Source organism: Cupressus sempervirens, chromosome 7 (assembly GCF_028749045.1).
Source record: "Cupressus sempervirens isolate cs-2001-9-10 chromosome 7, ASM2874904v1, whole genome shotgun sequence".
In the NCBI taxonomy this organism is placed as follows: domain Eukaryota; kingdom Viridiplantae; phylum Streptophyta; class Pinopsida; order Cupressales; family Cupressaceae; genus Cupressus; species Cupressus sempervirens.
In genome coordinates, this window is record NC_143124.1 from 21,220,131 (window position 1) to 21,364,309 (window position 144,179).

Here is a 144,179-nt window from a genome sequence, read left to right on the forward strand (position 1 = left end):
GAAATAGTTTAAACTGTTAAGCCGTGTGCAAGCGATTTAGTCGCTTGGTTGTTCCCTTGTGTTGTAACTTGTACGTAATCTGTAATATTGTTGTTTTTTCCTTTCTGTTTGATTTTAAAACCATTTGCAACGGTCATATTTGGGCATAGTTTTATCCACAATTTTGCATTTATTTATGCAGTAGAATATCTCATGATAACGGGGCTAGAAATCCTTTTATAATTATTCTGCCATTGGGCCATGGTAGGGCCTATAGCCCATACCATAGCATAAAGTTATAGGGCTAGGGAGGGGCCCACCCCAACCCATGTTACGTATGTAATATAGGGGGTAAAGCCGCCCACTCAATCAATTTTTTTGAAACTCGAGAAGAACTCTGGCACATCTTTTGACCAGCTCCCCAACTTTCAATCATATTATTTAAATAAGCCGCCCGCCTTGGGTCTAATCATGCAGAGGGGCCCACCCTGAGATCGAAGTAAGGCCCTGTTTAGTAACTAGAATACAAGCGGAGTAGACATATGTAAATTCTTAAAATTTTGAATTTTTCATTTGGATCAATCAAATTGGATTTGGAATACGAAATAAAATAGGAATATGTATGCCAGTTTTGGCCCAAAAATTAGGTTTTGCAATTCCACCTAAATAGGTGAAATTGGAATACTTATTCATATTTCAATTTTATTTATTTTAGTAAACATAAATTTTTGGGTCTGTAAATTCTCCATCAAATTCTTGGTGAACCAAACAGAGAATAAGAATATTTACCCCCATTTTCTATTCCAGAATAGCTATTCCTATTCCCTTATCCAAGTAAGAGAATTAGAAATTTACCGACATTATAGCAAGGAATTTGGAATGAATCAGGTACTAGATGAATGAATTGAAGGAAAGAAGATAGTGCAGACACATAAATGAATCTGCTTATAGAAATAAAAGGCGTTTTGAAGGATGCCTAGAAAATTGTAGGCTATGTTAGCCAAAGAAGGGTGTTATGGAGGATGATAAAAAGACAACATTCCATGAATTCAATGGTCTTTCGATAGGATGTAAACTTCTTATATATAAAATATCTTGTAAATGCTTTAAAAAACTACTTTCGTCTCTAGAATCTTCCATGCTTGGTTCCATGAACTAGGTCCACTAATTCTTGTTAGAACCATGTCATCCAAACCATTTTGAAAAGCACTTATATGCATTTTTCTATTTACCTTGAGTTCATTGTTTTAAATATGCAGCTAGTGATGATTCATTTAGTGGATCTGTTCAGATTTCTCAATCATTCTTAACATCATACACTTACGAAGAAATTAAGTTTAAAAAAATAATTCAACTTTGACTATTGAACACTTTTAGATTAAGAATCAAGCCTTAGTGTGAAATTTAAATCATCTGATATTTCTCTTTCTCTCAGGCCAGCAACAAGAGGTGACAGTTAGTTTAATTGGAATTAAAGAGTAGCGTTACATCGCTGATTTCTCTTCATTTAAATATGTGGGAGCGTTACTCCTTTGATTTCTCTCCATTTAAAAGAATGCGAGCGTTTCTCGTGTCAATATCCAACTTCAATATTTATGTCAGCCTTGAAGAAACGTTCCCATGCATATTTAAAAAATCATTTCTGTGGCCAGAAATAGTTCAAATCATTCTTAATATTTCGACAAGATTCGAATAACCGAAAATGTGAATCAGGATTCATGAGTTACCTGTCACATTGTTGATGGATCTGACAGCCAAAACAACATCGAATCTATGTCCTCCATGCCCGCCTAAGGCTTTATATTGTTGAAGTCCAATGATTTTATCAAAATCATGCAACAACATTCTTTTCTCATTGTTTTTGAATTTTCACTTGTGTGGAGTATGGCGCAGATTCAAGCAACACGAAATCAGGAAGGTGAGGTATTCAATTTATGTGGGAGGGAAAATGAAGAAGAAATGCATGAGCAGCAGCATCCATTGCTTGTGAGTCATGAAGAATCTTACACTGAACCTATGGAGAATCCCAAATACTCAAGTGAATCTGAAGATGAGGAGAATCCAAAATACACAAGAGAATGTGAAGAAGAGAAAATGAAAGGGACTTTGAATGGAAATCTTCCTTTGTGTGATGGAATATTGGAGAGAAATGAATTAGAGGAGGAGAGTTGTGGTCTCTTTAGTCCATTTGGGAAGAAGAATGAAAACGAAACAAATGAGCAGCAGATTCCTGTTGCAGATACACATGTAAGTGAACACCTAGTTCTGGTAAAGCCCAATCTCAATGTGTAAGGACCAGCATTACCCAAACAGTGCCACATAAGCAAAATTGTCTAAAATGCAAAGTTCAATTGAAAGTCAAGTCTATTAATCTATATGTCAAAATCAAAAATTCAGAATAGGAATAGGAAAATTGGAATAGGAAATGTATTATTTGTTTGGTACCTTAAATCGGAATAGGGAATAGGCAAACATATTCCAATTTTGCCCCTAAAATGAGGATATGTCCATTCCACATCTAACAATTTAGCTGAACTAGAAGCTCTAGAAAGGGGTTTACAACTTTGCCATAATTTAGGTTTAGCTAAGATAATAATCGAAGGCGACTCTTAGATTGTTTTAAATGAGGTCAGAAAGTGAAACACCCCAAATTGGGTTCTGAACTCAAAGCTTCAAGAAGTCCTCTTGAAATTGGATAATTTTGAGGAAACCCAAGTTGGTCATATATTCCAAGAAGGGAATTAAAAAGTAGATGAACTAGCAAACAAAGGTGCTCATGGAGAAGTGATACTGATCTATAATAATTTATAGCCCATCCAGGTATTCGTTTGCAAGTATCTTATACCATCAGTTTGTGTTATAGTATTTAAGATGGGTAACTATACATTTATAAATGCATAAGGCTATATCTAATATCATAATGCATATTATATCACCTTTAATTTTGTATATATACAAAGCCCTAAGCCCATTCTAACATTGGTTTAGTTGGATTGAGACTTCTAGTTGCCTTCCAGCTCAGACCATGTATATTCGCTCTAATAACCAACTTTAGGAATTTGGGAAGTTATCATAGCTAGGTAAGGTATTGAGGAATTTATATTATGATGTCTTAGTACAATGAGTTAAGGCACTAAAGCATGTGATTTTTCATCAATAGTTGTCATGAGTGTCTGAGATCATTGCCAATTTGAAGCATTTATTGTATCTTGGGGGCTACACAAGACTTGGTCGGACTATGATGGGATACAACTGGTGAATGGTAGGGAAGTATTGGGTAGGTTTCCTTGGTTGTAGTGTTTAGGAATTTCTCCTACTATGTATTTTTCCTTTAGCACCGATAGAGTCAAATGTTTATGTTTATCATGTAACAGAGAACAAGACTATGGCCTTTCTAGGAAAAGTTAAACCTAAAAGGTGGAGTTGCCTCCTTAGATCTATAGACGATATGATTCATTTTGTAGTTAGTAGGTCTACAGGGGAAGATGTATTCGACTATAAGGCAACCTAGAGGACTAATAGCTCCATAATTGGCTCTTTCATAGGGGTCATGGTTAGGGTAAAGATTGAAAGGGAGGACATAGTCAGGTTTTGTTTGCATATCTTCAACCTTGTGTGGAGTCATGGGCTGGAAAAGGTCGTCTTCAACATTGATGAAAAATTTAGAATCCCATTCTTGGAGAAATATATGGGCCTTCCTTTAGGTGCAATGGAATTATAGACTGCTCCCTGTCGATAGTCTCTCATTGTTAGGGACAATCTGGCCTTTTATAAGGAATGGCCATGCATGGAAGCCAACATCAACTTCCTCCTACACTGGTGAAGGATTAGGGTGGATGATAATATGGAATGGGTTGTCAATTATCTCGACATGTTCAATGCATATGTGCATTCGGGAGTAGTTTTCAATGACCTCAATGCTTTGGAGTTCTACATCCTCAACTCGAAAAAGATGAGCAGAGCCAAAATGAATTGTGAACTCTCTCCCAACATTGCCATGGATGATACAGATAATGTTCTGGAGGTGATAATGGTCACTTGGAAAGAATAGTTTATGTCTACAGTATTTTTTTTGCATCTAGTAACAAGATATAGTCGTTAGGTATCTAAATGTATAGGTTAGTATGTAGTAGGTTAATAGATGTGTCTATGGTCCATTATATAGAATAATAAAATGGTGTGGAGAAAATTCATGACATTGTAGATTTAGACTTCTTTACTGTTAATATATTAAATATATCTCAAAATCTGTTCAGTGTTTTTAAGGGACCAGATACTTCAAGCCCTGCATGTATTTAGTATAATAGCTTGATTAATGTTGAATCCTAGGAAACGAAGCATATGGATAAACTTTTTGCTTAGAATCTAAGAATATCTAACAATGGAGCTTTAAATCTGTATGGGATGTTAATATTAGGAGATTCATTTTTGTTATTAATAGATGTGTCCTTAATAGTAGTTTTATGTTTGTTAAAATAGACTACATAGCCCAAACTTTGGATGATCCTAGATTAGTATGATTGAGGGTTGGATTCAGAGCACCTCAATTCTTTTCTTTAATTTACTCCATGAAACTAGCATTCGAAGTAGGTTCTTCTTGTTTCAAGGTTGGTTTAACAATATTCTACAGAAGATTTCATGAGTATGTATCGATTACCTCTCAAATAATTGGGATGAGTTTATGAAGTCTCTTAAGAAGGTTTGAAGAATTTTACATATATGATCTGAGGGCTTTTAAACTTTGGAGCATTTTAATCTATATGGTTGGTTGGACACATATTGTTTGTTTTCAGTCATCAATTATTGTAAGTTTCTAGCTATTTCTCTATGGTCTGTAGTATTCATTATTGGATCTCTGATCAGTATGATTTAGGGATTCAAATAGGGCTCCTCAAATTGTAATATTTATTTTATAACTTGAAACAGGGGATTTCATAGTAGGAATTTCCTAATTCAAATGCTGGATGTTTCTACATTAACTAAGTCTAAAGATCTCATGAGTATAGATTATAATCATAGCAAGTGATTGGATTTTGATTATGGTAGTATCCTGTTAGATTTGAGGGATTGGCATAGCCTCTATTTCTTACATGAAGCTTTGTATGTAAGGAATGGATATTGCTAATTTGAAGTTTTGTAAGTAAGGAATTGATGCCTAAGCCTCAAACTATTTAGGGATTAGTGGTTACCTTACTAAGATTTCTTTGGCGTTTCTAGATAATTCTTTGAGTTAAGGAAACTTTAATTTTTGATCTAGTCATAGTATTAGGATAATATGATTAACTAATATGTCATTGGTTCTCTATGAATTTAATAAATTTAATATTGCCTCCTTACAAGATAAGGTAATGTAATTAAATTTTATTAATGGTTTCCCTTGTTTAATTTTGTGTATTAGATTACCTAACTCAACTAATGATCCATATTATTTTGGAGATAGATTCTTCTAGATAGGTATATTGATGAAATCAGGCATTTGACTTTGGCCTCATCATTTATAAGATGGAAGGAGTCTTTAGCTAGACTAATTTTCTATGGGAATGCCCATGTGTATTTTCTATAATTTTATAAGATTTAGGGTATGCCCCTATGAAAATGTAATAATATTGGACGTAAGTCCTAGGCAAGATTAGAGGTTTTTTTCTCCGTTCTTTCCTACCAGTGCCCATTTGAATAGAGTAATGCTATGTATCTTTAATTTTTTTTTTAATAAAATGATCCAAGGCCTTGGTTGTTTACCGATCAAAAAATTAAATTAAACAAAAAACAAGATTATGAACCTTTTTGTACTCCAAGGCCATCCCCCCATCTTTTTGGTTGCTATCAAGTCCTTCAAAAACATCAAAATATATGTAGATACCCAAGAAAAACTAAAAATTAATAAAAAAAATGATTATTACGTTAGTAATGGAGTCTTGGAGCAATAAATAAAGTGGGTTTGGGGAATTTGGCCATTGAGGAGTTTTAGGGAGGTGTTCATGATTATACAGATGATAATCATGATGGTGCACTACTTTTCTTTATAATAGAGGTTCTCTATTTATGAATAATTTACGGCAAAGCTTTCAAATTTTACTTTTATTTTTGTTATTTGTGTTAAGGGTATGGTGTTGTTCTTATCATGATTATTGGTAAGAAGGATCTCTTTTTTTCTCTTTTCTTCACTATGGTTCTCTAGTGGCTATTTAGGTTGAAAATTTTGTCTTCCCATTATGCTTTTCTTTTGATTTTTTTGTTGAGTGTGATCTTTAGTTGTTGGCAGAGTAGTTTTTCATTGAAAGGGCTTCACCTTTTGTTGTGGCTAGAATTTGGGTAAATTTTGGAAGATATTTATCTAATTTGTAATGAAAGAGTTTCTATTGATATGGAGTTTTTTAGAATCAATATGGTGGATGGTGGATCACATGTAGCAAATGATGCTATTCTATTTGCTTTTATTTTAATATCCATGGAAGTTTTATTATATATAGGGAATTTTTTCTTCCCTTATTAAATTTTGTGGAATTCCCACTATTTTTGGAGCTAGTGCTTGTCCAAATGGTGTTGAGGCCTTGAGTGGTGGTTTTTGGGTTTTATTGCTATTATCCTTAAACATGTTCAATTTAGAAGATGATTGTCTCCTTGGGTTCATTTCTGTTAGATTTTTACCTTATTTATTGGTTTTCTTTATTTACATATGGATCTTTTATCTTCCTTCACACACACACACACACACACACACACACACACACACACACACACACACACACACACACACACACACACACACACACACACACACACACACACACACAAGGTGTTCTGATTGGCTTGATCTTATATAGCCTAGATTCAATTTTTAGTTTCTCATTAAGGGTCTCACCTACTATTTGGGAAGAAAATATTTTTGGGAAATTTATATAGAGTTTGTAGTTCTTCTTTTTTCTAATATTTTCTTGAGTGAGAATTTTTTTTCTTTTTCTTTTTCTCAAGTCCCCTTTACAAGCCATGCAATCTACTAGAAAGGAAAATATATTTGTTGTAAGAAATTTGAAAGGCTATTTGATGGTTGGTTTCACCTTTTTTTATTCCGTTAATATGGTAGATATTATGGAAAATGAGGTATTGTATTAGAATGTTAGTAAGGTTATTGGTGAATTTCTATAACCCATTGTTGAGGTTAAGTGAGTCTCTTGTAACCATTTGATCATGTTCAAGGTTAAGAGACCTTTAGAAATTTTGAGTCTTATTTAAAAGAGGCCTTTGTCTAGAGATGGGATGGATTGTGCTTTTTCTTTTAAACTTCTTTTAGGTTATTGATTGTGGGATAAATAATATTTTATTCTCTATTTTTTGTAAGCCTTTTAAAGATTTATAGAACCCTTCAAAATTTATCTATAAATAGGTTTTTTTGTCCCTTCAAATATTATTTTACCTCTTTTTGAGTTTATTTATTTACTTAGAAATAATAAAAATAATAGTCATTTGATAACACTATGAAGAGAAAATGATGTTTAACATTATAATAATTGTTTTATTTATAATAAATTTAAAAAGATTTATATACAAAACTAATCACATTTTGAATGCATAAACTATTTATACTTACTATGTTTTATAATAATAGTTCTTAAATTACTTAAGTGTGTATTAGTTGAACAAATAAGAACTATTGATTTATTTTACTTTAAGATTTCAGCCATCATGCTTTTTCATAAAAAAGGGAAAGTAACATACCTTTATTCATATCCGATCTCCCAAAATAGATTTAGACATCCAACACCTAATCTTATTGTTGGATACCATATAAATACAAATGAGAGGGAAGACGAGGCTTGATAACAACCTCTAATGGTAATTTTTTTGGCATTGTCAACCCAACTCCTTCATTTAAATCAAGGATTTTATCATGAGGAATTGAACAATCAAAGCTTTGTAGTAACCTTGCAAGTGTTATCTACACCATACACATTCCCAAGGAAGCACCTATCCTTGCCTTCCTATCCCAAAAGGGAAAATCTCAAATTCATTTCCTAAAGTTTGTATGCTTTCAATTTCTATATTTTTCTCCAAGAAATGTTGAGGAATAAACTCTAGTGGTTGATTCCAAATTCTTGGGTCTTTGTGAATAGTCCATGCATTTACAAATAGTATTGTTCTTACCAGAATATGGAAGCCTCCAACTATGCATGCTTTAGTAGATTCATGTGGTGAAAGTAAAGGTGCAGTTGGGAAAAGATGCATTGTTTCTTTTACTATTGCTTGCAAGTATTTTAGTTGTGGTATATCAAACTCTTCTACTAACCTGCTTTTCCCAATTTTAGAATCAAGCTCCTCTTGGACAATCCTCATTATGTTGGGATGCAATATTAATAATGATAATGCCCATTCTATTGCTAGTGAAGAAGTGTCTGTACCTGCACTAAATAGATTCTAAAAGAAAAATTTAAATCAGTATCATAAAAGTACCAAGTATAGGAAAAGTCTACCCTAAATCATAGATTATCCAACAAAAATTATATATACTCTAATTTAGGAGAAAATGTGTATTCATCATTATGAACTATGACCAGAAAACATATTCACCATTATGAACTATGGAAATTTGGTGAAGTTGAAATTATAAAAAAAAATCTTCTTAGCAATAAAAATCATATCTTTTAAATATTAAGAAATTTATTTAGATTTTGATATTCAAAACCACATTAAGAAAACTCAAAAAAAAATGCCAAAATAAGAATATAGGTTTCTTATTGGTCATTTATGTTTAATATTAAAAAAATAAATCATATATAATATAGAGTTCCAACCAAAAAAATAATAATTCTAAAAGAATAATATATTTTTAATAATAGTATATGTTTAAGATAATAAAATAGAATAATTAATAATTAGTTTGAACATAAATAAATAAATTATATAAAATTATTTTAAAACATAAACATCACATATTAAATCTTGATTCTTAAATTAAAATATTAAATAATCAATGCTAAATAGTCAAAATTAACTCTCATTCTGAAACATAATATTTTCCTATTTTCCTTAACATAAGATAAGAATTGCCTAAAATTAAACCGAATAAATCTACTCTAAAGAACGGGTACATATACATGAAAAAGAACTTACCACAGCAATGGCTTTGACGAAGGGATCTTTGTCAGGGATTGCATCGCCATTCTCATTAGCCTGCGAGATGAGCACATCTATGAAGTCCATGTCTTCCTTCTTCTCTGGTGGATTTTCTCTGTGCTTCTCCACTATTCTCTGCATGTAAGGATCCATTTTCCTCTGCACTCTCTTCATAGCCCTCTCGTACCCTTGCAAATCAAACCACTTCAGCAGGGGAATATAATCCCCAGCATTGACACACCCATGGAGCATGAAAGACTCCTCAATCAGATGTAAAATTTCTGCACATGACATGTCCCCTTCTTCCTCAAACCACTGATCGCCCATTATCATGCTCATCATAACATTCAAACTCATCTGAGACAAAACACTTCTCATATTAACTGTGGTTTTCATCTGAGCCTGTTGAAACAGAATATTCAGAGTTTTACTGATCTCCCTTACTCTCTTGGGCCGGAATGCTTGGAGCTGTTTAGAAGATAAAAGCTCGAGTACACAAATTTTCCTGGTAATTCTCCAGTATGAACCATATGGAACCCACCCCAGAAATTTATAATTATAACCCAGATGCTTTCCCTGACTAAGAGGAGGCCTAGAAGCAAAACACAGATCATTCACTGTAAAACATTCTTTGGCTATTTCTGATGAACTTACAATCAACACTGGGCGGCTGCCAAATTTGAGGTGCATGATGGGTCCATAAACTTTTGAGAGTGAATCGAGAATTCTATGAAAGGGCTTTTCTTTCTTTACAAGCAGATGAAAATGGCCTATTATGGGTAGCGATCTGGGTCCTGGTGGGAGTCTATGCTTATCAGTTCTATCCTTTTTCACCAAAACAGCTATTATTGCAAAGAAAATGGCCGTGGCAAAACCAAGTACTAAATTGGAATTCATACTGGATAATATATTGAGGAGTAATGAATTCACCATCCCTTTGTTCTCAATATTGTTTTGATATAATGAACATCTGTGTGGGTAGATATAGATGCCTTAGGCAATTGTTTCTGTTCCAGATACACAATAATTGTCAACTCTGATGGATACATGTATTTAAACTAGCTTATATCTATTATATATATATAAAATAAGTCGAGAGATATCCTTCTCGAGGCACCTATTAAACTGAGTGAGATTATGAAAATAGGCGCCTCTAGAAGGATATCTCTCGGCTTATTTTATATATATAGAATATATATAAGCTAGTAGCACTCGCGATGGAAGAATAAAAGACATTATTTTTATTAATATACTGGAATAGATAATAATTATAAAATATATTTTATAATACATTATATAATTTATATGTTCAATTAAAAATTATGCTTAATGTAATAGATTCCCTTTGATTTTATTTTTTAAATCACCACATATATAATAATTACTATGAAAAAAATGTTATTCTTGTAATTAGAATTAAACTTTGGATTGAAATTAGAGTTTCCATTTGCATTAGTGTTAGCATAAGTTTTATCCTTAAAGCTAGATAATTATTTGCAATAGACCAAAGGTTGTAGTGGGACTTAACCCCCACTTCCCTCCCTACCACACTTATCACTATTATCCTCTCTTCCTTCCTTCATTACCATGTCCATCTATCCTATGCCTTAATTATTATATTAATCCCATCTCTTCCCTATTCCCTCTCCTATTCCATCTTTATCTTATATCCCTCCCCCTCTCACTATCTATTCCTCTTGATTACCATATATCCATAGCCCATTTCTCTCACCCTTTGGGCCCTCTTCTCTCTCTTTCTCCCTCATATGTGTCACATGCTAATTACTCTATTACAAATTATCCCATCTCTCTCTCTCTCTCTGATTCTCAAATTATCCTATTTTTTCTCTACCTCATATCTCTCTCTGTCTCTCTCCATGTTGTCTCTTTCTCTTTCCCCTCTACTCCCTTTCTCTTGTTTTCCACCACATATTACCATCTCCCCCTGCTAATTACCATCTCTCTCTCTCTCTCTCTCTCTCTCTCTCTCTCTCTCTCTCTCTCTCTCTCTCTCTCCCTCACCCTCCTCATATTATTATTGTCTACTCTACCTTTCTCATGTATCCTTATCTCATACCCTCTATCAAATTGTCTACTTCGTGCATCACCCACATCCCCCCTCTCTCCTTCTCTCCTTATCACATGTAAATCTATTTTTTGGACCCTAGTTACTGCATTTTCCCCCACCCCTTTTTCCATCTCCTTCTCCTCCTAAAATTGTCATCTCTCTCTCTCGCTCGCTCGCTCTCCAAAATTTCTCCCCCATCATCATTTCCATCCATTCAATGCCCTAATTATTCTCTTTCTCTCTACCTCATCTCTCTCCCCTTTGATGTTGTCTCTTTCTACCTTATTCCTTCCCTCGTTTCTCCCTTTCTCCTATTTCCACCCCTACTTACCACATCCTAGTCTTTATTCACATTTATCTCTACATCATCTCTCTCCCTCCCTACATCATTAATCTCTTTAAGTCTCTCCTCTCCCTCCTCTCACAATCTCTTCCCCCCATTTACCCTCTTTATCTACCCCATATCTCTCACTCATGTATCTTTATCTCTCACAATATCTCTTGCACATGTCTCTCACCATATTTCCTCTTATCTAACTCTCATGTCCCCTCTTATTATTACTATCTGCTCTTTTTGTCTCATGTATCATTATCTCTCACTCTCTCACATAGTGTTTACTTCATGCCTCACCCTTATCCCCCTGTTACACTCTCTCTCACATTTCCCAGTCTATAATTACCACACCCCCTCCACCCCTTATAATGTAGACCCTCCCCACACCCCCCACTCCCTTCTCTCTCTCTCTCTCTCTCTCTCTCTCTCTCTCTCTCTCTCTCTCTCTCTCTCTCTCTCTCCCCCTCTCACTCCGTCAACCCCCCCCCCCCCCCCCCCCCTTCTCTCCATCCATAATCACTCTCACTGTCCATCATTTTCCATCATACTCTTGCTCTCCACATCAGTGTCTACATCTATTTTGGGCCTTATTTTTCTTTTTCTTATTTAGTTCATCTCTCAAGCTACTCCCCTTCTACATAACTTCCTTATTTAAATATAAATTCCTAGATTTAAATCGATTTAGAGATTGCAAGTTAATTAGCTTATTAAAATAGCTAATGTATTTTTTTTGGGAGAAATATAAGCTATAATTGCATTTAACTTTTGATTGGTAAATTAAACATGAACAAAATTGAGGAAGGATCATATCTATGTCTCAAATATGAGCTGAAATTTAATCATAATATTTTCTAGTATTAAATGGGTTGGTTCTTACGCCTCATTTTAGCTTGTGCTTGGTTTCAACTATTAAAAAACATATTCTTATATGTTTGATTTTACATAGTTTATGGTTAGTTTAAGTAAAAATGCATTTCTAAAATAGAAACCTATTTATATTTTTTGATAGATAAATACCCTTAAAATTTCTTTAATTATTTGCAATATAGACATCATCTATTTATCTCTACCTCCTACTTGTCACCCTCTCCCCCTTATTTCACTCTCTCTCACATGCCCCCCTCCCGTACACCCCCTCCTCTCTCTCTCTCTCACACACACACACACCATCATCATCATCATACCTATCTACCTTGAACACTAATGATACCCTTTCTTGTGATCTATTTGATCTTGTCCCCTCATTTTCCTTGTCTACCTCATCTCCCCTCTCCCACTTCTCCTTCTTTCTCTTTTTCCCACCTCTCACCATATCTCCCCCCTAATTTCCACCTATATCTATCACATATATTTCACCCTCTCCCACTTATCTCACCCCTTCTCTAACATATTTCTTAACACCCTCCTCCCTCTCTCTATTTACCATCTGTCTCTACCTCATGTCTCTCACCTTCTCTATATTTCTTCACTCCCACATGTATCTTACATCTCTCATCTATCTCATATCTATGAATCTTCACTTTCTTTCTCTAACTTATCTCTCTTACTCGCCCCTTTCCCTTTGTCTACCTCATATTTTTGCCAATCATCATCTCCCTTTCTTCCATCTCCTTCCCCTCCCTATATCTTCCTTCCCCCTTGCCCCCTCCACCATCTCTCTATTCTTCATCCTCTCCCCCTCTCTCCCTCTCCTCCTAATCAACCTCTTACATGTGCTTTCTCCCCTCACTACTCTCAACATTACATTTTCCTCTCTCCATCTCTCACTCACATGTCCCTTCTATCCTCATCACTTCCTCCTTATTTACCCTCTAACTCTAGCTCATACCTCTCACCATATCTCACACATGTACCTATGTAATTACCCTTCTTCCCTCTTCCATCCCCTATCACTCTCTCTATGTATTATGAATTTTAATAATCCTCCTTGAGCTCTATCTTATCTATTGCCTTTTATTTACATTAGCATCAAATTTATTGTGGCATATTGCCATCTCTTGGCTCTAATTTACCCCCCTCTGTGTGTGTGTGCGCACGTGCACCTGCACGCACACACATGTGCGTGTGCATGTGTGTGTGTGTGCGTGCGCGTGTGCATGTGTATGTGCATGTGTGTGTGTGTGTGTGCATGTGTGTGTGCATGCGTGCACGTGTGCACATCATCAATTAGGTTTAGTAATATGGTTTAACATTTAGGATTAGGATTTTATCTTTTACAAAGTAGGTTTGAAGTTAGGGCTTAAAATTTACTATTACGATTAGGGTTCATTATCTTCATCATTGTCTATTACCATTTAGGACTATGGTTTCAAGTAGGATTTATCATTTATCATATAAGATGTACATTCCATATTTAGATGTGAGCATGATTTTAGCAATTGGGGTGTAACATTCAAGATTAGGGTTTACTATTTAATATTATAAATTGCCTTGATATTTAAGATTTAAGGTTTAATATTTGGGATGGGCATTTAAAATTTGGGTTTAGGGTGACATTTAAATATTTTTTTCTTAGATAGTTTGAGATGTTTCTTAAATATTTTGAGACAAATTGAGAATACGTGTATCTAGAAAGATATCTTTCAATTTGTTTTAAAATTATAAATTAATTTTGAGTTCACCAAATAGTATGTTACTTAAGTGGCATTGATGGTGTTCAAATTAAGGTTTAAAATTAGCTACTAAAACTCACACTTTATAATTGATTAAGTGGTTTTGAAATCTTCTAAATCAAATATGTCCATAAATATTTAAAAAGAATAAAACTTCTATTTTTTCATAAAGAGCTTTTTAAATTATCAAGTTAAAAGTGTACTTAAAAACTTAATATTACTTATCATTTTATTATTTCTTCTTAATTTGTTTTTTACTTCCATACATTCTAATTTTAAAATAATTTCTATTATATTTTAAAAGCTTCCTATTTGATCAATTCAATGAATATTCAACCAAAATAGAATGTTTCCATAGTGACTTTATCATTTATCATATAAGATGTGCATTCCATATTTAGATGTGAGCATGGTTTTAGCAATTGGGGTGTAGCATTCAATATTAGGGTTTACTATTTAATATTATAACTTGGCTTGATATTTAAAATTTATGGTTTAACATTTGGGATGGGCGTGTAAAATTTGGGGTTAGGGAGACATTTAAATATTTTGTTTCTTAAGTGGTTCTAATATCTTCTAAATTAAATATTGTCGATAAGTAAATTTTTTTTAAATGAAACTTATATTTTTTTATAAAGAACTTTTTTAATTATCAAGTAAAAAATGTACTTAAAAACTTAATATTACTTATTATTTTATTATTTCTTATTTTTTTTTTTAACATCCATACTTTCTAATTTTAAAATGATTTCTACTATATTTTAAAAGATTCCTATTTGATCAATTCAATGAATATTCAACCAAAATAGAATGTTTCCGTAGTAACTTTATTAGAGATTTTTTCTTTCTGTTTACATTTAGAAAACATATTTATAAATTTTAAACAATTAATAATTAAAAAGATTTATGTAGCGGTCCCATGGAGGGGGCTTGGGCTCTATTTTTTGGGAACCGGAGGTCCCATGCATTTTTTTGGTGGGGGCTAAAGCTTTAATTAGAACCTTTTCCTATTTTATAGGAGCCCCTACTTTTTAGCTTTTTCATTTTCCCACCAAAAACCAATTCATAAATAAAATAATATTATCATAAATTAAAAAAATTTAAACAGTTTTCATGGGACCACCAACTTTCCTTGTTTGTATGAGCTAATTGTTTAAAGCGGATTCACATAGACCACTTTCGTTTAAAAAGTTCCTAAAAAAATTCAACAGCGCCCACTCTATTTTTAATCAAGCAGGTGCCCATGGGACCTTACCCTTAGAAAAATGACATTTGTTTTTTCTATACATTTTTTGCTCAAAGTGAAAGAAGTTTCAGTATCAAAATTTTAAAAACTTCTCTTCCAAAGAGGATACCAAATTACTCTTACACCTGTTAAATAGATTTTAGCATGATGAAAATAAAGATTTATACTTGTTTTCCACTTGGGGAAGCAAAACTTCATCTTGGAAAATGCAGCCATGATCAAATATTGATTAGATCTAAGTCATGTTAAAGTACTTTATCATTGAATCTGTAAAACTTCTATACCATATTGAATTTAGATTATTAAAACATAAAACTTTTAAGTGCTAATACTTTACAAATATAATGAGAACAAAAATAACATTAGCAGTGCAAAATCATTCCCAACCAAAATCAAAAGGCTTTAATTATTTGGGATGGAGATCATGTTGCAAGGAATTACTTCCTTGGTAATGTAGCTTTAACCTCATAAATCCTCTCCTCAATTTCCAGAAGCATCTTCCTCTGGCCAGATCAAGGACCAAAATGGTGTTTTCTCCAATAGAAAGAGTGTCCATATCAAGACCTTAAGTAATGGCCGTAGTGATCAGGTCATTAACAATTTTCATTATATTCAGCCCCAAAATTATTACTCATGCACTGTGGCCGGCAAATTGGAGTCATTAAAGTAGGTTGGAAGAGTAATAACGACATATTTAACAATTTGCCCCAAATAATTCTCAACAATCTCCATTTTGATGAACACTATGGGAGAAATCTCCTCTGTAGAAAATTGCTTCTTCTCGCCTTTAAAAGTGACTTTGATCTCCTGCAACGATCTTGAAAAGACATGTTTTCATGTTGCTCTACAGGGATAGATCAGAAAAGCACCTCAGAAAAGCACCCGTTCGATGCATTAAAAAAGCATGACCTGCCCGATTGCTAATGTATTCACAAATTGATTCTTGGTTTGTAACTGATTGTTCAGTGAGGAAAGAAATCGAAACACATGTGTCATGTCCCCTTTTCAAATAATTAAAAAATAATAATCTTTGCTAAGACAGGCAGGCCCAAGAAAGTGAAGTTTCGGAAAAAGGGAGTTAATCTTTGGAAACCGTTGGACTAATAAATGATAATTATTATTAAAATATGTTTCATTAACCTCTCTTGGACGTGAGTTACAGTTATGCCCTTTTTAAAGAGGTTTGGAGGCATTTTGGGGGGATTCCAGACTTGATTTTCACTCATTCTTTGTTATTCTTCAGAGGCTGCCAAACCTGTGGAGAAGGAGACCCAAGAACGGGAGTTTGCAGGTTTCCAGGGAGACCCAAGAACGGGAGTTTGCAGGTTTCCAGGAAGGCTAAGGACGGGAGTTTGAAGCCATTCCATGTGCATGCTCATACAGAGTTTGCCTTTGTGCTGAACAGTGCAGATTTGTGAGTTTCCGGGTGTATTTTTGTAAGAGTTTGGTGTTTCCGGTTGAGTATTTCATATCAGTTTTGGTTGCTGCTGTATTTTATACTTTAAGCTGTTAAAATAGAGCTGAATATATATATTGGGACGTGATTAAACTTCTGAGATAGATTATTAGTGTTCTTGTGGTGTTTCCGAGCATATTTTGTGCTATTTCGGGAGCCCGATGAGCATAGTTTTGGTCCTACATTTTCGAGCTGTTGTGTAAAGGCTATACGGATCTGGAAATATCAATTTGTAGGCTGTTATGCTGCTGAAAGTTCTGTAAAAATTTCCATTTTCAGATTCATTAATAATTTGTGAAGTTGTGAAGCTTTTAGCACTATTTTCAACATACCCGATTTGGGGTTTCTTAAGGAATTTGGTGGATCTTTGTGATAGCAGTTGTTTGATTTTAAAGATCTGATTAGAGGTTGGAAATATCATGAAAAATCAGAAAAGGGACATTTCAGTGGTATCAGAGCCATGATCTTGCCAGCCTGAGGGTTTGTAGAAGTTGCAGGCCAGTTTTGACAACTACCCAGATATTGCATTTCAGTTTTGAGAACTACCCAAATCTTGCATGTCATAATTTATGATTGCATGTTGCTTCTAATCAGCTGCATGTAAAAATTTATGGTTGCATGCTACTTCTAATCATTTTCATGTTAGTTCTTGGTGAATTTGGTGGTTGTAGAAGTTTGCATTTCAGTTTTGACAAGTACCCAGATCTTCCATGTCAGTTTTGACAACTACCCAGATCTTGCATGTCATAATTTGGTGGTTGCATGTTGCTTCCAATCAGTTGCATGTCCAAATCTATGGTTTCATGCTACTTCTAATCATTTGCCTATTAGTTCTTGGTGAATTTGGCGGTTGTAGAAGTTTGCATGTCAGTTTTGACAACTACCCAGATCTTGCATGTCATAATTTGGTGGTTGCATGTTGCTTCTAATCAGTTGCATGTCCAAATCTATGGTTGCATGCTACTTCTAATCATTTGCATGTTAGTTCTTGGTGCTTGAAGAAGTTATATCCTATTGGGGTTACACTCTACTTTATCCAGAATGGACAGGTATAGTACAGAGTCTCAGAGGGAACGATCTTGGACAATTGATAGCCAGAGTCAAAATAGTAGAAAGGATGGTTATTTAGACATTCGAGATAAACTTATGAAAATAAGCCATGACATGTCTAAACAGTTGGTTGAGCACCACCGTATAAATGACATGTTATCTGACCCAGCTAAGGTGGATAAGTTGACTGGATTTCTATTTGGCAGATTTTCTCACAGGACAGATGACACAATTCCCAAGAACTTGCATGAGGAGTTTGAGAAACTAGCTGATAGCCAGGTAGTGGTCTCAGATTCTACTTTGCCACAGGAGGTGGTGGGAAAGGATATTACACAGATTGATAGTAACAGTCAACTTGATACTCAAATTGAGACAATTGTTTACAGGTTGTCAAAGGGTGATGCCACAGGTATTCAGGATGGTATAGTTACAACAGGCAGTGACTACAGTGTAGTGGGTTCAGATGATGATTATGAGGATGTTGTTGTGCAGGATGGTGAGATACCTAGTAGAGATGAGCAGACATTGAGCATTCATGAATTTGCTGAGAAAGAGTACCAGGCGCAGTTAGATGCTTCATCACATGAGGTTGAGGCAGGTAGTATTTCACATGATTTATCCCGCCAGCTGAAGGTGAGTGAAGATAGTATTGTGACTTCATTACCTTATCATGACAGGTATGTGGAGTTAGTTGGTATTGGTCATATTACTCAGGTGAGGAGTTTTCTTGAGTTACCAGTTGATTCTAGTTTACGGATATGGACACGAGATTGTTATATTGGTGTTTGGGATTCAGTTGACTGGAGATCTTTAACACTTTTTGGTCGCAGTGTTTGTTTGGGTGCTATCATGGATTTGATTAGCAGATTACACAGTGTTGTCTTTTCTTGTGCCAGTATCTTGTCTGATGTTGGTATTAGTTTTTATACACCGGTGTTGGGCTTTGTTCATATATCCAGTCGACCATACTTGCTGGAATGTGTTGATGATCTTTCATATTTGGCAGTGTGTACAGATGAGTCCCAGGATCATATTGGCATCGATGACATCCAGGAGGATGTAGTGGACAATTTTGAAGACTTAGTTTCTTTGGGTACAGAGGAGTTGGACAGCAGTGCTACAAATTTTGATACTCTGTATGTTGATATGAGCTTTAGAGTTGATTCACAGGACATGGATGGTAATACTCTAGAGACTAGTAACTTTGAGGATACTCCTTTAGACAGTGCATCAAAGGAGGTTTGTAGGAGACAGTCAAGCCAATGCCATCATGTGTCTAATCAGTTGAGAGTTAGTGACCGAGACATTGCTATCACTTGCCAACATTTTGATGCTGCTCGTCAATTATTAGCAGTTTATGGATGGGGTTCTCCTACTAGTGATGAGCAGGAAGGAAGTTATCTTTCCTTGACAGAGATCCACTCTTTATGGGAGGCTATTCAGATTTTGAGACAGAATTATATGCAGTTGGTAGCTGATAGAGATTATCTTATGGAGTGGGGTAGTACAACATATGATGCATTGTTGGCCAAGGAAGATGAGGTGAGTGAGCTTACTGAGCAGCTTGAGGTGACTTTTGAGATTCTTGAGAGTACACAGTTGGCTTTCAAGGAGTCACAGTTTTATTTGGCTAAGGTGACCATGGAGTTAGAGCGACTACAGTCTTTATCTGATTCTATACAGTCACAAGCTATGGTGTTTGGTGATTCGAGGATGTCCATGACTGAGATTGTCAGAGACAATGGAGATGGGGATGCATCCATCCTTGATACTAACATTGGCATATCAGGTTCATTCCCACTAGAGTCAGGTTTAGTTGAGTTGGGTATTGTAGCAGATTATTGTATGCCTGACAGGGTGGTGGCCTCTAGTACTGAAGGCACAGAGACTAGAGATGTATCAAAGGTCATGTGTGATGTTGGTGAGTCGACAGTTGGCATGGTTCCTGATAGTAATACTACTCCCTTGGTGATATCTTTGGAGGTAGTAGTCAGTTCCAACATGGTTGATGATCAATTGCAGTTAGTTTCATCTGGATTACAGTCTGAGCCACTGACTGAGATTGGCGCATTCTATCGGCATTACACTGTGAGGTACGCTCATCAATTTACCTTTGATGACCATGTTGATGAGATTATGATACAGAGATGTACTTTGGTTCCTAGTGCTTATCATCAATTATGGAATAGTTTGATGCCTCGAGATGAGAGTTGTGATGGGCACGATATGGCGACATGTTTTGTAGTTGATAGCTTGATAATACATGACTTAGAGCAGGAGTTTTGGAGTGATGCTTCAGCAAGTGTTGTTATTGATTCTACTCCTTTGGCTATGACATCTCCTGACTTAGCTAGTGATCAGTCACAGTGGGTTGTATCACTTGTTCATGGTGAGTTGTTGACTAAGGTTGGTTTTTTTAATCAACATTATATTGCAAGGTATGTACATCAGTTAACAATTGATCCTTATGCTGAGGAGTTGATGGCAGGAAAATTTGGTTTGGGTTCCATTTCTTGTTGTTTATCTTGTGATGGCTTTTCACCATCAGGGGTGCATGGGAGTTATGGTTATGAGACAGTGGCCAATGATCTACAGAGTTGTGTTGACTGCAGGAGTTGTATAGTGTGTGGATTCTCCATACTTGGTATAGTTTCATTTGAGAGCATTCACCATTGTTGCAGAGTTGGATTGTACATTCCATATAGGCCAGTGGAATGCATTGATGGTATTTACTATGTTGGTAGTCCACTTTACTTGGGTTTTGATATTCTAAGAGTTTGTGTCTCATGGGTTTTTGACTGTGGTAATGGTGATTTTGGAGTTTGGTTGAGCTATAATTGCCAGTTTGATTATGGATTCCTCTTGGTCATATTGCAGAGGATCTTGCAGGAGTCTGTGTTAATTGGTAGTAGTATAGTTCATGACTACATTTGGGACAGGAGGATTGATTGGTTTATTGTTCAGCCATTGCTTGAGGACAAGCAATGTTTGGGGAGGGGAGGACTTGTCATGTCCCCTTTTCAAATAATTAAAAAATAATAATCTTTGCTAAGACAGGCAGGCCCAAGAAAGTGAAGTTTCGGAAAAAGGGAGTTAATCTTTGGAAACCGTTGGACTAATAAATGATAATTATTATTAAAATATGTTTCATTAACCTCTCTTGGACGTGAGTTACAGTTATGCCCTTTTTAAAGAGGTTTGGAGGCATTTTGGGGGGATTCCAGACTTGATTTTCACTCATTCTTTGTTATTCTTCAGAGGCTGCCAAACCTGTGGAGAAGGAGACCCAAGAACGGGAGTTTGCAGGTTTCCAGGGAGACCCAAGAACGGGAGTTTGCAGGTTTCCAGGAAGGCTAAGGACGGGAGTTTGAAGCCATTCCATGTGCATGCTCATACAGAGTTTGCCTTTGTGCTGAACAGTGCAGATTTGTGAGTTTCCGGGTGTATTTTTGTAAGAGTTTGGTGTTTCCGGTTGAGTATTTCATATCAGTTTTGGTTGCTGCTGTATTTTATACTTTAAGCTGTTAAAATAGAGCTGAATATATATATATTGGGACGTGATTAAACTTCTGAGATAGATTATTAGTGTTCTTGTGGTGTTTCCGAGCATATTTTGTGCTATTTCGGGAGCCCGATGAGCATAGTTTTGGTCCTACATTTTCGAGCTGTTGTGTAAAGGCTATACGGATCTGGAAATATCAATTTGTAGGCTGTTATGCTGCTGAAAGTTCTGTAAAAATTTCCATTTTCAGATTCATTAATAATTTGTGAAGTTGTGAAGCTTTTAGCACTATTTTCAACATACCCGATTTGGGGTTTCTTAAGGAATTTGGTGGATCTTTGTGATAGCAGTTGTTTGATTTTAAAAATCTGATTAGAGGTTGGAAATATCATGAAAAATCAGAAAAGGGACATTTCAACATGGCCACTAACTCTTTATTATAGTGACTTTTTAATTCTATCTTCTTTTAACTGATTGTCCGGTGAGAAAAGAAATCGAAACACATGGCCACTAACTCTTTATTATAGTGACTTTTTAATTTTATCTTCTACTTCTCGGTACAAGACTGTGCAAATGGTTGTCTAAATTTTTCTAAAAAACTAATTGTTTACATTGATATTTGCTCCCACTGTAAGAAAGCCTCTCAACTTAATTAAGAATTATGTTGGTTAACATTTTTAATACATTAAATCCACTAATTATATGTGTTTTAGTTTCTGATGTTCATGTTTTCTCGAAAGGTAACGTCGCTTCAGAAAAATTGTAGTAATCTATAAAAATTAAAATAGAGAGCCTTTTACTATCAAAAGTATACAGGATTTTCGAATCAATATTTTGGCAGAGTAAAAGGAAGAGGGAGTTGACGAGAAAATAGTGCAATGGAAATTATTCCTGGTCTTCCGAACGACCTTGGCAGAGGGTGCTTGTTGAGAGTGCCATTGACTTCCCACTCAAAGCTACCTTCGGTTTCTACATCCTAGGAAAACATTGTGACAAACCCGTACTTTTATAACAATAGAAAGAAACGTGGTGCGAGCCAGGAATTGATTATACTTGTGTCGGATAGACTCCACATAAAATCCTACGACCCCATAGAAAAATCTCTGGAAAGCCTGCCCCCCATTCGCCTTGCTCTTCCTTATCCATTTAATCACTGTGTTTCCGTCAATCACAGACTGTTCGTAATGGGGTTTATTGGCAGTGAAGAGGTACAACGGTTAACTTTCATTTATGATTTCCGTTATGGTATTCTCTCTCTCAACCAATAAGCTTATTTTTCTGTTCAGATTAGAAAAGGTTCAATTTGGCATAAGACGTTTGGATTTTATGATTAATCTTTCTATGTAATGTTTTGGCATTAGTTTACATAATATTATAATTTTAATGTGTAAATAAGTATCAAATTTAATCTAAAAAATAAATGTTAACATTAACACATTCACACTTTTTAGTCTATCGTCAAGAACATGGAAGCGAGGACCGGAGCTTCCAAACTATAGATTAGATTTCGCGTGTGCAGCAGATTCAAGCAAAGGACTGATCTACATTGCAGGAGCGAGCGGCTATGGTCGCGCTGTAGCAGTTTACAATGTGGACGAGGAGAAATGGGAAGATCTTCCTTACATTGACTGGACCATTTTGAGGATCTGCTACAGTGCGTTTTCTGATGGCAAATTGTACGTGGTGCAAGGATACTCGAATTGGCCAAGTGTGGCATGTTACGATCCCAGTAAGCAACAATGGTTATACATTGCTAAATTCCCTTAGAACACTCTCAGCTTTCATTACCGTGTTAACTCCCCTTCATTACCTGCATTTGGACGTTTGTTCTTTGCTGCGGATGGGAGAGTTATAGAATATGATTTTTTGGAGAAGCGATTCCGTGCTGTAGGGAAACATTATTCTCACTTATCCGAATCCGGATTTGGGGGTATGACATTGTGGAAAGGTCAGATTGTTATGTACGGACGCGGTTACAAATGTTGTAAGCTCTATCTGTTCAAGGGTGGAGATGAGGGGACAGAAGCGAAGTGGACTCTCCTCGACAGTTGGGCTGGCGAATATATCAACAACTCTTGTAAAACGTTGACATTGTGATTCTGGCGATTTGGTTACATTCTACACTTAAGTGGAAAAAAGGGAAAAAACTCGTACTTTCGCTGTCCCTTTAATTAGTCAAATTTTAGGGTTTAATTTCTCGTTCATTTGTGTTGTGGTTAATGAAAACTTTCAATATGCCAGCGTTTGGGATGATAATACTATAGTTTAGGGAAGATCTTCCAACATTTACTATTGTTAAATGGTTTACGGAGTTATGGAATACTTGATAGAAAATAAATTGCATATGGCATAATTGTTCTAATATTTTGATTTTTAAAATTATAGAGGTATGTGTTATTTTCTTTATTTTATATTTTATATAATTCTTTTATTTATATATGTATTTGTTTTATTTCTAAGAAATTAAAATGATTCATATTTCTAATCAATTTATTATTATGTGTTGAAATTAATTATTACTAACGTTTAAGTAGAATCTAATCTATATTAATTATAAATATTACTAGATTATATATATATATATATATATATATAAAGTTGAGAAGGCACCTATTTTCATAATCTCATAATTTTCATGATCACATATTTATGTGAGTCTAGGAGGTGTGAGGAAATGATTCGAGACACATTTTTACTTCCATTTCCTCTCTGTAATTTTCACAATTTTAATTATAATTACATTTAGTCTATTTCTAATTTGTTTTTTGACATATAAATGAAATTTTTTTTTCAAAATGTTTTTTCGACATATCAATTTTGTATTGAAGATTGTTGTCACTGTAGAAAGCCTCTCGACTTAATTACAATAATTACAATAATTATAATTCTATCAATTTGTAGTGAATAATAATTATAAATTATAAATATTTAATATAATCAAATTACAATTTTGTTCTTTACTAGTTTTAAAATTTTAAAAATTAAATTTCAAATAATTAGAAAAGGTAGACATATGATTAAATTTTTAATTTTAAAAAATTAAAAAATTACAAAAATTATTTATTTATTTCACTCCCAATCAAAATCAATGAATTAAAAAATATAATGTTATTATTATATAACAAGTTAAGTGAAATAATAAGGCAGTTAACTTTGCATATATATGGAACCCTTTGCTAAAAAATGGCTTCAAAATTTTCAAAAGGTGTGGTGCTTGTAGAAAATAATGTATAAGATTCCAAAGCTATTTATCCAATTAGATCACTCTAGAAAATTTATTTTTATTTACAAATGTAATAAATATACATCTATCCTATAAAAAAATATTAATTGTATAATAATATTTTTAAAAAATTGATTTTTATTGATAAAAACAAGAAATATTAATCACTACTTAGAATGAAGTGGTTGCAATAGTATTATGCATCACACCAAGTACTTAAAAAAAACTAAATTATACTTGTGTATAGAATACATTTCTTACCAAAGATTTATTAGTAAGATTCTAGAGTTTACAGTTACATTGAAAAGTGCATTGGATGGATAAAAGAATATGTATGCTATTTTATATAATTAAAACAATGAATTTCATTCCCACTCTCTTTATATCCATAGATACCCCATATGGAAAAGATTTCATGGGTCATTAAAAAACAACCCTCTTTTCAAATGGAAAAATTGTTTGTCATTCATATTTCTAACATCTTTATTTAAAAGTATAACCAAATGTAAAGTTAATTAGTAGAAATTTCTAACTTTTTTTATTTAAAAGTATATCCAAATGTAAAGTTGTAGATTATGGATTTAAGGGTGAATGAAACATGACTACCTCACCTCACCACTAAGTGTAGGTCAAGTTCCTTCTTTAAATTTATCAAGAAAATATAATGTTGTTGTAGAATTCAGTCAAAAAAATTATGACTGTAAAGTTTCAATATTGGAAGGATGAGTCCATTCTAAAATAAAGAAGTTTTAGCTTTAGCTCTCACTTTTGTTCTAGATAAATAATGAATCCATTATTAGATATAATATATTTCAATAAGTTTTTATAATGTTTGAATATTTATATATTTGGAAAATATCTAAAGTCCTTTTAGCTCCATGAAAAAAATTGAATTCTAGACAAAGAAATTCCAATAAATATAGCTGGCTTGCAAGAATATCACTGACATCTCACACTGATCATGCAATTGATCAGACAATTAATGATACATGAATACTTCATTATAATTAACATAAAAGAATCAAGACATTTTACCAAGAGATTCTCACTCTATTTATATTTGTAAAAAATTAAAAAGCCTAAATTGCATGTGTTCTAAGAATGTTTGAAAGTAGAGATACTACTGGTAAAGTTTGTAGAGCTACATTTGTATGGAAGGTTTAGAACTTTTTTTGATGAATCTTATTTTTGCAAGTCTTAGATACATTTCTGTAGACTCATGTCACATTTTATCCAAATAACCACTATCAATTGTTCATGGACCTGAATTTGAGATCAAACCATTTTTTTAATCAAATACTACCAATCAATGCATATATTTATTGGCTTTCCACTCATAGATAGAATGCTTATAAGGATTATTGAATATGAATTTAATGGGGCTAACCATTATCCCTTGGTTGAGAAATCTAAAATACCCTTCTGAAATTTTTATTTTAAAAAAAATCACCAATAATATTTGTGTTGTTATATTGCTCATAAATCCCCTTTTTTTGTGAAGTAGAAATAGGGAAGATGATGGTATAAGGCTCTTGTATCTGACTCTACATTTGCCCAATATGGTTTCATGCATACATTTTAAAAGTCATTTCAAAACAAAATTCCATCTTAAACCCTTCCTACTTCAAGAATTCCTTCATGTAGTTTATATATATGGGCTTGAAATATCTTCTCTACCTTTTACCTCAGACTGGTGATACAAATCTATCAATTACAATAACTATCTACTATTCACATTGCACCTATACAATGTTCTACCAATTTATCTAGTATCATCTTGTGCACCAAAATTAAGATCTTTTGATTTCTTTAAACATTTTTGATGAATAGACCTTTTCCATTAATTTAAAAATTTAAAGATACATATTCACAAAAAAGGGGCCGAGGGATATAGGATCACCCATGACTTCAAATGGCGTGAGCCAAGAGATCAACTATTCATTAAGGAAAAACATATATAAATAGAAATAAAAACTCCAGGCTAGAAATGAAGTGCTAGCTAAAGGAGGGTCTTTGTCATTGAAACCCCAGAAGTCCTTAGGGTTTGTGTTTGGCTCAGGGAGAGCCCAACCCTCTGTAGCAGTAGCTTCTTTTTCTTTATATTTATCTTCAGCCTTGGGAGGAGTCCAAGAGGGGGAACATCCACATAGGGTCACAACAAGCAGCTAGCCAACCTGCATCAGTGGTAGTAGGGGGATCCACCAAGGACCAACCTAAGGCTACCCTCCGAGGATGAAAAGTCGAGCAACGACGACAATCAAAGTCACCACTAGGAAAGTGGTGACGAGGCTATGACCTGGGGAGCAAAATTGCTCTAGCCTCTCCAGCGACTACAAGGTGGAGTGTGATCACTAGATAAGACATCCAGAGGTACTTAGGAAATCATACATGGGGCATTTCCCCAATGGAAAAGTAGCTCTTGTAGGTGAGCCACTTTTAGCATGACCTTGTCAGTGTGCACTTGGATCTACATCATGGCATTATTACAAATATGTGCTTTAGAGTACATTACACCATAAATATCAAGAAAGCTATGAGAGAATATAATAGCATTGTGATCTTGCCAAATTGTGAATAATATCTCCATTCTAAAAGCATGCCAGATCTAGGCATATCTAAAATGGAGTCTGGGAGCATCTCCTAGAACCACCATATGCCCAGTGAAGGCCTTAGGATGAAAAGCCCTGAAGAAATAAAAAATCCAGAGCTAGTAAAAAGAATAGGGGGCTCAAAAAAGTAGCATTAGAAGAAGATAAGGCAAGAGTATTGACAGAATGCCACAAAGATCTCTCATTTTATGCCTTGCATAATGACACCTTTGCACAGGAAGCAATCCTCAAAAATAAATAAGTAGGTCACATATACAACAACCCACATTAGGTAGCACATTACAAAGAAGAAATACATTGATAGAGTAAAAGATACATATTATTTTCAATTAGTTTGGGAAAAATAACAAATAACAAGGTTGGCTTAGGAAAAGTACCAAAGTGTTAAACTAATGAAGTAACACCATATGGTGGTGATGAGTCTCTTTATACAATGGGTCCATTGTACTGTACGGTGGAGGTGAGTGACTATATCATGTATTTTGTCTAAGGCATATGGTGAGTGGACTATACATAAATGATGGTGTTTTGGTATTTTTATCTCCAAGGAATATGAAGTTTCTTTTTGTCTATGAAGCATAAAGTGCAAGAGTGTAGTGTCAAAGTAATTGGATTCTAGAGTGTGGTGATAAAGTGACTGAAGGTGTCCACATTTCTAGAGATGTCTACATCACCAAAGGCATCTATGTTATTGAAGAAATCCATGTCATCATATTCTTTTGCATCACTTAAATTATTAATGTGATAAATGGCCTTTGGGTGGTCAAGAACTATTTCCATTGTGACTAGTAACATAACAGTTTCTTTACTAAATTATAGTGTGCATGAATGACTGCAAGATTCATGAAGAAATTATGATAAATGCCAAGTTAATTGTAAGGAAATCTGAGCTTGTGAAAAATCTAGTGTTGTATGTAAATTTTTTCTACTATAATACAAAAGTTTTCTTGGGCTTTTGGGTGCTAGGTTTTTTCCTGGAAGGTTTTTCCATGTCAAATCTTTTTTTTTTCTTTTTTTTGATATTTTTAGTATCTTATATAATTGTGCATCTCTAAAATTTGATGTTTCTTATTTCCCCATCATTTGACATTTATAAATCATTTTTGCACCATTTCTTTCCTAACAAGTGGTGTCAGAGCCTTACTACTTGGGTTATCCTTATTTGGTAGGGTTTGGTTCCTTTTGCCAATTTAGTTACATTGGGATTTTACAAAATTTGTCCAAAAATTTGAGATGGTTGGTACACCAAGATGTGTGGACATTGAAAAGTTGAATGGAACAAAATTTGAGTTGTGGAAACTTAAAGTTGAAGATATTCTAGTCAATCAAGATTTGTAGATCATTGTGTCTAGTAATAGACCTTCAGTTGTAAGGGAAGAAGATTGAGATCTAGCAGGTTGGAAGGCCATAGGGCTGATAAGACTAAGTCTTGCAGATTCACTTTTATTGAATGTCCATGGATAGCAAAACCTTGTTCAATTTTATTCTAGTTCTCAATTTTTTTTTTTTGGTTTTTGCACTATATTCACTATGTTTTATTTAGTCCTTTAGATATTTCTTCTTTGTCTAATTCAAGATATTAGGTATCATTTATTGATGAATATTCAAGAAGAAGATTCATTTATTTTTTGAAGAATAAATCAAAAGTGTTTATTCATTTTAAGGAATTTGGAAACCTTGTTGAAAACCAGACTTGGAGAAAGTTTAAATGTTAAAGTATAGGTAATGGCGGTAAGTTTTGTAATTTATATTTTGATAAATTTTGTGTAGATCATGGCATTAAGAGGCATAAGAAAATACCTTATACTCCACAAAAGAATGACATAGTGGAAAGGATGAATCAGTTGTTGATGGAGAGAACAAGTAGCATGTTGGGAAGTGTTGGTCTTGAACAAACATTTTGGGTTGAAGTGGTCACAACAACATGTTACTTGTTCAACCATTCTCCTAAAACAAGGCTTGTTAAAAAAATATTTATGGAAGAATGGTCTTGCAAGATGCCCTTATTAAGATAGTTAATGTTTTGGCTATGAGGTGTACACTCATGTACCTAAATTGAGTAGGTCCAAGTTGGATAACAAATCAATGAAATGTATTTTCATTAGGTATGACATTGGTGTGAAGGGATAGAAATTATGGAACACTCTCACTAAAAAAGTGTTGTACAAAAAAGTGTTATTTTTTTTTGAGATGAAACCTATCTCACTAGAATAGATAGAGAAGTTAGGAAAGAGAAAAGAAGTAGTTCAAATCCCTTTATCTTGTAGATGGGAGGTATTTCAAACTCCAAATGAAGTTGAGAATGATGATCCATAATTACCCAAAAATGAGGATAAAGAGAGCTCAAGTAGTCACACAGGTGAAGAAGAACATGATTCTAAATCTCATGATGAACCTTAGGAAGTTTCACCAAGGGAAGTGTGAAAATCTACTCAAGAGAGGAGAAAACCTAATAGGTATGGTTATTCACCAAGGAGGTTTTCTTATTCTATGCTGAATTTTAATTGTGCCTATGCTTGGCTTATGGATGTTGATAAGCCTAGGAATTTCAACGAAGCAATAAATATGCCAAATTCATATTCTTTGTTGAATGCCATCAAGGATGAAATGAAGTCCTTGGAGAAGAATGAAACCTAAGATCTTGTATCCTTTCCTCAACATAGAAAAAGCCCATGTAATGTAAATTGGTGTTTAAGAAGAAGTGCAAGCCAAGATTGGTTGTGAAGGGGTATTCTGAGAAAGAAGGAATTGGTTATGGAGAAATATTTTCTCCTATAGCTAACTTAACATCTATTAGATTTCTATTGTTACTTACAACAACTCATGACTTTCAAATTGAATAGATGGATGTAATGATGAAATTTCTTCATGGTGATCTAGAAGAAGAGATATATATGTCCCAACTATTAAAGTATTTTGTGGAAAATGGTAAAAAGTATCTAGTAAGTAAGCTGAAAAAGTATATGTATTGTTTGAAACAGTCACTGACAATGTCGTACCAAAAGTATGATACATATGTTTTGTCTTTGGATTTTACAAGATCTAAATCAAATCACTGTGTATTACAAAGCTAAAGGTGATCAAATAATTACTATTGCGAGCTATATGTAGATCATATGTTGTTTAAAGGAAATAGTAAGGAAATGATTTCAAATTCAAATCCCAATTATCTCTAAAGTTTGAAATGAAAGATTTATGACTAGAAAAAACATTTTAGGGATGGAAATCACAAATAACAGGATTAGAAGAAAGCTTTGGCTCATCCAAAGAAAATACATTATCGATATTCTAGAATGATTTAATATGACTAATTGCAAGAAATAAGTTATTCTAATTTTACATGGAAACAAGCTCTCTATTATTTAGTCCAATATATCCTAATGAGGTTCAAATCATGAAGCCAATACCTTATGCAAGTGTTATTGGAAGTCTCAAGTACACAATGGCTAGTATGAGACCAGACATTGTGTAAGTCATGGGAGTATTGAGTTAGTTTATGAAAAAATCTAGGCAAGACACATTGAGATGTCATGAAATGAATGTTGAGCAGAATAGAGAACCAAAATAAAGATCTATAATCTACAAGTGAGTTGTAATTTGTTATTAGATCAAGCCTTACAGTTACTTTCTAATCGTTGTGTTAGTCTAGGGTAAATCCTTTAGATTAAGTCTGACCTAACAATCATTTATAAGTTCTTTAATTGGGTGACATTCTAATGGAATGGTCTAAAGTCCTCTAACAAGGTTCAATCCTAATAGGGTGATTGAAATTATTTAACTAGGTTACATTTAACGATGTGTATTTTAACCTTTAATAGGGTTGGCCTTTCATAGGGTATCACTTCAAAAGAGTGAGAATAAGTAGCATGTTATTGATGGTTTTTCCCAAATTGGGTTTTCACGTAAAATCTTTGTGTCAAATTATGTGAATTTTCTTATGTTGTTTCATGTTTACATTTCTACAAAGTTGTTTTGACCTAGGATAGTAACCTATAGAGTTTATGTATTGTATGATCGATTCATTCATGATAAGGTTTGATTGATATGCATCTACTAATAATTGAAAAGTTTTATTTTTACATTTGGACATTGGATGACTGATTCACCCCTTGTCTTGATTATTTTAAATCATTCCAACAATTAGTATATGAGCCATAGCACATAAGGGGACTAGTTTGAAGGTACTAGAAGCAAAAGATCAAGATGTCCATAAGAGAGGTACCCAAGCTTTACAAGGATATCTTTCCTGCATGGAAAATTCTAATGAAGTAACACCTAGTAGGTCTTGGAGGCCACAAACAATCTACCATCACTTCTAAGCATGTTGACCCTACTGAAGCCCTAACTACCAAGGATCTGAGAAAAAGAAGAAAAAATACAATTAGGTGATGTTGGAGATTGCATCTACCCTAAGCTACATTGAGTTTGATGACATCAAGGAATGTGATACTACTAAGAAGATGTGGTATACTATAGAAAAGATCTATGAAGGAGAGAAAAATGTGTTAAGAGCCAAATCTAAAAGTCTAAGAGGTAATTTTGATGATATGACAATGCAAGAATGTGAGAATACAGTTCAATACTATGCTAGAGTAATAGAACTAGTTAATGTTATTAGAGGAGCAACTAGCAAGATTGAAGATAAGACTATGATCAAAAAAGTACTGAGAACCCTACTGCCCATCTATGCTATTAGATTTTCTGCCATACAAGAACTGAGCTACACACTTGGTAATGCTTTGATCCTTGAAGGATTGATAGGTAGACTCACTTCTTTTGAACTCTCCAATTTTGATAATTTCAAATATGAGAATGTTGAATCCACTTTCAAAGATAAATGGTCAATAAAAGAACCTAAAGAGAAGAAGTAAGGTCAACTAAGTTTCTAATGATAGTGATATAGATGAGAAAGATGTAGAACAGATTGAAGCACAACTAGCAAAGAGATTTCACAGAGGTAAAGGAAAATTCAAAGGTAAGTTATCTATCATGTGTTTTAATTATAATGAGGTTGGTGATATTGTTGCTAGATGTCCAAAGAAGAAGAACAATAAAAGTGGAGTCACATACAAAAGTAAAAGAGATGAGGACATCTAAGATTGCAAAGATAAAACAAAGAAGTATTGCTACATTACTGAGGAGGAGACCAAAGATGGATCTGATGACCATGATGATGAAATGGTGTATGTTGCAATGAATGATGATTTTGATGAGGATGAGGAAACTACACTAGTATCTTATGTGAACAAGAATGATAGATGGATCATTGATAGTGGGTGTTCACGTCACATGACTAGAGATAAAAGTAAGTTTATTACTATTTATTATTATGATGAAAATAGTGCAAGGTTTGGTAATGATGCACCCTATCTAATAAAAGAAAAATGATAAATCAAACTCACAGAAAAGATCATTTGTGAAAATTCTTATTATTTAGGAGCACTTAACTATAATTTGTTGAGTGTGTCAGAACTGAATAGTTGAGGTTGCAAAGTTGAGTTTGAAAAAAAGATAGCAAAGATCTATGACACTGATGAGAAATTAATTGGGAAAGCTGATTGGACTCGAGGTCATCTATTCTATCTTAATATGAATGAGATTACTTGTCTTATTATAGAATTTGATGATGTGTGGTTATGGAACAAGAGGTTATGTCATTTTGACTTTGATAACTTGGTACCTATATTAGTAACATGAAAAGAGTTAGAGATTTGCCTAAACTGGAGAAACCTGACAATATGATATGCAAACAATGTCAATTAGGAAAAATGACAAAATCTAGTTTTAAGGGTAAGACTAACACCTCTAAGGAAATTTTGTAGATTGTTCATACTAATTTGTGTGGAATAATTGATGTTCAAATCTTCAAAGGTGATAATTACATTGTTCTTTTTTTGATAATTATTCTATGATGATGACTATTATGGATCTGAAACAAAAATTTGATGACTTCCAAATATTTAAGTGACACTTAGATAGATTTGAAATGAAGAAAAACAAAATTTTGAAATGTTTGAGATCTGATAGAGGTACAGAATTTACATCAAATGAGTTTTAGATGTCTTGTAATGATAGAGGAATCAAGAGACAGACTTCTTCACCTAAGACCCCTCCACAAAATGGGATTTTTGAAAGGAGGAAAAAAATCTTTAATGGACTATGCTAGGACACTTATGATGGTGAAGAATGTCGTTTTTAAATACTAAAGAGAGGATGTAAGTATAGATGTTTATACCTTAAACTGTGTGCAACTCAAGAAAGGTACTCATTCAACACCTTTTGAATTATGGTATGGATACCCACCCAATGTAAAATATTTTAAGGTATTTGGAAGAAAGTGCTACATTCTTGAACATTTCATGAATGGTAAATTAGATGCTTAAAGTGAAGAAAGTATATTCCTTGGCTATTCCACAATAAGTAAAGCTTATAAGTGTTTAAATATTAACACTAACAAAGTTGTGGAAAGTGAAAATGTAAAGTTTGATGAATATACAAAGGTACATGAAGTTGGACCTATGAAGGAACCTTAAGAGTAAAAGTCATTTGTATACTTTTATGAAGGTATACCTACTGATGAAGTTGTTGTAAAATAAGTTGTTAATCAAAAACAATTTTCAATGACTTCCAAGTCATGCAATGAATGCATGTAGTAACATTTAGGAAACGAGTTACAATCAGGAGCCAAGTTGCAGACAGAGAAGCTAAGGCTCATTCTGATTTTGACATAAGTGTAGATGAAAGAGATGCTAAATTACCAAATAGAGAAGTACATAGTGATTTTGAAATTGACAAACCTAATGAGGAAAGAAGAGAAGAGCTAAGATTGTTAAAGTATGTCAAGAGACATCACCTTGATGAACAAATTATTAGAGATAAAGATGCTAGACCAATGACAAGGAACAAGACGAGAAGCAAGATGAGAAGAAACATATGTTTTTTGAGCATGCATGAGTCTAAAATAGTGAAAGATTCCTTAGAAAATGAAGACTAGAGTCAAGCCATGAAAGAAGAGATTGAATGGATTGAGAAGAATAAGACATGGACTCTAGTTCCTAGATCAAAGGACAAGAATGTGATTGGAACCAAGTGAGTGTACAGAAACAAGCTAGATGAAAATGGTGAGGTCACATGGAATAAGGAAAAAATAGTTTGCAAGGGGTATGCACAAGAAGAAGGAATAGACTACAAAGAAGCATTTTCCCCTCTTGCAAGATTGGAAGGAGTAAGAACTCTGCTTGCTTACTCTACATACAAAGGTTTTAAAGTTTATCAAGTAGATGTGAAGTCAACATTTCTAAATGATAAATTAGAAGAAGATGATTATATAGAACAACTAGAAGGATTTGTTGATACTAGCAACAAGAACATGGTATGCAAACTACACAAATATTTATATGGTTTAAGGAAATCCCCAAGAGCATGGTATAAAAGGCTTCACAATTATCTTGTGAAGATTGGTTTTAAGAGGACTAGTGATAAGAACAATCTCATCTTGAAGACAAAAGGAGGTAAAGGTAAATTACTAGCTAAAATTTTTGTGGATGATATCATATTTGGAGGTCAAGATACATTATGTAAGACATTTGCAATTGAAATGAATAGAGAATTTTAGATTTCTATGTTTGGAGAGATCAAGTTCTTTGTTAGTTTGCAAGTATATTAGATGAAATATGGTATATACATCACTTAGTCTAAGTATGTGAAGGAAATATTGAAAACTTTTAGATTGGAAAATTAATACCAGTTAGCACAGCTATGGTGATAGGACACAAACTATCAAAGAATGATGACTCTGCTAATGTGAATCAAACATTGTATAGGTCTATGATTGACAAATTGTAATATTTAGTGCATAGAAGACTTGGCATTGCATTATCTATTGGGATTTTTGCAATTTTCTCTACGAATCCCAAGGAGAATCATTTGATGGCTATTAAGAAAATTAGGAAATATCTAAAAGGAATACAAAACTATGGTCTATACTACAAGAAAAATGAAAACTTTGAGTTGAGAGCCTACATAGATGTTGATTGGGCTAGAAACATTGATGACAGAAAGAGCACAAGTGGTCGAGCATTTTTCTTAGGAAAGAGATTGGTCACCTAGACCATGAAACAAAATTGCATATCTCAATCTACTATTAAAGATGAATATGTGGCTTTTGTATTAAATTGTACAAATGTGGTATGGATCAAACAGCTACTCAAAGATATGAAGGAAGAAATCACCAAACCTATGGTACTTTATTCTAATGAACACAAAAACTAAGAACATTGCAATCAAGTATCCTTACTTGAGAGAATTAGTTCAAGAAAAAGAAGTGAGGATGCAATATGTGAACAAAAAAGAACAAATAGTTGATATCTTTGCAAAAGCTTTACCTAAGGATGCACATGAGTATCTAGGAGGTAAACTAGGGGTTATACCCCTATCCAGAGCTATTTAAGAAGTATGAATATTTCCCTACATTAACTTAGATGAATGTTATATCTTACAACTTTATGTAGTGGATGTTACTTTAGGAGTCATCTAAAGTAATGAAGGATCTGAATTAGAAGATTTACAATCACATGAAAGGTGATAGAGAGAGAGAATCTAGAATTGATCATATCTGCATACAGAGATGACAAGTCTTTGACATTGTTGTCAATGAGGGAGATATAAGACTTAGGGAGAAATACATATACATATCCTAGTAAGAGGGAGAAAGTTTTGAGGAAGATATAAGAACAAAATAGAGAGATATAGATACTTGAATATTAGAAAGAGGGAGTGATATTCCAAAGAAGAGATACAAGTTAGAGGGAGAAGATACAGTAAAGGAACTTGACAAAGCTCACATTACCCTACAAAGAGGAAGGACATATATACTACACTAATAGAGGGATACAATTTCAAATATTATTTTCTCTTTGGTATTGTTGTTGGTATTGGTTTGCCATCAAAGCCAAAGAGGGAGATTGTTGATATGAGATTATTTTGAAGTGAAGAACCTGTAATGGAACAATCATTATTTTGTCAATGATGTCAAACCTGCTACCTGTTGGTGAGACAATTATTTTTTGGTTTGAAAGTTATCATTTAGTTGATTGATGAAGAGGATTTGAAAAGAAGACATAACAATACACCTAGAGAAATTTTGAGTTATTTGGTATGTAAAAGAAGCACTAAGACCAAGTAAGACATTGATACTATATTGTATTGTTTATCCACCTTAAGTCTAAAATGAAAGATTATTAAAGTTAAAAATGGAAGAATATCAAGTAAGCAAGGTGTCTACCAAGCCTTGTTGAGAACTCAATGTATGCCGAGCATAAATTAGTGGAAGCTGAGTGAAAAATAAGAGGTGCCAAGCAAAGATTAAAAATAGGGAAAGCCAAGTGATTGTTAGTATATGCCAAGTAAAGTTTAGTTGGTGTCGAGCATTAGTAAAATTTAGTGTTTACCAAGTGATCTAGTTTTGGTCGAGTGACAAAATAGTATAGTTGCTAAGTGACAACAAACAGTGTTAAATCAAAGATTTGATGAATCAGAGCTGATTATTTTGTTTTCTTGAATTGTGTGAAGTGTGTGGCAGATTACTATGATGAGTTGGTAGCACAAAATTCAAGGTAAACCATTTTGAGGGAAATTCAAGGGGATTATAGAAGAAGTTTCTAGAGGAACCAAATGGAAAAGTGGGTAGATTCATTGTATCCTACCTAACCCTAAAATAGATGATTGTGGTTAAGTGGAAATAGATCTTAATTCTCTATTTATAGATATAGCTGGTCAAAAGTGAAGGTTGTCATCTGTGAGAACCTAAGGAAGACAAGGAGTCTAGGGTATTGCTTCATTTAGTGGCTAAATAGAAGTGACTATACTTGGCATGGAAAGAAAGAAGGCTTAAGAGTATGAATTCTTGAAGTGTGAAGAAGCCATCAGAGCTTAAGTGTGTGAAAGCCAAGCAAAATGGAGGGTTGGAAAAAGGATCTATAATCTACAAGTGAACTGTAATTTGTTATCAGATCAACCCTTACTATTACATTCTAATCATTGTATCAATCTAGGGTAAATCCTTTGGATTAAGTTTGACCTAATAGTCATTTGTAGATCCTTTAATTGGGTGACATTCTAATGGAATGGTCTAAAGTCTTCTAACAAGGCTCACTCCTAACATGGTGATTGAAATCCTCTAACTAGGTCACATTTAATAGTGTGTATTGTAACCTTTAATACGATTATTCTTTCATAAGGCATCACTTTGAAAGAGTGAGAATTAGTAGCATGTTACTAGTGGTTTTTCCCAAATTGTGTGAATGTTCTTATGTTGTTTCATGTTTACATTTCTGCAAAGTTGTTTTGACGTAGGATAATAACCCACAAAGTTTATGTGTTGTATAATCTAATGGATTCATGCATGATAAGCTTTTATGAACATTGGTCTACTAAAAATTGAAAATTTTAATTTGTACATGTGGACCCTAGATAACTAATTCACACCCCTCTCAGTTATACTAAAGAATTATAACAATAATAAATGGTGATGCTATGAGTTCGATGAGAGAATGACAAAGTGAAGCTGTGTCATCGACAACTAAGACAGAGTACATGGCATCTACTTGTGCATGTCAAGAGGGTAAAAGCACAAACCCATGTCATCCTTTTCTAAGGGAAAGGGATATCAGAACTTAAACTATTCAACTTTAATGACAAAAAGGGACACTTGTGTTTAGAATTTGAAGATGATGTAAACTAATGAAATGTGTAAAATTGGATGAAGTTTATTACTGTAATTTTTCAATTTTTAATTGAATGAAAATTTTATCATTTGTTTATTTTTTAAAGTCTATTTTTTATTTATTTTTTAAATGTTGAAAATATAGGGTTTCATTCCCACCAAACAAATACATGCAAATGGTCATATTTTTGTCTTATTTTGAATTATGTTGTAGTTGAGATGTATGCCCAGAGGAAAAGAAATTGATTTTTGACTTGAATGTTTCAAGTTATAAGTGTTCAAAATCAAACTTATTAGAAATTAATAGTTTTTTTTTTCCACCAAACTTTTTCTATCAAATCTACATATTTTTAAAAACAAATTACATATTCTTGAAGATGACTTTCTCCTCTAGGGGTACACAAAGTTGTTATTTTTTGAACATGATTTACTATTTTGTTTCTTTTTTTGAATAGAAATCTTGTTGAATCTTAAAAGACCTACTTGTAATATTTAATAAATATAACATATTTTAAATATTCAAAATACTACAAAATTTATATGACCATAATCTTGACTTCAAAATCTTCAAAAGGGTATTTTTAGTTTTTGGAAAAAAATCATTTTGTATGGTGAAATTAGTATTGAAAGTGAAAAGTTTTGAGAAATTTTGTCTTTTTCTTGTGTGGCTGCCACTTTGGATGCCACATGCATAGTTACGGCCAAAACCCTTTTGGCCATAGCCCTCATGGTTGAAAGGGTTTCGAGTGTAACTCCTGTTACATTGGTGGTTTCATATAAAATAATTTGATTTTCATTTCAATTTATAATAACTGCATAGTATATTGCAAAATTTAAAGGAGCATTTTCAAATAAATATTTTTTGAAGGCATATTTATCAATTTTTTCGTCTAGAGTTTAACGATAATTAAAAAGGATTGGCAATAAGGTATTTTTTTCACCTAGTTATTTGTGTGTACTCTATATTGAAGTATTGAAATATATTTCTAGTGGAATCTAAATTAAAAGATTTTCCCATGGGTCAAAGTATTGAATGGGTAATAAAAAGGCTAGATCAAGGAAATATGATAATATAGGAGATGAAAAAATGAAAGGTCATACACATGATAATCAAAAGCAACCTACTAAAGTTAATGAAGAAGATGAGATTCATAAAGAGGAAGGGATTCATGAAGATGAACAAATTGGTAGTTCTAACAATAGAAACATATTATTAGGTGTAGGAAATTTGATGGATCTAGATGAGGACCTACTTTTTAGTCAAATAACATCTATAGAAATGGTAAAAGAGAACACTATTAAAATGTATTGCCAAAATATGTGGGATGAATATTTCAAAAACAAAAGTATATTTGGAATGGCACAATTATTTGTCAATTTATTTAGGAGAAAAGATATGAGGCATGTTTTGGAGTTGTTGGGTGTTGATAATAGAAAATCCCATGTGCAAAATATCAATAAAAGAATAGTTGAAAATTTTCAAACTGCTTATAACAAAATTGACAACACAACTTGAGGAGGCAATTTGAGTGCTATACATAGAGCATTGATGACTACTATATCTAATAGAAAGTTGACACATCAAAAACAAGTACATGCAATTTCTGATTTACTACATATATCTAGAAGAATTTTTCAATGATACATTAGGAGGAGAAATATGCTAGATGAAAGCATTGAGAATAATTGGGTCAATATTGGTAGAGTTGCTTGAAAAGATAGAATTTTTGAAGATGTAAAAAGATGGGTTATTGAATTTTGGACCACATCATCTCATGTTTCTTCCAATAGATGTGATACTATACAAATTAAAAATCAAGAGATAGGGGAAAAAATTGAACATCCAAAATATTTTATAGATATAACACAAAGTGAATTATTTCAAACATTCAAGCAAGAATTTTCAAATGTGAAAATATGTTAGAGAATGTTTGAGAGTCTGTGTCCTTCCTTTGTATGCATAAATAAGATATGTGAAACTTGTTGTTGTCAAAACCATGTTGAATTTGGTCTACACTTGCAATTATATTAAAAATTAATGGCAGTACTTGATCCAAATTTGATCATCCCTAGCAGTACATCACAATTTGTGAAGTCTATATTATGTGATAAATTAGAAGATTAATGAGTTTAAAGTACAATGCATCATAAATCAATGTCTAGATTGTAGAGATTTATCTAAATTTCCACTACAAATTGAGAATATTCATGAATCAACACCAGTTTCATGGATGAGATATGAATATGAGATATACCAAAATAAGATAGGAGTTGATTCAAAAAAATGTATTGAAGTAGAGTGGATTGTGGTATGATGAGTTTATGAACAAGTTTCATCCATTGATATATCCACATATCCAACATTGTCATGGTGAATAATGACAAGCTAGACAATTTCATGATTCAAAAAATTGTTTCCCACCTGGTTGTATTCTTTTACTTGTAGATTTATCTGAGAACTATATATTTTCACCTCAAATAGAGCTTCAAGGGAAATATTTTCATTTTGAACAAGTTGCAATATTTGTGCAAGTGGCTTATAGACATGCACAATTTGAGGTGGATGAGATAGAAAGTTGGGAGGAAAATTAATGCATTATCATCAAGGAGGTTCATTTCTACATTAGTGATGATAGAGTTAATGATAGGAGCTATGTTTCTCATTATATTGCAATGTTCCTTGAAGATCTTAGAAATCATGGAATAAATGTTTTGGAGCAATGGATCTAGTCTAATGGTTGTGCGAGTTACTGTACATGTATTTGTACATTTTTATTTAAATTTAAATTTAAAACTTATATTGATTTGTACACATATTTCAATTTGATTTTTAATAATCTCATTTCATGAACTCACAGGACAATTTAAATCTACAAAAGCATTCAATTGGTTAGCCATGCAACATGCTAGAAGCCATGTTAGGTTTTTGTGGAACTTTTTTGAAAGTGGACATGGAAAAGGGGAGCACGATGGAGTAGGAGCATTTATAAAGTGTGCACTTTGACAACATGAACTTGTAGATACATACTTACATACATTTGGTGTATTCTTGATCTACTTATAACATATATACATATATAGATTCTCTCTAGAAATATTTAATGTATTGATCTACTTATAATATATATACATATATATATTTCATGTATTTTAAATTATATATACATGTATGTTACACATTTGAGTAATAGGATAGAGAGTGCGAATGAAATTATTGAATGGTGCAAAGATCATTTTTCTACTCAAGATATTGAATACAATAAGCACTATTTTTGAGAAGTGAAAGGTAAATATTAAATATTTATTTATTTGATATATAATACACATGTGTATATTCTTATAATTCAAGTTTTTATTTAAATTATTTGTATTTGTATGTTAAGAGATAGATCGATCTAATCCTTACAATTGCCAAATGATTTCTAGTATTAGAAGTTTACATCAAGTGGTGACTATAGGGCACCACAAATCTCTAGTGATTAAAGTATGAGAGAAATCATATTTTTGTAATGATTGCATGAAGGAAAATGCAATGAGTGTATGTGAAAACATTGTGAATGGATATGTTTCACATTGAAATTTGAAGGACATAGTAAAAAAGCCTCCTTTTGAAGATGCTGAAATTGACATTGATATTCATGATCGTAAATATTCAGTTGATTATGAGCATGTTTCTAATTTAATTATGGTATGTTTGTGGCATGTATTACACACACACACACACACACACACAAACACACACACACACACACACACATATATATATATGTATATATATAGATATACGTATATACATATATATATATATATATATACATATATATATATATGTATACATATATATATATATATACATATATATATATATATACACACACATATATATATATATACATATATATATATATATATATACATATATATATATATATATATGTATGTATGTATAAATTCATATATATATATGTATACATACACACATATATATGTATACATGTATATATGTATACATATATACACATATATATACATATATACATATACATATATATATATGTATATATACATATATACATATATATATACATATACATATATACATATATACACATATATATACATATATTCATATACATATGTATATATATATATATATACATATATACATATATACATATATATACATATACATATACATATACATATATATATGTATATATACATATATACATATATATATATATATATATATATATATACATAGACATATACATATACATATACATATATACATATATATGTATATATGTATATGTATATATGTATATATATGTATACATGTATATTCATTAAAATAAACTTATATATATATATAATTTATTAAAGGTTTCACTTTATAAACATGCCTATTTTTATGTACATGCAGGAGATATTTTTGCTGCCCAAGCCTTAGCAGATAATGTAGAAAATGTAGACAATTATCTTCTAAGATGCACAAAAGAAAAACACAAGTTGCTAGAAGGAACTATAGATGTTGATGGACAATCATATCCAATTGGATCAGTTGTTGTTGAAGGAACATATTATCAAAAAAAGAGGATAACTGATAGTGGTATTGAATTTATTGAATCCATGCCTAGAGAAAAGGTTTTACAATATAGTAACCATGTTATAGCGACAAAGTTGCAATTTGATGCAATACCAACAAGAGAACATCATGAAAATCAAAAGAAAAAATTGTTGATTAAAGAACATGAAAACATTGTGGATATAATTAAAAATAGAGAGGATCTTAACAATACAATGTTTGTGGAGCTCTAGTTTAGCTATTTGTACTTATTTTCTATATATAGCTATCATACTTTCATATTTACTACATACACATCATTTTGGATATATGTTTTATAAATTTATATACATTTGATCATGGATCTTGGATATATGGTACAAATTATGAAAATTTATTGTTATTTATATTTTGTATATGGTTTGATGTATATATATATATATAGATATATATATATGTATGTATGTATGTATGTATGTATGTATGTATGTATGTATGTATGTATCCCATTAGGACTTCTCCTTAGGATCTCCCCTTAAGACTTCCCCTTAAGAGAACCCCTTAGGACATCCCATTAGGACTTTCCCTTAGGACCTCCCCTTAAGACAACCCCTTAAGATATCCCATTAGGAATTCCCCTTAGGACCTCTCCTTAAGACTTCCCCTTAGGAAAACCCCTTAAGACATCCCATTAGGACTTCCCCTTAGGACCTCCCCTTAAGAAAACCCCTTAAGACATCCCATTAGGACTTCCCCTTCAGACCTTCCTTTTAGACTTCCCCTTAAGACAACCCCCTAAGACATCCCATTAGAAACTTCCCTTAAGACTTCCCCTTAAGACAACCCATCAGGACACATGTATTCTTTACTAGTACTCTTTATGTTCTTAAATATGTATTAAATTTATTGATTAAATGTTGTAGCACATGTATTCTTTACTAATGAGCTTTATCTTCTTAAATATGTATACAATTTATTGATTAAATGTTGTAACAGATGTATTCTTTACTAGTACTCTTTATGTTCTTAAATATGTATTAATTTTATTGATTAAATGTTGTAACACATGTATTCTTTACTAGTGAGTTTTATGTTCTGAAACATGTATACAATTTATTGATTAAATGTTTTAACACATGTAGTCTTTACTAGTACTCTTTATGTTCTTAAATATGTATTAAATTTATTGATTAAATGTTGTAACACATGTACAAAATAACACATGAACTATGAATAAGAATATAAATATTGAAAACATACATACATTCAACATGAAAATACGCATGAACATAACATGTACATCTACAAAATAACACATCTATGAAATAATACATAGCCATGTAAAATGTATCCAAAATACCATGTAAAATGTCTCCAAAATACCACATCAAATGTCTCTAAAATACCACATCAGATGTATCCAAATAACATATAAAATATCTCCAAAATACCACATCAAATGTCTCTAAAATACCACATCAAATGTATCCAAATAACATATAAAATGTCTATAGGACACCACACCAAATGTATCCAAATAACATATAAACAACATGAAGGTCTCCATATCAAAGTATCTAAAACACCACATCAAATGTACTTAAATAACATATAAAATGTCCACAAGACACAAAATCAAATGTATCCAAATAACATATAAACCACCACATAAACCACATAAAATGTATCCAAGTAACATATCAACCACATCCCCCTCCTGATAAATGACCCCAAAAAGGCTCTACAATTTGGGTCTGAACCCCATGTCAAATGAAAGAAATTTGTTATATTATAAAATTATATATATGCATGTATATGTACATATATATGAAATATATTTAAAAATGTAACATACCTATTACTCATGTTGTGTTGGATCTGTTGGGGTTTGAAGATCTTCAAAATGCAACGTACTATCATTAAGACCCTATAGAACACATGTATGTACACAAGTTGGATTGAATCACTTGAATATTTGTGTGTCTCTAAGTACATGTATAAAAGCTCAAGTACATGTTATTAAACTTGTAAGTGTAAATTATAGGAACAAATAAATTTAAACCTATAAATTTATATTTACTGTACCATCATGTAATGCTATTCCAATCAGACTGATATCTGAATCATGTAGTGATAAAGTAGCCTGGTCTATGTTGGCCATCTCATCTAAAAGCATACTGGTAAATAGACAATGTCATACTGTGGGGGCCTTAGTATGGGGGGGTGCTATAGGAGGTAGTACAAGATCCTTAGTGGGTGGGGGGGTAGGTGCTATAGGACCCTATGTAGGAGTAGGTGCTATAGGATCCAAAGTAGGTGTGGGGGTGGGTGTTATAGGGCCTTGTATAGGAGTAGGTGTTGTATAAGGTACAAGGATATCTTCCTATCTTTGCAAACCCTTTGATCCTACTTTGGATGAGAGAATATGGATGATGTGTCCACCAATGTCACTAAGAGGAATCCCTATGACTGTTGATAATGCTTGATATGAACCAAGAAGATCAAATGTTAAATAGGATGCCATATTATGCAATGCATCCAGATCTAATATAGAAAAAACCTCTAGTAGAGATGGTATATCTGTTGTCGCATACACATAATTAGTTCTTATACTAGAGGATGCAACTGTCTAAGTGGTACCACAAGATCGTAACATATATCTACCACATTGATCTAAAGACATCTCTTGTAACTACGTATCAACTATGGCAATGCTAGAAAATATTTGAGTCCTGACTATATCATTTGGAATAGTCATACTTGCAATAGCCATCTATGGAGGTCTCAGCATGACCAAAAGGTTTGGACCCACCATTGCCCATTTATTAATGGGCATACAGGTGTTTGTAGGTCTAAATCTCTCCAATAATCTACCAAGGCCCTGTCCATCATGACCTGGAAAATCTATATAATCTACATCATGATGTAAATGAAATTTGAAAATAATTGTTTGTAGAAATAAAGAGGAAACTCATCCTTCTGTGGCTACCTATGATGAGTAGCTAACCAGAGAGAATATATAAATGGTGCAACAAGCTGATTTGTACACTTTGTAGCCGAATAACCTAGATAACCCTAAACCAATCTTTATAAAAGGGAAACATACTCTTCACCATAGTGATGGAGACCTCTCTATCAATCTGTGTATGCTTCACAGTGCTAGTGATAATATGAGAAAGGGAAGAGTAAAAAGTCTTAATATTGATATCATCATATGGGTTGTATATTGCTATCTTCTGAATCATATGGCATAACTTGTTCATCATAGAAACGATCTGCTCCCTATTAGGGAGAGTGGTAGAAGCCAAAAGTGTGTAATTGAGAAACTTTATAGTATGAGATAACCTAACAACTAAATCTCTAAATAAATGTTGTGTCTCTTCATAGGATGATGTAGATCTATGTGTTGTACCTGACTTAGCACTAGGACCCCCTCCCTGCACACTAGCCTCCCTTAAGGATGTAAGTGTGCCACCAGTACTAGATGCCATAATGATATGCAAAGAAGATCTATGTCTATAAATGTAGAGTTGAGATATATGTAAGTACATATAAAACTGAAGGTTAAATTTAATCTAAAGCATGTATGTATATAAATGTACAAAGTCGAATGTAACTAAAAAATATAGATCATCATTTTATTTAACACACATGTTAAATATATATCAACTTGATGTATCTAGCTCATGTATGTGAACAAAAAATATGCACATTCGTATGTGTGATAAAAAACTAATTTTCAAAATTAATTCAACATTCTCCTACCTAATTTTTGACTACATGTTAAAGTACATAGGTTTACTATGTTAATGTTTTCTAAAATGTAACTATTTTTTAGCTATCTTGAGGTCTGAATAAGTTTTCTAAGTTTCATGTACATGCATGTTATTATAGTTTCCAAGTTTTCTAAGTTTGAAATTGATTAAATTTTTAGTTTTCAAGTTTGAACAACTAGAAGTTATTATAGTTTAGTTCTATCTAATATTTCACTACATGTTTGTTAACTATATAGGTTTGTACTATGTTAATATTTTCTCAAATGTAATTAATTTAGTTATCTAGGTCACAACTTGAGTTTTCTATGTTTCATGTAAAATATACATTTATGATTAAGTAGATATTTAATTTAAAAATACTATATAGTTCTTTATCTAACATATGATCTAACTATATATAAAAAAGTAAGTAATCTACCTACTCAACTACTAAAACACTTAAAATACAATTAATTTGATTAATAAAACACTTAGAATACAATTAATTTAATTACTATAACACTTAAAATAAAATTAATTTAACTAATACTAACATGTAATAACTAAAAAAATAACTTCACAAAACAAAACAAAAAAACCACCTACCCCTTATGACAAGAACACCCTAATCTGCTCCTCAAAATTTGGAATCCACAATAGTGGAAATGAAATCCAAAAGTGATTTTCCACCTTTTTATAATTTTTTGTACCCTTTTGGCCATAACCCTGGTGGCCACGTAGGCACAAGAAAGTGTCACACAGGTATGGTTGTAAGGGTTTTGACTATAACCCTTACAGCCAAAACCCTCTAAGATATCCCAAAGGGTGACACAATTTTGTACTTTTACCCATGAAGCTTAGTTTGTCTTAAGTGCTTGTGTTCTATGGTTGGCAGAAGAAAAAATTCTTTGCATGAGTCAAAGTGTAATACGTATAGAATCCTACTTTCCATGCTAGGACAAAACATATGGACATAAAATATCACTTTGTACGTGACATGGTCAAAGATGGAAAGGTAAATCTAGAAAAGTTTGAGAGTTAGGAGAATGTTGCAAATGCATTGACAAAGCCAGTGACCACATTTAAGTTCAAGTGGTGCTCAAGATCCATGGAGCTTAAAACCTTTGACTATTGTTAGCATCGTTGAGGGACTATGTACTTTTTTATGTGGGAGATTGTTAAAGTGACAAAGTAACAACATACAATGGTGATAAGCCTCATTGTATGGTGGGTCCGCCATACCATGCGGTGGAGGTGAGTCATAGTATGGTGTATTTTATCTTAGGCATGTGGTGAGTGGACCATACATGAATAATGGTTCTTTTGTCTCCAAGGCATAGAGTATTTTTTTGCCTTTGAAGTGTAAAGTGAAAGAGTCTGGTGCTAGACTGACCAGATGCTAGAGTGTGGTGACAGAGTGACTAGAGGCATCCATGTCGTTGGTGTCATCTACATCACCATAGTTTCCTGTGTCACTAGAGACATCTGTGAGGCTAGAACCATCAGCATGATTGAAGGCATCCACATCACTAGTGTCGCCCATGTCACCAAAGGTGCCCGCACCACCAAACACATCCATGTGACTGAATGCCTCCCTATAATTGAAACCATTGTGATTAGTAATGTAATGGATTCTTTACCAAATTGGAATGTGCGTAAATGGCTGCAAGATTTTTGAATAAGTCATGATGAATGTCAGGGTTATTGTAAGGCAATCTAGGCCTATGAAAAATATTGAGCGTTGTATGTCATTTTTTTTACTATAATATTATAGTTTTCTCAGGGTTTTTGGTGGTGGGTTTTTTCCTAGAAGTGTTATCCACATTAAATCTTATTTTCTCTATCTTGTTTTTAACATTTTTACTATATTTTATACTTGTACATCTTTGAAATTTGATAATTCTCACTTCCTTAACATTTGCCATTCAGAAAGTGTTTGCACACTGTTTCTTTCCTAACACAAAGAAAACAAATCACAAATTAATGAACCAAATTCTTAATGAAAAGTAGAATGTCAAGAAACTACAGCAATTGCGTGAAAACTTAGGTTGAAATTCAAATAAAAAATAATGAAGCTAAATTATAAAAAGATAAAACATTTACAGACATGGTAACTAGGGCACCTAATTAAACATTAAGAACAACATTTTGTTCTACATGATTGATTTCATAGTTTCAATATTTGTAATGATAGTTGGATAATTCATTTTTGGCACCTCGAGGTGGTTGTTTTCTTCTCTTTTTAAAAAACAACAAATGGTCCCTTCATATAGGAGATATTGTTATTATTTTCTCTTTAAATTGAATGCATGACATATGTCTATTTTGCATGACTCGACAAATTTTAGAGTAGCACCAAATCATGATCCACCTATCACCCATTTTCAAATTACTCAAGCTCTAAGTTTACTTATTGTTGGCACCCATATAGACTCAGTAATTAAAATTTTCAATCAATGGTCGTGAACCCCTTCGAACAATGGTTCAAAGTGGTTCAATCTTCTTATTGAGGATTCAATGGTTTATTCTGATTCATCTTGGTTCAAATTGTTGGCCCAGAAGTTCAGTTCAAAGGTTCAGGATCACTTCTAGAGTTTCTGATCATGATGTTTGGAAGATATGAAGTTCACCACTTTACAATACCTAAAAGATACTCTGAGTTGATAACAGAAAAGGAGATAGTGTACACGAAGATTTTGAATCAATGTCTCCGATGTATTGTAGAATGAGCATAGTGCTCGGATTTATGCTTCTGAGTGTAAACATTCTTGGTCAGACAAGTTCTAAAAGCTCGTGAAAAATAGTCATGTTTTCACAGTTTACATGTGAAATGCTTATGTAGAAGAGGTGCAGAAGCTATTTGACAAAATGTCACCATATCATGACAGATCAAATGCATAAGGAAGCCTTTACAATCAATTAGAAAAAGATAGTAATATGCTTGAGCCTTCACAAAGATAGTCTCCAGCTCATAATAAACATTCAGTGACCTTGAAGGGGCACGGGAACGATTTGGCAAAATGATTGAAGGCAGATATAGTCTCTACTTTGAGCAATTAACACCTGACCCCCTTTAGATAAATGACATATCAATTGCATAATGCACAGTCTATAGAATTGAGGAAAGAGGATGTTCTCATCTATTTTACCCTCGTGGTGATGAAAATCAAAATGTGACTCGACACCAGGACCAAACAAGCAATACATCAAGCTACGATGACCGCAGAGGGATGCCACCCATCCAACAAACTGTGCAAGAAACGCATCAGGTCCGTGTGAATTTGGGCGAGGATCATTCCTCTATCAAGCAAACCCAAGTCAATTTCAGTCACTTGATGTATCTCTCTCTGTCTATAGAGCCATCTGGTGATAAGTTCGAGAATCTCGGGTTGATCTCCATGATACACTCTAGCGTCAAATGGTTGGGACTCCACAGAAGTCTTCAAGTAGAAAAAGCGATGCGTTCTCATGATGGCCTTTCAGATTTTGATATGTCTTGATCCACTCATACGGGAAAACCTACTTCCCAATATGATCCGATACGAGTTTGAAGCTGTCGCACTATAAGTGTGAAGATAAGAGAATACGAGTTCATTTAGGAGCTATGCACAAGTACATTGTCGATTGCTCACAAAACAGTGAGGTTGTGCATGATGATGACATCTTCCACATTTCCTGGAAGCATTAGCAATACTCGGTTTCATAAAAGATGGCACTGGTGTAGATGATTGGCAGTGGGTCTCAAAGATGACATACAGACAGTTAATAAACTTCCAACATTTAATAACTATCGGCGGCCCCCTTGAAGGATACTCGAGCATACTATTAGAACCTGGTATTTATATAATGCTAATCGCATTAGTATACCAAATGTTTGACGTAATGTCAATGTCGGAATAGTCAAGAGAGCGATACAGAGGCATGAACGATTTGGAGATTTATTTTTCCAGATGATGATACGGATAACCTCAGGTTTTGATGTTACAAATATGTCATGGGTGCGAAGACTTGGTAGAATGCTCAAGTATGATTAGCGCATGGAAGCAACAATACGTGGAGATGCATATAATGTGCTTTGCAGAATGTTGGTCCACTAATATTCTCAGGTTGAGCCGAGCGAATGCAATATGAAGTGCTTGGCTAAATGTCAACATGACTTCCCATTAGCAATTTGAATTGATGATTCCTATAAATAGTCGGTTGGAAGATTTTGAGCGGTCGAACCCAGGATCGGTTACCCTCTTCATGATAATCGACATATCAACTTTTCACAGTGGTCACCTAAATATTTCTCTAAAATAATCAATTTGTTCGAAGTAATATGCCACAGCAGAGCACAGACTCGGTAAAGCTTTTGAAATTGACTCCACCAACACTATGATGAAACCCACCTGCAAATTCATCAGATTGTGTGGTGTGTGAACACAATGGAAGAACCGAAGTAAAGATAAGAATGATTTCAAATGGATGCAACATAGGGAGCCAAATTGCTGAGCAAGAACTCATCATGTTCGACCAATGACACATGTCAGTTTATTTCATGATTGAATATAAGCGGATTTAAGTGGTCGAGTTTGCATAAAGATCATGCGCTCTTTCTCTCCGGAAAATCAATGACAGCTGTGGAGCCAGGTGTCAATGATCTCATAAAAATTACTTGACATTTCTGTGCAGCATCATTAATCAAAAGTGTCCAAATACTACGGGTATGGGCAAACTGTGTATGTAAATCTCATATCACAATAATATTAAAAAGCTATTAGGTATGGGAAGATTCCCAGAATGAAGTAGAGTGAAATATTAATAATTAACCTTTCCAAGAATCAGTTTCCAAGGAAAAACTTAAAACAAACGTCCAAGAGAAGAAATAATATGCATCTGAAAATCGAAAGATGGGTTTCGTTGGTTCCAAATTTTTCCCAGTTTTTCCAGTCTTTCTGAGGGAGAGAAAGTAGACTTTGGGGCTGTAGGAAAGCAAAGATTTTATTTTTCTGGACTTTGTGTTAGTAAAAAGGGAAATTTTTTATTTTAAACATAATGTAAGAGAGGGAATTTATGTTTTCTTCTCGACGGTGATTCTGATGCAAATATGTAGTGAGATTTGTATAATTTTTGACATTTTAAAGAAGGGAGATTTGGGAGATAATTGCACACCAAGACTTTGAGTTTGGGTAGTTTTCTTTGTACTAATTGTTATCTTTGTATAACTTTCAGTTTTCTCTAAATGCATTTAGTGCCCGTTTGGTTGCAAGCGTAGGAATTGAGAATTAGAATAGAAAATTTGAATGAGAATGGAGAATGAAGAATAGGAATGGAAAAATGCAATCCAATCTTGTTTATCCCTTGTTTGGTTATGTAAGCTTAAATTGGAATAGGGTTAACTTGTAATCGGCGCCATTTGAAAATATTTATGAAGATGCAATCGGTGCCATTGGAAAATTGTTGAAATATTTGAAAATATTGAAAACAAAGTTCCAGCGCTCACCCCAGGTGAAAGCGGATTTGAAAATTTAATCAAATTTGAAAAAGTTAAAATGAATGCAAGAATAGCAATTCCAATTACAGGTATTTTTTGGAATGGACAAAAGCTCATTTTGGGGCTAAAATGAGAATACATATTCCTATTCCCTATTCCTATTCCATGCACCAAACAAAGAATACAAATCATATTCTAATTTCCTATTCCTATTCCGGTTGTATTCTAGCAACCAAATGGGCCCTTAGTGTTGCTATATTTTGAATACGTTTTGATATCAAGATATTTTTGAAGCTTTGACTCTTCACTTTCTTAGGAGGATGGAAGATTTATTCCTTGTTATGTAAAATTTGGATAAATGGACGCCATGTAATTTATTCCCTTTTAGCTGCTTAGTTTTTTCGCATCTATTTTGTGTTTACGGATAGATGTTTGTATACCTTTTGTACTTTTTGGTTAAAAGCATATGTATTTGTATTTTTGTGAATTCATTGTAAATTATATATGGGGAGGTATACCGAGATAAATTCAGAGGGCATTTACACTTTTCAATAGCGAAGTGACCCAACTGCTAGTGCATATTCAGTCTTCCTATTTGAACTTTTGATGTTAATTTGTATTTATTTCTTTGGAGGACAATCTATTTACTAACACTTATTTACACCATATTCTTCAATATCCCTTCAAATTTACTAGTTTTAGTTAACATAGTAGGTTTGATTAATGCATTCAATTAACTTAAAAATTAGTTTTCTTTATTATAAAATTTCAAATGTTGCATGCATAACAAACATTCAAAATTTTCATACATGTCTATCAACACATTTGTAATTATTATATCTTAAAAATATCATTATTCTTCACCATGGGAAGGCTTACATTTTCTCTATTTTTAAAATGTTTATTTTGAATTAAAATACAATAATAGATCTTTAGGTATTGGACATAAATATGGACAATTTGATTGTTGTCAATCTAGAGCATATGTACAAATTTATATATGTAAATATTTTCATGTTAGAAAGTTATAGTAAAATTTCTTAATATAAATTTTATTGTATTTATGGGATGTTCTCTGTAAATGTTTATTGACTATCACATAGATAATGGGCGGAAAGTAAGCGATGTTTATGACCGAGCTTGTAATAGGTATTTGGGCTAGTCTCAATGCTACCATAAGTTGAAAAATGAGTAGACTTTATTTAGTAAACAGTACAGTACCACTTCTTTAGATGTACAAGAGAATGTAGAGTTGGTTTTACATTATAGAAAGCACCAGAGGTTTGTAATATATTTCTTTTTTTGAATTGACCTAAGTTATCATTTCTATTTTAAAAGATAAAATGGAGGCATAAATGTTGTTAAGGAAAATATCTAATTTATCTTGTTCTCTTTTTTGATCATGCTCTACTTAGTAATATTTCTTAGAACATTTTTTTGTTTTGATTTTCAATTGATTTTAAAATATCGAAGTGGATATGTAGTTGTCAATGTTATACTACTATTCACTCTTGTGTACTATAATTTGGTATGCTATGATTTTGTTAAAGAAAACTAAAATACATTCAAGCAGGTTTTTTTCTTTTTCTTGCAATTTTATATCATCACTCTATTTTAAATTTGTAACGGATACTAGCATAAAATTATATCATTTCTCTATTTTGAATTTGTAATGAATACTAGCATAAAATTATGTGGATAAATAGCTTTTCAATAATTAACACACGATTTTTTAATCACTAAAAAGTCTATGCCATATGATTATTATTAAAATAGAATAACTTTACAACATTATTCATTTAAATGGGCACTGGTAGGAAATAACCAAGAAGAAAACCTCCAATCTTTTTTGAGACATACAATTTAGATCATTAAAATGGGTATACCCTAGTGATATACATATTGTTATCTTGTTGTTTATTACCTTTTTGGATCAAGAGATGTTTTTCAACTGACCCTTTTTGTATGTAGGTCAATGAAAATGTTTTTGATGACAGATGTACTTTAAATTTTTCTTGCATTCTAAAATTGAATAGTATTTTTAGGGATTATTGATGAACTTGAAAGTTTTGATAACGAAGGCCTTACTAGTTGTGCTCAAGTTAATTCCTTAGCTTCCTACAAAACTAAATAAACTTTAAACTTGTCCAAATGGTTAGTACCAATCCACAATATCCTTAGTTAGAAAGAGTATCTATTCTTTTTTGATACAACCCTATGTGTCAAAAATTTATTAATAACAAAAACTCCTTGAGCATATTGTTAGATCATATTGGAGTTGTATTTAATTTTTGAAATAACAAATTATACAATTGAGAAGAGTATTAAACTATAAAATTTAAAAACTAGCATATGAAAAGTAATAAATGTCAAGAAAATGAGAGATTCTGAATCAATAACTATTTGAGGTTCTTATTGTAGAGCTAAATTTAGATTTCTAAAAAAAAATCATATACTAAATTAAACTAAATTTCCCATTAGATACTAATTAGGTATCCACCCAACCCCTATATTGATAATAGAAAATCTTCTATCTATTTAAAGCTTTCAAAGCATACGATCTTTGTCTGCAAAAATTTTATTCCTAAAATTAGTCATTTTAAATTAAGTTTAGAATAGAGTAATTTTAGATTAAGAAGGAAAACCAAATTTCTAGAGTTATCCAATTAATATTTAAACTGGAGATAGAGGACTTTATTTGAAGCCTTGCATCAAATTTTGATTAAAGTTAAATGATCCATGACCTAAAAGAGGTGATATACCAACCATAACATTTCATCATCATTACACCCTTTTAAATCATTCCTATACATCTTTTATGTAGAATTCAATTAACATCATAAAATAATCCTAAGTGTTGGGATTAAAAGTTTAGAGTGATTAATATCGTTATTGATTTTAATCTTGAACTTGATTTAAAGAAGGAGAAAATGTTCTTTTACTAAAAGAACTACACATTTAGTTTGAAGATATCAAAAATTACTATCATATATATCCTCCATTTAACATATCAATCCTCTCTATCGAAGTATTTCATTAATATTTAATTTACATACTTTCTAGTTATATCTTTACATTCATAGTGGAAAGAATAATATAGGATTTTATAGATAACCAAACAAAATAGCCCGTCTATACAAGAATAGGCATAGAATGGGAAGACTAATAAGGATAGCTTAGTCAAAGATAGAAAATGCCAGACATGGACCAAGATCCACAACAAAAAGCACAAACAAGAGGGAAATACACCGAGGAGAGGACATATAGGCCAAAATTGACAACACCTTAACCTTAAAAGAAAACATTAGAGAAAATATAGACAATTATAGTAGTCCAAACATTAGATTTTGGTGGAATCACATCACAAAGAAAAAATAAGAACCCTAACCAAAAAACCAAAAGAAGGAGAAAGGGTTGGTGAACTTAATTTTCCTCCTCTTTCTTCCAACACACCATGATTTGGTCTTCCACTTCTTCTAATTCTGTGATCAAAGAGCCCAGGGCTAAGATATATGCAATTTTCTCCCTACTAGATTTTAAAAATTTGGAATAGAAGAAATAAGTTTTTTCAGGTCATCAAATTCCACCCTTGGTTCAATAAAAGAATAAAAAATAAGCAGATAATGAATAAGCTAGTCCTTATCCTAGTCCATGACAATGGTCATCCATCGAAGTTGAAAGTTGATAGTAGCCTCCATGTCTTAGGCCATTGTCTATTAAATTGGTTGATGTCTCTGACATTTAAAATTGGATGCTTTATGACATTTCTTGCACCAAGGTGCCCAAAGGATTAGACATATAAACTATAGCCAAAGGAATTTCCAAGTACCTATTAATATGAAGGACTGTATGTTCAAGACAATCTAGCTAGGTAAAATCAAAGATATTATGACAGGTGGATGATCTCGCAATGACCTACATTAGGCCTAACCAGACATGATATAAAGGGCCCTAAGACATAACTATTTTTACACCAAGTAAATCATAGTTAATAGAATTATCCCCTAGAGCCCTACTCACCGCTATCCTAGACATGTCGTTAATCAGGTTTAGAAGCCTATTACATCACTCTGGTTTGAGAATACCCCTAAAAGACATATATTAGACTTTGAATGCATGAAAAAGAAATGTAGTTGACTCCAAACTAGGTCACAGATCACAAGACATAGATGATACTTATCAATGATTTCTAGTGAGAGTGACAAGTGTGATAGAAAGCTTAATAAAAATACAGCTAATTCAAAAACTCAGCCTTCGTGAAATTTCTAGAAGGTTCTATATTACGGATAGATAGCTACATGGGTGGGTGCACCAAGATGGATTACAATTTAGTGGACACCACAAAAACAAAAACAAATGTGAATAAACCAATCGAGTTATATGAAATTTCAAAAAGTGGCTAGGCTTGGTTATTGAGCCTAGAAAAAAACATGAGAAACAAAACTCGATTGGGTTTTGAAACCCCATAAGGTTTCTAGGATGAAAAATCTATTGAAAAATTGATTGGGTTATGTAAAATGTGATCGAGTTATTCAAAACCCAATAGGGTTTTGAAGAAAAAATAATAGGCTTCACTCTGGAAGTCATAGCTTTCACATCTTGACTCTAATTGACTCCATTCAAAATATGTTTGAAAGATATTAAAGATATATCCAACATTATTTAACTAAATCAATAGTAGATAATTAATATTTTATTTTCCATCCATTATAATCAATCATGGTCTAAAATAAGCAGTCCTGATTTTCCAAATATGGAGGGAATGGGTATGTAAGAGTATTATCATAGTTTTTATTTTTCTATCATCTCTCTCACTCCCTCTATCTCTTTCTCACACACAAAATAACTCACTCACTAACTCCTAATATCTCTCTTACTAACTCTTAACTTCCCTTAGTCTAACACCAACTCCTCTCTCTCTCTCTCTCTCTCTCTCTCTCTCTCTCTCTCTCTCTCTCTCTCTCTCTCTCTCTCTCTCTCTCTCTCTCTCTCTCTCTCTCTCTCTCTCTCCCCCCACCCCCCTTCCTCCCTCCCATAGGATTTTATCTCATTCATGATATTACACAATAGGTTTTCTTTTCTTTTTCCCTTTCAAAGTCCTTGTCTCCCCTTATTGATTCTTTGGTGGTTACTCATTGGAATTTGCTTCTTCCATTATCTCTTTGGGGAAAAGTTTTATAGCGTATTATATTAAAATTGAACCACTTCAATGATAAGAATATTTTTCCCTCCAAGTAAGTGGTCTAGGGTCATGGAAAGTGCCTTTAATATGTCTTTGCATGGATCTATCATTTTTCACCCTGATCTACTTCTCTTCCCCTATTTCTAGCCCTTTGTTTGAAGATTTTCTCTAAGTAATTGAAGATATTGATTTTTTGGGTCAATGATGACCTAAAGGGTCAAGGTTGGCCTCAACCCTAATCTAGGTCATGGATTACATCAATCCTAACCTAGCACAAAGTCAACCTCAACCTTGACCTTAGGTCCAAATTTTTAGTTCTAGAGGTTATGAGACCTTGACCTAGGGTAGAGTCGACCTTGACCTTAACCTTGACTCTTAAATTGCATTTAATCTAGGTCCATTTCTATGGGTTAAGGTTAATTGGGATTTAATTCTCCAATGTCAACCTCTCTAGAAGTTTGTGCCCTAGATCACTATATAAGGAAGCCTTTCTTTCTCATTTTCACACCCATGGACTATGAAGTTTTGATCCATCCTTTTATGAGGAGATATATATGACCCATTATCAAGCATCTGCATTTGACCATTGAAGCCTTTGAAGGGATTTGGTTCAAGCATTCAAGATTCATCATTCAAACCCTAGATCTAACTATCATGGTGTTGTGATCTTCCTTCAAGATCCTTTGGTCATCTTCTAGTTTTATTCATTCTCTTTTCAAGGTAGATTCCAAGCATACAATCATGGAGGTTTTGATTTACATTTGTTAATGTTATGTTCAAGCTTTTGTATCAACATACTTGTTTACATTTCAAATACAATTGCATATCTATTGAATATCATATCTTCATTGTTAGATTTACTTCTACTACTTACTAGTGTTCTTTATTTCAATTCCATTTTTAAGATTGATTCCAAATTAGGGTTTGAGAAAGGCAAACCCCTCATCCAAACAACAAAACCATTTTTCTTGTAGGTAGAGGTAGTAGACAAAAAATTGAAGTTCAGATTTGGATATCCTATTTAGTAAAATTTTGTGATCTATGAATAGAATTTTTGTCAGAGTAGTGTAGGTCAATGTCAAATTTTTGAGATAAGATTGTGCCCCACTATCTAGGTCAAGGTCAACCTACCCACAAAAAGAAGAACTTTCCTAGGTTTTTTCTGTCTCGCCATTTCAAGTTCAGAATAGGTTGTAGAATCTCCTAAAAATGTACAAAGGAATTAAAAAAAAGACATTTCTAGATTAATTCCGTCATGAGATATGTATCTTATCTTGTCTAATTCCAAGCATTTACAGATTTTCATTATTTATTCAATCACAACTCAAAATACAAATGAATAGTGGGATATGTTATATGCATTGTTAAAGTTCCATTTTTCATCTATTCATTTTGGTGAACTGGATGTGCTTAATCCCTCTCTTTTGTGGAATTAAAAGCCCTATTATTTTTATCTTTATATCATCTCTCTCATTCCCTCTATCACTTTCTCACACACAAACTCACTCATTCATTCACCCACTAACGCCTACTCTCTCTCTCACACACACACACACACACACACACACACACACACACACACACACACACACACACACACACACACACACACACACACACACACACACACACACACTTTCCCTCTATCATATCCCCTATCTCTCTCCATCTCTCTCACTCTCTCTTATCCTATTTGATCTCTCTCTTCCTATTGTCTACTCTCTCTTTCTGACCCCTAATCCCTAATCCCCTCTCTCTCTATCCCTGACCTTTGATCCTTGAAATGGGAACTTAATGGAGATATATATATATATATATATATATATATATATATATATATATATATATTAGGGGATATGTGTAAGAGAGAGAGAGATTAGGGAATATGATGGAGAGAGTGACAAATATGGAGAGACTAGGATAGCATGGAGAGAGAGAGGGGGGGGTGATGAGACAATTGGGGGATTAGGGATTACTCAAAGAGAGACAATGCCTAAGGGTAAAAAGTTAGATAGAGAGAGAGGTTAGGAGTTAGTTAAAGAATATGAGAGGTTAGGAGTTAGTAAGAGAGATATATTAGAATTTATTTAGTTAGTATGTGAGTATGTTTATCTATGTTTGAGTGGGAGAGAAATAACGATTTTTTTTAAAATTAAAAGAAACCAAAACTAGGGGGTTGGCTTGCAAATAATCAAACTAGTCAACAACTAGCAAATAACCATCAACCAAAACTACCCTATACTATATAATAGAAAAAAAGCAAGGTTCAAAGCCATAATTAAAAGAGTATCATCAGGCCTAACATATATACTTCCTATATTAAAACTAGTAAAGCTACATAAATATATAAACAAAGGCATGACAGCCTTAAACCCCTTCAAGTTCAACAACTAGAAGATAGAACATAAAAACAAAAAAGAAAGAACCATTAAGACTTCTTAGCCTCCTTCCTCCCCAGGAAGATGTTTGCCCAATCTTTCACAAGGAAGTCAAACAACATTTTTGTATCCTCCTTTTGTAGGTCTCCCTCTGTGTCCTTAAGTAGGTTCAGTGTTGTGGTAGCTGCATGTGTCACTTTAACAACAAACTTTGTCAGTAGGCGCATTCTATCATCTAGCGCATGAATTCCTTCCCACACCTCACTGCCAGCCTTCTTCACGATCTCTATGTTGACCTCCGGCATGTCACTAGGGAACCCACCTACTTGCATCATAGAAACTTCCTACACAATTGGGGGGTTAGCATTATCCTTGGAAAATGTCTAAATAGGGGAGGAAATCATTATATGGGAGGGTACCCTATCCACCATATTAGGGAACTGGTCCCTTGCTAAGTCCCCACACCCCAACCCAATGTTTGCTAAAAGATGCGATGTCTCCTTTCTCTCCTTCAATCCCTCACCTAAGCCAGAATAAGAAGAGCCTAAGACCTCCTCTTCCTCCTCCTCCATTCTACCCTCCCTAAAATTTGATGCCTTCTCTTTCATCCTCCATTTGGGATGGTCTGTGTCTTCTGAATCTATCTCCTCATCTTGCGAGGCCCCCCCTTTCAATTTCCTCTTAGCATTAGACTTAGCTAACCTCCCTGACCTCCTCCTACCCTCTCTCTCTCCTCCTCCTTTGACTCCTCCAATTCCTTCTCTTTCCCATTTTCCTATCTCCCTTTTTTCCCCAAAGGGGTGGGCTTCAAATCCATAAGGGACATGCTAGGCAAAGGTTGTGAGGTAGGGGCTTTGGGACCCATGATCCTAAGGGGAACCAATTAGGGTTGGGGGTTGGGATGAGTCAGAATATCAATCTCCACTATCCTATGGGGGACTAGGGTGAGGTGAAATTGATATAGCCAGAACATTAACCCTTGAAGTAAAATGGTAAAATTAACACCCTTTCTCATTTTTCTTTTACATCAATAACAATGTCCTCTAAATCATGCAATAGGAAGAATAGAATGGAAATTAAATCATGGTGGCAAAAATGATTTAGAAAATAAAAGTGGTAGTAATAATAGACACCATACCTCCCTTTTAGAGTTAGGTACTTCATCAACATCAAACAAACCTCATTCCATGACTCAAGGAGCTTCTCTTGCATAAAACCACCTCTATGTCGAATAGGTTCCTCCCCATCTAAGAAGAAGCATTGCAGACTCACTTCATCGGCCATCCTTATCAAATTCTACCACTTCCTACCCTTTATGGCCAAACTCATCAATAGAGAAATGACTTCTTTAGAGATGTGGAAGAAAATTCCATTTATCATAACTCTGTGGTCCTCCTAGCAGTTAACGAATTGCATGGAATAATTTTTATCTTTCCCATTAAGCACCTCCATAAATGGAACAAAACCACCTTTACCATATACCATACCAGTGGCTTCCTAACATTCTCCTCAATTAGGGATGGCTTAATATGCATAAGGTTTCCAACCATCTCTACAATTTTCCCTAAACCTCTCTTTTCCTTCAAAACCCAGAAACACTTGCTAAAAATGACTTCACACTTAAGCCAAAAATCGCTTAGGCAAAAATAATGAGCATTATTATTAGTAATTATAATAGTGTCCTTAGTAGAAATTAATATCATGTGTTGAATGCCTCGATCTTCCTCCCAAATATTTTCCATCTTTCCCAATACAAACTAACCTTTTAAAATTTAACCCTTTATTTGCCTAGCTTACAAGAACATGCATAGAAAAATCATTAAAAAACCTTTCTTTTTTTAGCCATGCCAATTTATTATTACCAATACCATCTCCATCACTTCTAGTCATCTGTCTTTTGGATTTTTCCTTTCTGGCAACTTAGCAACATGATACAAAAATTTAAACTATCTGTCTAGCTAGGATTCATCATTTTTAATTTCTTGACTCTCTAAATATCTTACCAAATTTGGCAAGGCATTAAATTCCCTCCAACATCTTAGTCCCTTTGCCTTTAGGCCTAGCACCGCTATACCATCTATGACACCATTTCCCTCCTAAAATATGTGATTCAAATTAAACCTATTAAAATTAGCTAATAGGTCTCTGATGTCTTCTATCACACGTTTGATGGCCCATCCTTCTCTCATGTTACCTTTAATAGTTTCTATGATGATTTTAGAATCACCTTTAATTTCCACATTTCTCCATCTTATGTTCATCACCAATTTTATACCTCAATATAGAGCCATCACCTCTACAATATTGTTAGACACTTTCCCTAGCTATCCAGAATATGCTAACAAAATCCTTTCATTGTTATCCCTCACCATTCCTCCTCCCACCGAGCCCTCCTTTCTAACAGCACGATCAAAGTTGAGCTTAACCCAATTCACAAGTGGGGGTTCTCATCTAGACTTTTTCCTAGCCAATAAATTGAAGTTATCAATCTCCATTATCCCCACCTCCAATTTCTAGCCCTTGGCCACTCTATCCTCCAGCACACTAGAGGAGGAATGTTGGTTTTCTCCACTTGCTACAACTCATATTCTCAACCATAAGTTTATGTATCTTTTCCACCACAACTTCCTCATCTCTCTCTTCATTCCTAACACCCTATTATTTCTCTCCTTCTAAATACCCCAATAGAAATGGTGGGGATAACCTTCCACAACCTAACAAGGAGGGGGTGAGTAAAGGGGCCTTGCCAATTCTCCAAAAATTCCACCAGATCCTTATTAAACACCTAGTTCACCTCCAGCTTCTGTAAAATCCTCCCCCAAACATTAGAAGTGGAACTATAGTATAGAAGCAAGTGGGGAAATTTCACCTCCTCCTTCTTACACAAGTAGCACCTATTTCATAATTGGAAACCCTATTTCATAAGGTTACCTATAGTGAGATTTTTACCATGGATGGTAGTCCACTAGAATATATTAATCTTAAGTATTAGATGATTAAACCATATATTCCCCCAATGATTAGGTTCCAAAATTTTATCAAACATTAGTTTATAGGTAGACTTAACAGAGAACTCCCTTGTCAAAGTGGCCTTCCAAATGAATTCATCATTCTAATCCCTTCCTGGGATTCTGTGCCCTTCTAGCAAAACATTTAGCTCTTCAATAAAGTCCCCTCCAACCATATCATTCTATTGTAGCTCTAATTTCTTCCAATTCATCCTAGGGAAAATAAAATAAACAAATATTCCTCCCCCCTACTCCTAAAGGTGGTTCCGAAGAGGCCAAAACTTTTTTTTTTGTTAACAATTTATTAGTAAGCCATGAATCCTCTGAGAAGTAAATTTGATTTCCATTTCCCACCATCCACCTTACAACCTCTTTCAAAAGGGTTCTATTCTTCACAATATTTCCCCAAATCTTAGATCCCTTAAGGAGATAATTTCTCCAAGTGTAGTAAGAGAACATTAGATTCCCAAGATACTTAGCCTTCATAATATTGTACCAACTGGAATCCTCCTTTGTCAAGTTCCACCCCAACTTGCAAAGAAGTTCATTATTCCAATTAGCTATCTTCCTTACTCCCAAACCTCCTCTACTTTTCGGTTTACAAACTATATCCCAATTAACCAAACTTAGCCTTACCTTCTCACTTCCTCCCGACCAAAGGATGTTACATTCTATTTTCTCCAATTTATTAGCCATACATTGAGTAATTTTGAACAACAATAGAAAGTACACAGGTAACCCCTGGAGGGAGGAAATTGGAAGTTGAAGCTTTCCTACACTACATAGAGTTTTACCTTTATATCTAATCAAATTTTTGTTCCATCCTCTCTAGAATACAATTCCAAAAGTCATTACTTACATCTTTCAGTGTCAAGGGGAGGCCCAGATATGTATTAGGTACCTTAGTAGTATTACACCCTAAAATATTTATAATCCTACACTATATATAAGGGGGGTGTTAAAATAAAACACTTTACTTTTCTCCAAGTTAATTTTCTATCCTGCATTAGCCACATAAATCTCCAGTATTGACTTCCAAGCTCTAGCTTCACCTATTGAGGACTCCCCACTTAGGAAGGTGTCCTATGTGAACTGTTGTATCACCTTGGGTTGAAGCATGGATGCAGGTTTAATGCGTTTAATCATCTCCTCTTCCATCCTTTTGAAGAATGCCCTTCCCACAACTTCATCAACCATGATAAACAAATAGGGAGAGATAGGGTCACCCCTTTCCCCACCAAAATTTCCCCAAGATGAACCATTGACCATCACTAAGTAGTTGATAGTTTCCACCATCGATTTCACCATCCTTATATTTTTTGACTAAAAGAAATTTTACCCATAACTTCATACAAGAAAATCCAATTGATCATATCGTAAGCGTTAGAGATGTCGAGTTTCAAATCCATACCTGGATTACCACTTTTCTCCATTGATTACAAAACTTCATGAGTCATTATGGTAGCATCAATGATTTGGCATCCTAGAAGAAACCCATTATGGGTTTTTCAAATGAATTTATGCAGCATTAGTTTTAATCTATTCACCAAAATTTTACAAAAAATCTTATAAGTAGTGTTACAAAGGCTAGTCAGCATAAAATCAGATAAGACCTCTTGGTCTTTAACCCTTGAGATCAAGGAAATAAATATTTTGTTAAGCTGTTTGAGAAGTTTCCCAGTTTTAAAGATGTCATGAGCCACCCAGAGGAGATCTAGTTTAACAACATCCTGAAGGTGCTGGAAGAACGTCAGGGGGAAATCATCAGGTTGCGACGACTTGTAGGCTTTCATAAAGAAGATGACTCTATAAAATTTATCCTTAATGACCATTTGTGCAAGTTCATCATTCTCTTCTACTAAGACCATTATGTGCATGGAATTAATCAGCCATCACCTATCCTCTTCCCTAATATTTCTCTACTCTTCCAAATAAGAGTTCTTGAAATAAATAGTCACCCAGTTTCCTATTTCTTCAATTTTTGTAAGCTTCATGTTATTATCATCTTTGAAATTATCAATAGTATTTCTCCTCTTATGAATTGAGACTGATCTATGAAAAAATGTAGTATTCTTATCACCCACCTTGAGCCATAATACCCTAGATCTGTGCTTCCAGAAGGTCTCCTCTTTGATCATCATATCCTTCCAAATCATTCTACATTTGTCCTCTTCTTGAATCATATTTTTCATGACAAGGCCTTCCCCCATTTCTCTTTGAAGATCTTCTAACTTTTCTTCCACCTCTGCCTTAGTCTTAAAGATATCACCAAAATTTCTCTTCTTATAGGGCTGCACATTCCTTCTAACATTCTCCAACTTAGCAGAAAGTCTATACATATCAGTCCCTTCCACACAAATCCCCCACCACTCCACCACCCTAGAGCTGAAATCAGGATGGGATATGAAAGACACTATCTCAAATCACTCAAAAAATAAAAATATTTCCTCTAGAGCTGAAATACCACAACTCACCTTTTTGCCTTAGGGAGAATTATTAAGAGAGTAAGAATAGGTAGAACAATCCATAAATAGAACTAAGGACATAGCAAGATCATATGCCAAACTAGAACCTCATATTAGGGAAGTGATATCCTTTAGAGAATTTTGTAAAGATAAGAGAAAAGAAAAGAAACACACAAGGCACATATTAATAAGGATCTTAAGAATAAAGCCAACAATTTGGATGTTCTAAACTTTTATGGATCAGAAAATATCATGGCATATGATTGGTTACAAACATTAATCACTTACGTAACATTCAACCCCATGACTGAAGAAGATACACTCTAGTTTTCCATTCTCCGACTAGTAGGCATAGCACGAGAATGGTGGTACTATGGAAAAGAGGACCTAAAATCATGACAATATCACTTCATATAAGTATTTCACATAAAAATTTATGAAAGGATTTGATAAAAAACATCCCCATAAAGATTTCAAAAGACTAACACATATTAAGCAATATGGGATAGTTGAAAGTTACATTTTTGAGTTTGATAAAATATTACTATGAGTCACATAAATGGATGAGGATAGACTCACTTATCTATTTGTGGATGGATTAAGGGAAACACTTAAGGGGTTGGTCAATACTCTAAAATCTAGAAGTCTTGAGGATGCATTTGAGGCAACATTAAGTTTAGAATCTTTAGAAAACAATCGTAGCCATACTAAGACATTTTGAGAAGATATGGATCCTACAAAAGAGATAAGCTCCATGAAATGGAAGGATTGCACCAAAACTCATGCTTACAAAAGGAAGATATTAAAAGAAAGAACTTATGTTTCGAATGTCAAGAACCTTGGGGGTGAGGGCACTCTTGTCAACAAAGAGAATCAAAGGAGAGGAAATAGTGCTAGAAAGGCAAGGAGAAATGGAGTCCTGAACATAGATGTGGCAAGAGAGAATGAACTCCAAACATAAAAATAATAATCAATATAGAGATGGATGAGAAATCAAACAGAAGAGCACGACATGATGATGACAAGAGGAAATATGACGAGGAGATATTATAAGATAATTTTTATTTGAATCCATTGATATTAAGTTACACAATGTTATGTGAAAATAAGAAAAAAATAGAAAATTTCTTGAGGGGAAGCAATTTGAGGAAGGGTGAACTTGTCATGAACCCAAATAATAGGCAATAAATAATAACTATATTGTCATATACTAAATAATAGTTATTTCCCTATTTCTATAATAATAATTTCTCTTGTACATAAATCAAATAACTATTTGATTTGGATTTATTATATTTACATAGTAAATAATTAAAGCTAAATATCAAAAACAAATTACATTAATAGTAATTCACTGTTATTTTTATTAGTTTGATATTATTAGCTGATCATAAATCCAAATCATTATTTTATCCTAACAATATTAAATCAAGGAAATAGAAATCAAATGCTAAGGCATAAACCCTCAAATGGAGCAAATGAAAATTAAATTGACTAACATATCATAAGGTAGACATATAGACTGAATAGACACATTGTTGCCCATGTTGGCAGGTGAGGAGACACAACATTTTGAACAGACATTCCTTTCATTTTCATGACACCTTATTTATAGGCGATAGGATTCTCTCAATAGAATAGGGAAGGAACGAGATATAGAGAAAGTGTTCAATTGTTTGAAGTGTCTAATTGAATCAATTAAAGTGGATAGAACAATTATTATTTAATTTGAATAAAGGGTCAAGAAAATTAATAGTCAAACCCATAGATTGGTGGAAAACTCAATAGGAGGCAAATTTGAGAAAACCTGTGACAAGTATTGGAAAGGGGGAAGCTTCTAGAGAATGCAATTAAATAATATTTTATTTCCTTCCAGAAGGGTGAAGGAAAAGAATAAATAGAGGTGAGAGCTTCATTGCTAATCATTCGATTATTGTGAGTTGCATTTGATAAGAACTTGGAAGAAGAAAATTAGGTTTCTAATTTCAATCAACCATTGGAGAACGTCAACTCTTCAGTTTTGCAACCATTTGAGGTGGTGAAATATACACTAAATTTGGTATTTAGGAGAGCTTCAATTCAAGAGTTCTATTTGTGGTTAAGTTCGAGAATACAATTATTGTTGGCCACTACAATATGCAAAAATGATGCCACCCTATAGTAATTATGCTTGATTCATCTCCATTCTTCAGTATTAGTATAATTATCAAGTTACTCTTGCAACTATTAGTAGTTAGCAATATAATTTTTAGGCATATGTTTTTGTTGTAAAAATTTAGAATCAGATTTTGGCATTACTGTAGTCAATATTGTAAGCCTATTTTTCTTGGCAAACTCATAACAACATTGTACATGAGAATGAATTCAACAAAGGATACACGTGTTGCATACCATTTGTTTGATGAAATATCCATCTAATTGTAAATATGATCAGCATAATAGGTGTATGTCAATTGTTTGTCAAAATCTCAATTGGTTGTAGGTATGCATTACATATCTAATTTCCATGTATATGCATTGAAAGTACTAAAAAAACCACACTCACATATTAGTTCATTGTAAGAGGAATTGTAATATCATTTGCAAACATTCTAAATTTTTTAGCATTGAAAGGCAGCATACAAGTGTTTGACAATATTCCTTGAGATAAAATCAATCAGTTTGCGAAAGGGATACTACATTGGTATCAGAGCCTAGTTCCTACCATCCTAAGGGTTTAACAATCACAAGCCACCTAGGGTTGGCTCTCATAGATTTTTCATGTAAGGTGAGATTTTTTTGACAAGGAACAAGATTTTGATAGGTAGCCAGTTACCATGGGTGACAGGAAAGAGTGTAGCCCACCAAGAGACAATTGGAATGAGGATCAGGAAATAAGGGAATTTCATAGAGAAATGGTTATAAGACAAGAGCAGATGGCTCAAGCTTTGCAGACACTCACCACCATGGTTGAGCACATGAACCCATAGGATATATGGAATCAGCAACAAGGGGATAATAGGAGTGTTAGTGGGATCACCTAAAGCTCATAGAACTCTTTCCAGAATAGTAGACAAGCCCACATGTCCTACCTTTGTTAGAGAAGAACCAGTGAAACAGCCAACAAAGGAAGTTGGTCATGAGACATTTGCAAATATCCTTATGACTACAAATGATGAATGGGAATAATTAGTTCCTCAAGTTAGGGAGAGAATGACCTTTGAATGCTTTGTAAATTAGAGGAGAGAACATTATAGGTCACTCAAATAGGATACGAGGCCTAGAGGTCAAAATAGTTAGCTGAAGAGGGCTATAGGAAAGCTTTCCTTGACTACATTTGATGGGAGTGGTAGAATGATAGCACAAGCTTGGATTCATGAGCTTGATACCTTCTTAGCACTGAGACCTATGATAGAAGTGGAGGCAATAAAATATTCCATGCTACATTTAGAGAGAGCCACACATGATTGGTGGTGCCATGGGATAGTTACACTTCAACATAATCAAGTGAGTTCATATTAGAAATTTGTGGATAGGTTGGTTGAAAGATTTGGAAAGAAAGATCCAGAGTTTTACATTCAAGAATTTTCAAAAAAAAAAAAAATAGGCAACTTGAAATATTTCATTGGTTAATTCAATGGTTGGTAGTCATGGTGCCAAACATTTTAGAGTGTAGATTGATAGTTCTTTTCATTGAGGGCCTATCTGAACCACTGAGAAGTTAGATAAAGGAATTTGATCCCATTTCTTTATAGGAAGATATAAAAAAGGCAAGAAGTATGGAACATATAGTCCCAAAAAACAAACATTAGTCCAAAGGAGCATCTTCAAGTAAGGATAACAAACCATTTTATAAAAAAATAAAGAGGACTAATTTTAAAAATGATTCTAAAGATAAAACTCTAGCACCATTTGAGAGGGAAACATTAAATGATTTGAGGAAGAAAATTTATGTTTCTATTGTAAGGGACCCTATGATTAAAACCATGACTATTCTCTTAGACCAAAGGGAATAGCTAACAAAGTTATGTGGACATACTATGAGGAATCAGAATCAGATAATTCAGACTAGCAGTCTGATATAGAGGAAATAAATTGTGAAAAAAAGGAAGACAAGGTTGAAAACTTGTCTAAAATGGATTCCAAGGATGGGGAAGGAGATGGGAAACTTAGAGAAACTCATCTGACTAGTATTAAGCAAGAAGGATCATTTCAAATAAGAGGAGTACTTGCTAGGAAATGAGTTATAACTTCGGTTGATATCGGTGTCACTCATAATTTCATTAATGCTAGGTTGGTGGAGAAGCATGGCATACAAATAGAGGAGTTTGAGGGAATTAGAGTGAGGGTAGCTGATGGCTATGTCCTCAATTGTGATAGTAAGATCATTGGACTCCCATTGGAAGTTATTAATTATGCTTTTAAGGTAGATTTATATGTTATGCCTATGGGAGATACATATATAGTCCTTGGGATAAGTTGGTTACATGATATTGGTGAATTCACTCTTAATCTCAAAGAGATGGAGATGAGGTTTAAAGTGAATGGGAAGACACGTATTCTTAAGGCAATTAGGGATAGTGATTTTAGAATGGTCTCTTTCTGAAGGATGGCTAGATTGATTCGACATGATTAGGTAGAGTGGGCAATAGAGTGCATGTTAATGCCATCACAAGAGGAACAACATAAGAATGAATATCCTCCTAATATTCTTAGAGTTAAACACTCTAAGGTATTCAATGACAGTCTACTAGGTAGACCACCAGACGAAATATTGAGCACATAATTGAGTTAGAGGAGGGGGCTAAGCACATCATGATTACATCGTATAGGCATATAAAGAGGTTGAAGGATGAAATTGAAAAACCATAAAGGAGTTACTTGCTATGGGCCACATTAGTCCAAGTAAATCTACTTTCACTTCTTTAGTGGTGTTGGTGAAAAAGAAGGATGGGACATTGAGGATGTGCATTGACTACATGGTACTTAATAGGAAGACAATTAAAAATGGGTACCCCATTCCCAGGATTGATGAGTTGATAGATGAGCTTCATGGAGGTTTCTTCGTCTCAAAAATAGATTTGAGATCAAGTTATCACCAGATCAAAGTTAGAGAGTAGGACATTGAAGAGACAAGCATTAGTTATCATTGTGGCTATTTTGAGTTTGTAGTTATGCCATTTGGGAAAACTAATGCACCTACTACTTTTTAGGCAACAATGAATAGGGTTTTCCATCCTTATTTGAGAAAATTTGTACTTGTCTTCTTCTATGATATATTGGTGTATAATAGATCTTGGGAGGAACACTTGGTTCACCTTGACACAGTGTTGGATATATTGGATAGAGAGTCCTTGTATGTAAAGGAGTCAAAATGTGATTTGGGTATGACAGAGTTGTTATATTTGGGTCACATCATCAGTGCAGAAGGTGTACGCATGGATCCTAAAAAGATCCATGTCATTGTGGAGTGACCTTCACCAGTGAAACTTACATAGTTGAAGGGCTTTCTGTGATTATGTGGTTTCTATAGGAGGTTTTTGGATGGATATTCCAGGCATGTAGCACCCTTGATAGATTTGATGAGAAAGGGAACTTTCTTGTGGACTCCTAAGACACAAGAGTGTTTTGAGAAATTTAAGGAGTTCCTAATTTCCTATCTTAGGTGTTTATCCTCTTATACTAGTAAGTGTGGTTTGTAGTTATCATACATAGCCACCCAAATGATAACATACTACATGGAAATCTGCCAATTCATATTGCCAAGAACGATATGTTAAATGGAGTAGCCGAGAATAAATAAGTGAATAGAGATTGAGGTTAAAGAATTTATAAGTATGTTTTTGGGTCCTATGCAAAAGTATCATATTTGATCATAAAACTATAAATATATTAGTATAGAATATGATTAATTATATAGAGAATTATAAATATATTTATGCATGAATATAATGTGAATAAATTAAGTTGTAGCTAAGTTTCTTATTTTTCTTATTATACTCTTGGGAGTTGATAGATGGTGTTGTGTGGGGAGAGGCAGAGTAAAACTAGAGGAATTCTGGTGTCAAGCACCCTACGACAAGTAAATCCACACTCTCCTTAGGATAGGTATAGTAGGATAAATATAGAATCAATAGCTTAACCATATTAATTAATAGATATAATATAATGTTGATATTATTGATATAATCTAATTAAATTGCCTATGTATAATTACATGTTAAACTTTGATTATTGACAGCCTTCGAGAAAGGGGTCATCACAAAAATGCATTGATGGGAATGAGATTTCCTCAAACAAAAATTCACACTCCGAATCTCACAACCCAAAAACGCACGTTCAGATTGTCTAATCTGGATTTCAGTCACCATTCAGTTATTGGTTTTTCTCCATCTGGTTTTGAATTCTTGGATGGTGCCCTAATATTGAAGGGCACCCATGGAGAATGTAGATATGTTTAATGCAGCTACGGCTCCGCTCACTTTCCATGACTTCCTCGAGCGTATGAGACATCCCTCTGCAGCAGATCTTGTTCGGTCTATTAAAAGCTGTGTACCCAATTTGTGTTTTTGATTTTCGATAGTAAAGTTCAGTGAGCATATTAAGATTTTGTAGCTTGTAATGATTTTGATGGAAAATAATCAACGCTTCACTCGATATACGAAAAATTGGATTTCCCAGAATACACGAACTGATGTTGTACGGCGAAATCAATGTGCTATTGAACTATGGGATTACCCAAGCAGTCTGTTGGTCTCTATTGAGCAGGAATACCTAATGTTAGTTGAATTTCTTCTTGTTGGTGTATTCAACTTGCAGAGTAACCTTCGGTTTACATGCCTTCAGGCAGTATTTCTTGTGTTAAAACCAGACTTACACCCATCATAGGCCATTAGAGTATGCTGTCTCCACAGTTGTATCTGGTAAATTACCCAGTTTCAATGCTTAAAATGTCTCGTAGGATTTGAAGAAAGGCTCTAGTATCAAAGAGCGGATCATTTGTCACTTCGGCTCATTTTCATTACACAGAATTTTGATTGAAGTTAAGTCGAATTTATGAAAATTGAAAATCAATGAATTACTGGGAAATAATCCTTGACGTATGGAATTGCCAGACTCGTTTATTTAATCTTAAAGTTTTTAGTAAATTTAATGCTTGGATTAAGAAAAGATGGGATTAAGCCTAGACCCAGCTAGTTGCTGATCAGATTTGCCCAGTGGCGTGTTTTCTGTAGGGGATTAAACGTAGGCCCAGCTATCCATTCATTAGATTTGTCATTTTCCTTGGTGAGCGCTTGGTCTCCGTGCATTGAGATAATCTTCTAGAGGAAAATATCAGTGCATCATAGTGGCATATAACTTAATGGGATTTTTGTTCCACATTCTCATCTATTTATGTTGGCAAATGAAAGGATTGGGAGACTTATCCACATGGCATTTTACATGGATCGGCTCATTTATTTTAGAAGAGTGTGTGCCATCTATGGAACGTTGATGCAAAAAAATTGTAACACAATCTGTTCAAAAAGATACAGCAAAGAACTAATATACTTCTGACAGTGATTAGATTTTCCAGTGGCTTCCAGGTTCAATTTTTTGTCCATCTCGTGTGTATTATCTTCTACCTGACAGTTCCTGAATGACAAGTTTCCTTGGAGGTTGATCCTATATCACCAAGGAAAAAGGTTTTGCCTAACGAAGGGACAATTCTTTTGACAAGTTGAATTTCCATCCAATTTTGTTATTAGTTACTTGTAATTGTTGAGCTTAATTAAGCAAAGTAACATTTAATGACCCAAAATATTCCACTCAATTGCACGTATTCCACAGTGATGTGCTTACTGTGCATGGATGCCAATCTAAGGAGATAGGTAGTAGTTGTTAATGCTAAATATGAAAACATCCCATTGAACTTGTTATGATTGTGTTGGCGATCCTTATCCCATAGCAGCTGGGATAATTCTTGCTTGAAATGGATATTTATCTCATACAAGCTACATTGCTTCTTTATATGTGTAATGTTGAAGCAACGCTTCTTGTTTTTAGTCCACTGTTGTCTTACCCAAAGTTTGCAATATCAATTCATTTATGCTTTTTGAGGGCTCTAGTTTATCCATAAATTTGACAAGTTATAAGGGAACAGATAAGTGTCAGGACTCGGTATTGTCGAATCACCTGTAGTGGTGCAATGGACATTTTGATGCTGCATGTCGCAAGTGATGTATTTTAGTTGCTTGCTAACTTGCAGAGTTTCTATAGGTGTTCTGCTTGGCGAAAATCTATTTTGTAGTACCACTACAGATGTTCTCTATGGCTGGATGCTTACCGATGGATGTGTTGTCTGTGTTCGGGATGGTTTCAAGTTAACTTGCAGTATTGTGACAAGTGATCCAAGTGATTTTGGAATTCCAGTAGCATTAGTTCAGAACAAGTGTAATGCTTGAGAGTGTGATGTCCCTAAGTAAACCCTGGTAGATGTTTCACAAGGGGGTTTACTTGCAGCGATGCTTTGGTGGCAAGAACTGTAGGTGCCTTTCACTATTAGTCTGGGCTTTTTGCAGTAGTCACTTAACTTGGTGTCAGAGCTAAGGTCTCAAGGTTGAGTCTTGTAAAGCATAGCGGGCTTGTGATGTCCTTGGCTAAACCCTAGTGGTCTTCTATTGTGCTAGTATGTACCCAAACTAGATGGCGGGGCCAACAACTAGGTGTCCATGAGGGTTCACTTGTGATGGCGCTTTGGTGGAACAAAAACCCTACCTTTAATGTTTGTGGGTGCCATTCACTAAGTGAAATACTTACCAGAAACAACTATTATAGCTGAATCAAAAAGTAAAATTTTTTGATTTAAATTATTTTTGACTTTTCATATAAGGAATGCAAATTGATCAAGAAGTGACAAACTATTATTAACATTGTAAATACTTTAATCTCCAATAATCTAAAACTAATGGAAGGAAAACTATTTGATTTAAATTATCTAGGACTTTTCAAATAAGGAATATAGTCATTAGTGCATCAACAAAAGATAAGATAAAGGAGAGATAAAGTTTTAATAATAAAATTAGTTCTTTGTTCCTCAATAATCAAATTATATTCTTGAGAAGTATGGTAGAGAAAATGATGTTAGAGTTGAATGATGTAAGTCTAAAAAGAATTCAATTTAAGTGGGTAATTAATTAGGTTTAGAACTTTGTCAACTTAAAGTTAGGATTCCAATTGGATTAGCTTGAAGTAAGATTCAACAAGAGAGTGGAATATGTCTCCAATTCAATAGGGATTAGAGTTCTATCTTAGTTATCTAAAAGAGAGGCTTGAGTTATGATTCAATAATGATCAAAGTTTAAATATAAATTACACTTGCACAATGATATCTTATAATATCTAGAATCAAAGAAACATATAGAGATATACAAATAAAATAAATTGTATTTAATTAGATAACTATTACATTTAAAATTAGGTTCAACTATAGTTACCATTAGGATTACATTTTAATGTTTAAAATTAGGTTTCAACAAGATTAGCATCATAGTTTAATTTGGAAAAAGATTTAACATTTATAAGGAATATGGATATAATTCAAAAAGAGTTACAGTTCCACTAAAGAAGGGTTAAAGTTATATTAAATCTAGATACTAAAAATTTATAAGTTATTATTAAATTATGATAAGATTTTACATCAACCAATAATTTTAAACATCAAATAAGGTTACATAATAAATACTTGAGTCTCTCCACTCCTATAATTTGACAATTTTTTGCGCTTTACATTTGCTTGTCTTTAACGCTTAATGACTCTAAATAGTGAGATATAGAGAGGAGAACTAGCAGTACATTTAAGATCTAAAAGAAAATATCATGGACGTGGTAATGTAAGTGGATGGTCTTTTTCAAATCTATCTATTTAGTTCAAGTTGTTTGCACAATATTACAGATTTATCAAAGTTGCATAATTAGAATGATCTATGTTCATAATTTGATTCACTTTATTATGATTCTGCTCACTAAAAACTTGAACAGGCCCACTCTAGATAAAACCTAGAATTTAGTTTAGAAGATGCATTTTGTTTTGCCCAGAATATTGATATAATTATTTCATGAAGTACTATCATCATTTAGGGAGGAATTGTCCCTCCAAGAAAAATAATGTTGTTCTACATTTTTCCAGTATATAAGTAATTCATTTAATATCATTGAAATTTCATGAATAAAAATTTGATAATTCTACAACATAAGTAACGGCTCTTTTTCTTAACCATTTTCTTTCAATTGTTGAGTTAATAAATTGATATTTTACAGATCTTAGATACATGAGCGTTACTCAACGGATGGCATTAAAAGAAAAACATGCAAATACAAATATAGTGCGAGGTTACCATAATATCCCTGTCACCTTATTAATACCGCCCTGAGCATGTCCACCATGACTGCCAGAGCCTATAAATCTAGATTCCCCTTCGATCATTTTATCATTCTCTTTCTTCCGCATTTCTTCCTTTTTTCCTTATTTATCTGCTTGTGTGTAGCAATGGCGGAAACAAGAGAAATGGAGCTTCAAGATGGTTTGATGGGATCGTTTTCTCCATCTGAAGTAATAGTGAAGGGAAATGAAGTAGAGTACAAGGGTAGCTGTCTGTTTGGGAAGAAGAGTGAAATGAAAACAAATGGGCACCAAGACTGTGATGGAACAAGTAATGGAGAGAAACCAAATGAGGAGCAGCAACGTGCATTTCCTGTGGGTTTTATGGAGGAGCCCAAACAGTCAATTGAAATCAAAGGACATGCACTGCCAGGGGCTTTGATGGAAAATCTTCCTCTGACTGAAATAATAGTGGAGACAAATGGGGCTAAGAATGATAGCGGTTTCTTTTGTCTGCCTGGGAAAGAGAACGCAGAGGAAACAAAAGTTCAAACTGCAGCTATTGTGGAGCCCAAGAAGCCCACTCATAGTGCAGAGAAAACACATAACAAGGTTTTGATCACAAAAATCTTCTTCTGCCTCTCTTGTTTGTCTTAATCTCTCGATTCAACTTTTTCATTGGATTATATTTAAAAATTCAGAAATCTCAAATTAATTTGACATTTTTTAATGTTATATATGAGTTTAGCTATCCCATGTTTATGTTTACAGGCTGGTGATGAGAAAGAGAAAAGAGAAGAAGGGGAGATCAAGACTACGGGAAAAGTTGTCGGACAATCTGAAGATAAGGAAGGTGAACAATATCAAGACAATGAAGAGGTTTAAAAAGACAACGATGAAGACAAATATTTAAAGAGAGAGTGTGGTCATTAGTATTAATGTTTTGATTTGTGTTTGTTCTGTGAAATTTTTTTTTGTCTATGGTAATTGTATCCCTTTTGGATTTCTAAGAAAGCATAATACTTTTTGGATTCATTTGAAATGAGGTCTTCAGTATTATTAACCTGTCTTGGCATTGATAGTCTTATTTATATATTTAATATAATTATATTAAGTAAATTTTAATTATGTTATGTTTAACTTCGATTGGTGGAAACTATTATTTCAGTGGTTGTTTAACTTTATCAATCAACAAATTCTGTAACTATTGATGTTGTCTGAGATTGCATTGGAAAAATAATTCAGGTTAATAGTCCATGTTTCCACATTTTGTATATGTACACAAGACAGGTGGAAATAATAAGACACTATTCTAAATCAAACTATAGACATTTAAATATACACAAATATCATTGAATGAAAACCATGTGACCTGTCCATCTAAATTAAATGTGTGTTATGTTTTTAATTGGAAAACTCTTTAAAAAAATCTACACAAGACAAGAGGGAATAATAAGACACTACTCTAAATCAAACTATAGACATTTAAATATGCACAAATATCATTGAATGAAAACCATGTGACCTGTCCATCTAAATTAAATGTGTGTTATGTTTTTAATTGGAACATTCTTGAAAACAAATCTACCAATTTGTATATTGCAAGAAAGCAATATGTCCATTTCTCACAGTGAACTGGACTGAATCGTTGCTGCCCAGTTAAGAGAACAAATCTCAGCTAATTGCTAGGGAGTAGACAACATACATTTTGGAAAACATATGATCTAGAAGAGCAATATCAGGTTGATATGAGTCTTGGGATGAACTTTTTGCACAAATTTATTTTAGTGTATCTTCGGATACTAGTTTAAAAATTTCACTTTAGTTTAAAAGTTAATGATGAATTTTCTCATTTAGGAGCCTAGGTTTATTTGGTAAACTTAGGACATAAAAGTTTTTTTTAACAATAAGGAGATGGGGAAGAACGCGAAGGTTTGTATATTTGATATTCTTTGGATTTCTATACACATTTGATCATTTCCTTTCTTATATAAGTGTATGAGATATACTCTGCAACATGTTATCACTCTCTATGATGGTCTTTGTATGGATGTAATCTCATTTAGGATTGGAAAAAGAATCAATAAAATTCCACCTATACAACTTATCAGATTGCAGCATCTAGGTACTCCTAAGCTATAAAACTTACAGTAATAGAGTCGGGTACACATATTGGGTGACACTTTTCTAGAATTTTCAATCCCAACCACACATCTCACATGTTTTTGAAAAAAGAAAATGGGAAGGCTATCATCATTAGACACTTCATCTTTCAGTCTTGTTTAGAAAAATTGGTATTAATAATTACAAAATTTAGACGTAAAAGAAAAGTAGAAAGAATTAAATAAAGAGAAATCCAATATCATCACTCCGCCATCTTCCATTAACGATCATTTGAAGTCTTTGAACCACTTTCAAACAAGTTGAAATGATACAAATGGGTTCAAATGATACAATTTCCCTCAAACTGTTATGGTGGTAGACCCCATACTTTAAAGTTCGTTTGGCTGTGGGGAATAAGAATAGGGGAATAGGAATAGTTATTTTGGAATACTTATTTTTGAATAGGAAATGGGGTACATGTTTGGTTCATCTAGAATTTGATGGGGAATTCACGGACCCAAAAATTTATGTTTTCTAAAATAAATAAAACTAGAATAGGAATACGTATTCCAATTCCATCTATTTAGGTGGAATTGCGAAACCTCATTTTTGGGCCAAAATTGGAATACGTATTCTTATTTTATTTCCTATTCCAATTCCAATTTGGTGCATCGAAACAAAGAATTAAAATTTTTATGAATTTACTTATGCCTATTCCACTTGTATTCCCGCTGGAAAACAAGTCCTAGATAAATTGTTAAGTATGACATCATCACATGGTGAAGTGGCTGAAAAAAATTAGAATAATGTGTGATGACATGTAGTAATGTGGAAAAACCTCATGAAAGAATAGACATTTTGATGTCATTACTCCTTAAGGTAATCATTCATTTGAGCTGTAATTGGTAATTAATAAATGGCAAGCAATTTTAAGGGATAACAGGTTTTCTCCTGTGTGGGGGGATTATAATGAAGTGAAGATGCATAAGATGAAAATACATCTATTTATTTTGCCAACCGTAGGTTGTCAAATTTATTTGACATATACATCTTTAATATTCAACATTGGGATTTCTCATTAGTTTTCTCTTTTTAGTTTAAAAAGGGTTCAATTTTACAATGACAATTTTCTAAGTGTGAAATTGGCAATGGAAGAGGTGAGATACAACTGTTAAAGGAAGTGTTTTCTAAAAAAATTGGTGAATTCAAGGTGATTTCTTTTCAAACCCACTCAATACTAATTTTCAGCAATTATCTAGGCATAGAAATTGGGTGTTGTTCTAAAAGGCCTTTAGTCAAAAATACAAACTTAAAAGTTGTAAATGTAGCAGCCCATTTGGATTAATTTGTTTGACAAGCTAGATGAATCTTATTCTTGTGACAAAGACATTGAACACGTTTAAATTCCAATGGTGCTCAAGATCCATGGACCTTAAAACCTTTGACTATTGTTAGCCTCGTTGAGAGACTCTATACTATGTCAACTGGGAGATTGTTAAAGTGACAAAGTAATACCGTATAGTGGTGATGAGCCTCACCATATGGTTGGTCCACCATATAATGCAGTGGAGAAGAGTCACTGTATGGTGTATTTTCTCGATGGCATATGGTGAGTGGGCCACACAAAAAGGATGGTTTTTTTTTTTGAAGTCATACTATGTTTTTTTTGTCTTTGAAGCATAAAGTGAAAGAGTCTAGTCCCAAAGTGAACAGATGCTAGAGTGTGGTGACGAAGTGACCAAAGGCATCCATGTCATTGTAGTCTCTTGTGTTTCTAGAACCATTTATGTCACCAGAGTCATCTATGTCACCAAAACCATCAACATCACCAAAAGCATCTATGTCTCTGGTGTCCTTGTAGCCAAAGGTGTCTGCATCACCAAATGCATTGATGTGACTGAAGGCCTCCTTGTGATTGAAAATAATTTCCATTGTGACTAGTAATGTAGCAGTTTCTTTACCAAATTGTAGTGTCCACAATGGCTACAAGATTTGTGAACAAGTGATGATGAATGTTAGGGTTATTCTAAGGAAATCTAGGCCTATGAAAAATATGGAGTGTTTTATGAATTTTTTTTTACTATAATACAAAATTTTTCTCAGGGTTTTGGGTGGTGGGTTTTTTCCTAGAAGGATTTCCTCTATTAAATCTTATTTTCTATCTTGTTTTTGAAATTTTTACTATCTTATATAATTGTGTATCTCTAAAATTTGATGTTTCTTATATCTCTAACAGTTGACATTTAAAAAGTGTTGCCACACCACTACTTTCCTAAAACAAAGAAAACAAATAATTTTTTTTTGAGCCAAATTCTTAATGAAAATAGAATGTCAAGAAAATAACTACAATTGTGTGAAAACTTAGGCTCAAATTCAAATAAAATATAATTAAACTAAATTATAAAAAGATAAAACATTTACAGATATGGTAAGTAGGGCACCTAATTAAACATTAAGAACAAAATTTTGTTCTATGTGATCAATTTCACATTTTTGAATCTTTGTAATGATAGTAGAATATTTTTTTTTTTTTGTACCTCAATGTGGTCATTATTTTCTCTTTCAAAACATAGCAAATAGGTCCTTCATATAGGAGATATTGTTATTATTTTCTCTTTAAATTGAATGCATGACATATGTCTATTGTCATGACTAGACAAATTTTGGAGTAGCACCAAATCGTGATCCACCTATCACCCATTTTCAAATTACTCAAGATCTAACTTTACTTATACACCATATTCCTGCCATGTCAAGGAGGGAAAACTGTAATGTCCCCATCTTTTTAGAATCTCAGTGGAGTTCTTAGCCTTTACATTTTCTGAAGGCTAAGTGGAGAAATAAGGAGAAATTTGTTAAATTAATTTTTTATAAAGTTATTGAATAAAATTAAATTAAAAGGTGACTTTATATTTAATTAATTAAATTTTCTAGAAGCACAATTAATTATTGTATTGCAAGGGAGAAACTTCTAGAGAGTGCATTTTCTAGAAATACAATATTGTATTGGTAAGGGGGAAGCTTCTAGAGAATGCAATTAAATAATATTTTATTTCCTTCTAGAAAGGTGAAAGAAAAGAATAAATAGAGGTGAAATCTTCATTGTTAATCATCTTATTATTGTGAATTGCATTTGATAAAAACTTGGGAGAAGAAAATAAGGTTTCTAATTTTAGTGAGCCATTGGAGAATGTCAACTCTTCAGTGTTGCAACCATTTGAGGTGGTGAAATATCCACTAAATTTGGTATTCAAGAGAGCTTCAATTCAAGAGTTCTATTTGTGCTTAAATTGGAGAATAAAATTATTGTTGCTTGCTATAGTATGCAAGAATGATGTTGCACTACAGTACTTATTCTTGATTCATCTCCATTCTTGGGCATCACTATTATCAGGTTCCTACTACAACTATTAGTAGTTTGCATTGTAATTTTTAGGCATATGACTTTTTTGTAAAAATTTAGAATCATATTTTGGCATTACTGTAGTCATTATTGTAAGCTCATTTGTCTTGGAAAACTCATAGCAACATTGTACATGAGAATGAATTCAATAAAGAAGGCACATGTTACATACCATTTGTTTGATGAAATGTCCATCTAATAGCATATATGATCAGCATAATAGTTGTATGCCAATTGTTTGTCAAAATATTAGTTAGTTGTGGGTATGCATTCCATATCTAATTTCCATGTATATGCATTGAAAGTAGTAAAAGAACTACACTTGCATATTAGTTCATTGTAAGAGGCATTGTAATATCATTTGTGAACATTCTAAATTTCTTAACATTAAAAGGCAACATACAAGTGTTTGAGAATATTCCTTTAGCTAAAATTAGTCAGTTTGGGCAAGGGATACTACATTGGTATTAGAGCCTAGTTCCTACCATCCTGAGGCTTTAGAAATCACAAGCCACCTGGGGTTTACTCTTAGAGATTTTTCACTATTAGGCAAGCTTTTTTTGACTGGGAACAAGATTTTTACAGGTAGCTAGACACCATGGGTGATAGGCAAGAGCATATCCCACCAAGAGTCAATCAGAACGAGGATAAGGAAATAAGGGAATTTTATAGAGTAATGGATATAGGACAAGAGCAAATAGCTTAGGCTTTATAGACACTCATCATCATGGTTGAGTGCATGAACCCATAAGACCAATAGAATCAGGAACAAGTGGATAACAAGAGTGCAGTGGGGTCACCTAGAGCTCATAGAACTCTTTCGAGAAGAGAAGATAGGCTTGGATGTCCTACCTTTGTTAGAGAAGAACCAGTACAAGAACCAATAGAGGAAGTTGGGGATGAGACATTAGTAGATATCCTTACCACTACAAATGATGAATAGGAATTATTAGTTCCTCAAGTTTGGCAAAGGATGACCTTTGAACTCTTTGTAAATGAGAGGAGAGAACATTACAAGTCACTCAGAGAGGATAGGAGACCTAGGGGTCAAAATAGTGAGCTAAAGAGGGCTACAGGCAAGCTTTCCTTGACTACAATTGATGGGAGTGGTAGAATGATAGCACAAGCTTTGATTCACAAGCTTGATGCCTTCTTAGCACTGAGACCTATGACAAAAGTGGAGGTAATAAAATATGCCAAGCTACATTTAGAGGGAGTTGCACATGATTGGTGGTACCATGGGATGGTTACCTTTTAGCATAACCAGGTGACTTCATATCAGGACTTTCTAGATAGGTTGGTTGAAAGATTTGACAAGAAAGATCTAGAGGTTTACTTCTAGGAATTAGCACAACTAAAACAAATTGACAACTTGGAGTATTTCATTGCTAAATTTCAGCGGTTGGCAGTCATGGTGCCAAACATTTTAGAGTGTAGATTGATAGTTCTTTTAATTAAGGGCCAATTTGAACCACTAAGAGGTTGGATAAAGGAATTTGATCCCATTTCTTTACAAGAAGCTATGAAAAAGGAAAGAAGTATGGAATGTATAGTCCCAACAAACAAATTTCAGTCCAAAGGAGCATGTTCTAGTAAGGATAACAAACCATTTTATAAAAAACTAGAGGAGTGATTTCAAAAATGATTCTAAAGATAAAACTCCAACACCTTTTTTAAGGGAAGCATTAAATTATTGGAGGAAGAAAAAAATATGTTTTTATTGTAAGGGACTCTATGATGCAAACCATGACTATCCTCTTAGACCAAAGGGAAAAGCTAACAGAGTTATGTGGTCATACTATGAGGAATTAGAATCAGATAATTCAGACCAACAGTCTGATATAGAGGAAATATATGGTGAAAAAAAGGAAGACAAGGCTGAAAAATTTTCTAAAGTGGAATCCATGGATGGAGAAGGAGGTGAGAAACTTAAGGAAGCATGTCTCACTAGTATTAAGCAAGAAGGATCATTTCGAATGAGAGGAGTACTTGCTAGAAAGTGAGTTATAATTTTGGTTGATATCAGTGCCACTCATAATTTCATTGATGCTAAGTCAGTGGAGAAGTGTGGCATACAAACAAAGGAGTTTGGAGAAAATAAAATGAGGGTAGCTAATGGCTATGTCCTCAATTGTGATCATAAGATCACTAGACTCCCATTGGAAGTTAATAATTATGCCTTTAAGAAAGATTTCTATGTTGTGCCCATGGGAGATACAAATACAGTCCTTGGGATGAGTTGCTTGCATGATATTGGTGAGTTCACTCTTAATCTCAAGGAGATGGAGATGAGTTTTAAAGTGAGTGGGAAGACATAGATTCTTAAGGCAATCAGGGATAGTGATTTTAGAATAGTCTCTTTCCAGAGGATGCTAGATTGATTCCACATGATCAGGTAGAGTGGGTAGCAAAGTGCATGTTAATGCCATCACAAGAGGGATAATAGACGAATGAATATACTCCTGATATTTAGGAGCTTAGAGTTAAACACTCTAAGGTATTCAGTGACATTCCACTAAGTAGGCAACTAGACAGGGGTATTGAGAAAATCATTGAGTTAGAGGAGGGGGCTAATCCCTTAATGATTACACCTTATTAGCATCCAAAGAGGTTGAAGGATTAAATTGGAAAAACCATAAAGGAGCTACTTTCTATGGGCCACATTAGACCAAGTAAGTCTCCTTTCACTTCTTCAGTGGTGTTGGTGAAAAAGAAGGATGGAAAATTGAGGGCGTGCATTGATTATAGGGTGCTTAATAGGAAGACAATTAAAAATAGGTACCCCATTCCTAGGATCACTAAATTGATAGATGAGTTTCATGGAGCTTGATTCCTCTCAAAAATAGATTTGAGATCACATTATCACTAGGTCAAAGTTAGAGTGTAGGACATTGAGAAGATAACCTTTAGATGTCATTGTGGCCATTTTGAGTTTTTAGTTATGCCATTTGGGCTAACTAATGCACCTGCTACTTTTTAAGCAACAATAAATAGGGTTTTCCATCCTTAGCTAAGGAAATTTGTACTTTTCTTCTTCAATGATATCTTGGTGTACAATAGATCTTGGGTGGAGCACTTGGTTCACCTTGACATAGTGTTGGATATATTGGGTAGAGAATCCTTGTATGCAAAGGATTCGAAATGTGATTTGGGTATGACAAAGTTATTGTATCTGGGTCACATCATCAGTCAAAAGGTGTATCCAATGGTCTTGAAAAGATTGATGCCATTGTGGAGTGGCCTTCACTAGTGAACCTTACATAGTTGAGGGGCCTTTTGGGATTATGTGGTTTCTATAGGAGGTTTGTTGATGGATATTCCAAGCATGCAACACCCTTGACAAATTTGATGAGAAAGGGAACTTTCTTGTGCACTCCTATGAAACAAGAGTGTTTTGAGAAATTTAAGGAGTTGATGACTATTTTTTCTTCTCTTTCTTCAAAAACACCATGATTCAGTCTTCCACTTCCTTCAACTCTATGATCATAGAGCCTAGGCCTAAGACAATCAATAAGCTAGTCCTTATATCTTGGTCGATGACAATACCCATCCATTGAAATAGATAATTGATATTGGCCTCCATTTCTTAGGCCATTCTCTATTAAACTGGTTAATGTCTTCAATGTTTAAAATTGGACAGCTTATGATATTTCTTACACCAAGCTGCCCAAAGGATTAGACATATAAAATTCAGCCAAAAGAATTTCCAAGTGCCTATTTATACTAAGGACCATGTGGTCAAGACCCTCTAGCCAAGTAGAATTTAATATATTCTAACATAGGGGAATAATCTCCCAATGACCTACATGAGCCCTAACTAGACAAACTATAAACGACTCTAAGACAAAATTGTTTGTACACCAAGTAAAATCATAGTTAATAGAATTCTCCCCTAGAAACCTGCTCACTACTATGCTAGACATGTCCTTAATCAAGTTCAAAGGCCTATTCCATCACTTTGGTTTGAGAATACACCTAAAAATCATAGTTCTAACTTTGAATGCATGAAAAAGGGATATAGTTGACTCTGTACAAAGCCACAGATCACATCACAAGATACATATGATACTTAGCAACAATTTCCAGCAAGAGTGACAAGTGTCATAGAAAGCTTAATAAAAATAGACTTGATTTGTAAACTCAGCGTTCGTGAAAGTCCTCGAAGGTTCTAGATTATGGATAGATAACTACACTAAAAGAGGATAAACACTTAATTCATGATGTCTACCTATAAAATTCAATTCATTTTAAGTTAAAGCGTAAGATTCTCTTATAATCCTATAAAATGAATTGGCTAATATAGGAAAAAGAGTAAAAAGGCTACTTTGCTAATAATGAGTAGGGATTTAGATGAGAAGAAAATGAAAAATAAAATACTAAGAGGATAATTTAAATATAAGTAAGAAAATTAAATAAAATTATTCAATTAAAAGGATATACTAAAGTATCATGTAAGGATAATTATGGACTAGACTCAAATTCTTATATCTATTGCTTGAAAGGTCCGCTTCTTTATTTCCTTCATGATAGATATGAAGAAGCCTTGTTTTTCCAAAATTATCTAAAAGATTAAGTACAGTCTCAAGTTTTGAGTTGATAATCTAGTTTGGAGTCTTCCATTTTCTTATAAATTTCAAAATTATTTGGAATCCCCTACAATAAATAATCTCTTTATAACTAACTTTAAGCTTAGGCTAAGCCCTTGCCGAAGATATTCTAATTCAGCTATATTGTTTTTTGAGATGCCTAATTTCTTATCTCTCTTTATAATCCAATCCCCATCAAAGTTTAATATTATCCATTCTGATGGTGTAGTATCCCTTGCCCAAACTGATTGATTTTAGCTCAAGGAATATTTTCAAACACTTGTATGTTGCCTTTCAATGCAAAGAAATATAAAATGTTTGCATATGATATATACATGGAAATTAGATATGGAATGCATACCTATAGGCAACTGGCATTTTGACAAACAATTGACATACAACTATTACATTAATCATATATGCTATTAGATGGACATTTTGTCAAACAAATGGTATGCAAAATGTGTCTCCTCTATTGAATTCATTCGCATGCACAATTTTTCTATGAGTTTGCCAAAACAAATTGGCTTACAATAATGACTATAGTAATTCCAAAATTTGATTCTAAATTTTCACACCAAAATCATATGCCTAAAAATTACAATGCTAACTACTAATAGTTGCAAGAGAAACTTGATAATAGTGATGCCCAAGAATGGAGATGAATCAAGCGCAAGTACTATAGCATGCCATTGTTCTTGTGCATTGTAGTAGTCAACAATAATTGTATTCTCCAATTTAGGCACAAATAGAACTCTTGAATTAAAGCTCTCCTAAATACCAAATTTAGTGGATATTTCACCACCTCAAATGGTTGCAACACTGAAGAGTTGACATTCTCCAATGGCTGACTGAAACTAGAAACCGTATTTTCTTCTCCCAAGTTCTTATCAAATGTAATTCAGAATAATCAGATGATTAACAATGAAGCAGCTCTATTTAATATTTTCCTACACCCTTCTAGAAGGAAATAAAATATTATTCAGTTACATTCTCTAAAAGTTTCCCCCTTTTCAATACAATAATTAGTTTTATTTCTAAAAAATGCTCTCTAGAAGTTCCTCCCTTGCAATACAATAATTAATTGTGCTTCTCAAAAATTTAACTAATTAAATATAAAGTCATCTTTTTATTTTAATTTATCTAATAACTTTATAAGAAATTAATTTAATAAATTTCTCCCTATTTCTCCACTTAGCCTTCAAAGAATGTCCACTGAGATGCTAAAATGATGGGGACATTACAGATGGGGGCAATTCACATCTATAATCTTTCCTTGCTTGGAGATTTTTATTTTGAAAAATTTAATGGAGGGTTGATAAGAATTGTCCAATTCCTTCTCATCTCTTCATCCCATTATGAGAAAGACCCTTCCTCTTTTAATGATCTTCTTAAACTATTGTTCATAACTTTTTTATATATATGCTTATACCTTTTTGAGAAAATAGGGGAATTAAGTTCCTAATTACAAATACACATGCATATTTCATTGTTTCGAGATATTCCATAGTTTACTATAAATTTTAAATTTAATCCCATTTGGTCATCCAATTAAATGACTTTTAAGATTCTCTAGAAGGGTAGAGGTTCAATTTAACTTCTGACAAAGCCAATACCATCATTCCTTTGTACAAGGACATTGGAATAAAATTCGTTTTGTTATTTCAGAATTTTATTTACATAATGATCAACACATGTCTTCTATATGACTTTATAAAAAAGAGTTAAGCTTACCCCATTGAATAACTACATGAATTAATTATTTTTATCTTCTTTTAATATTTGCTCTCATATTTTTCCTATTTCCATCTATAAATTTATATTTTAATTCCCCTTTGACTATATTTTAAAAAATGTTATCACTTCCAACTATATATCTTGACTTTCCCTTCCATTATGTCCCTTGTTCAGTATATGAATAATAATACTATAATTTTTATAAGAAAATAGTCTTAACATTAATAATAATTGATAAATACTATATATGTCTTATATTAAAATAAATTATGATATTATATAATCAAAATTTAATCATGTTCTATGAATAATGATTGAAAAGAAATCATTTCTTATGACAATAATTATTTTACTTATTAATTTTTGTAGTCAAATTATTTTATCATGTTTTATTAATATTGGTTGAAAGGAAATCATTTCTTATAACAATAATTACTTTTCTTATTAGGTCTTTATGCAATGATTGCTAAATGAACTATTCATTGAGAGACTTGATCATGTAATAATATAGGAGGCCTACAAAAATTATCTAAAAGGATTTCCCATTCTTAGTAAGATCATGAGGGAAGGTGGGAGCGGCAGTCATAGGAGAAACATCTTTGAGGTCTTCAAAGTCCTTTGATGAAATAAATACTATTAATTTTGAAGTTAACAGTCACATGGGTGGAGTCCATGTTATTGTTAGTGGTATTCAACTTGGACGACTCTTGACAATCATATTGTAAAAGATTACATTTTTTCTAGGTATCAAATATTTTATGTTTTCTTTCTACTTTTTTAATTCACATATTTAATTCACATATTAGCCCAACATGAAAATGATTGCCATTAATTTTAACTCAGCTCCACCAACAATTTCTTTTTATTTCTCTTGCACTCTACTAATTCAAATATTAATCCACTCTTCCAACTTATCAATGCATATCTAAACTTGGGCAAATATTAATTACACATTGTTCTTCTCTCTTCCACATTTCCTTAGACAGTGACTCAAACTGCAACCCTTGTATATAATGTAACTGCCCCGGGCTCTCTCTCTCTTCAACAATTTCTTTCCATATTCACTCATTCTACGTGGCATCCAACAGACTCTCATAATCGTTTCGGTTTATAAATGGCTTTAATTAAATTCAAAGCATTACTCCACGGATGGCCTGAAAAGTAAGGTCAAATATAGCACGAATTCTCAATAATATTTATAAGACATCTGGGGATTCGTCATCTCAACAATCGCCCTTAGCACGTCCTCGATACCTGTGCCATGCTATATATTTACCTTCACCTCCTTCCATTTTATCAAATTCTTTCAACTTCCATTTTCCTCTGTGTTGTTCAGTTCTTTTCTGGTACAAAGTGATGGTGGAAACAAATGCAATAGAGCTGGAAGATGGAGAGACCGTTATTTTATGTGAAGAGAAAAATGGATAGAAAAATGAGCAGCCTACAGTTCCTGTGAATCCCATGGAGGCGCCAAAGTATGACTCAAGTGAAACTGAAGGAAAGGCTCAGCAAGTAGAAGTGATGAAAAGTGAAGAAGTGCTTGAGGAGATGATTGAAGAGGTAATAAACGAGCAACAAGATATTGAAATCATAGTTTTATGTGGAAATAAAAATGAAGAAGAAACAAAAGAGGAGAAGCAGCATTCAATTCTTGTGAATTCTCTATGTGAAATAACAGCAGAGGCAAATGAAGCAGAAGAGAAGGATGGTGATGTTTTTAGTTTGCTTGGGAAGAAGAATGAAGATGAAACAGATAAGAAACATGTGGTCTTGGTTTGCGCTGTCTTATGTGTGGAACGCCATCATCGGACAAGTGAAGAGAGGAAATGTTACAGGGATTTGCTGAAACAGCTCCATCTCACGAGCAGCTCTTCTTCTTCTTTTGTAGCTTCTCTTCACAAGATTATTGAATTGGATTATATTTTCAAAAGTAAAATATGAGATAATGATAAATTAATTTGTACTAGATTGTAATATCGTATGAAAGCAATGTTGATGCCTTTGTGTGTGCAGGATAGTGACGAGGAAGTTGGAGAAGGAGGAGGAAGAAAGGAAAGAAAAGGCAGCGTTGAGAGCAATCTTCAAGGAAAAAGTCTTGAGCATGAAATGAAGGATGGCGAAGGGATGTTTTTTTTTCTGAAGTGCGGGTTGTATTGTTTTTGAATTTCTTGAATCATTATTAAATACAAAATTATAATACTTTAGTCTAGTATTTTTTGTTTTTTTTTTAAAGAGGGGTAAACGCTTTGACCTGGAGCTATGAACCAGTGAGGCCACAAACGGGGGACCTCATCCCCATGAGATTTGAACCTTGATGGCAACGATAACAACACAACAACTTAACCATCACAACATGCCACTATTGGCACTTTAGTATAGTACTTAATTTATATGAAATATTTCTATTTTTTAAATTATCTTTATGTTAATAAAATTAGATTAAATATAGAAGAAAATGTAAACTGTCAAAATAGACATTTCTAGATTTTATAGATTTAATGAGTGTATTTAATAATAAATTTATTCAATTTATTGTAGAGATTTCAAGTTATTTATATTTAGAAATGTTATTTCTTTTTATATTAATTTATATTTAATAATATTGATCTGTATTCATATATTGTGTTTATTAATTAGATTAAGTTTATAAGAAAAGATATAATAATTGATAAAACTAGTTTCTTCTCTATTTTATAGATTTAGTATGTTGAATAATATAATTTATTAAAAATAAATTATTTATATTTATATATTTGATATGCTTAACTTAAATAATTTATTAATATTTTATTATAAGAGTTAAAAGAATTTAGATATATTTTATTTATTTCTGATAATATTCTAAACTAGTCAAAGAAATATGCTTTTTATTCTAAATCTTTAGCATTTTACTCAATATAATATATGAAGAACACTTGAATGAGCAAAAATTAGTACAAAAATATAAATGGTCAAATAAATTTTTATTTCTAATAGTTAGAGGATGATTATAAAAATGTTTTTAATGTTTTTAATTTTATTTTTTCAAAGCATATCAATTTCACTTTGACATTTACTGTTATACTATAACTTACCAGTTTTCATATTGATTGGGAAGCCATAATTTTTAGGGTCCATTTTGTTTGTGGAATTTTAAAAACTAGGATTTCTACAAAACTTGGTTTAGTCAAATCAAAGTTTTAAACATCTTCATTTGGATTTATGGTATTTTACTTAAACCGTTTGTTTTAGTCAGAAGAAAGGAAAATTTTAAAAAGTAGTCCAATTTATTATTTTAACACTCCTTAAAAAACATAATCGGGTTTTGATTCTCCAATGGGCTTGTCCCATCAACTTGATCACTTGGTTGATCTTGAGAGGGCAATCTAATGCCCTTTCTCTATTTGTTTTTGTTTCTCTTTTAGGGTGAATAAATTTTCACCCCTCCTTTATTTCAATTCCTACTTGCTAGAAGGAAGTTGGAAAACCTAGTTTCAAGGTAAAATTGGATGTATAATATCTTCCCTCTTCAACTACATAGGTGGGTGAGCAAACACACACACACACACACACACACACACACACACACACACACACACACACACACCTATATAAAATTTGGAGATATATATCCTTCTTGAATGTGCATATCTAGTGTAACAAAAATTTTAAAAAGGCATCTTCTCATATTGTATTATATTTGCATTGGAGTAAAGATTAAAAATCTCTCTATTGATATGTCTAATAGTGTAAAGCTTATGAACTATACCAATCAATATATCTTTTGCATATATATTTTTTGTATTAAGCATAAGGAGATCACGAAAACAACAAAGACCACCAAGAGTCAAGGAATCAGAGGACAAGCCTCACATATGAAAAAAGCTAAAACTTACATACAACTAGAACATAACAAAATAGGATTGAATAAGAAAATAGCAACTATTATAGCACATCTTCAAAGGTGTCCACCCACATAATCCAACCCATAGCACCTTCCATCTAGAGCAAGTTCTTCTAATCCTTGATCTTGCTAGTAGTGTTCTCTGGGTTTCTTTTAATCTCCTTACTAATGCGATTGACTATTTGGTTGAAAGTGTGGATATTGTCCAGGTGCAGCCTCCAGAAGCAACCATTTTAAACTTCACTAGCAAAGAATGTAGCATGTCCATCCTTAAGCACTCTTTTGAACTTAGCCTTGTTGACCTTCATAGTTATTTGAACCTGCAATTTTTTTTTGAAATATGTGAGACTTTGAAAAGACTCAATAAGAAATCTAGGGACATTTTGAAATCTTTCTTTATTTATGCACTTCCAATTTTTCTACAAAATGTTAGCTAAGAGAATATCCCAAAACATGTTAACATCTTTTTTTGCATTAGAAATAAAACCAGTAATAACTTCAAGAATATTGAAAGAAGCAGGGATAGAAATGTCAAACATCAACCAAACCTCTTTAGTAAAATAGAACTCAAAGAATATATGTCTTCCTATTTCTGGGGTTCTGCAAATGCTGCACAAGTTAGTATCAGAGAAAGAGTTCCTAATAGGAAGCTTGTTGAGAATAAGTAACCATTTAAAATATATAATTTTAGGATCTATAGAACTTTTCCAAAGACTGTCAAAAATCTTATTCTAGGAAGGCACATCTAAATTAGTATACCAGGTATCATTAATATGATTGATAATTTCATCATTGCTGTTAATGATAGAGTAAATGTTCTTAGCTTTAAGTATGGAAATGATAATACCACCGGGCCACTTGATTTTTAGATAACTATTAGAATCAACATGGAAAATAATAGGAATATTCCTATTGGCCTTAAAAATCATATTATATATCCTCTTATGAGAATCAAGAAGATTAAATTTACTCTTTAATTCATCCCACTGCATAAGTCTATCTTTTTAACAAATGTCAATAAGTTGTTTGATCCAAAGGTTGGCCCAACTCTCAGCAAAACAACCTTGGATAAGAGCAAGTGGCTTATTTCTAAGCTTAAGGTTCCACCAAATGGACCTCTCAATTTCCTAACATGGTTCCAAGCCTTCCAGATGGAATTGAACACAGTTTAGCCTTGAACAATGATAGGAAATTCACTACAAATAAGATCAGTGAGGGTGAGATTTTTCCAAAATTTAGCATTCTTAGGATAACCCCTTTCAATATTGTTATGAATTAGCACTCTCCAAGGGTCATCTCTCTCCAAATCATGAAAGATCCATTTGGAGGCCAACAAAAGACCACTTAGTCTTAGGTCTTTGAGCCCCAAGCCCCGAAAGAGCTTATCGACATGACACTAGTTCCACCTGACAGATTGATACTTGTTATTTCCTTTCCCATTCGACTAGAGATACTTCTTGATAAATTTTTGAATTTCCATAATGATGTAACACCCCAACCTTGCTTCCAAAGCCCAATCTTTCTCAGGGCTTCCTTAGGTCATTCACCTAACCCACTAGGGCTTCTACACACCATATGCTTCCTGGGATCTTGCTTAAGAGATCTTATTCCTTCAATTGGAGGCACACCAACAAAGTAACATCATTGCTCACTAGCCTTCCCCAATCCACCATCAACCCTTAAGTCCACCTAGACCTCCAAGGGTGCTAACTAGTCATCTATGGTTTCTTTGGACTCCTTCTGACATCCAAGATCCAAAAACATTCTGATTTAATGGGCACATTCAACCCACAAGGCTTCAAACACCAAAATGCTCCAAAAAGGCTACTAGGAATTAGCCCTCCTAAATAGTCGGCAACAAGATTTCTTGAAAAACTTCTTAACAACCATGCAAAAAAATTACATTTTTGGATACCCTTTTTGGAGTACTTGAAGATTTTGTGATTCTTAAACCCCCAAACTATCCGTACAACCAAAGTACAATTTTAGGCCAAAAATGAAGATTCCAGGTGCTTTATCACTGTTGTGATGGAAAACCACCTTGGAAAATGTTCCAAGACCTCTCCCTAGGAATGAATCAAGGTTAGACCTTCTCCTTACTCACTGTGTGGCCGGATTGAGGTGTTTGCATGCTCAATCCCCTGCATAGCTCATTTTTCCAATTGTGATTCCTAGCCAAGTTGCATTTGGCTTGCCTTGGGCATCACTTTAAAAATGCTTTCTGATGCTTCCAAGGGCCCTCCTTATTGCTACATAATTTACATGGAGCTTAGTTCCAAATCACAAAATACTAGAGGTTTCCAATTGTGGGAAGAGGCCCTAAGATCCCATTTTCTAAGTGCAACCTTGTTTAGATCAGCAACTTGGAAAGAACAAACAGATTTTCTAAACTAATACAAACTAATTGAAATGATCAAACCAACACTACAATAAGATGAAAAAAAATATTTCAGAACTTTTTCAACACAAAAATCAGGCCATTCAATCCTCCTCTATTAAACATGCCTTCAAATGCATAAAATTGGCAACAAAATACTTGCACAATTCGTACAAAATGCAAAACCAACTTGTCCAACCCATGAAAATGGTTGTCCTCACCTTTTTAAAGGCTCCTCCATAAGTTTCATAACTATTCTAAACAGTTAGGATGTTGCAAACTCAAAACATGCAAAAAGTTGCTTTTTGCAAGAAAATGTTGTCATGACAACATGACAACATTTTAACACCTTTTGTTCTACATGGATTTCGAACTCCAAATTTGGAACAAATACCAAGTAGACATATAATATTAATAAAATCACTTCAAATAAACTATTCAAATCCATTAGAACCTTTCTAGACCATTTTAGCCTTTACTGGACCTAAGTCACCCAGTTGACAATAGTCGGCAACTGCTAGCAACTTTGTCACTTTGGGTCTTGCCAAGTCTCCTAAACACACCTAAGGACCACATAGGACCTATTATTAAACTAGTTATGTGGCTAGCATCACTACAAGCCAAAAATAAGGAAATACCTAGGTTTCACACTTAGCCTGCCTAGGTGCTCCTGCACCATACTCCCCCCTCCAACAAAGAATTAAAGGTGGATCAGTTTGCAAAAAATCTAGAGGTATGCCAACCTTCTTGAAATTTGTCTGAGCAACCCATGTAGCCTCTAAAACTGGTTTTTCCTTCCATCTGATGAGGTGTTTCATGTACACCTTCTGCCTTGTAATCTTCTTTAACCTTGAGTCTAATACCTTTTCTACCTCCAACTTGTTATTTGTAGGTGTTGCAGCAGGTTCAAGATCTTCATGAACATTTAGAATGATTTGAGATGAGTAACCTTTGTATGGCACCAAGTCTTGCACATTAAAAATAGGGGATATGCCCAAATCAGAAGGTAAATCTACCTTATAGGCATTTGCTCCATATTCAGCCAATATCTTGCAAGGACCTACCCTCTTCATCTGTAGCTTGGTAGGAATACCTTTTTGAAGCCTTGCTTTGTTCAAATGGACCATCACATAGTCCCCAACAGCAAACTGAACATCCTTCTTCTTTTCATCCACCTTGGCTTTGAGTTTTAGAGTGTTGTCTTGAATAGTCTTCTTGACTTGCTCCTGAATCTCTTTCATGGTTTGTACAAAGTCTTCAGCTTGACCACTAATTTGATCCATGTTTCCAAGACACCTTAGTTCACACACACCTCTTGGATGCATGCCATAAACAATTTCAAAAGGACTCTTTCCGGTAGTCCTATTCTTTCTATCATTGTAGGCATATTCCGCTTGTGAGATGATAACATCCCAAGTCTGACCATATTCCTTACTTAGGCACCTAAGAAGGTTACCTAAAGTCCTATTAACCAACTTAGTTTGACCATCAGTTTGAGGATGGTAAGATGAACCAAAAGACATGTTAGTGCCAAGCTTCTTCCATAAAGTCTTCCAAAAGTGACTCATGAATTTCACATCTCGATCCGACACAATGCTTAATGGAAGTCCATGAATCCTTACAACCTCTTTGAAAAAAAAATGAGCTATATGACTTGCATCATTAGTTCTCTTACATGGAATGAAATGCCCCATTTTACTGAATCTATCAACAACGACATAGATGCTATCATATCCTTGCTTAGTTTTAGGAAAACCTACAAAAAATTCCATACTTACACAATCCCATGGCCAGTTGGGAATTGGTAGAGGCTGATAAAGACTTGCATTGCTCATTCCACCTTTTTCCTTCATATACACCATGCATTGCTCCACATACTTGGTTACATCTTTGACCAATTCAGGCCAATAATAGAACCTTTGCACTAGTTCTATTGTCTTGTTGATACCAAAATGCCCACTCAAGCTGCCATTATGTTTCTCTTGTATTAGGTTCTCTCTCATGGAACCTCTTGGTACACACAACTGGTTACCCTTAAATAGCAACCAATTTTGCAAAGTATATTCTGAAAATCTGCTATGAAAGTGGTTTTCAAAGTCCATGCATATGTTATAGGCTTCAGGAAAGTCCTCATCATTCTTGTAAAGATTCTGAAAACTTTCCACTCTAATGCTATGGAGCTGAATCTCTTGGACTGTTAAAACCCTTCTACTCAATGCATCAACAACCTTATTCAATTGCCCCTTTTTATGCTTTATGGTGAAGGTAAAAGCTTTCAAATACTCCATCCATTTCAAGTGCCTGTTACTTAGCTTCTCTTGTGTATTAATATAACTAAGGGCTTGGTTATTAGTAAAAACAACAAACTCTTTAGGTAGCAAATAGTGTCTCCACTTCCTAAGACATTGGACTAAGGCATACAATTCTAGATCATAGGATGAGTATTTCTTCTTGGCTTCATTTAACTTCTCACTATAGAATGCAATTGGTCTACCTTCTTGACTCAACACCCCACCCACTGCTAGGCCACTTGCATCACACTCTAAGGTGAACAACTTTTCAAAGCTAGGCAGTTGTAGGATGGGTTGAGTGGCTACTTGCTTCTTCAACATATCAAAGGACTTTTAAGCTTCTAAGGTCCACCTAAACTTAGACTTAACTCCCCCCCTTATGGTGTCAAGTAAGGGTGCACAAATAGCACTAAAATTTCTAATGAATTTTGACTATAAAATTGGGACAATCCATGGAAGCTTCTTACCTCAGTGGTAGTGGTAGGTGTAGGCCAACTTAGGATAGCAGCAACTTTCTCCTTGTCCATCTTTAAGGTTCCTTTAGACACCACAAAGCCTAGATACACCAACTCTTCCTTGAAGAAGTCACACTTCTCAAGGTTGATAGCTAGCTTCTCCTCATGAAGCCTCTTCGAAATTGCTTCTACATGCTTGACATGTTACTCTTTGGTCTTGTTGTAGATGAGGATATCATCCAAGTACACCACCACAAATGTTCCTATGAAGTCTTTGAGCACTTCATTCATGAGCCTCATGGATGTGCTAGGGGCATTGGAAAGACCAAATGGCATCACAAGCCATTCATAAAGACCATCAGTAGTCTTAAATGTTGTCTTCCATTCATCTCCCTCCTTTATTTTGATTTGATGATACCCACTTTTCAAGTCCAACTTAGTGAAACACATAGCACCTCCTAGACAATCCATAAGATTTTCAATTCTTGGAATAGGAAACCTATACTTGATTGTAATGCGGTTAATGGCCCTTGAGTCAGTACACAACCTCCATTTTCCTCCCTTGTTGGATACCAAAACCACTAGGATTGCACAAGGACTTATGCTCTTTTGGATCAGACCTTGGTCCATCAACTCTTGGACTTGTCTTGCCACTTCAAGGTTTTGATCTGGAGTGAGCTTATAGGCTTCCTTATTAGGCAAAGAGGCACTTGGTACAAAGTCATTTTGATGACTTATAACCCTCCTAGGAGGTAGGGTAGCTGGGGTACCATCACTCACTATATCCTTATACTTTTCAAGCATAGTTTGGACTTCAACTTGCAAGAGTTCCTTGACTGATTTTTCTTCATTAGTGGACTTCAGTATCACTACAAATCCTTGGCTCTCCTTATGCTTACAGTCTTTTACAAACTCTTTCTCTCCACATAGCAGCACACTAGGCAATTGGGACTATGGTTCTTCCCCTTCCAACAAAGACTGAATTTTGAAAGTCTTGGCTCCTTTTTTGAATGTTATGGCATTAGCCTTGCCAACATACACCGCATCCCTATCCAATTTCCATGGCCTCCCTAGAAAAAGATGACAAGCATCCATTGGCAAAATATCACACAACAATCGGTCTTTATATCTTGTAATTGAGAAGTCCACCCATGCTTGCTCATTCACTAGGATGCTTTGCCCTTTGTTAAGCCATGTGATCTTGTAAGGGTTTTCATGAGGTATCTTCTTCAGTTTGAGCTTTGTAACAGCCTCCTTTGATATTACATTATCAGTTGATTCGAAATCAACCACCGCTTTGCATACCTTTCCTAGGATCTTGCACTTGATCCTAAACAATGCCCTCCTATCTCTAGGCGTATCAAGATCTGGTTTCTTGATCAACACCCTCCTAAACATGAGGTTCTCACCTTTTTCATACTCAATTTTATCTATATCAGCATCCTTGTAACTTGTATTATCTTCTTGTGCATATGCTAGCCTTTTATCTTGGTTTGAGGAAGAGGGTTTGTCCGGGCACCTATAGGCAGGATGGCCTAGTTGACCACAATTGTAACACTTCATTGCTGCAATGTAAGAGCTGATCCTACCTCCTCAACCCCTACTTGATCCTCCTTGACTGCCTCTTCCTCTATTAGAACCACCTCTTGAAGAGTGGTCACTAGTTTGCTCCATGGGTTTTCTTTCTCCTTGGTTCTTTTGATCACTACCATTGCCTTGGTAGCCTCCTCTTTGATTTTTACGATTTCTGACTTTGCCTCTATCTTTGAGGTTAGAATCTCCTTTCCTCTTGTTCTTTTCTTCTACCTTCAAAGCTAGCTGATGACATCTTTGGACAGTGGTAGGGGCCCATAAGCTAAGCTCCTCTTGAATGTTCCACTTCAAGCCACCGAGATACCTTGCCACCTTGAGTGACTCCTCTTCTTGCTTCTTAGATCTCAAACACAACCTCTAAAATTCTTTAGTATAGAAGGTCACATCAAGATCTTTTTGCTTTAGTCCTTGCATTTTTTTATGGAGTTGGATCTCAAAATCTTCAGGTAGGAAGTTCTCGTTGATTTTTCTTGCCATAGCACTCCAATTTGCAATTGGATTCTTTCCCATGCTGACTCTTTCATCTTGTAAATACTTCCACCATGTTAAGGTTGAGCCTCTAAGCCTTGACTTAGCCACCTTAACCTTCTGTGCCTCTGAGATACCCTCACACTCAAAGTGGTCCTCCATACCCTCTAACCAATCCATAACTACATCAATATCCATCTTACCACTGAAAAGTGGAACTCCTTCCAAGGCTTTACCTCCCAAGGCTTTGATTGCCTTCAAGAAAGGTTCTTCTTGCAAGATAGGATTAGGTTCGGATATGATGTCTTCCTCTACTACCTTCTTACCCTTCCCATCTTCTTCTTCTTCCCTTTTCCTGGCTTCCTCTGTAATTGCATCCAATTTTTGCTTCGCCTCTTCTAGTGCTTCTTCAAGAAGCTGATTTCTTTCCTTTTTCTCATTAACATCTTTGTCTAACTCCACGTTAGTCACCATCATGGATTCTCCTAGTGATTCTTCAGTAGCTTCAAACATCTACTACTTTTTCCCAAATCTTTAACTTGCTCTGATACCACTCTGATGTAACACCCCAACCTTGCTTCCAAACCCCAAGCTTTCTCAGGGCTTCCTTGGGTCATTCACCTGATCCACTAGGGCATCTACACACCCTATGCTTCCTAGGATCTTCCTCAAGAGTAATTATTCCTTCTGTTGGAGGCACACCAACAAAGGAACATCATTGCTCACTAGCCTTTCCCAGTCCACCATCAACCCTCAAGTCCACCTAGAGAACCAAGGGTGTTAACTTGTCATCTATGGTTTCTTTGGGCTCCTTCTAACATCCAAGATCCCAAACAATTCTCATTTAATGGCCATATTCAACCCACAAGGCTTCAAACACCAAAATGCTACAAAAAGGCTACTAGGAATTAGCCCTCCTAAATAGCCATCAACAAGATTTGTTGAAAAACCTCTTAACAACCCTGCAAAACAATTTACATTTTTGGATATCCTTTTTGGAGTACATCAAGATTCTGTGGATAGTACAACCAAAGTATAATTTGAGGCCAAAAATGAGGATTTCAAGTGCTTTATCACTGTTGTGATGGAAAACCACCTTGGAAAATGTTAGAGGACCTCTCCCTTGGAATGACGAAAGGTTAGACCTTCTTCTTACTTACTGTCTGGCCAGATTGAGGTGTTTACATGCTCAATCCCCTCCATAGCTGATTTTTCCAACTGCGATTCCTAGCCAAGTTGCATTTGGCTTGCCTCGGGCATCACTTTAAAAATGCTTGCTGATGCTTCCAAGGGCCCTCCTTCCTAGTACATAATGTACATGGACCTTAGTTCCAAATCCCAAAATACCAGAGGTTTCCAATGCTGGGAAGAGGCCCTAAGATCCCATTTTCCAAGTGCAACCTTGTTCAGATCGACAACTTGGCAAGAACAAAATGATTTTCTAAACTAGTACAAATGAATTGAAATGATCAAACCAACACTAAAAAAACATGAAAGACAATATTTTAGAACTTTTCCAACACAAAAATCAAGACATTCAATCCTTCTCTATTAAACATGCCTTCAAATGCATAAAACCGACAGCAAAATACTTGCACAATTTGTACAAAATGCAAAACCAACTTGTCCAAACCATGAAAATGCTTGTCCTCACCTTTTTAAAGGCTCCTCCATCAGTTCCATAACTGTTCTAAATAGTTAGGATGTTGCAAACTCAAAAAATGCAAAATGTTGCTTTTTGCAAGAAAATGTTGTCATGACAACATGACAACATTTTAGCAACTTTTGTTCTACATGGAGTTAGACCTAAAAATTTGGAACAAAGACCAATTAGACATATAATATGAATAAAATCACCTCAAATAAACTATTCAAAGCCATTGGAACCTTTCCAGACCATTTTAGCCTTTACCGGACCTAAGGCACCTAGTTTACAATAGTCAGCAACTTCTAGCAACTTGGTCACTTTGGGTCTTGCCAAGTCTCCTAAACACACCTAACGAACACATAGGACCTATTATTAGACTAGTGATTTTGATATAATCACTACAATCAAAAATAAAGGAAATACCTAGGTTTCACACTTAGCCAGCCTAGGTGCTCTTGCACCACATAACTTGGTAATAATTAAACATCCAAGCCATAGCATAGTAAATATTATAAGAGGAAAGAATCTTTTGACAGACTTGCAATCTACCAAAAAAAAAAATAGAGAACTGTTGTGCCATTTATTCAACTTATTATGAATCATGTCTTTAGCCCAACTCCACATATCTTTTAAAGAAGGATCAATATAGAAGGGAATACCCAAAAATCTAACAATTTTTGAGGGACCACCCCACTAGAAACAAAACTTACTAAACCAATCAGGAGGTTGGTCATTCAATCCAAGACAAATAGACTTGGTTTGAGATAACCTAGCTCCAGAAATCTTATAGAAAAAGTGAGCTTATTGATCATAGCAAAAAATTTATCTTCAGAGGCTTCATGAAAGAGAGAGGTATCATCAGTAAGCTAACAATTAATAATATCCTTATTATTGGGAAGGGTGATGGCTTTGATAGTAGGAGATAAAGTTTTGTCTCTAAGAATATAGAAAAGAGCTTCAGAGGCAATAACAAGAGGGCAGGGGCAAGCGAACAACCTTGCCTAATTAATTTACCCAAGGGGAAAGGAGCTGAAAGAGATCCATTAATATGAATTTGAGCATGTGCATCTCTAAGAAGCATTTTAACAATGTCACAAAAGAATGAGGTAAAGCCAAAAGCATCAAGCATCATACTAATAAAGTCCCATTCTATTATATCATAAGCCTTTTCAAAATCTAGCAGAAACATAGCAACATTTTGATCCATGTGCTTAGCCCAATTAAGGGCTTCCCAACTAGTAATAAAGTTCTCAAGGATATATCTCCCTTTAACAAAACCAGTTTGATTAGGGAAAACAAATTTAGGAAGAATAGTTTCCAACCTTTGAGACATGATTTTAGCAAGAATCTTGTAGGAAACATTTAAAAGAGTTATAGGTCTCGAATTGTTTGAAAGAAATTTATCTCCCTCTTTAGCAATGAGTTTGATGTTACCAGAGTTAATCTCCCTACCCAAAGTACCAGTATCAATAGCTTTGTTATAGATGTTAAGTAATTCTTTGCAAATCCATTTACTATTGGCTTTATAAAACTCCACAAGTAACCCATCAAGTCTTCGAGCTTTATCATTGTTAAGTGAATTGATGGAATTTTAAATTTCCTCCAAAGATATGTGTTGTTCAAGAACAGAGGCATCATTATCCAAAATTATTTTGGGGATAAGATTCCTACACTGATTTATGAGAGTCCTAGCTTCATGAGAGTCCTTAGAAGTGAAAAGATCTTCATAAAACTAAGCAAACTCCTTTTTAATAACATCAATATCAGAAACCATTTGATTATTAATCATTAGTTTATCAATAGTTTCTTTAGCCTACTTATGTTTAATAATATTGAAGAAAAATTTACTACCTCTATCACCAAATTGAAGTTAGTGAGCTCTAGAATAGATTTTGGCTCCTAAAGCTTTCTAGTGTTGGTGTTTTCTCAAAGCCTTCTTAGCATATGCCAATTGATGATAGAGATAGGGGTCATCAAAATTATTTTGAATGGCCATTTCAGCATTGTATAAATTATTGTTAAGCCAAGACTCCTTATATCTCTAATCCTTGGCCTTTTTTTGGCCAACCATTCTTAAAAAACTCTACCAGGCAGAAATATCCATGTTCCACCTACCAATTTAAGATAATTAGGGATATTTTAACTAATTAATAAGTCTAATAATTAAAATAGTAGTAAAAATATCTTCATCTTCCAATAGGCTAGTATTGAGAATGAATTTATTATTAACATTTTTACTACATGAAAGGGAACAACCAAGATTGATCAAAATAGAGATAGGATGATTATCTAAAAGAGTAGTAGGAGAGACCAAAACAAGGTTGTTATGTTTATCCAAGATCATAGAGAAAAAATTATGATTCAAATAAAATCGACCCAACCTAGAATAAATTCTAGCTTGACCTTTCTGATAATTGCACCAAGTATACCAAAGACTAGGATTATTGTTCTTGTTCCCTCTTAATGGGTCAAAAATAGATTTAGAAAATTTAAAATTATTCCAAGCAAGTTTTTCCTATTCTTTCTAGGAAAAGGGGAGACCACCCATCCGATCCTCTTGACCTTCTATCATATTAAAATCACCTCTAAACATCCAAGGGATATCTAGAAGCAAGCAGAGCCAAGACCAAAACATAGATCTTTCATTATAATCATTGGCAACATATATAGAGAAAATACCAAAATCCATGTCATTATGATTGAAAATCAACCAAATAGCTCTATTACAAGGACAAAAGCCTAAGCTCTGAATTTTAGGTCCGCATCTAGGGCTAACTAAAATTGCAACTCCTCTTTTCCCCTGAGAGTGATTAGTGCAAAATTTGACAGCATCCTTCAAAATATAGTTTATATTGGATTCAAGATTTAATCTAGTGGATTTGATTTCTTGTAGCATAATAACATCAATATTATTAATAGTACTAAGAAAAATTTTAACCACAAATTTTCTATCAGGACATTCAATTCCTCTGATATTCCATGAAATACAATTCATTAAGATAGTGTTTTAGGGATGGACACTTCAAAAACAACTACATCCTCCATAGGAGAAGCATTATCAAGGATAGTCTATCCATGCTCTATCCATGCTCATGTAAATTGCTTCACATTCGATGCTCTATCCACATACTCAAGAAAAATAACCCTCTAGTTCCTCCCTCTCTCCAAGCTTCTACTAAGAAGAGATCACACCTTGAAGCTTTCACACCTTCCAGTTTCCACCCAAAAACTTCTACTTGAAGAGCTTTCACACCTTGAAGCTTGACCTTCCAAAGCTTGATTAGAAATGCTCATATGCCTTGCTTAAATAGGCACTTACCACCCAATGCATGATTTATCCACAACCTTCTAGAATTCCACCTACACACCCCGATAAATGGAATGACAACCATTTTATTTTTATTTTTCTATTATGCCACCTATGCACCTCAAAAAATATAAATTATTCTTTTATTCTTCTTTTCTCCTTTTTCCTTTTTTTTATTTTTAAAATTATTTTTCCTGCTATTTTTGTCACTTTCTCTCTCTTCCATTTATTTCTATTTTTATTTTTTATTTTTTTATATAAATTTTCCCCATGCACAATGCTCCTGCATCAATCTCATTATTGTATGGCTTCTCAAGAAAATCTCTCCTCACTTCCCTAGGGACTCATCTCTCTTCTGTTTTGTCCATTTCTTATTTCTAACTTCTTTAAGTTTATTGTGAAAAATATAAAATTCACTAGATTTCAGAGCTAAAGGCTCTAGATGAAAACTCTATCACTAGCCATAGGAAGCAGGGTAGATAAAGTATACCTATGGATATGGTGGTCTGTAGGGTAACTCAGATGAATTTTAGGGGTGTGAAAGAAAAATGTGACCTAGAATTATATTGAGGACAAACTTAGGAGTAGAAATATCTGGGTTCGAGGCCAACTCCATGGACCAAGAAGAACAAAAGGAAAAATCATCATGAACCTCCATAGTATCATCTCAAGTTGCTCCTACTAAGAGGCATTATAAACTACTCTTTGTAGACTAGGTTCGCCCTAGTACAAGCAATATAGGGGATATAACAAGTAGAGATAAGAGAAGGAGAAAAAGGAATTTGACTAATTTACCATGATCATAAAATTTTATGGACCTAATTTGTATGTTTTTTAAATAAAAGCAGCCAAAGCAAAGGGGCTTGCCCATTACAAACTAGATGGATGACTACCAACAGATAACCATCAGAACATAACTAACCCCTAATGCTTTTAAAATTTTAAAAAAAGTTTATACTATAATTATTATAGTATCTATAGGCTTTAAAAAAAATGTCTATTAACAAGAAACATAAGTTTATACTATAATTATTAAAAGAAACTACAGGCTTTAAACAAAATGCATGTTAACAAGCTAAAGTCACTTAATAAAAGCAAAGGCATGACAGCCTTAAAATAAAAAAATTCTATAAACTAGTGGATTAACAGCATGCAAAAATAAAATAAGGGGGGAGCCCTTAAGATTTCTTGACCTCTTTCTTCCCCAAAGGGACATTCACCCAGTCTTCCACCAGGAAGTCAAAAGGCAGTGCGTAGTCCTCCTTGTGTAGGTCCCCATTTACATCCTTCAACAGGCATAGAGTGGTAGTCGTCGCATGAGTGACTTTAACCATAAACTTGGTTAACAGTCCCATTATTTCCTCTAGCACCTAGATTCTCTCCTACAACTCATTACCAGCCTTATCCAAATTGCACGGATGTTTATCCCTGCCAGCCTAGGTATCCTAGACAACAAGGGGGTTAGTGGTCTTTTTAGAAATTGCCTTAACAAGAGAGGAGATTGTAATGGGGGAAGGCATGCTTTCCACCATTTTGGGGAATTGATCTTTGGTTAGGTCCACATAGTTGAACACAAACATCGTCGAGACATGTGACACCTCCTTATTTTCCTTGCCATTAACCTAGTTTGACTTGGATGAATCATAAATCTCTTCTTCAACCTCCCCATACCTCTCACTCCAAAGTTAACTATTTTCTCCTTCATTCTGCTTTTGTGGTAGCCCAAATCCTTAAAATCTGATTCCTCCTCTTGTGAGGCTCCCTCCCTTAACTTCCTCTTAGCCTAAGACTTAGCCAACCTCCTCGACCTCCTCCTTCCCCGTCTCCCCTCACCCTTTGACTCTGTCTACATTTTCTCCTTACCTTTTCCTTTTTTCCCCCTAGGGGAAGGATTCATTGGACACCCACTAGGAGAGGGCTGAGGGGTAGGGGCTTTAGGATTCATAATCTTAAGGGGGATGAGGTCAAGGTGAAATTTGTACAACCTAAAAACTTAAACCCTGGTGTAGAATAGTAAAATTAACCCCCCTTCTCATTTTATCTTTAACATCGACAATAGTATCCTCAAGATCATGCAACAAGAAGAAGGGAAGTGAAAGAAAATCATGGTGTCATAAATGATTTAGAAGAGGAAAATTGTAGTAGTAGAAAACTCCATACCTTCCTTCCAGGGTAAGATATTTCATCAAAATTAGACAAACCTCATTTCAAGGGTTAGGAAATTTCTCCCTCATGAAGCCCTCTTAGTGTCGAATTGGTTCCTCACCCTCCACAAAGACACAAGGTAGACTTGTTTCATCAATAACCCATGTTACCTTCTACCATTTTCTTCCCCTCATCATCATGTCTATCACCATAGCAATCTGAATTAGGTTGAAGTATGTTTCTATGTTGGACATGGTTGAATTGAAGGGTTAAGGAAAACCTCACCCTTGACCCATACTTAGGGACAACCTCATCTCTTATTTGTTCAAATTTGAAGATGCAATTCCAAATTCTACACTCAAGCATGTCAAATCTGAAGATTTCCTATTAGCATAGTTGTAGGTACAAGGAAGACCTATTCCCTTACCTTAGAATGTCGAATATCATAATAAAATACAAATTTAGAAAGTTATTTTACATTTTTCCTCATATCTATACTTATACTTAGTTCTAAATCTCAAATATCATAATAAAATAAAGATATGGAAAAATATTTTATATTTTCCTCAAATCTATACTTTAATCTCTTTTCTAAATCTTCATTTGTACAAAATAAGAAGAGAAAAATACATTGATGGGAATGAGATTTCCTCAACAAAGCTTGGATTAAGGAATATAACTTAATCCAAAAGTAAGATAGATAAAGAAATGATAAGATATGGTATAAGAAAAAAATATAATAATATAGAATAACATAGCAATTTTGATGCAATTAAGTTTAATATGTTTTCAAGTATGTTAGAGCAATAGCTTTGACTCAACCAAAAAATTAGAAGACATTAATATAAGAAAAAACCCTATGTATGTATATGATTTTAATACAACTCAACGATCAATGTATGTAAGAACTTACATCTCCTATTTGTTGGTTCAAATCAATAATGAATCTAAATCTAGGAGGAGAGTATGTGATGATTGTTCATGGAATTGAATAGTTGAGTGAAGAATTCCTTGCTTGATTTCTTAAAAAATCCCTAAAAAAACTTTGAGAGCTTGGGAATAAATGTCTTAAATTAAATTTTGGATACCTATATAATAAATAAATCCTTATTTTATATTGATTCCAAAGAGAATCCTAAAAAATGGTAGTTCGAGAGAGTGGGAAAAATCAATATTTTGCATCACACCCCTAATTTCTTTAGGGAAAGACTGTCGCTTACCTTATAGCTAAGGTTTGATTTCAACCCTTACTCTAGATAAGAGATGACCTTGTCCCTGACATAGAGGTGATGGGCCCAAAAACTGTGTTCTATAACCAAGAAACATTATTGAAATGAAGGGAAAAGGTGATGTGTATGGAGAAATGGTGATAAATGTATTTAAAGAATGATTTAAATGGTTTTAGGGATGAATGGAAATTTATGGGTAGTTGATGGTCCAGTGTAGATTTTGAGGCAAGGTTGAAAGAAGAAAGGACTTTGATTTAAGTAAATTATAAACACAAGAGAAAGGTCCAAAAGTATCATACCACCCTAATGAGGAATAAAATATAACAAAGTAAAAGTGCTTCTATTTTATAAATGTGAGAAACTATTGATTTTAGTTTTAAATTTTTTTATTGATTTCAAAAATTTGAGGTCAAAATATTGATGAATTTTAGAATTTGAAATAATCTGCATAAACAAAAAGAAAAAGAAAAAAAGTTGAAATATTTCATAATATTTCTATTACTTTCTACATTAAAGAAAAATAAAAATTTGAAATATTTCAGTTACTTTCTACATTTCTTCAATTTCCTAATCTTAACGGTAAAATCCAACACTCGCCATGATTCTAACTTTAACCCTAAGCCAACATTAACCATTATATTTTAACCCTGACCATAATAATAGCTAGTTACATTCAAAACAATAGCACTAACCATTAGGTAAACACTAAATAAAACCCTAATCTCAATCCTAACTCTAAAGCCTTATCTGAAACCCAACCTTAATCTAACAAAAATATTATTAATTGCTATGACTATTCCATCACTATAACCACAACACTAACCATAACCTTGGAAATTAATGCATCATAACACTCACCTTAATTTTAATCCAAATGATAATCTTAATGGTAACCTTAAGCATCAAAGTTTTATATACTCCAACACTCACCATGATTCTAAATTTAACACTAAGCCAAACATATCCATTATATTCTAACCCTAACCCTAATAGCTAGTTGTACTCAAAACCCTAGCCTTAACCATTAAGTAAACTATTACAATATATTGGTGTAAATAAGTATTCACTTATTACACTTACTTAAGTTTACTTAGGTTAATGCATTATTTAATTATTTATTTAGGTGAGACACTTAGGAGTTTGTGTACTCTTATGAGTTATGCAAATAGTGTCTACAACGCAGAAGTTTGCATCATTCACTAAGTTTTCATATTGAAAACATAGTTATCTACACTCCTAATTAGCACATGTTGTCTACACTAATTTGCATGCTACACCATTTTAGGCTTATCCTTACATCATCACACTTAATTATGTGCTTAATGGAGGATAACCCATATCTAGTGGACATGTTCTTAGTTGTATGACTTATCATGTTGCTAACTTCTATGCATTCTAGAAGCTCTCCTCAGGCCTTTATATATAGGTACTCCTAGTATACTCTCAAGTTGGCATAGTGAATAAATATCATCATTCTGATCATACTCTCTCTATTTTGGTCTATTGTTGTGCTTGTGTCTGAGTTCTTTAGTTCTTGGCTAAATTTTGGCCTAAGCCAAATTCTTAGATGGTATCAGAGATGAGGGAGATTCTCTACACATAGCCATTCAAAACTATTCATGCTTCACCACCTTGACAAAAATTTGGAGGATCAACAAACATTGGGAGCATCTAGAGCAAGATCTGACCTCACCATTGCATCCGAAGTGTCGATTCTGTGAAGATCAACTATAAATTTGCCTATGTTGGGTAAAAGTTGTTTGTGAGGCAAATTTTATTTTGCAAATCAGAATTTGGAGACCTCGATTTCCAATTCGGGTATGGTCTTTATTGATTTGATTATTTAATTTTTAAGATCTGAATTATTGTCATCTCTGCAATTTTTTTCTCCAGTTGGATATTTTCAGATTTTTTATTGCCCTATTGGAGAATTTTTTTTTGCAGAAGCGGGCTGTTAGATCCTGGCTTTGCAATTTTGGGTTTATTAATTTACAAGGTTTATTTTATTAATTTGGTGGACAAGTCTACAATTAAATCTGCGAGCTACATAGTTCACTAGTTTTACTACACATTCTAGTGGGTGAAATCTAGCATGGCCCTGTGAAACCACCCATTATCGAGCGGTCCACTTAAATCCACCAACACACTCTCCTTTTGTTTTGATTTGCACAAGAGTTTAAATTTATTAAGTGCTTGATGCACTGATCCCATCAATGTGGGATTAATCTACATAACGTCAGTGACCACAAAATTTTTGGCTCCTGCTGCATCCAAAAACTAGCGATGGAAAGCGGATTGTGGCATCATCAGTAGAGAGCCACACTTGTGCCCAGAGGACACATGGTGCCCCTGGGAAGCCTCCACATTTGCACACTTGTAGACTACCTAGTCAGCACAGACATTCCAACCACCATCTACATAAACAACATGCAATCCAATAAGTCTCTGACACATGGTGATTTCTCATTAGGTACATGTTAGACATCCAGTCAGTGTCATGCATTATGCAGTTAGTAGCTTACTCGACGACACGTCAACAGGCTGTACTTTGCCTTGACATCTTTTTCATAAAATTTTTGCACGGTCCACATCATCCACTGTATAATTCCATATATATGACATCATGTTGATGTCATCATAGGGGGCATGTTGCATTGATGTCATAAGTTTGACGCCCATCTAGACATCATTCTAGGGCAAATTAGAACTGCTATGACAATCGTATGACCATCAAATTTAACCCCACCATTCGCTGATGCAACCCCTCTCCAGATTGATTTTGGTTTTTGTAGTCTGACTTTGGGAGGCCATAACTCAGACATCCAAAATCAAACTAAGGTGCGATATTTTTTAAATTGGGTAGAATTTCCTAAAAGTTTCAATGGTGTAGCTCTTTTCTAGTTTTGGTGCAAGCATTGTTCAGAATTTTTGATTTTGGTGACTATACCTAAATAATCCTACATTTTGCAACTTTGAATGCTCCGTACGGGCACATCTGGAGTGGAAAATAGGTTTCATTTTTTTCAAAGTGTGCTATTTTTCATCTACTTTCTAGATCCTTAGTCATATTTTAGGGTTGTGTGGACAAAACTGTCACTTTCAACAATAGGGCCTTTCTTTTCTTTGTAAACCTTTAGAATTGTAGCACATTATAAAGTTCCAGATTTGTAATCCTTATAGAAGTTGTATCAAGAAAAATTAGAAGTCCACAAAGGCCAAAATTAGCAAGTGGCCCATTGTGATCACACTACTAATAAAGTGCCCAAAGCATCTATTTTGGGGGGGTTCTTGATTTAGTGAAAAGAGGGGGTGTTCTTGGTGTTTTGTTCTCTCTTTTCTACACTTTTCTTTCATTTTATGCATTATGGGTAACTTTACGCTTCCTAAATTAACTCCTCATAACTATGCTACATGGTCAATCAAAATGTGGCATCACTTAATGTATAATGGAGTTTCACAATATGTAGATGGTACTCTTCCTAAACCAATAGGTGATAATGTATCAGGAAGTAAAATTTCATATTGGGTAGCAATGGATAGGAAAGCCCTAGGTGATATATGTTTGGGAGTAGATGATAAGATCATGTATCAAATTAAGAAGTGTTCTACATGCAAGGAAGCATGGGATACCCTCGAAAGCCTTTATGGTAAAGTTTCTAAAGAGGATGTGTTCGAAATTGAAGATGAGCTTGTCTCCTTAGAGCCTAAGTCATATGACTCAATACAAGATTTCATCATCAAGGTGAATGAACTAAGGAAAAAGCTTACTAATTGTGGGAGTTCACTCAAAGATGAAAAACTGATCTAACTCATTCATTACAAGCTACCATCAGAGTATTCCACATTTGTATCTTCTTTTAACACCTCAAAGACTACCTTAGGGTCTGAATTCACTTTTGATGAATATGCTAAACTATTTTATGATGAAGAAAAGAAGTTGAAAAGAATAGGGATTCTCAAATCACCTCAATCCAAAGCACTGGTGGCCAATGAGGGTTCTCAACATTCAACTGGACAATCTTCAAATAAAGAAAAGGGTAAGAAGAAATGGAAGAGCAAATCAGAGGATGCAGAAAAGACAACACCACAATCCAGTCAATAAGGAAAGTCCTCAAATTCCAACAAGAAGGGGGACAGCAATAAGGAGAAGAAGAAGTGCACTTATTGCAAGAAATTGGGTCATGAAGAACATGAGTCTTATCTTAAGAAGATTGATGAGTTGACCAACATCATGAAGAAACATAATGTTCCATTGCTTAATGCATACAAGGATAAAGGATATTCTTTAGATTCAAAGGGAAAAGGGCAAGCATTCATGGAAAATACAAAATCTTCAAAGGAATGGATCTTTGACTCAGGTGCCTCTTATCATATGGGTTCTTCAAAGGAGGTTTTTTCTTCAATGAAGAAATCAAAGGTACCACACATCTTCATGGGAGATGATAGCAAAATGGAAGTTGAAGGAAAAGGAAATGTGAAAATGTAAAATGGAGAGTTTCAAGATGTTCTCTATGTTCCAAACCTAGGTTCAAATCTCCTCTCAATCTACCAAATCACTCACCTCAAAGATGGACATAGAGTTGAGTTCCTTCCAAACTTAGTAAAAGTGCATAGTCTTAGAGATGATTCATTGGTTGCAGTGGGGAAAGTGAATCATAAAAAGAGGTTATACTTTTTCTCTCATTTTGTGCCTAAGTCTTCTTCAAAGGCCTATCACAATCCAATTCAAACATGCAATTATGGCATGAGTGGCATGGTCATCTTGACTTCCGCTATCTTCAGCAACTTTGCACATATAGAATGGTCAAAGGTCGACCTCAAATCAACTTTTCTAAGGGTGAATATTCAATAGATTCAGTATATATGCATCCAGAGGAGAAGTTACGTAGAGGGAAGTCTTCAAGAGCACTAGGTGTTCTTCAGATGGTTCACATGGTATTAATAGGTCATTTTGCATTTAGCCAGGGTCACTACATACTTACCTTTGTTGATGACTTTTCAAGGTTCAGTTGGGTCTACTTTCTTCAAATAAGAATGAAGTGTTGGACATGTTTTTAGCCTTCAAGACTCATGTCAAACACAAATCAAGGAAAGCCATCAAAGTTCTATAAATGGACAGTGGAAGCATGTATGTGAATAGAAGACTTATGGACTTTTGTAAACACAAGGGAATTGATCTTTAGACTCTACCAGCATTCAGTCCACATAAGACAGATGTTGCAACTTTGAGGAATCAAACTCTTAAGTCTATGACAAGTTGCATGATCCATGCCAAGTCTCTAGATCCATCATTAGGAGTCGAAGCAATCTCTAGTGCCACTCACATTCTAAATCGTTCTCCTCATCCAGCCTTAGATGGAAAGACTCCTTTCGAGCCATGGTGTGGTAGAAAACCTATTGTGACACACTTTAGAGTCTTTAGTTGTCCTACAAGGGAAAACATATCTTCTAGGGGATGTAAGGCACAATCACCTCAACCTTGTACTTTCATTGGTTATGAAGACAATATGAAGGCATATAGACTTCTAGATCTAGAGAAACATTAGATTTTTGTGAATAAGGATGTATACTTTGAGGAAAGTTCTTACAACTTGTCCTCTACTCCTCTCCACACATCATACAGTGTGGAAGTTGATAGTGACACCAGCGATAGTGCTTCAACAAATTCAGACACATGGGGTTCTATTGAGAGTTGCAATGAGAGGTCACTACATCAGTTCAATCCACATGCATACATCACCACAATGATATGTCTATAACAACAGGGTACATCTAGTCTTCTAGGTACATGTTTAGTGACAGATTTGGGGGACAATATTGATAATCTACCTCTTCTTCTTGATGGAGAAGTACCTTCTTCAGTTGTCATGAGGGTTCCATCTGACTCTCTTGTTCATTCTCTACATGATCAATCATCACAGGTTGAAGTGATTATGGATACTTATGATCAGTAGTTGCAGTAGGGTTCTTCATCAGTTGGAGAGACAAATAGTTCTTTGGGGTAGGTTCTTCAGTCAGTTGAGTAGGTTTTAGAGGCATCCCTTTTCCATGGGATTCTTTCCATGCACACTAGAAGTGTCTCATTTATACCCTTGGCATTATTTCTTCCTAAGGGGAGGAACACCATTCTGTAGTATTGGATCAGCTTCTTCATTAGAGAAGTCACTGTTTAGCATCCTTCTTTGGGAGGGGGAAGCCTATCATGTCTCTCTTCCTCTTCTCATCGTTCTCTTATGTATATACTGGATGTATGTTGTAATGGTGAGGTCATGATTACTCCGTCCATCGATGCATCCCTATTCATCTCTCTTTTTGGGGGAGGGTTTTTCCCATGAGGTTTTTCCTCTTTCTCCGCTTTATGAGAGATTGCATATTCATTATGTACATGGGTACCTAGCATGGTCTAGTAGCTGGGACCCATCCTACATTTCATCTTAGATTTCGTAAGCTTAAGGGCATTCCCCTAATTTGCACTTAAGGGGGGTGTTGGTGTAAATAAATATTCACTTATTACACTTACTTAAGTTTACTTAGGTTAATGCATTATTTAATTATTTTGCATTATTTTATTATTTATTTAGGTGGGACATTTTGGAGTTTGTGTACTTTCATGAGTTATGCAACTCTAATTCTACACATGGTGTCTACAACACAGGATTTTGCATCATTCACTGAGTTGTCATATTGATAACATAGTTATCCATGCTCCTAATTTAGCACATGTTATCTACACCACTAATTTGCATGCTACACCATTGTAGGCTTATCCTCACATCATCACACTTAATTACGTGCTTAATGGAGGATAACCTGTATCTGGTGGACATGTGCCTAGTTGTATGACTTATCATGTTGCTGATTTTTATGCATTCTAGAACCTCTCCTAAGGCCCTTATATACTAGCAATCCTAGTGTACTCTCAAGCTAGCATATTGAATGAATGTCATCATTCTAATCATACTCTCTCTATTTTGGTCTACTGTTGTGCATGTGTATTAGTTCTTTAGTTCTTGGGTGAATTTTGGCCTAAGCCAAATTGTTACACAATCTAACAAAAATTAATTATTAATTGATATTAAAATTATATCATTGTAACTATAACTCTAACCATAACCTTATACTTTAACCCATCATAACCCAAACCTTTGTTTTACTCCAAATGATAATCTTAATTGTAATGTTAAGCCTCAAATTTTATAAACTCCAACACTCACCATGATTCTAACTTTAACCCTAGGCCAAATATAGCCATTATGTTCTAACCTTGACCCTAGAACTAACCATTATGTAAACCTTAAATATAACCCTAATCTCAACCCTAACTCTAAACTCTATAACCTAAAACACTGGTGGTTTTATAGCAACATTATGCTGCTGCTATTTTTTTTGGTTTAGATTTTATGATAGTATGTTTCTTTCTGATAATACTCTTAGTAAGAAGGACTTGGTTATTTTCAAAACTATAAGTCTATGGTGATCATAATTCTAAATTCTAACCCTCAACCTAGATACACTACATGCCTTAATCATCATCCTATATCTGCTCCAAAGCCTAAAACTAACTATATCATTAACCCAAAATCTATCCTAACACTTACTATGATACAAAACTAGCTAAATTTTTTATCTTGACCTTTACCCTAACCAAAACCTAATATATAAATCCCAAGTAAGGTATTTATTTTAATTCAATATCATACCATGATAAACTTTGATTTAATTCTTATAAATTTTTATCTCAATCTTAATCCCAACACTAAATACTAAGCCTAATTAAAAGTGTCACACTGGTCATAATACCAAACCATGCAACCTTAATCCTGACATTAATGATAAATCACAGCCATAATCCTAACCATATTCCTATAACATTGGTGAAATGTGGAACCTCAACTTACTTGTAATTATATGTATAACCATAACCCTAAACTTAACCTTAATATGAACCTTGACCCTACCCATAACCCAAATCATAACCATAAGAAATGTATAAACCCTCATTGAAACCATGGCATAACCACTAATCTTTGCTTTAATTTGAAGCCTAAAACTTACCCTAACCAAACCATAACCTTAAGTATAATCTCAATTCTATCCATGAATTTTAACTATAATCCTAACACTAATTATCACCCTAAAGCTAACCTAATCCCCAATCCTGATCATTTACAAACCCCAATTATAACCATAATCCTAATTATAATCCTAACCCTTATTGGAACTATCACTCCTACCCCAATCCTTATGTTGAATATTTTTTAAATAAAAGAGTCCACCATAATCTTAACCATAAACCAAAATCCTAATCCAAAGCATAATTATAACCATAACCATAACCAATGCCTATATCCTTATTATTTCTCTAAACTTTTATGACACTAAACCTAGCAATATCACTAATCAAATCTTCATCTCTGAATCATTTGAACCTCACCCTCATTTGATGTGTAGTTAAATAAATTGCATATTTTGTATAAAAGAAGTCCTTTATGTTTTCATCATTCAATTTTCAAAATCAAATATGATAAACTGTAATACATTGATAGATCTCAGCACAATTTATATATTAATTATTTATGTATAAGTAATTACAATAAAATCAAAACATTCGTTTCATGGATAAAAATTTGAAGTATTACAATAACCAGATATAATTCTACAACATAAGTAACGGCTCCCTTTATTAACCATTTTATTTCACAATCATTGGTATTTGGTGATGCAGCAGGCTTTGAGAGATTCCCTACGATTAATGACTTGAGTTAATTAATTGATATTTTCTAAAACTTAGATACACGAGCGTTATTCAACTAATAACACTAAAAGAAAGACATGCAAAATCCAAATATAGTGCGAGCATTATTCAACTAATAACACTAAAAGAAGCACATGCAAAATCCAAATATAGTGCGAGGTTACCATAATATCCTTGTCACCTTATTAATACCGCTCTGAGCATGTCCACCATGACTGCCAGAGCCTATAAATCTAGATTCCCCTTCGATCATTTTACCATTGTCTTTCTTCCGCATTCCTTCGTTTCTTCCTTATTGATTTGCTTAAGTGTAGCAATGGCGGAAACAAGAGAAATGGAGCTTCAAGATGGTTTGATGGCATCGTTTTCTCCATCTGAAGTAATAGTGAAGGGAAATGAAGTAGACCACAAGGGCAGCTGTCTGTTTGGGAAGAAAAGTGAAATGAAAACAAATGGGCACCAAGACTGTGATGGAGAGAAACCAAATGAGGAGCAGCAACATGCATTTCCTGTTGGTTTTATGGAGGAGCCCAAACAATCAATTGAAATCAAAGGACATGCACTGCCAGGAGCTTTGATGGAAAATCTTCCTCTGACTGAAATAACAGTGGAGACAAATGGTGCTAAGAATGATAGCGGTTTCTTTTGTGTGCCTGGGAAAGAGAACGCAGAGGAAACAAAAGTTCACCCTGCAGCTGTGGTGGAGCCCAAGCAGCCCACTGATAACACAGAGAAAACACATAACAAGGTTTTGATCACACAAATCTTATTCTGCCTCTCTTGTTTGTCATAATCTCTCAATTTAACTTTTTCATTTGGATTATACTAAAAAGTTCAGAAATTTCAAATTAATTTGAGATTTTTTAATGTTATATATGAGTTTAGCGATCCCATGTTTTTGTTTACAGGCTGGTGATGAGAAAGAGCAAAGAGAAGAATGAGAGAACAAGAAAGTTGTCGAACAATCTGAAAATAAAGACGGTGAACAATATCAAGAGAATGAAGAGGTTTAAAAAGACAACGATGAAGTCAAAATTTTAAAGAGGAAGTGTGGTCATTAGTAATAATGTTTTGGTTTTTTTTGGTTCTATGATTTTTGTCTGTAGGGATTGTATCCCTTTTGGATTTCTGAGAAAAAAACAATACTTTTTGGATCCATTTGCAATGAGATCTTCAGTACTATTAGTCTCTGTCTTTGCATGATAAAATTAATACTTTTTGGATCGATTTGCAATGGGATCTTCAGTAATATTAGTCTTTGTCTATGCATGATAAACGTTTAATCTATAGTCGTATTTATTTGATTATATTAAGTAAATTATTTTTACTATGTTATTTTTAATTCTGATTGGTGGAAACTATTTTTACCAGTGGTCTTTTCATTTTATCAATCAACAAATTGTGTAAATATTGATTTTGTCTAAGGTTGCATTGGATAAATAAATCAGGTTGATTGTCCATGTTTCACATTTTGCATACATGCACAAGAAAGGTGGAAATAATAGAACACTACTCTAGAAAAAAAATATAAAGATTTAAATATGCACAAATATCGTTGAATGAAAAATGTGTGTTATGTTTTTAATTGTATCACTCTTCAAAAAATCTACCTATTTGTATACTGCATGAAAGCAGTATGCCCATTTCTCACAGTGAAGTGAACTAAATCATTATCGCCCGGTTAAGAGGACAAATCTCAGCTACTTGCTCGGGAGCAGAAAACATACGTTTGGAAAAAAATATGATCTGGAAGAGCCATATCAGCTTTATATCAGTCTTGGGATGAAAGTTTTGCACAAAACATAATTTTTGAAAATAATATGATCTAGAAGAGCCATATCAGGTTGATATGAGTCTTGGGATGAACTTTTTGCAGAGATTTATTTCAGTGTATCTTTGGATACTAGTTTCAAATTTTCACTTTCGTATTTATTTTAGTTTAAAAGTTAATGATGAATTTTCTCATTTAGGAACCTAGGTTTATTTCAGGTAAACTTAGGATATGAAGTTATTGTAAGGACATGGAGAAGAACCTTTTAGCGAAGGTTTATATATTTGGGGGAAGAAGCTGTTAATGAATGTTTATATATTTGATATTGTTTGGATTTCTATAGACATTTGATCATTTCCTTTCTCATATAAGTGTAACTAATGATACTCTGCAGCATGTAACATGTTATCGCTCTCTATCAAGGTTTTGTGTGGATATAATGTTATTTGTGATTTTAAAAAGAGTAAATGAAACTCCACCCATAACAACTTATCAAATTGTAACACCTAGGTACTCCAAAGGTATAAAACTTAAAGTAATAGTGTCGGGTATCAGGTTTTTGGGTGACACTTTTCTAGAATTTTCAATGCCAACCACACATCTTCACATGTTTCTGTAAAAAGAAAATAGGAAGGCCGTCACCCTTAGACACTTCATCTTTCAGTCTTATTTAGAAAAATTGGTATTGATAATTACAAAATTTAGACGCAAAAGTAAGGTAGAAACAATTAAATAAAGAACAATTCAATATCACCACTCCACCATCTTCTATTGACAATCATTAGAAAAGAAAAGTAGGTAGCCCAGATCTTACTATCTTATAGTGTCAAAAGTATTTAAAGTCTCTGAACCACTTTGAACAAAGTTCAAATGGTACAACTGGGTTAAAATGGTACAATTGACCTCAAACTGTTGAAGGTGGTAGACCCCATACTTAAGATAAATTGTCATGTATGACATCATCAGATGGTGAAGTGGCTGAAAAATTACGATAGTGTCTGATGACATGTTGTAATGTGGCAAAACCTCATGAAAGGCTAGACATTTTGATGTCATTAGTCCTCAATGGTAATCATTCATTTGAGCTATAATGGATAATTAATACATCACAAGAAATTTTAAGGGACAAAACGTTTTCTCATGTGTGAGTGGATTATAATGAAGTGACGATGCCTAAGGTGAAAGATATTTATTCATTTGGCCAGCCTTAGGCTGCCAAATCTATTGAGTTATATGATGTGTAAATCTTTAATATTCAGCATTGGGATTTTTCATTAGTTTTTTCTTTAAATTTAAAAAGGGTTCACTTTTATAATGACAATTTTCTAAGTGTAAAATTGGCAATGAAAGAGGTGAGATACAAGAAGTGTTCTCTAAAATATTTACTATATTATCTTTGTATAGAAATTGGGTCTTGTTCTAAACTTCACATTAAGTGGAAATGAGGTCCTCTGGATGCATTTGGTAGTAGTCATGGTATGAGATGTAAAGGACCTTTAGTTACAAATACAAACTTAAAAGTGGTAAATGTAGTAGTCTATTTGGACTAATTTATTTAACAAGGTAGAATAACCTTATTCTTGTGAAATTCTTGATTGCTATTTGTCACTAACCTTATTCTTGTGAAATTCTTGATTGTTGTTTGTCACCAACCATGACTTCCTCACCAGTCATTTTGAGCCTCAAATACATTTTGGAATGTGTAAAGAATTCTGATATTAGGTCCAAATGTATTAGAAGAAATAATCGAAATGTTTTACTCTAGATTAATTGGGAAACCATTATGTCCATTTTTAAAATTCCCAATCAAACCTTCTTAGATGACTCCCCTACCAAGTCCTTAGCCATGTTTAATGAATCTCTTGAAAAGAGAACTAGCATCATTACAAGATCTTGGATAAAGAAGTTCTATAGATGTTTATAATTACCCAAAAGTCTGAATAAAGATCATATGAAACACTAAATTCATGTCTTCGCACCTATTTTACATAGGGTGAAGGGTTTGTTGAAGCCTAACTTTTTGATGACTAGATGTATGGTTACATAGGAATCATCTTAGATGGGAAAAATATATGGAGTGGGGAGAGTTATTTGTACTATACCATGTAGTATTCATGCAAGATTTATTTGTACTGCATAGTGTAGTATACATATCTTCATACTTGATGTATTGTGTAGTATACATATCTTCATACTTGATGTACTATGTAGTATGCATGCAAGATTTGATGGTGATTCCACATGAACCATGGATGAATGATAAGGTACATAAAGTAATAAATAATCAAATAAGTGTGGTGGAAAAGTTATAATATGATTCTTTTTCTAAAGATGGGAATTTCCCATAATTTGGGAATGTTTCTATATAAGGTTTAAGGAAAAATTGTGATTAAGATCTACATGGAAAACAAACTATATAAAACTCCTTAATAAGACTAACACCCTATTCAAATGAAACCTTTAAGAAATATATACTCATATAAATGGTGTGGCTTAATCATTGTTATTACTATACTACTAATCTATGATAAATAACCTTATATAAATAAAATACAATCTCTCTGAAATAGGAGATAAAAACTCTATCCCCCATTTTCTTAAACCACTTTCTAATCATATTAAGTCAAACTTTGTCCGGAGACTTTTATATTTCTTGTAATTTCTAATTAACGTTAAATTGATTTTGTCCCGATTTATGATACAATGAGTATTACATCACAGATGCCCTTAGAAAGGTATGTTAACACACAAACCCCAAATATAGTGTGAGGTATGTGTAATTTATATGCATGGTAGCCCATTAACAGTTGCCCTGATTTGCACAACTGAAAATATAGGTGTCGCCTTACTAGTCATTGTGAGCACGTTGTCCATGTCTGCCCATGCCTATAAATCTACCTTTACTCCGACACTATTTTCTTATTCTCTTTCAATAGCTCCATTATTTTCTTAGTTTTGTTGAGTTCTTTACTTGTGCGTAGTAATGGCGGAAACAAATTTCAGAGAGCAGCAAGATGATTTGATGAAAACTATTTCTTCATCTGAAGTAATAGTGGACAAAAATGAAGAAAAGAAGAAGGGTGATGATCTTTTTAGGAAGAAAAGTGAAGGTGAAACAAATGAGCCCAAACCCTCTACTGAAACTGAAGGAAGCGAACAGCAAGGAGATTTGATGTAGAATATTTCAGTGTGTGAAGTTATCATAGAGGAGACAGATGAAACAAAGATGGGTAGTGGTGTCATTACTCTACCTGGAAAAGAGGATGAAGAGGGAACAAATGTTCATCCTACGGCTATGGTGGAGCCTAATCAGCCCAATGATGGTGAAGGGAAAACCCATTACAAGGTTTCTGTGACTTTTAACTCCATCTAAAAAGTAGCTCCTAGGCTACCGTTATTGCTTCTACTAGTCTCCTTATCTAATTTTTTGTAATGGGTTACTCTAAAGTATATAAGCTTTCAGAAATTAATCTAGCATAGTATTTAGTTAGTTTTTACTGTATTATTTTATGTTTGTATGAATTCAGCATAAAGTACATTTTTTGTGCAGGATAATGATGATGAAGATGGAGGAAAAGAAGAAGGAGGAAGGACTAAAGAAGAAATTATTGGACATGTTGAGGAGAAGGAAGGAAAACATGAAGAGAAAAAAGATGCTTAAAAGACAACGATTCAGAGAAAACTATGAAGAGATAATTTAGTGATAGGTTCTTATGCTCTGATTGATGCTTGGTTTGTGACTATACTATTTTTGGATTTCTTCAATAAAAAAATATTACGTTTCTAATCTTTTATAAGCCCATCACTCAAATTGCAACATAGAAGCTAGAGACCTTTTAGGAAACTACAAGCTAAATCAAAAGATTTATCTGCATAGCTATAGCATAAATGGTGGAGAATTTATGAATTTTTTAGAAACATCATTTGACATATTATATTATTAACATCATAGCTAGTCTTGTTCCTTAAGGTCTAGTAACCTGTCCTTTTTCTAACTTTTTGTTTAGGGTTTCTTAGCTGGAATTTTTTTTTATCATTTAGCTCGCCAAAGTCTTTTTTTTTAATTCTTTATAGACTGTCTATTAGAATTAATGTTATTTTAATTTTTGAATTAGAACTCTATTAGACTTGACTAAATCAAAACATTTCAACTAATCCATAATTGATGTAGTATGGATAGAATAACTTGAACATAGTTACTACTAATCTTTATTTGATATATTGTATCCTCAGAGGCTGGAAACCACTATAACCAATATCTTTCTGACATAGGGCACCTTAAATGGAAAGAAATATATGTAATGAAAATAATTGTACTTAATATTTGTTTTTTATTCACCTCCTTGAAATGGATTTTGAAGGAAAACCTTTATCATAGTATTACATTTGGTCTCTTTGGAGGAAGGGCAACTCAGTCTTTTGATGATCACCATAATTAAGCTTCTTCTTCTTTACCTTTCTCTACATGTTGTTTAGTTTTTTAAACTTGTCAGATCCACTACTGTTGTGGATTCTTATCTATTTTTACCCTTCTAAACAAGAAAAATATACCGAAACACGACCTTATCAATAAATAGTTTACCCTCTCTTTTCTAATGCATTGAATGTTATATACATTTAAGCTGAGCCATCCATGTTAATAAAATGTATAAATCTAACTATTTCAAAAAAAATTATAACAAAATTAATGTTGCATCTTTTAAAAATTTGTAATTCATTCTTGAATGAATTGCATTTGTCAATGTTATGTTTTGTAAATTTGTCTACACATTAGCAATTAAATAATTGCAATAAAAAATCAATCTTGAGGCTTCAAGGACAACATTTCACCAAACTTCATCCTCGTGAATTCCAAGTTCTTTAATTTATAGTTTCATAATTTCATATGAACAGAAATTAAATGATTCTAAAAATATACAGTTTCTTACAGCAAACTAGAATCTATCATTTGATGGTCCATTTGTTGTATTTGGGCTAAAAAGGGAAGTCAAGCATCGATACCTAAATTTGAATCCCCATCTTTTGAATAGTGTAGTTCAACAATTAGAGTTTATCATATAAGTAAAAAAAAAAAAAAAAATCTCCCTGATTCGATGATTTAAATTTTAGGTTTCAATAGGGTATTGTGTGCTGGGAGGATATGGCCACATGCCCTCCCATATCTGATTATCAACTAATAACTGTTGAAATATTAAATGCATATAGTCATTTGTCCCTAGAGCCAAACGTCCACCTACCACCCTAACTGCATCAGAAACATTAAAGTTTGGTAGGTGAGTTTTCAAATTTGGAAATGAGGGAGAAAATAGTTTTGGTAGAAGACAAAAGGAATGATTTGATTCATTTGACCAGAGGAAGTTGAAGAGATCAGAAGTTGCAATGAAGAGCAGAGAAGGAAGAAGAAAGTAAGTGATCAGTAGATCTAGTCATGTAGAAGACAAAAGGAAGTTTGTGTCATGCTTGCAGTTGCACGTGTTTCTTCTCTGGTCATTTTGTAAGTTTGTTGTTTGTTGAATTCATCTTGTGAAGCAGTGATTACTCCAGGAACTATTGTATGCAGCCATTAGAGCTACAAGTTTAAAATTTTGAAGTTTGAAATTTCACCAATTTAAAGTTTTATGGTTATTTTAGGGTTTTCTAGTTGAAGCCAAATGCTACTAGGTTTTGTAATAGTTTTAATAAAAGTTGAATAGCGAGAAAGCATGCATACTTGAATCGATTGCTCTTCCTCTATTTCTTGTATTTGATAAGTTTATTGTTGAATACTTCAAGCTTTGGCTCTATGGTTTTATTGATGGAAATATTCACGCTATAAGTCTATCACTCGGTCATGTCTTTTGTTTGAAGTTTTCTCTCTATAGTTATTGCAGAGCTCACTCAGCATCCACCTCTGTCGAGCTCCACCTCGCAGTGGTGATCGAGCTCACTCAGCATATACTCTTGCCAAGTTGCCCTTTGTGTGCCGACCAAGCTAGCTCGACACCTTCTCCTATCCCTCTGCATCTATTGGTGCCAAGAAAAACTAGCACTCGGCACCTTCATGTGCTAAGCAAAATTTTAAAAGTTGTTATTTGATTTTTTGGCATGGTGTCAGAGCTTTGAGGCCCTACACCTATAGTGAATTAGGGCATTTGTTTTCTGGGATATTTGACATGGCAGGAGATATAGGAAAGATATGGCAATAGCCACCATCCTTCAATGGACAAATTTATGATACATGGGCAAAGAAGATGAAAACCATTATGGTTGCAAATGACTTGTGGGAGTTTGTGATTAATGGGTTCAATGATGTGATAGACCCAACTCAGTATGCTACTCTAAAAAATCCAAAAAAGACTTAGTTGAAAGAATCAAGAAGAAAAGATGCTAAGGCATTGAGTCTGATTGAGGCAGCGATGACAAAGATAGTTTTTCCAAAGATTGCACCAGAAAATTATGCAAAGGAAGCATGGAACATCCTTGAGACAAACTTCAAGGGGACTGATAAGGTCAGAGTAGTAAAGCTACAGATGATTAGAAGAGAGTTTGAGAACCTTCAGATGAGGGATAATGAATCTATTGCAGATTTCAGCTCACGAATCTCCACTTTCATAAACTAGCTCAAATCAAATGGAGAAGAATATGATGAGCAAAGAATAGTAGAGAAGATATTGAGGAGTATACCTCAGAAATATATGACAATCTTCTCATGACCATAGAGGAAGCAAAGGACCTCACCACATTGACCATGGATGAGTTGATGGGAACTCTTCAAACTCATGAGCACCGAATAAACAGGTCAAAAACTACTTCCCAAGAGCAGTCTTTTAAGGCTCAAGAGAATTCAAGAGGCAGGGGAAGTGGAAGAAATGGCTCTAATAGAGGGTCAAGAATTAGAGGTCATGGAAGGAATGGTCAAAGGAAAAGTGGTGCAGAAATCTCAGGAAGAGCAAGCAACCAAGAGGGAGCAAGCACCTCTCAAAACAACTCTAGAGGAGGTAAGAAGAATTACAACTCTAATAAGAGTAATTTTGAATGCTACTACTATCATAAATATGGGAATTATGCAAGTGAATGCTGGAAGAAATAGGGTGATCAGTCAAAGCACAATGCTAATGTGGTTGATGTGTACATGGGAAATGCAAACAATCCCACAGCCTTCATCATGTGTAACATTGTTGAAGAAAGAAGCCCTGAGGTATGGTACCTAGACAGAAGATGCAGCAACCACATGAGTGGTAATGAAAGTTTATTTTCTTTCATTGATAAGACTTTTAAGTCTAAAATTAAAATGGGAAATAATTGAACTATTCCCATAGTGCGCAAAGGATCTATTATGGTCCACACCAAGCAAGGTGAGAAGAAGGAAATACAAAATGTGTATTTTTTCCCCGATATGTAGATGAGGATATTATCCAAGTACACCACCACAAATGTTCCTATGAAGTCTTTGAGCACTTCATTCATGAGCCTCATGGATGTGCTAGGGGCATTGGAAAGACCAAATGGCATCACAAGCCATTCATAAAGACCATCAGTAGTCTTAAATGTTGTCTTCCATTCATCTCCCTCCTTTATTCTGATTTGATGATACCCACTTTTCAAGTCCAACTTAGTCAAACACATAGCACCTCCTAGACAATCCATAAGATTTTCAATTCTTGGAATAGGAAACCTATACTTGATTGTAATGTGGTTAATGGCCCTTGAGTCAGTACACAACCTCCATTTTCCTCCCTTCTTGGATACCAAAACCATTGGGATTGCACAAGGACTTATGCTCTTTTGGATCAGACCTTGGTCCATCAACTCTTGGACTTGTCTTTCCACTTCAAGGTTTTGATCTGGAGTGAGCTTATAGGCTTCCTTATTAGGAAAAGAGGCACTTGGTACAAAGTCAGTTTGATGACTTATAACCCTCCTAGGAGATAGGGTAGCTGGGGTAGCATCACTCACTATATCCTTATACTTTTCATGCATAGTTTGGACTTCAACTGGCAAGGGTTCCTTGACTGATTTTTCTTCATTAGTGGACTTCAGTATCACTACAAATCCTTGGCTCTCCTTATGCTTACAGTCTTTTACAAACTCTTTCTCTCCACATAGCAGCACACTAGGCAATTGGGACTATGGTTCTTCCCCTTCCAACAAAGACTGAATTTTGAAAGTCTTGGCTCCTTTTTTTAATGTTATGGCATTAGCCCTGCCAACATACACCACCTCCCTATCCAATTTCCATGGCCTCCCTAAAAAAATATGACAAGCATCCATTGGCAAAATATCACACAACAATCGGTCTTTATATCTTGTAGTTGAGAAGTCCACCCATTCTTGCTCATTCACTAGGATGCTTTGCCCTTTGTTAAGCCATGTGATCTTGTAAGGGTTTTCATGAGGTATCTTCTTTAGCTTGAGCTTTGTAACAGCCTCCTCTGATCTTACATTATCAGTTGATTCGAAATCAACCACCACTTTGCATACCTTTCCTAGGATCTTGCACTTGATCCTAAACAATGCCCTCCTATCTCTAGGCTCATCAAGAGCTGGTTGCTTGATCAACACCCTCCTAAACATGAGGTTCTCACCTTTTTCAGACTCAATTTTATCTATATCAGCATCCTTGTAACTTGTATTATCTTCTTGTGCATATGCTAGCCTTTTATCTTGGTTTGAGGAAGAGGGTTTGTCTGGGCACCTATAGGCAGGATGGCCTAGTTGACCACAATTGTAACACTTCATTTTTGCAATGTAAAATCTGATCCTACCTCCTCAACCCCTGCTTGATCCTCCTTGACTGCCTCTTCCTCTATTAGAACCACCTCTTGAAGAGTGGTCACTAGTTTTCTCCATGGGTTTTATTTCTCCTTAGTTCTTTTGATCACTACCATTGCCTTGGTAGCCTCCTCTTTGATTTTTATGATTTTTGACTTTGCCTCTATCTTTGAGGTTAGAATCTCCTTTCCTCTTGTTCTTTTCTTCTACCTTCAAAGCTAGTTGATGACATCTTTGGACAGTGGTAGGGGCCCATAAGCTAAGCTCCTCTTGAATGTTCTACTTCAAGCCACCGAAATACCTTGCCACCTTGAGTGACTCCTCTTCTTGCTTCTTGGATCTCAAACACAACCTCTAAAATTCTTTAGTATAGAAGGTCACATCAAGATCTTTTTGCTTTAGTCCTTGCATTTTTTTATGGAGTTGGATCTCAAAATCTTCAGGTAGGAAGTTCTCGTTGATTTTTCTTGCCATAGCACTCCAATTTGCAATTGGATTCTTTCCCATGCTGACTCTTTCATCTTGTAAATACTTCCACCATGTTAAGGTTGAGCCTCTAAGCCTTGACTTAGCCACCTTAACTTTCTGTGCCTCTGAGATACCCTCACACTCAAAGTGGTTCTCCATACCCTCTAACCAATCCATAACTACATCAATATCCATCTTACCACTGAAAAGTAGAACTCCTTCCAAGGCTTTACCTCCCAAGGCTTTGATTGCCTTCAAGAAAGGTTCTTCTTGCAAGATAGGATTAGATTCGGATATGATGTCTTCCTCTACTACCTTCTTACCCTTCCCATCTTCTTCTTCTTCCCTTTTCCTGGCTTCCTCTATAATTGCATCAAGTTTTTGCTTTGCCTCTTCTAGTGCTTCTTCAAGAAGCTGATTTCTTTCCTTTTTCTCATTAACCTCTTTGTCTAACTCCACGTTAGTCACCATCATGGATTCTCCTAGTGACTCTTCAGTAGCTTCAAACATCTACTACTTTTTCCCAAATCTTTAACTTGCTCTGATACCACTCTGATGTAACACCCCAACCTTGCTTCCAAACCCCAAGCTTTCTTAGGGCTTCCTTGGGTCATTCACCTGATCCACTAGGGCATCTACACACCCTATGCTTCCTAGGATCTTCCTCAAGAGTAACTATTCCTTCTGTTGGAGGCACACCAACAAAGGAACATCATTTCTCACTAGCCTTTCCCAGTCCACCATCAACCCTCAAGTCCACCTAGAGAACCAAGGGTACTAACTAGTCATCTATGGTTTCTTTGGGCTCCTTCTAACATCCAAGATCCCAAACAATTCTCATTTAATGGCCATATTCAACCCACAAGGCTTCAAACACCAAAATGCTACAAAAAGGCTACTAGGAATTAGCCCTCCTAAATAGCCGTCAACAAGATTTCTTGAAAAACCTCTTAACAACCCTGCAAACCAATTTACATTTTTGGATATTCTTTTTGGAGTACTTCAAGATTCTGTGGATAGTACAACCAAAGTATAATTTTAGGCCAAAAATGAGGATTTCAAGTGCTTTATCGCTGTAGTGATGGAAAACCACCTTGGAAAATGTTACAAGACCTCTCCCTTGGAATGAAGAAAGGTTAGACCTTCTTCTTACTTGCTATCTAGTCAGATTGAGGTGTTTGCATGCTCAATCCCCTCCATAGCTCATTTTTCCAACCTGTGATTCCTAGCCAAGTTGCATTTGGCTTGCCTCGGGCATCACTTTAAAAATGCTTGCTGATGCTTCCAAGGGCCCTCCTTCCTGGTACATAATGTACATGGACCTTAGTTCCAAATCCCAAAATACCAGAGGTTTCCAATGCTGGGAAGAGGCCCTAAGATCCCATTTTCCAATTGCAACCTTGTTCAGATCAGCAACATGGCAAGAACAAAAAGATTTTCTAAACTACTAAAAATGAATTGAAATGATCAAACCAACACTACAACAAGATGAAAGACAATATTTTAGAACTTTTCCAACACAAAAATCAAGCCATTCAATCCTTCTCTATTAAACATGCCTTCAAATGCATAAAACCGACAACAAAATACTTGCACAATTTGTACAAAATGCAAAACCAACTTGTCCAAACCATGAAAATGGTTGTCCTCACATTTTTAAAGGCTCCTCCATCAGTTCCATAACTTTTCTAAATAGTTAGGATGTTGCAAACTCAAAAAATGCAAAATGTTGCTTTTTGCAAGAAAATGTTGTCATGACAACATGACAACATTTTAGCAACTTTTGTTCTACATGGAGTTAGACCTAAAAATTTGGAACAAAGACCAATTAGACATATAATATGAATAAAATCACCTCAAATAAACTATTCAAAGCCATTGGAACCTTTCTAGACCATTTTAGCCTTTACTGGACCTAAGGCACCTAGTTGACAATAGTCAGCAACTTCTAGCAACTTGGTCACTTTGGGTCTTGCCAAGTCTCCTAAACACACCTAAGGAACACATAGGACCTATTATTAGACTAGTGATTTTGATAGAATCACTACAATCCAAAATAAAGGAAATACCTAGGTTTCACACTTAGCCTGCCTAGGTGCTCTTGCACCACATAACTTGGTAATAATTAAACATCCAAGCCATAGCATAGTAAATATTATAAGAGGAAAGAATCTTTTGACAGACTTGCAATCTACCCAAAAAAAATAGAGAACTGTTGTGCCATTTATTCAACTTATTATGAATCATGTCTTTAGCCCAACTCCACATATCTTTTAAAGAAGGATCAATATAGAAGGGAATACCCAAATATCTAACAATTTTTGAGGGACCACCCCACTAGAAACAAAACTTACTAAACCAATCAGGAGGTTGGTCATTCCATCCAAGACAAATAGACTTGGTTTGAGATAACCTAGCTCCAAAAATCTTATAGAAAAAGTGAGCTTATTGATCATAGCAAAAAAGTTATCTTCAGAGGCTTCATGAAAGAAAGAGGTATCATCAGTAAGCTAACAATTAATAATATCCTTATTATTGGGAAGGGTGATACCTTTGATAGTAGGAGATAAAGTTTTGTCTCTAAGAATATAGAAAAGAGCTTCAGAGGCAATAACAAGAGGGCAGGGGCAAGCGAACAACCTTGCCTAATTAATCTACCCAAGGGGAAAGGAGCTGAAAGAGATCCATTAATATGAATTTGAGCATGTGCATCTCTAAGAAGCATTTTAACAATGTCACAAAAGAAGGAGGGGAAGCAAAAAGCATCAAGCATCATACTAATAAAGTCCCATTCTATTATATCATAAGCCCTTTCAAAATCTAGCAAAAACATAGCAACATTTTGATCCATGTGCTTAGCCCAATTAAGGGCTTCCCAACTAGTAATAAAGTTCTCAAGGATATATCTCCCTTTAACAAAACCAGTTTGATTAGGGAAAACAAATTTAGGAAGAATAGTTTCCAACCTTTGAGACATGATTTTAGTGAGAATCTTGTAGGAAACATTTGAAAGAGTTAAAGGTCTCGAATTGTTTGAAAGAGATTTATCTCCCTCTTTAGCAATGAGTTTGATGATACCAGAGTTAATCTCCCTACCCAAAGTACCAGTATCAATAGCTTTGTTATAGATGTTAAGTAATTCTTTGCAAATCCATTTACTATTGGCTTTATAAAACTCCACAAGTAACCCATCAGGTCCTGGAGTTTTATCATTCATAAGTGAATTGATGGAATTTTAAATTTCCTCCAAAGATATGGGTTGTTCAAGAACAGAGGCATCATTATCCAAAATTATTTTGGGGATAAGATTCCTACACTGATTTATGAGAGTCCTAGCTTCATGAGAGTCCTTAGAAGTGAAAAGATCTTCATAAAACTAAGCAAACTCCTTTTTAATAACATCAATATCAGAAACCATTTGATTATTAATCAGTAGTTTATCAATAGTTTCTTTAGCCTACTTATGTTTAATAATATTGAAGAAAAATTTACTACCTCTATCACCAAATTGAAGTTAGTGAGCTCTAGAATAGATTTTGGCTCCTAAAGCTTTCTAGTGTTGGTGTTTTCTCAAAGCATTCTTAGCATATGCCAATTGATGATAGAGATAGGGGTCATCAAAATTATTTTGAATGGCCATTTCAGCATTGTATAAATTATTGTTAAGCCAAGACTCCTTATATCTCTAATCCTTGGCCTTTTTTTGGCCAACCATTCTTAAAAAACTCTACCAGGAAGAAATATCCATGTTCCACCTACCAATTTAAGATAATCAGGGATATTGTAACTAATTAATAAGTCTAATAATTAAAATAGTAGTAAAAATATCTTCATCTTCCAATAGGCTAGTATTGAGAATGAATTTATTATTAACATTTTTACTACATGAAAGGGAACAACCAAGATTGATCAAAATAGAGATAGGATGATTATCTAAAAGAGTAGTAGGAGAGACCAAAACAAGGTTGTTATGTTTATCCAAGATCATACAGAAAAAATTATGATTCAAATAAAATCGACCCAACCTAGAATAAATTCTAGCTTGACCTTTCCGATAATTGCACCAAGTATACCAAAGACTAGGATTATTGTTCTTGTTCCCTCTTAATGGGTCAAAAATAGATTTAGAAAATTTAAAATTATTCCAAGCAAGTTTTTCCTGTTCTTTCTAGGAAAAGGGGAGACCCCCCATCTGATCCTCTTGACCTTCTATCATATTAAAATCACCTCTAAACATCCAAGGGATATCTAGAAGCAAGCAGAGCCAAGACCAAAACATAGATCTTTCATTATAATCATTGGCAACATATATAGAGCAAATACCAAAATCCATGTCATTATGATTGAAAATCAACCAAATAGCTCTATTACAAGGAGAAAAGCCAAAGCTCTGAATTTTAGGTCCCCATCTAGGGCTAACTAAAATTGCAACTCCTCTTTTCCCCTGAGAGCGATTAGTGCAAAATTTGACAGCATCCTTCAAAATATAGTTTATATTGGATTCAAGATTTAATCTAGTGGATTTGATTTCTTGTAGCATAATAACATCAATATTATTAATAGTACTAAGAAAAATTTTAACCACAAATTTTCTATCAGGACATTCAATTCCTCTGATATTCCATGAAATACAATTCATTAAGATAGTGTTTTAGGGATGGACACTTCAAAAACAACTACATCCTCCATAGGAGAAGCATTATCAAGGATAGTCTAATTTTTCTTTTTGTAATTCTTATTTTTATTTCTTGAGCTAAGAGGTCTTCCCTTCCTCTTTGTCATGAGGATATCCTCATTATCCGAGAGCAATGGAGAAATCAAATCCCGCTCCACTGGCTAATTGGAAGTAGGAGTCACTTGTATGGCCTCAAAGAAAAATTCATTAGAGGTTTCTTGAAAATATTTGACAGAGATCTTCGGGTTGGGGGCTTTTAAGGCAGGGTGAGAAACCTTAGTGGTTTCCTACACAGTCGCATTGACCAAAGGGGTAGAAACCTTAGTTGTTTCCTGCACAACTTTATTAACCAAAGGGGTATAAGACTTTGTAGAGTCCTGTGACTTATCTATCGACTTAATTGTTGAAGAAGGTGAGATCATCTTTGAAGCAACATTATTCTTGTTAGACCTATTTTTTCTCTTTTTTGTAACTTCTTAAAATCCATTTGCATCCACAATGCTAGTAACAATAGCATTACTAAAAGATGGTGTTGGTAGAGAGGAGAGAAGTGAATGTGATGTATTGATAGGGGGAGGTGAAGGGTTGGGTTTAACAAAGGAAGAAGGGATCAATTGAAGGGAAGGACTAATCATCGAAGAAGGGTTTTTTGGGCTTTATTTTTTTATAATAGGACAGTCTTTTCTCAAATGCCCCTCTTTTCTGCATAAGAAATAGGCATTTAATCCTACTAGAGTTTCAACAGGGCAAGAAATCTTCTCCTTATCAATAGTGATAGGAAGCTCTTTGGGTAAATCATGGCCAGGTTTCAGAGCAATATCAAGATGGGGAATCAGCCGACCCAAATAATCCATTTGAAGATATTTTCCAAGAGGTTCAACCAGATAGGGAATAAAATGCCACAAAAAAGGAGGTATATTCTCAATGAGAACCCATCTAGGGGCTGATAGGGAAACTATTTCATCTAGATTAGCTTCAACATTCCATGCCAAAGCTCTAAATGTTGTGTTACATGTAGTCCAATATTCCTTTTTTAAAACCGCAGTTTGAGAATCATTATTATTAAAGAAAACCACAAATAAGCCTTTTTGTTGTTGCCTACAAAAAGAAATTTGATAGCTTAACTTTAGATTCCAGTAATTATAAAACCAATCATCTAAAAATTTCCTTGTAGGAACCTTGTCAATTTCAACCATAGAGAAGAAAATGGCAGTGTTCCTCAATCTTTCCTTTTCCCTTATTATCTCAGCTAACATTTCTTGGTGCAAGGTAACATGAAATGATGAATTTTCTACAAATTGCTTACCATTTGTTGAGTTTTCATTGCACGAGAGTGAAGTAAAATGGGCTCCAGAGACAATCGCCAGAGTTGAGTTAGCGACTACCTCCAAGAAAGACCTTAGCTTACCATGTGCACCAATGTTAGATCTGGTAGCATAGCTAGCAACATTACCCAAAGCATTGTTTAAGTTTGTAGAGACATTGGTATTACCTAGTACAGAGCCTTCAAAAAAATTAGATGTAGGAGTGAGTTTAGGGTTGTGAGAGCATAGATCGCACCTGATCCAGTGCTTGTTTACCAGATCGCCATTAAGGCAGTCACCGGCACTTGCCACCTTGTCAAACAAATTTTCTTCCACTGTTGCCACCTTTCCTTCAATACAGGTACCGAGCAGCTATGTTAGGATGCCAACTGGATCCACCAGCAAATCACTGTTTTGCATTCTGACGACACAAAATGACAAACTACCTTCACTTCCAATTTTGCTAAATTTGTAGAGCAATTTCGCTAAATTCTACCTTTAGAAATTCTTACATATATTTTCAATTTGAATTTTTCAATTAGTTACTTTCATTCTTTGACTAACACTCAAAAAAATTAATTTTTATAAATTAAATAAACATAATGTATAATAAACATAATACTCAACACTAATCAAGAGGCCATATATGTATATAACTATAAATGGACAAATATAGTATATTTTAATTTCAGAAAACAAAACATGAAATAATTTACATTTTAAGCGGTAAGCCCATTCTTTCCCTTATTGAATTTTAAATTCCTAAATTACTTTTAAATGGACAATTGACATATAAGCGTTGTTGACGATGTAAACACTTCGACAAAAATATTAATGTATAATAATTTACCGAAATGATTACTTTTACTGAATGTTAACTTTCGGATAACATATATAACATATATAACCATCACCAACATAACTTCTCGAGGTATGAATTCTTGGCAGGCGATAGAGTGGCGACAGTTACATTAATTGAAATAAATGAGTAGCGTTACTTCACTGATTTCGCTTAATTTAAAACACTTGGAGCGTTACTAAAGTAGCGTCAATATCCAAATTCAATATTTCTGCCAGCCTTGAAGTAACGTTACCATGCATATAACAAAATCATTTAACGGCCAAAAATAGTGCAGATTATTCTTAGCATTGTCAGGAGATTCGTATAACTGTAAATGTAAATCAGAATTCGTGAGTCACCTGTCACAAGAGCATCAAAACCACATCCTCCATCACCTACTCAAGCCTTTATATGGTTGAAGTCCAATCATTTTATCAAAATTATCCAACAACATTCTTTTCTGTGTGTGCTTGATTTCTTCACGTGTGGAGAGTAATGGCGAAGATTATAACAACCAGGACGAAAGAAGGTGAGGCGTTCAGTTTATGTGGGAAGAAACATGAAGAAGAAATGCTTGAGCAGAAGCATCCATTGCTTGTAAATCATGATGAATTTCACAGTGAACCAATGGAGAATCCCAAATACCAAAATGCATCTGAAGATGAGAAGAATTCAAAATGCAAAAGTGAATGTGAAAAAGAGAAGAAGAAAGGGGGTTTGGGGAATCCCAAACACCCAAGTGAATCTGAAGATGAGGAGAAGACTGAATACCCAAGTGAATCTGAGGGAGAGAAAAAGAAATGTAGTTTGAATAGAAATCTTCTTTTGCGTGAAGGAATAGTGGAGAGAAATGAATCAGAGCAGGAGGGTTCTAGTCTGTTTAGTCCATTTGGGAAGAAGAATGAAGAGGAAACAAATGAGCCGCAGATTCGTCCTGCAGATACGCATGTGAATGGAGAACTGGACACAGTTAACGCTACAGTTGTGGCGGACCCCCATCTCAGTGACAGGAAAAGAAAACAGGAGTTTATGGCAGAGAACGATTCTTATTCTACCTCTGTAACTTTTCTTTAATCTCTTTACCCTTTCTCTTCAATTGGATTATAGACGAGTTGAGAAATAAGAAATGAATTTCACTTAGTTTGTATTATTTATATGAGTGTAACGCTGTTATTTCTTTGTGTGCAGTCTGATGGTGAGGGATCAGAAGAAAAAGAAGAGAGAATAAAGGAAATAGGAGGAGCCAGTATCAAGGGCAATATGAAGAGGAGGAAGGTGAAGAACACAAACAAAGAATGAAGATATTCAATGGACGTTAGTTTTGTTTGTTTAAAGAGATTGTTTAGTGACAGGTTATGATGTTTCATGTGTGTTTGCTTTTGTACTGTAATGTGCCGATTGTAATATTTTTTCGATTTATAGGTATTAAATGAATAATAAATTATTATTTTATGTGTTTTTTAATATTATTGATTTCAATTTAATGTCTGTCTGTTTTAATAATCAGATTATATTTAGAAATAATCAGATTTATTTTATAATATAAGTAATTCAATAATTAAAAAAGTATTTATTTATAAAAATTTATAAATATTATTTATATTTAATATTCTAAATATTTAATGTTCCTTCTTGTGATGGTTAAGTTGGTGTGTTGTTATCCTTGCCATCAAGGTTCAAATCTTATGGGGATGAGGTCCCCCGTTTGTGGCCTCACTGGTTCATAGCTCCACGTCAAAGCGTTTACCCCTCTTTCAAAAAGTATTAGAATTATTATCCTCTATTATCAGAGTATAGATCACTATTTATATGTATTATCTCATTTTGAACATTTATTTCTTTTTATTAAGGATCTATTTCATGATCATTTAAATAATATTTTAATGAATATAATCAATAACTTGATAGAAACAAAATATTAACACTCAAATTATTAATTATTAACATTAATTATAATGCAGAGTAGAGTTATAAAACTATAAGGCATGTAATTCCTAATACAAAGATGTCCACACCTATTCAAAGAATGATTCTCATAGCTGGATGGTTTTGGAGAAAATAGATTCCCAAGTCCATCAATTTGCCAGCTTTGTAGACAAGAAGAAGCACATAAATGTTGGAGATAGTTATGTGATGGGTTAGGATGATTCTTCGCATTACCAAATCATATTCTAGCCTTATTTCAAAATTGGAGTCTTATTAGTTCCTGCCATGGCAGAGAACTATTGCCAAGGCTCCCCAGTAAACAGTGATTAAAAATAAATTTCTAGACCAATTACAATCTCTCTTTTTTCTTATACAAATATTTTTGGTAGGAAGACTATTCAAACATGCTCGAATGTTAACAGTACATAAAATTGGCATAATCTTATTCGATTTTCTGACAACTCTTCAAAAATATAGATAGAAAAAGTGATTTCCAAGACAAGAGAATGCACAAATTACTAGATTTCAACAGTGTTGCGGCCCGCAAAATCCTATGGTAGTCACTTGTGATTGTACAATTAATTTGGTCGAACCTTAAGCAAATACACTGCACTTGAAAATAAAATCCCTTTTTTGTGGATTTTCTTTGCACTCCATCATTACTTCTTGGAATATGAATGCATGAGAATATTCCAAAACCATGGTCTCCGTTGGGGGACGAGATGGCATCCTTCTACATGGCTCTAGCCTGCTCTCACATTTTGCATGGTCGTGTACACTTGGCCGATGTTGAAGAAATATGTAGGCCATCTGTTATGGCACTAATTTCAAAGCCTCCACATCCTTGGGCATATCCATCTTCATTTTAAAAGAAAACAACCTATTCACAGATTTTTATCATCTATTTCTTAGAAAAATATGGGTACATCATGCATCTCTAACTTTGTGTATGGCCACCATTGACGCAAAAGATGGTGGATTTAGCTCACTATATTGGTGGAGGTGGGCAGGTAGTGCTCTACCATTCGACCAACAGAAGAGAGGCAATAATATTTGCAGAGGAGCTTGATGCAGGATTCTGTTGAGTTCATCTGCATGTAGAGATGGTTAGGTACGATGAATGATATCTCTAATATCAAACTTAAGGGAGATTAATTAAACTTTATTTGCAGTCTTATTTTAAAGTCATTCACAATTTCCTTGGCATTTTTTTGGTGGAAGAATCTTTCTGTTTAAAGTTTAAGGATAATTTATAGGCTCTTGCTATTAATTAATTTTTTCTTGCTTTTATCTGGTTGGGGAATCTCTGTGTTAAAGTCCAAGCAAAATTTATAGGCTCGTTTACTATCTGTTACAGTTGTTTGATTATATTTGATTGAAGAATTCTTCTATTCAAGTCGAAGCTAAATTTATAGGCTTATTCATTGTTACTTAAAATTTTCTTTTCTTTTATGTAGTTGCCTAATCTTCCTGCTGAAACTAACACAAAATTTACATGTTTATTTACTATCACTTTTAGTTATCTTCTTTTTTATCTAATTTATGATATTTCTATTTAAAACTGAACGAAATTTAGAGACTTTATTTACTGTTACTTCCAATTTTTTTTACTTTGATCTGGTTTTGTGTAATCTTTAATTGAAAATATGTCCAATGATACATATTTAAAGATATTTTCTTTTCAATTAAATTTTCACTCAAAAATTGTTAAAGAATCTCGAGGAGGATATATTTGATGTATATTATATACACATTACCAAAGCATATAATTCCTAACCATTATTCTGATTAGATAAAGTATTTAAGAAACCATAAACCAACACAAATCATAAGCATAATGACCTTTGCACTAGATGACTACTTGCTCAAAAACTTGAGCTTATCCAGAGAGGAGAATTTCTTAGAAGATGCAGATGAAACCGTATCCCCAAGAATAGCCTCCTGCATAGAAAGCAACTAGAAACCCTCTTCTCAACCATGGGTTTCCTCCTATGGTTTCCTTTTCTATTTTCTTTCCTTCAGCTCCACCTATGATTCAATCTCTCAAATATCCTTTTCAAAATTTTCCAAGGCTTTCCTTTGTTAAGTAGGAAATTCCTCAATTATCTCTCATAGATAGACTTGGGAGTAGATGCAAGGGTAATGGGCATATTTTTATTTTCTTCCACTAATGACATAATGGCTCTAAACTCAAAAATATGTTCCTCCATCATCTCTGATAAAGGGCCACACCACCCTACCAACTCATAACAAAAAATGCAACAATATGGAGACAAAGAGAGACAAAATTCTTCCCAAGCAATTATATTATACTTGCAAATCCTTATAACATCCACAAGATGATATCATAGATATGATTTCTTCAAGATTTAATCCAAACACTAGCTAGTCCAAATCCACACTCTAGTAGAAACCTCCAAGATCTCAACTTGTGCTCACAAGCCACCAAGCAACCTCTTTGTTTCTAAACTGTAGCCACTAGCTCTTCTCACAAACTCGCAACTCCACCACAATCCTACTGTAAACTGCCTCACATTTGGCGCTCTATCAATAGACTTGAGAAAACTCACCCTCTAGTTCCTCCCTCTCTCCAAGCTTCTACTAAGAAGAGATCACATCTTGAAGCCTTCACACCTTCCAGCTTCCACCCAAGAACTTCTACTTGAAGAGCTACACTTTAAGAGCTTTCACACCTTGAAGCTTGACCTGCCAAAGCTTGATTAGAAATGCTTATATGCTTCACTTAAATAGGCACTTACCACCCAATGTATGATTTATCCACAACCTTCTAGAATTCCACCTACAAACCTTGATAAATGGAATTACAGCCATTTTTATTTTATTTTTCTATTATGACACCTATGCACCTCGAAATAGAAATTTCATTTTTATTCTTCTTTTCTCCTTTTTCCCTGAGTTTATTTTATTATTATTTTTCCTTCAATTTTCCTCACTTTCTCTCTCCTCGATTTAAAAATAAATAAAATTCCCCATGCAAGATGCTCCTGCATCAGACTCCCCCAGTAGATAGAAAAGTGTGTCCCACACTTTGATGCCAAAAGGAAGATCTACAACCATCTTCATCTTCACCAAAGGTTTCCACCTCAACAGGGACAAGAAAACCAACATGCAAATCCTCCACATCCACATCCATATGTCAAACCCCAAAATCTCAATCATCCAATCAACATTCTCACTCCCAAGACCAAACTGAACATAATGCTTCATCAACAAAACTTCATCCACATCATCAACTAGTGAATTCATACCAACAATGTATCAAACTCCATATTAGCAATAATATGTAACTTCTCAGCAACATATGCCAAACTCTCAACACCAATGGTCTCATTTCTCACAACAAGATGCTCTGCAACATACAAATCATCACCAATAGCAACTAGATCATCCATGATTGAGTGCTCTACAATTTCCATGTTAGACTCAACCAACTAATCATGAAAACTAAACTCTATCCCAGCATCAACAAGGTTAGGAATATCCTCAGCAACAACCTCTAGCTGCTCTACAAGTTTTGTATTAGACTCCACAAACTAATAAACAAAATTGACCTCTTCCATCTTGACCTTGTCATGCCATCTTCGCTCTTGAACATGTTGCTTAACTAGCCAGATAACCCTCCTTCAGATCGGTAGACTCTAGCTCCATCTATGAAGTTTCTTCCTCATCTTGTCCTTATCTCGATCAGTTGAACTAATTTCAAATAGAGAAACCTCCTTCTAAGTTCGATCAGCCAAACTAGCTTCCAACTGAACAGACATTTTAGAAAAATTCCTCTCCACTATATCATGGATATTCACAATCATCTTAGGGTCCAATCCTCTCATAACCATCTTCCAAGATCTTCATAAACCCTCTACTACAAATCCTTCCCACACTCCCTGTGACAACCTCAAATTGTTTGTAAGTCAAATCACAACCTGCAACCTCCCATGAACAATTAGGAACCACACAAGTCTAGGACCATAGATTTGCAATCCACAAACTCTCTACAATCATGTCTCAATAAGAGTGCTCTTCCATCTTTGCATACATCAATCCATCACTAGATCAAGATCAAATCAAATCTACTTCTCCAACCCAAGTCTTGGAGCAAATTGCCTCAGCTTTGGCAATCTGTCTACACACTCAAGAACTCCCACTTTGATACCACTTGATCAAGGGCCACACCACCCCACCAACTCATAACCAAAAATGCAACAATATGGAGACAAAGAGAGACAAAATGCTTCCCAAGAAATTTTATTATACTTGAAAATCCTCACAACATCCACAAGATGATATCATAGATATGACTTCTTCAAGATCCAATCCAAACACTAGCTAGTCCAGATCCACACTCTGGTAGAAACCTCCAAGATCTCAAACTGTGCTCACAAGCCACCAAGTAATCTCCTTTTTTCTAAACCACAACCACTAGCTCTTCTCACAAACTCGCAACTCCACCACAATCCTACAGTAAATTGCTTCACATTCGATGCTCTATCCACATACTCAAGAAAAATCACCCTCTAGTTCCTCCCTCTCTCCAAGCTTCTACTAAGAAGAGATCACACCTTCCAGTTTCCACCCAAGAACTTCTACTTGAAGAGCTACACCTTAAGATCTTTCACACCTTGAAGCTTGATTAGAAATGCTCATATGCCTTGCTTAAATAGGCACTTACCACCCAATGCATGATTTATCCACAACCTTCTAGAATTCCACCTACACACCCTGATAAATGGAATGACAACCATTTTATTTTTATTTTTCTATTATGCCACCTATGCACCTCAAAAAATATAAATTATTCTTTTATTCTTCTTTTCTCCTTTTTCCTTTTTTTTTATTTTTAAAATTATTTTTCCTTCTATTTTTGTCACTTTCTCTCTCTTCCATTTATTTCTATTTTTATTTTTTATTTTTTAATATAAATTTTCCCCATGCACAATGCTCCTGCATCAATCTCATTATTGTATGACTTCTCAAGAAAATCTCTCCTCACTTCCCTAGGGACTCATCTCTCTTCTGTTTTGTCCATTGCTTATTTCTAACTTCTTTAAGTTTATTGTGAAAAATATAAAATTCACTAGATTTCAGAGCTAAAGGCTCTAGATGAAAACTCTATCACTAGCCATAGGAAGCAGGGTAGATAAAGTAGACCTATGGATATGGTGGTCTGTAGGGTAACTCAAATGAATTTTAGGGTTGTGAAAGAAAAATGTGACCCAGAATTATATTGAGGACAAACTTAGGAGTAGAAATATCTGGGTTCGAGGCCAACTCCATGGACCAAGAAGAACAAAAGGAAAAAGCATCATGAACCTCCATATTATCATCTCAAGTTTCTCCTACTAAGAGGCATTATAAACTACTCTTTGTAGACTAGGTTCACCTTAGTACAAGCAAGATAGGGGATATAACAAGTAGAGATAAGAGAAGGAGAAAAAGGAATTTGACTAATTTACCATGATCATAAAATTTTATGGACCTAATTTGTATGTTTTTTAAATAAAAGAAGCCAAAGCAAAGGGGCTTGCCCATTACAAACTAGATGGATGACTACCAACAGATAACCATCAGAACATAACTAACCCCTAATGCTTTTAAAATTTTAAAAAAAAATTATACTATAATTATTATAGTAACTATAGGCTTTAAAAAAAATGTCTATTAACAAGAAACATAAGTTTATACTATAATTATTAAAAGAAACTACAGGCTTTAAACAAAATGCATGTTAACAAGCTGAAGTCACTTAATAAAAGCAAAGGCATGACAACCTTAAAATAAAAAAATTCTATAAACTAGTGGATTAACAGCATGCAAAAATAAAATAAGGGGGGCGCCCTTAAGATTTCTTGACCTCCTTCTTCCCCAAAGGGACATTCACCCAGTCTTCCACTAGGAAGTCAAAAGGTAGCATCTAGTCCTCCTTGTGTAGGTCCCCATTTACATCCTTCAACAGGCATAGAGTGGTAGTTGTCGCATGAGTGACTTTAACCATAAACTTGGTTAACAGTCCCATTCTTTCCTCTAGCACCTAGATTCTCTCCTACAACTCATTACCGGCCTTATCCAAATTGCACGGATGTTTATCCCTGCCAGCCTAGGTATCCTAGACAACAAGGGGGTTAGTGGTCCTTTTAGAAATTGCCTTAACAAGAGAGGAGATTGTAATGGGGGAAGGCATGCTTTCCACCATTTTGGGGAATTGATCTTTGGTTAGGTCCACACAGTTGAGCACAAACATCATCCAGACATGTGACACCTCCTTATTTTCCTTGCCATTACCCTAGTTTGACCTGGATGAATCATAAATCTCTTCTTCAACCTCCCCATACCTCTCACTCCAAAGTTAACTATTTTCTCCTTCATTCTTATTTTGTGGTAGCCCAAATCCTTAAAATCTGATTCCTCCTCTTGTGAGGCTCCCTCCCTTAACTTCCTCTTAGCCTAAGACTTAGCCACTCTCCTCGACCTCCTCCTTCCCCGTCTCCCCTCACCCTCTGACTCTGTCTACATTTTCTCCTTACCTTTTCCTTTTTTCCCCCTAGGGGAGGGATTCATTGGACACCCACTAGGAGAGGGCTGAGGGGTAGGGGCTTTAGGATTCATAATCTTAAGGGGGATGAGGTCAAGGTGAAATTTGTACAACCTAAAAAATTAAACCCTGGTGTAGAATAGTAAAATTAACCCCCCTTCTCATTTTATCTTTAACATCGACAATAGTATCCTCAAGATCATGCAATAAGAAGAAGGGAAGTGAAAGAAAATCATGGTGTCATAAATGATTTAGAAGAGGAAAATTGTAGTAGTAGCAAACTCCATACCTTCCTTCCAGGGTAAGATATTTCATCAAAATTAGACAAACCTCATTTCAAGGGTTAGGAAATTTCTCCCTCATGAAGCCCTCTTAGTGTCGAACTGGTTCCTCACCCTCCACAAAGACACAAGGTAGACTTGTTTCATCAATAACCCATGTTACCTTCTACCATTTTCTTCCCCTCATCATCATGTCTATCACCATAGCAATCTGAATTAGGTTGAAGTATGTTTCTATGTTGGACATGGTTGAATTGAAGGGTTAAGGAAAACCTCACCCTTGACCCATACTTAGGGACAACCTCATCTCTTATTTGTTCAAATTTGAAGATGCAATTCCAAATTCTACACTCAAGCATGTCAAATCTGAAGATTTCCTATTAGCATAGTTGTAGGTACAAGGAAGACCTATTCCCTTACCTTAGAATGTTGAATATCATAATAAAATACAAATTTAGAAAGTTATTTTACATTTTTCCTCATATCTATACTTATACTTAGTTCTAAATCTCAAATATCATAATAAAATAAAGATATGGAAAAATATTTTATATTTTCCTCAAATCTATACTTTAATCTCTTTTCTAAATCTTCATTTGTACAAAATAAGAAGAGAAAAATACATTGATGGGAATGAGATTTCCTCAACAAAGCTTGGATTAAGGAATATAACTTAATCCAAAAGTAAGATAGATAAAGAAATGATAAGATATGGTATAAGAAAAAAATATAATAATATAGAATAACATAGCAATTTTGATGCAATTAAGTTTAATATGTTTTCAAGTATGTTAGAGCAATAGCTTTGACTCAACCAAAAAATTAGAAGACATTAATATAAGAAAAAACCCTATGTATGTATATGATTTTAATACAACTCAACGATCAATATATGTAAGAACTTACATCTCCTATTTGTTGGTTCAAATCAATAATGAATCTAAATCTAGGAGGAGAGTATGTGATGATTGTTCATGGAATTGAATAGTTGAGTGAAGAATTCCTTGCTTGATTTCTTAAAAAATCCCTAAAAAAACTTTAACCCTAAGCCAACATTAACCATTATATTCTAACCCTGACCATAATAATAGCTAGTTACATTCAAAACAATAGCACTAACCATTAGGTAAACACTAAATAAAACCCTAATCTCAATCCTATCTCTAAAGCCTTATCTGAAACCCAACCTTAATCTAACAAAAATATTATTAATTGATATGACTATTCCATCACTATAACCACAACACTAACCATAACCTTGGAAATTAATGCATCATAACACTCACCTTAATTTTAATCCAAATGATAATCTTAATGGTAACCTTAAGCATCAAAGTTTTATATACTCCAACACTCACCATGATTCTAAATTTAACACTAAGCCAAACCTATCCATTATATTCTAACCCTAACCCTAATAGCTAGTTGTACTCAAAACCCTAGCCTTAACCATTAAGTAAACTATTACAATCTATTGGTGTAAATAAGTATTCACTTATTACACTTACTTAAGTTTACTTAGGTTAATGCATTATTTAATTATTTATTTAGGTGAGACACTTAGGAGTTTGTGTACTCTTATGAGTTATGCAAATAGTGTCTACAATGCAGAAGTTTGCATCATTCACTATGTTTTCATATTGAAAACACAGTTATCTACACTCCTAATTTAGCACATGTTGTCTACACTGATTTGCATGCTACACCATTTTAGGCTTATCCTTACATCATCACACTTAATTATGTGCTTAATGGAGGATAACCCATATCTAGTGGACATGTGCCTAGTTGTATGACTTATCATGTTGCTAACTTCTATGCATTCTAGAAGCTCTCCTCAGGCCTTTATATATAGGTAGTCCTAGTATACTCTCAAGTTGGCATAGTGAATAAATATCATCATTCTGATCATACTCTCTCTATTTTGGTCTATTGTTGTGCTTGTGTCTGAGTTCTTTAGTTCTTGGCTGAATTTTGGCCTAAGCCAAATTCTTAGATGGTATCAGAGCTGAGGGAGATTCTCTACACATAGCCATTCAAAACTATTCATGCTTCACCACCTTGACACAAATTTGGAGGATCAACAAACATTGGGAGCATCTAGAGCAAAATCTGACCTCACCATTGCATCTGAAGTGTCGATTCGGTGAAGATCAACTATAAATTTGCCTATGTTGGGTAAAAGTTGTTTGTGAGGCAAATTTTATTTTTCAAATCAGAATTTGGAGACCTCGATTTCCAATTTGGGTATGGTCTTTATTGATTTGATTATTTAATTTTTAAGATCTGAATTATTGTCATCTCTGCAATTTTTTTCTCCAGTTGGATATTTTCAGATTTTTTATTGCCCTATTGGAGAATTTTTTTTTGCAGAACCGGGCTGTTAGATCCTGGCTTTGCAATTTTGGGTTTATTATTTTACAAGTTTTATTTTATTAATTTGGTGGACAAGTCTACAATTAAATCTGCGAGCTACATAGTTCACTAGTTTTACTACACATTCTAGTGGGTGAAATCTAGCATGGCCCTGTGAAACCACCCATTATCGAGCG

At 34.1% G+C, this 144,179-nt stretch overlaps 1 pseudogene; it reads right to left on the minus strand.

The window, feature by feature from the left end:
• Nucleotides 1-7,747: 7,747 nt before the first annotated feature.
• LOC149545219 (cytochrome P450 81Q32 pseudogene) lies at nt 7,748-10,038 on the minus strand (annotated as a pseudogene).
• Nucleotides 10,039-144,179: the final 134,141 nt, after the last annotated feature.